The following is a 140,968-nucleotide window of genomic DNA, read 5'->3' as shown; positions in this document are numbered from 1 at the left end:
TACACTGTACGAGAGAACAAAAGATCTGGAAAGTTCTTTCCCACGATGGGCTGCAAATAGCCCCTCTGACACTCAGCCATCTTGTTCTTATATAGTGGAAGTAGAGCAAGACCAGGACTGTGTTCTGGTGCAACCAGGACCCGTGTCTGTTAGCGGTAGACAAAAAGGGGCTGCATCAAACAGGCTTCAGGATGGTAGAGGACTTCATAGTGTCGAGGCAGATTGGAGCACGGTCACTGCTTCAAGCCAAGCTCATAATCAACAGTTCAGTCACTTTAACAGGACTCGTTTAGATGCAACAAACCAAGCAAATCTCTCTCAGGCTATTTCGAACCTGCAACATCCTGGGGTTTCCCTCGCTGGGCTACAGCTTTCGAGGCGCATGGAGAAAGGCAAGAGGAAAAGTTATATCTGCAGGTACTGTGGAAAGGCTTTTACTGGGCAGTCTAACTTAGAGGCTCATCAACGCATCCACACTGGAGAGAAGCCTTTCAAATGTGAAACCTGTGGTAAGCTCTTTACAGAAGCAGGAAACCTGAAGAAGCATCAAAGAGTTCATACTGGGGAGAAACCATTTGTGTGTAATCGCTGTGGGAAACGTTTTGCCTGGATCTGCAATCTCAGGACACATCAGCAGTCAGCTTCCTGCGGGGCAGTATAAGGATCCAATACAATCAATCGCACTGAGAACGGACTGATATTCACACACTGTGTTCTTGGTAAAAAAAAAAAAAACAATTGTTGGAATAGTGGATTCAGATAGATCAAGTATTAGACAGTGACTAAGTATTTAAGGACAGTGATTATAACTGCAGAATGGATTAGGGCTGGGCAATATGGCAAAGTTGTACTGATAACCTGGTTTAATAACATTTGAGACACATTTTGTTTTAATTCTTATGTCAATGCCTTTATAATCCTGTGTCTTGACAGTTGTATTATCCCACATCTTTTTCTGTCATAAAATGCTTCAGAGAAAAATCTGTGAAAATATAGTATTTTGTGTTGGCCGTATTTGTTAGCAGAGCCTTGACAAAATGATAGTGTGTAATGCAGGTATCGTGACATTTTTGCCCTTTTGCCTACCTCTAGTGTGGATGAGTGAGGGTGTAAAGAGTTTAAAGTTGTAAGAGACACATGGTGCTTTCCTTTATATTGGTTTAGTGCCTTAATCGTTAACTGTACACTTGATTTGTTTTAAGATTTCAAAACTTTTGCAAACGCCATTCTACCTCGTGAATGTTTCTGCGGACAAAAACAAAGCAATATGTTCGAACCAGGAATGGAAGAAAAGTGCTTAATTTTAATTCAACACAGGAACTTGTTCATCTGATGAATTGAGAAAACAATGATAGCAATGTACCATGAACTTCAGTGTATGCTGGCTCATTGTAAAATAATGAAATGCATAAGATCACATTAAATGTTCGAGGCATTTGTTAAACAGAATTGAATTTAAAAATAAATTGAACTTCTACTCCATTCGTCACGACCCATGTCTTCATCAGGCTTGCTTTCTGCACAGGAGAATTGTCATGATGGAGAAGTTCTCATCGATGTACGGTGCACTTAGGACCTCACAACTATAAGAACATTGTCTTAAGATTTATCAGTTTTCATCAATCTTTATTATGGCCCATAAAAATATTTTTTAATTATGTAGAATCAGTATCAATAAGACACGCTTCGCCATGTCAAATTAAAGTAAAAGCATACAATAATATTACTTGATTTATAAGGTATTTTTAATAAATTAATTATAATATATTTTTTCGCTGTTAATGTTTTGAATAAAACATGATAACAGGGTGCACTGAGTTTTGCACTGGTGCACTGGAATTTTCAAGGAAAGAAAAATTTAATTTAATTAAAAAAATGGATTGAATATATAATATGTATTTATTAAAATATATGTATTTATTATTTTATATATGGATCTTATTTAATATATAGATATTATTTGGATCTCAAGGTTTGGGCAGTGACAATACAACTCGAGGATGTGAAGCTTGAAAGTATGCGACAATCAAAATAATTCTTCAAATAAAATACGATAATAAATTATTGAGGTAAAACCTGAAACCATAAAAAAATGTGCGTATGGGTGTGTGCTCTCTATTTTATTACATCATCATTTTTCTCATATATCTATATTCTTTTTTTTTTTTTTACGTCAGAATCTTTGTGGTTCAGTTCTACACAAATATATTCTCATTAACTTGGTCACATGAATTTGCTGATACTGTTGAGGTGCATGAACTTCACTTCAGTGTGTGTTTGGGAACAGTTTGGGGAGGAACCACATCGGGGTGTGATGTTCAGATATTTACAATCTTTTAATGATGTAAAAAAAGAAAAGTCTTAGCAGAGGATGGTTTCGATCCATCGACCTCTGGGTTATGGGCCCAGCACGCTTCCGCTGCGCCACTCTGCTGTCGGCAGCTTTGCTTGATGTAGATTACTTATGTCTCTAAGATGTCGTGTCCAAGACTTGGTGTAACCAAGTTAAACGTTTGGTTTATATAAATTCTTATTTAAATGTAAGCATCTTGCAACAGTAACAGGGTGTGTGTTCTTTTTTTTTTTGTCGATTAACGACATAAAAAAAAAAAAAAAAAAAAAAAAATCAAAATATTAGTTCCCTGACCGGGAATCGAACCCGGGCCGCGGCGGTGAGAGCGCCGAATCCTAACCACTAGACCACCAGGGAGACTTAGAGCGGAGCCAGAGGTTTTATTCTTAAAACTAATCTAAGTAGTAAAAAGTTATTCAAACATTAGAACAATTTACTGTTTTACCTGAAAGCCTTTTTGCAAAAATATAAATGTAAATATTATATACTCCTTTTATAATACAATAAATAAATACAAGCTAGCTAGGAAACCCAGCCATTAGGGGGGCACAAGCCAGTGTACTCTTAGTGCCGGTCCCAAGCCCGGGTAAATGGGGAGGGTTGCGTTAGGAAGGGCATCCAGCGTAAAACATGTGCCAAATCAAATATGCGGATCACAAATGAGAATTTCATACCGGATCGGTCGAGGCCCGGGTTAACAACGACCGCCACAGGTATCGTTAGCCGACAGGGTACCGGTGGAAATTGGGCTACTGTTGGCCGAAGGAGGAGAAGGAGAGGAGGAAGGCGTCTACAGAGACGGCAGGAAAAGGAGCAGTGTAGGAGAGTAGAGGTTCGGGTTGGTACTTTAAATGTTGGTACTATGATGGGTAAAGGGAGAGAGATAGCTGATATGATGGAGAGGAGAAAGGTAGATGTGTTGTGTGTTCAGGAGACCAAGTGGAAAGGGAGTAAGGCCAGGAACATTGGAGGTGGGTTTAAACTGTTTTATCATGGTGTGGATGGGAAAAGAAATGGTGTAGGGGTGATTCTGAAGGAAGCGTACAGTAAGAGTGTAGTGGAGGTGAAGAGAGTTTCTGATAGGGTGATGATCGTGAAGGTGGAAGTTGAAGGGATGATGATAAATGTCATCAGTGCCTATGCTCCACAAGTTGGCTGTGAGATGGAGGAGAAAGAAAGATTCTGGAGTGAATTAGATGAAGTGGTAGATGGTGTACCTAGGAAAGAACGATTGGTGATTGGGGCAGACTTTAATGGGCATGTAGGTGAAGGGAACAGAGGTGATGAGGAGGTGATGGGTGGGTATGGTTTTAAGGAGAGGAATGTGGAAGGGCAGATGGTGGTAGATTTTGCTAAAAGGATGGAAATGGCAGTGGTGAACACGTATTTTAAGAAGAAGGAGGATCATAGGGTGACGTATAAGAGTGGAGGAAGGTGCACACAGGTGGATTATCTTCTGTGTAGGAGATGCAACCTGAAGGAGATTGGAGACTGTAAGGTGTTGGCGGGGGACAGTGTAGCTAGACAGCATCGGATGGTGGTCTGTAGGATGGTTTTGGAGGCGAAGAAGAAGAGGAGGAAAGTAAGGTTTGAAAGAAGAATAAGATGGTGGAAACTGAAGGAGAAAGAGTGTAGTGTGAGGTTCAGGGAAGAGGTCAGACAGGGGCTTGGTGGTGGTGAAGAGGTGCCGGATGATTGGGCAACTACTGCAGGAGTGATAAGGGAGGCAGCTAGAAAAGTACTTGGTGTGACATCTGGAAATAAAAAGCAAGACAAGGAGACGTGGTGGTGGAATGAGGAAGTGCAGGAGAGCATTAGGGGAAAGAGATTGGCAAAACAGAAGTGGGATCGACAGAGTGATGAGAAGAGTAGGCAGGAGTACAAGGAGATGCGGCAGCAGGTTAAAAGGGATGTGGCGAAAGCCAAGGAAAAGGCATATGAGGAACTGTATAAAAGGTTGGACACTAAGGAAGGAGAAAAGGATTTATACCGATTGGCCAAGCAGAGGGACCGAGCTGGGAAGGATGTACTGCAAGTTAGAGCAATAAAGGATGGAGAGGGAAATGTGTTGACTAGTGAGGAGAGTGTGTTGAGAAGATGGAGGGAGTATTTTGAGCAGCTGATGAATGAGGAAAATCAGAGAGAGAGAAGGTTGGAGGATGTGGAGTTGGTAAAGCAGGATGTAGATAGGATTAGTAAGGAGGAAGTGAGAGCAGCGATTAAGAGGATGAAGAATGGAAAGTCGGTTGGACCAGATGACATACCGGTAGAAGCGTGGAGATGTTTAGGAGAGATGGCAGTGGAGTTTTTAACCAGATTGTTTAACAGGATTCTGGAAGGGGAGAGGATGCCTGAGGAATGGAGAAGGAGTGTGCTGGTACCGATCTTTAAGCATAAGGGAGATGTGCAGACCTGCAGTAACTACAGGGGAATTAAGTTGATCAGTCACACCATGAAGTTATGGGAAAGAGTAGTGGAAGCCAGGCTGAGAGAAGAGGTGACCATCTGTGAGCAACAGTATGGTTTCATGCCGAGGAAGAGCACCACAGATGCCTTATTTGCTTTGAGGATGTTGATGGAGAAGTATAGAGAAGGACAGAAGGAGCTGCATTGTGTATTTGTGGATTTAGAGAAAGCGTACGACAGGGTGCCGAGAGAGGAGTTGTGGTATTGTATGAGGAAGTCAGGTGTGTCAGAGAAGTATGTGAGGGTGGTGCAGGACATGTATGAGGACAGTGTGACGGCAGTAAAGTGTGCAGTAGGTACAACAGACTGGTTCAGGGTGAAGGTTGGACTGCATCAAGGATCGGCCCTGAGCCCTTTCCTGTTTGCAGTGGTGATGGACAGGTTGACGGACGAGGTCAGACAGGAGTCTCCCTGGACTATGATGTTTGCAGATGATATTGTGATTTGTGGTGAGAGTAGAGAGCAGGTTGAGAAGAGCCTGGAGAGGTGGAGATATGTGCTGGAGAGAAGGGGAATGAAAGTCAGTAGGAGTAAGACAGAGTACATGTGTGTGAATGAGAGGGAGGGAAGTGGAGTGATGCGGTTGCAGGGAGAAGAGGTGGAGAAGGTGGAGGAGTTCAGGTACCTGGGGTCAACAGTGCAAAGTAATGGAGAGTGTGTTAGGGAAGTAAAGAAAAGAGTGCAGGCAGGGTGGAGTGGGTGGAGAAAAGTGACAGGAGTGATTTGTGATAGAAGAGTATCTGCAAGAATGAAAGGGAAAGTTTATAGGACTGTGGTGAGACCTGCGATGTTGTATGGATTAGAGACAGTGGCATTGAGTAAAAAACAGGAGGTGGAGCTGGAGGTAGCAGAGCTGAAGATGTTGAGGTTTTCGTTGGGAGTGACGAGGATGGACAAGATTAGAAATGAGTTTATTAGAGGGACAGCACATGTAGGATGTTTTGGTGACAAGGTGAGGGAGGCGAGATTGAGATGGTTTGGACATGTGCAGAGAAGGGACATGAATTATATTGGTAGAAAAATGCTGAAGATGGAGCCACCAGGTAGGAGGAAAAGAGGAAGGCCAAGGAGGAGGTTCATGGATGTGGTGAGGGAAGACATGCAGGTAGTTGGTGTGAAAGAGGCAGATATAGAGGACAGGGTGGTATGGAGACGGATGATCCGCTGTGGCGACCCCTAATGGGAGCAGCCGAAAGAAGAAGAAGAAGAAGAAGAAGAAGAAATAAATACAAGCTAGCTAGGAATTATCGAATGCAGAGAAAGAAGGTTGTCTCCAAACCTGACGTAATATATTTTATATGGGGTCAAATGTGTCTGTGTTTAGCCAAATGTGCTACATTTAGTCCTACAGAGTGTAAACAAACTGACAAAAAATAACGCTTTAAAGCGCAAAAAATGACAAACCGCCAATTTATTAATGTCTGCAAGATAATACAATAATTTTTTATTAGTTCCCGGAAATATGTTTACTAAGCAACTAATTTTCTTTTGTAATTATTACACAAGCAAATGTCAAATATATATTGAAATTAGCCCACAAAACAATAAAATACTTTTGGTATTTTATAAAATGGTGACAGAGGATAGATTGTTTGGTATTTATGTTAAACTGCTGACAAGAGATTATTTTACTATATTATATTTTAATTCACAACTGAAAATGTTTCTCATCTGAAACAAAGTTTCTCAGAGCAGAAAGAAGGTATTTACAAAATCAATGCTGCTTCACGGTCATCTCTTTCCCTACCATGTTCTAGAATATTCTGATTTCTTATCATTATCTTCTTCCTGGGTGAGTTTGTCTCTGTCCATTTGTTTCCTAATTTCTTTACTTTGTCTTTTCCCAGGTTCTCTCACCACACATGGCATAAACTTGACGAAGAACAAAATAAAGGAGAGACAAAGCAAAATGAAGACAGCCCCAACGCCGAGTACAAAATGTCGATTTGTATTTCTCCCTCGATTTTCTATGTCAGGTGAAATATTTACTGCATCGTCTTTGTGGTTGGGTGTCAGTACTGCATTTTCCAAGTCATCCCATGCATTCATGTCATTGCTTGTTTTATCAGCGTAGTTTGTGGACTTCAAGGTTGCTTGTTTGTGGTCAGAGTTGTGATACACATTTGTGTTTAACTTTGCAAATGTGTCTAATGCACTGGTCATCTCAAAGTTAAAATCTTCACTTTCTAGAGGCCAGAGTTCTGCATCTAGGTTAACCCTTATCCAACCTGATCCTTTAGCCAGTCTCCGAGTTCCACTTCTCTCTTTGATCTCATCCGTCTTGATGTGGGTAGACACAAGCTCACAGGTGGAGACCAGAAGCTCTGCTTTCACAAGTGGCCCTCCACCATCTCCTTGTGCAAGGACACGCTGCAATGGGGCAGGTGTTATAGCAACCACAGACTCAGCCAACGAGGATAAATGTAGAGAGATGGGGAATTCACTAAAAGCAGTGAGCAGAATGGCAGTGTCATCGCCAAACTGTAGCCAAACACTGAATGAAGCTTCCTGAGAAAGAATGGAAATTAGTGGGCAAAATTACAGTTGTAGAGAGAAAAGAGAGAAATATATGATTTTTTTTTGAGAATGTAGTTGTAGTGGTGCATGGTGATTCTACTCTATACTCTTCTAAGTTTTTATCTTATTTAATACTTAAAAAAAAATAATAATTACATTAAAAGTTCAGACTTGTAAACTTTACACATTACAGTATTTGAAACATTATTTGTAACTTCTGCTAATGACTGTAACTGCTAATGCAAGTTTAACAACTGAGATAATGAGCACTTACTTGTCCATAGTTATAAAGTGTGTTATGAGACATCACAGTTGCTGTGATGACTGAAGGATTTGAAGAGCTTGAGGCGACCAAGAGGCCAAGACCACCCACTAAATGTACAGAAAGATCACCCGGAGCCACAGGCTCAGAGGTTACAGTGACATCAACCGTGCCAAGAACTCCATCCCACTGATTAGATATCAGCTGAGAACAAATAAGAAAGTTCTTCGCAATAATGTAAAAAATGGATTTTGTATGACACCTTAGGTCTCAAAAGTACATTAGTGTAATGAATTTAGAATGTTGTATAGCACCTGTACTTTTAGATACCAACATTTAGTGAAGTAACTCCAGGCTCTAAACCGATGACATAATTTTGTTCATGAAGGGCTGCGACGCAAGAGTTCTCTATCCTCAGGGAATCACGAACCAGGTCTGTTACATCTACAAACCAATCGGGTGATCCAAGCATGTAGGTAAGTCCCTGGGCTGAATGTGCCCTGAATTGTGCAAAGACCTGTATGGTAGCCCTTTGATAAACTGGAGTGCAACTAAAAAAGAAAGTGGAGGGTGGACACCAAGAGAAGGAACAAGACAGAGGAAGACAATCTTAGTTATGCTTATTATATTTTCAAAATATATTCTTTCCTCTTTCTTATATAATTTTGTCTGGATTCAGTGGAGGTTTCCTGTGGAACTGAGTGTCTCACAGAGTACTGTCTATGTAGATTCATTGGTCATTAATTTTTTCATTTATTCATTCCTTCATCTTAAGTAACCCTTTATCCTGATCAGGGTCAAGGTGGATCTGGAGAGCAATGCGTGCAAAGCAATCTGGATATGGGCATGTTTTTGGAAAGAGGGAGGGAACCTAAGATCCCAGAGGAAATTTATACAGGGATTAGATGTGAACCAGAAACTGTGTCACCATGCTACTACAAACATGTATATAATGTCAAATTAGCAAGTCAACAGAGCAAACCATAAATATTACAAACTCAATTTCTATACAATATATAAGTCCTAATGTTCGATATTAATTGTAATTACTTAAGGGATTGATGCATACCTGCTGTCTGTGTAGTAGCTCCAGCCTTCAATGGGGCTTAGGACTGTATCTGAGAGAGAGATATGGAGAGGAACTACTGGAGCCCATACAGCCAGGCATAATGAGCTAGTGAAGATACCCAATGAATACTCCACCTCTACACATGTACTGCCCACACCAGATTCACTTCCATCAACATATACAGCAGAGCAATCACTTGATACCTGCAAATATGAGATCTTCATTGTAACAAATGCAATATTTCACATACAGCAGATAAGTGTATACACATTACAGCAAATGTAGTATCACAGATAATAATTTTTATATGCTTTAATGTAAAATGCTTTTCAGAAATATCACTTTACCTTGACAATGTCTTCATTAGTTGAATGACAGTTTACAGCTGCTGTAATATCTAATACTTTGCCATCCTGCCCAACAGCCAGTACTATAACCGGGAGAGAAACCGGTTGGCTAGACAAGATGGCTGTGTTCATTATTGTGTTTCTCTGTTATTGTATGGAGAATAAACAGCAGAGGGGTTTTAAAGCCTTATAAAAACAAAAATCAACTAAGATTTAAGTATGATGCCCAAAATTACAAGTATGTCCAAATAAACAGACCCTTAAATAAAGACAACCTCTGGCTTCCCAGTTTTATATAAGACAAATGCTAAATTATTAGGCAGAGAAGGAATAAGGAGAGAACGCACCCACAGTGAGGATGTTAGATGCGTTTAACTACAGTCTATGCTGCATTAGTGACTTACCTCTGTGATGGGAGCAATGCCTACTATCTCTCTGTCCGTAAAGGAGAAGAAGGTTGTTACTGCCCCATATGGTGAAATCAGCTTATCATGCATTTTGTCCACCACCCACCAGTTTACTGGAACTGTCATTGCAACTCTAAAGCTGCTCTGTATGCCCTCAACTGAGAGACAGGACACCAGTTGCAGAACCAAGGTGCTGAGCAAGATGATGACGAAAGAAATGAATAAATAAATGTAATAATTTAAGATTTAATAAATTGTTTGACTATAAGTATGGGTTGTTTAAACAATTGTTTCTATCTTTTTTACTAAGTAAACTTAGTTAACTGAGAATAACTGAGTGAAAGATCAAGCATAAATCATTAAACATCTATTCTATTATGTTATAAAAATCGTTTAACCTTACCCACTTCTCTCTACAACAGCACCAGTTCTGTGAGAGATTATGGAGATTGTGTCATGTTTGGAGCTTGATGTTTTCTCCACTTTAACAGCCCACATGTGAGAGTTTTTGTTTGGGTGGACTCGTAGTGACAGTAACCCTTTCTTTAGTTTAAGCCTGAGCAAAAAAGAAAATCGTTGCAACATTGACTGTGAATGTTCATAGTGATTGAGCTAAAATGTGTGATTCTAAAGGTAATCAATCATACTTCACAATGAGGAAATCTCCACTAAAATTTGCTCTTAGATTCAATGAAACTCCAACTGGTTGTCCAGCTTGCACAGGCCCCTTGTTATAGTAAATCAGTACATTTGAATTCAACCATAGTTCCTCCTGTTCAACTTCACTGGAGCAGGAAAAACCTTGTATTGGTTTGTTATTTTTATTTTCTTTATCTGGGAGAGCCACAGATCCAATGAAGTACAGATTTCTCTGTGACTGCTTGTCTGCCACACATCTAGAAGGTGATATTTTATGGTTGGTCATGCTGCCAATGGAAGAGTAGTAGAGCTGGATCATATCACTGGGGATTCCATGTTTGGCCCTGAGAGATGCTGGGAAGTTTTGCTCCGATGGAATGCGGTTACGTGATCGGCGCCTGTATTGATGGTGTCTGAAATTTTGGCTCTGGTGTGGTTGAACAGCCTGATCAGGCTTAAACCAGTCTTTGGGTAAAGTCATGGTGACTGCACACAATCCTAGAGGAGGCTTCCAATGAGCATGGTGCGGGCGACAGATATTGGAAAAGAAAAACAGCACAAGTATGAAAGAATGCAATACACAAAACATATGCAACACCGACAAAGTATGTTGATGTTGCAACATGATGGGTTGCAGTAAAACAGCATGTTTATTGGTTGCATAACCAAAATTAAAATGTTTGTAAATGCTCTCTATAACATTAAAATGTTTTAAAGCAGGTGTTATTAACAGTCATATTGCACAGAGCTGGTGCAGACTCAGCAAAATCAGCCAGAGAACTTTACACATTTTTAGTGATGTTTTTAATAAAACTGTCAATAGTTCAGTGATTCTGTGACATTGTGGCTTGTGTAGCAGAGCCTCTATTATGGTTTATCAAATCACGAATTTGAGGAAATTATTTAGCTGTGAAAATCATAGACAGGCTACAAAGTTAATGATATAATCTCAGATAGGGAAGAGCTTTTAACATGCTTGGATTTTTTATCTCCATGGTATAAATAGTAAACTGCCAGCACTCTTGTTTGAAGAGAAATTGGTCCATGAAGTTGGTATTTATTATCTGCATCAAAATCAAAACTGATTTGCTTATACAGAAATATGTAAGCATGCAAAATTATTATAAAACTTCTGCTCTTTAGCAATACCTGGGTAATACATGATGCTTTCTGCTCCTCTGTCTGTTTGAAAGCATGAAGAGTCACACATGTTCTTCTGCTTGAGTTACCTTTCATGTGGAACAACACTCTAATGGTAAAACCTTCCCCTTGCTCAGAATCCCATGTTTGTTCAGTTTCTTTGGAAAGAAGGTATGCGACTAGAGGTACAGAGAATGAAGCTAAAGGGTCAGAAACAAGCTGGAGAAAAAAGTAAAACAAGAGTGTTGGACTATTTCTAAAACCCAGTAATGATTAAAACTAAGTTATAGTTGAGTTTTGGAAATGTACCTGAGTCACAGAATAAGGACCAAATGTAGCATGGAGGACTGGTTTAGAGTCAGTTCCCACAGGAGGTATGAGCAACAAGGACTGCGTATAGGAGAAAGGGCTGGAGTTGGTAAAAATGAGGCTCAGATCACCTTGAGACACACTGAGAGAGTGCCATGGGGGAAGGACAGAGATTTTGACTGGGAGCGAGAGAGAGGGTGGAGGCTGGGTGTGTGCTTGAGGAGGTGGAGAAAAAATAAAAGTTGAAGTTTACATGTGTGATGTGATAAAAAAAATTAACTTGTTTCTTAAACTCATATTCTGTAGTAAAAAATCCACTGCAAAATGTCCAATCTTGCTACTAACACCACCAGAATTATCTTCTAAATGCTGTTCATGCATACTACATGACCATGGATTTATAACACATAACCCATTATTTTTTTATAGATACATTTTGTTTAGAGTACTAATAGTCTTTGAATTTCTGGATTGTGGAATCCACTGGTATAAATTATATTAAAAATTTCAGATTAATCTTAATTATGGCTTTAAAGAACCAAATGCTAGGAAGCCTCTCAGGAGCCTTTGAGTGAATATAGGGGAGGATAGATACTAGACCGAAAATATATATGCATGTAATATATCAATTGCCTTGAGGAATATTATGGCAAACAGAAGGGTCTCAAACACAGTATAGTAAATTCAATGTCTAAAACCTATGTGAATGGAAAACATGGTACACAGACATAAGCTAACAAGCACAATATTAGTGGAAGAAAATGTTGCTGTTTTGTGCAAATAAAATGTTTTCAACTTACAGAGCATCACAAAGCAGGAGAGGATTATTAGTTTCATCGTCAAAGATTCACATAGCGCTGCAAAAATTCTGAGAACAACAATCACTTCATCCCTAAAACAACATTAAAAAAATTATCCCAATCCTAACCAACTAACCAAATGTGGCCAATTATTGTCATTTAAATATGAATTTTGGAAATTAAGAATGCATTTATTTTCTTACCTCATTTGTTTGGTATTGCCCAGATGTAAAACAGACTATGGAGTTTTGGCCTCTTGACGAATTCTCATACTATGAAACTGAATTGTACAACTACTTGTTATTACCAGTATTTCTTACTTGTTGTACTACTTGTTATTGCCAGTACTTCCAAAATGTGCACATTTGTTGAAAATTATATATAAATCTGTTCTCTCCATTTGTTTTGTTTAATCTTTTGTCTTTAAACCCAGCCATTAGGGGGGCACAAGCCAGTGTACTCTTAGTGCCGGTCCCAAGCCCGGGTAAATGGGGAGGGTTGCGTTAGGAAGGGCATCCAGCGTAAAACATGTGCCAAATCAAATATGCGGATCACAAATGAGAATTTCATACCGGATCGGTCGAGGCCCGGGTTAACAACGACCGCCACAGGTATCGTTAGCCGACAGGGTACCGGTGGAAATTGGGCTACTGTTGGCCGAAGGAGGAGAAGGAGAGGAGGAAGGCGTCTACAGAGACGGCAGGAAAAGGAGCAGTGTAGGAGAGTAGAGGTTCGGGTTGGTACTTTAAATGTTGGTACTATGACGGGTAAAGGGAGAGAGATAGCTGATATGATGGAGAGGAGAAAGGTAGATGTGTTGTGTGTTCAGGAGACCAAGTGGAAAGGGAGTAAGGCCAGGAACATTGGAGGTGGGTTTAAACTGTTTTATCATGGTGTGGATGGGAAGAGAAATGGTGTAGGGGTGATTCTGAAGGAAGAGTACAGTAAGAGTGTAGTGGAGGTGAAGAGAGTTTCTGATAGGGTGATGATCGTGAAGGTGGAAGTTGAAGGGATGATGATAAATGTCATCAGTGCCTATGCTCCACAAGTTGGCTGTGAGATGGAGGAGAAGGAAAGATTCTGGAGTGAATTAGATGAAGTGGTAGATGGTGTACCTAGGAAAGAACGATTGGTGATTGGGGCAGACTTTAATGGGCATGTAGGTGAAGGGAACAGAGGTGATGAGGAGGTGATGGGTAGGTATGGTTTTAAGGAGAGGAATGTGGAAGGGCAGATGGTGGTAGATTTTGCTAAAAGGATGGAAATGGCAGTGGTGAACACGTATTTTAAGAAGAAGGAGGATCATAGGGTGACATATAAGAGTGGAGGAAGGTGCACACAGGTGGATTATCTTCTGTGTAGGAGATGCAACCTGAAGGAGATTGGAGACTGTAAGGTGTTGGCGGGGGACAGTGTAGCTAGACAGCATCGAATGGTGGTCTGTAGGATGGTTTTGGAGGCGAAGAAGAAGAGGAGGAAAGTAAGGTTTGAAAGAAGAATAAGATGGTGGAAACTGAAGGAGGAAGAGTGTAGTGTGAGGTTCAGGGAAGAGGTCAGACAGGGGCTTGGTGGTGGTGAAGAGGTGCCGGATGATTGGGCAACTACCTCAGGAGTGATGAGGGAGGCAGCTAGAAAAGTACTTGGTGTGACATCTGGAAATAGAAAGCAAGACAAGGAGACGTGGTGGTGGAATGAGGAAGTGCAGGAGAGCATTAGGGGAAAGAGATTGGCAAAACAGAAGTGGGATCGACAGAGTGATGAGAAAAGTAGGCAGGAGTACAAGGAGATGCGGCAGCAGGTTAAAAGGGATGTGGCGAAAGCCAAGGAAAAGGCATATGAGGAACTGTATAAGAGGTTGGACACTAAGGAAGGAGAAAAGGATTTATACCGATTGGCCAAGCAGAGGGACCGAGCTGGGAAGGATGTACTGCAAGTTAGAGCAATAAAGGATGGAGAGGGAAATGTGTTGACTAGTGAGGAGAGTGTGTTGAGAAGATGGAGGGAGTATTTTGAGCAGCTGATGAATGAGGAAAATCAGAGAGAGAGAAGGTTGGAGGATGTGGAGTTGGTGAAGCAGGATGTAGATAGGATTAGTAAGGAGGAAGTGAGAGCAGCGATTAAGAGGATGAAGAATGGAAAGTCGGTTGGACCAGATGACATACCGGTAGAAGCGTGGAGATGTTTAGGAGAGATGGCAGTGGAGTTTTTAACCAGATTGTTTAACAGGATTCTGGAAGGGGAGAGGATGCCTGAGGAATGGAGAAGGAGTGTGCTGGTACCGATCTTTAAGCATAAGGGAGATGTGCAAACCTGCAGTAACTACAGGGGAATTAAGTTGATCAGTCACACCATGAAGTTATGGGAAAGAGTAGTGGAAGCCAGGCTGAGAGAAGAGGTGACCATCTGTGAGCAACAGTATGGTTTCATGCCGAGGAAGAGCACCACAGATGCCTTATTTGCTTTGAGGATGTTGATGGAGAAGTATAGAGAAGGACAGAAGGAGCTGCATTGTGTATTTGTGGATTTAGAGAAAGCGTACGACAGGGTGCCGAGAGAGGAGTTGTGGTATTGTATGAGGAAGTCAGGTGTGTCAGAGAAGTATTTGAGGGTGGTGCAGGACATGTATGAGGACAGTGTGACGGCAGTAAAGTGTGCAGTAGGTACGACAGACTGGTTCAGGGTGAAGGTTGGACTACATCAAGGATCGGCCCTGAGCCCTTTCCTGTTTGCAGTGGTGATGGACAGGTTGACGGACGAGGTCAGACAGGAGTCTCCCTGGACTATGATGTTTGCAGATGATATTGTGATTTGTGGTGAGAGTAGAGAGCAGGTTGAGAAGAGCCTGGAGAGGTGGAGATATGCGCTTGAGAGAAGGGGAATGAAAGTCAGTAGGAGTAAGACAGAGTACATGTGTGTGAATGAGAGGGAGGGCAGTGGAGTGATGCGGTTGCAGGGTGAAAAGGTGAAGAAGGTGGAGGAGTTCAGGTACCTGGGGTCAACAGTGCAAAGTAATGGAGAGTGTGTTAGGGAAGTAAAGAAAAGAGTGCAGGCAGGGTGGAGTGGGTGGAGAAGAGTGACAGGAGTGATTTGTGATAGAAGAGTATCTGCAAGAATGAAAGGGAAAGTTTATAGGACTGTGGTGAGACCTGCGATGTTGTATGGATTAGAGACAGTGGCATTGAGTAAAAGACAGGAGGTGGAGCTGGAGGTAGCAGAGCTGAAGATGTTGAGGTTTTCGTTGGGAGTGACGAGGATGGACAAGATTAGAAATGAGTTTATTAGAGGGACAGCACATGTAGGATGTTGTGGTGACAAGGTGAGGGAGGCGAGATTGAGATGGTTTGGACATGTGCAGAGAAGGGACATGAATTATATTGGTAGAAAAATGCTGAAGATGGAGCCACCAGGTAGGAGGAAAAGAGGAAGGCCAAGGAGGAGGTTCATGGATGTGGTGAGGGAAGACATGCAGGTAGTTGGTGTAAAAGAGGCAGATATAGAGGACAGGGTGGTATGGAGACGGATGATCCGCTGTGGCGACCCCTAATGGGAGCAGCCGAAAGAAAAAGAAGAAGAAGAATCTTTTGTCTTTATACTTTTAAATAATCTCCAGCCATTGTATTGTTGTCTTCTAATGATTCTATTCCTCTCTCTCACTCTCTCTTTTGCTTGTTCTCTCTCTCTCTCTCTCTCTCTCTCTCTCTCTCTCTCTCTCTCTCTCTCTCTCTCTCTCTCTCTCTCTCTCTCTCTCTCTCTCTCTCTCTCTCTCTCTCTCTCTCTCTCTCTCTCTCTCTCTCTCTCTCTCTCTCTCTCTCTTACCAGGACAATACAGATTTATTTATTTAAAATGATAAATAATCCCCTCTCTCTTTGTCTCTGTTCGCTATCATCTCTCCCTTTTTTCATCTTTTTTACTTGTCTGTTTAAAATGGTGGCTCCTCCAAAGTGATGATACATTTAGCAAAACAAAAAAGCATATTGTCATCATGTTAATGTTTAATTTTTGTTATTCAGTTTTTTCCCCAGTGTACACTGCATATTTACTTAAATTTTAAATGCACATTTAGTTTTGAGATATATATTTGATCTGAATATAAATGTATATTTCTAAATATAAGCACAGTTCTAGGGCAAATTGCATCTGATGTCTTTCTATAAGGCTGTTTCTATTAGTTGGGATAGATTTTATGCAAAAAAAAACAGCGTTCATGGTAAAAGGAGCCTCCCGAAGTTCTCAGGTTCAATATTATTAAGAAACCCAAACGGAAAAAGCTACAGAGCCATAACAAAGGTTTTATATGTTCCTGTTGCAATTGTACTACATTGTAACTGCAATCATATTCATGTGTAAAGAAAAACAATGCTGACTAATGATTACAAAGCCAGCAGTAATCTGAAAAGAGTTGCAGGACCACCTGAAAACAGTAGAAACAACAGAACAAACTGAACACCATACGCATTGAACTGCACGATAATCAGCTCTTTACCTACAACCCACGCAAAACTCCTCTGCTGAAACAGAAGCACAGCGATGCATGGCTAAACGCATTTAGACAACTCAGGACTCTTTTGGCGAATATACTTTAGTCAGATGAATCAAAAACAACACTTTAGCAATCATCTGATGAAGCTGCAAACCTATCAGAGGGACCTATGTAATCCAGATGGAATTGGAGCAAAACTGAACCATGGTTCCAGAAGTTATTAAAAAATCGAAGCAGAACTACCAATGATGTCTGTGCAACAAGGTACTGAAGTTATTCATTTGTGGTGTCTAAATATTTATTTATTTTAAACAAATGCTTATTTATTTAAATAAAGATAACAACAACAAATGTGTCTGCACACTAATTTTCCATCACTATAAATGAACAGAAATAGACAATTTAAATTGAATTACACTTCTCAATCTCTTTTACTCAATCTTCCCTAGAAAAGCTCATAATTACAAGTTTGGGTAGATTAGAGAAGTGTTTGGCTACATCAGTAACACTGTTCTTAAGAGCATTGTTCAAAGGCTTTTATGACAACTGACATGAATCTACATCTAATAAATGTCAAATCTCATGAACAATGTACTTACAATACACACAAGCACATTCATTTTCAGAATTAGAGTTTTGCCTATATAAGCTCGATTGACATAGCATAGAGATAAACATAAATAAACTTATGATGGTTTTTTTCGGAATAAGTAGATTTTTTTAATGACACTTGTAGTAATATTGATGTTTTGTTTTACGTAATAAATGCTAATTCAGTTTCATCTTACTTCATATACTGTAGCTTTAAGAACACTGGCCTTAAGTGACCGAAGAGGAGGTTCGAATATTATTTTATCTTATTCACTTCAGCTCAGTGATAGAATAGAAAAAGATTAGAGACAAAGAGATTAGCATAAACCTATAGCATTAAACCACACAAAGCATCCACACACTCAGGATGCCAGCGGCAGCGATTCTCCCACACACACACCAACACACTAAAAAACACAGATGTCTGCTGCTCATACACACTACACAACAAAGCATTTTGATGTATATCTATATATATATATATACCTTCCGTCGTGCAAATTTATTTTAAAAATAAAAAGCACAGTGCGCTTTTTATTTTATTCATACCACACCATATTGCACATGGACACTTTACGGACCCTTACACCACACCATACCGCACACGGACACTTTATGGACAACCCACCACAAATTGCCTATTGTTTACATTTTTTACTACACATTGTTTACTGTTTATATGTATATTTGTTTCATACATTATCCTTTTATATATCTTTATACCTTATATTCTTTTCTTTTCTTTTATTTATTTATTTATTTCTTTTTATTTTATTTTATATAGTTTTTCTTATACCTTATACTTATTTATCTGCCTCCTTTTCTTTTCCCCCATCCTATTCCCTCATGCCGGACCATCGTATAAAACATTTCACTACATGTCGTACCCTGTATGTATGTGTATGTGATGAATAAAATTTTATTTTATTTGATTTGATTTGAAATAAATAAATACAATTTGAACTAAACAATGAAAGCATAAGAAGATACAAATATTTCATGCACATAACTAATATTTAAATGATAGATGGATGGATGTGGAGGAATTTATTTGCTCTTCTAATCTCCTTGTGTAATCTGTTGTCAGATTTCATTGTTCTCTGCTGCAACCTCATTTAAACTACATAGATAATCTGCTTTTCTGACCCGAGGATGATGAAGCGAGATGGCACTTATTTAACCACCCACTCGCCTTCTCTTACACTAACTGAAACAAATTATTTCTTATATATACCTTTAAAGATTTTTTTTTTCAGAATAAAATTACTGCATATATAGATACATATAGAAACTATTATAATTGCAATATGTAAATTCAGATTAATAATTTAAAGCTGGAAAACATAAGATAATGTACACTGTAACACAGGGGTCACCAACCTTTTTGAAACTGAGAGCTACTTCTTGGGTACCGATTAATGTGAAGGGCTACCAGTTTAATGCACACTTCTGAAATAACAAATTTGCTCAATTTACCTTTAATTATATGTTATTATTAATAATTAATGATATTCATCTATATCTAGTCATCTACATTTTAATAGTCATTTTTAAATTCACATCAATGCAAGTGTGATTTTGTCAGGGAACCACCAGCCACGTCTTCCTCCAAGGCTCTATCTCTCACTTAGCCTCTCCCTGCTCTAATCACCTACACCTGTTTCCCATTACCTTTCCCCTTTATAAGGTCCCGATTCCATCTTATTTAACGTCAGATCTACTCATTGCCATGAGAGATGTACCGGACTTCCTACCACTAGCATTCCCCGTACTTCTATGCTCCTGGCTCCGCTTTGGAGGAAGCGCTCAAGATAGGTTTGCCTTTAATGTTTCACGTTTGCGATCATCCCTGGACTACGCGCATTACAGATTCTAACCGCATTACGAATTATACCCGCTCCCCAGTTCGTACTTCTCCTCAAGCTTTTGCCTTGTATATGTTCAGACTAAATAAAGACAAGGTGTTTAACCATACTTCGGTTTCCGACTCTTGGTCTATCCGTGACATATTTAAAATATAATAGCAACAAAATAAATTTGATACAGCTCACTGGTAAGTGGCGTTAGCTACTTCCGCGTTAGCGCAAAACATGCATGCGCAAAACAAATCTTAAATCCGAGAAGGAGTGTAACCACAGTGACACTGCGCTAACTCTAATTTATTTTTTATACCCCTGGCAGTGTGTATGTTTTCAACTTTAATAGCAATATTAGAAACATGTGCTCAAAGATTTGAACTATGATCTATACATAAAAAGTATTGCATTCGGTACACATACATACTGAACCAAAAGCCCTTTACAGAAACATTACACCCCTAGCTAATACACTATACACTATATTAGCAAAATTATTCACCCACACATCTAAATCATTGAATTCAGGTGTTCCAATCACTTCCATAGTTACAGCTGTATAAAAATCAGGCACCTGGGCATGCAGACTGCCTCTACAAACATTTGTGAATAAATGGGCTGCTCTCAGGAGCTCAGTGAATTCCAGCATGATACCATGATAAGATGCCACCTCCGCAATAAGTTCAGTCTAAAAAATATTCCACAGTCAGCTGTTAGCATTATAACAAGTGAATAATAGTGAAAACGATTGGGAACGACAGCAACTCCAGATGAGCTCAAGAACAGTGGGTAGAGAGCTTCATGGAATGGGTTTCCATGGTCGAGCAGCTCCTTTCAAGCCTTACATCACCAAGTGAAATTGAATGCATTGGATGCAGTGGTGAAACCACACCTCCACTGGACTCTAGAGCAGTGGAAGCGTGTTCTCTGGAGTGACGAATCACACTTCACTGTCTTGCAATCAGATAGATGAGTCGGGGTTTGGGGGTTGCCAGGAGAATGGTACTCATTTGACTGCATTGTGCCAAGTGTAAAGTTTGGTGGAGGTGGGATTATGATGTGGGGTTGTTTTTCAGGAGTTTGGCCCGGCTCCTTAGTTTCATTTAAAGGAACTCTTATTGCTTCAGCATACTAGGCCATTTTTGGACAATTTCATGCTCCCAAAATGTATGGGAACAGTTTGGGGATGACCCATCACTGTTCCAACATGACTGCACACCAGTGCACAAGGCAAGGTCCATAAATATATGGATGAGTTTGGTGTGGAAGAACTTGACTGAGTCCTGACCTCAACCCAATAGAAAACCTTTGGGATGAATCAGAGCAGAGACTGCGATCCAGGCCTTCTCGTCCAACATCAGTGTCTGACCTCACAAATATGCTTCTGGAAGAATGGTAAAAAAATTCCCATTAACAGATTCCTAAACCTTGTGGAAAGCCTTTTCCAGAAGAGTTGAAGTTGTTATAGCTGCCAAAGGGTGGGCCAACATCATAATAAACCCTATGGATTAAGAATAAGATGTTAAGTTAATTTGCATGTGAAGGCAATATATTGTATATGGAAAAGATCTTTCAAAATAATTTACTTATCTAAGCTAAGAATGGAAAAAGACCAAATAAAATCAAGGAAATTGTGCCCAAAAAAAAAAAGGTAACGTTATTAGAATGAAAGGGAGGGGGCAAAAAATAGAAAAGAATTGACTAAGAGAAAATGAATGAGTGAGTGAAATTCTGCCCTCTGTAACAAGCATACAAAGGAACTGTTGTGAACTGGCAATATTTTTAGAGCAAGAGAGAATGAACGACAGAAATATCACAAACAGGAAGTTAGTCCAAACTTGACAGGAAACCACAGTGCTGCAAAGCTGTGCATTTATATACTTCTCTGCCTGTCTCCCATCATCACCTGCTCTTACACTCCACCTCTCTCTTTCTTTCAATCTACCTCTACTCTAATTCACACAATGGGAATCATTCAGTCACAGAGAGAAAGAGATATTCATTTTTCTTTATTTATGAAATAAAAAAATCGTGGAAACACTTCATGTTAAGGTTCATGTAACTGACATTGTAACCGGAGTAAATCAATGTTCATACCAACAGGGAGTAAAATAAATCCCACAGTGAACAAGATGAACCAACACCTCCATCAATGTAAAATGGTATAAATGAGATTATACAATGCTGAAACACAGTATTTAGTCCTGAAATCAATTCAGAAACCACAGATTGCCTCATACCATTTTTTATACTAGTTTATGTGTACTCATTATAAAAAAAACAATCAATACAGGTGTAATTCATTACCAATTTAACAAAAATGAATCAATACACACATTAAATTACATTGTCAACAGTAATTATGGGTTATTAATGCTAGCATTCATCATTTGTTTATGCAATCAGAAAGATCGTTTACATAATTCACAGAAATTCAAAATGTTAGTTACAGGAACCTGAAAGTAAAGCATTAACAAAATAGATACAATCTAAATAATATAACAGCAAAAGATGATTTACACTATGAATACTAAGAGAAAGAACAAGCATATAAAAAACTAATGTTAGGTTTATGAATCAATCTCAGGTCAAAAAAAGGAAACCCAATAAATAAGCGATACTCATTAGCATGCCATGTGGGAATGGTTTATCAGAAACATGGATACACAAAAATGTATACATGTACTTATATGCATAAATATTATACCAAAACCAAATATTTGAAAACAGATGAATGAGTAGAAAATTTCTGAATGCTAAATTTAATAGTGATAGAACAATTTGGTGCACATCAATCAGAAGTCAGAATTCTGCATAATTTAGAAGTTGTAATATCAGGCTGGCTAGTAAAAGTAGCATGTTGATCATCGAAACATCAGAGCCTTCAAAATAAGTATTTTCACAAACTCCTACACTGTACGGAAGGAGCTTAATTGCCATATGAGTCGTAGTCACTGTTCCTGTTCGACGAAGGCTCTCTGCTGGGATTTACCGTAAGTCTTTCCAAACCTGGAAACACAGAAAAGTTTATTTGAAATCCTACTGTGTTGTGTGTGTGTGTGTGTGTGTGTGTGTGTGTGTGTGTGTGTGTGTGTGTGTGTGTGTGTGTGTGTGTGTGTGAGATACTGTATATATTTAGAATTATAATTATTTTATTCATTTTATTTTTCTGACATGGTATACTTGCATTTATGATTTGTTCTTCATGTAAGATTTGACAATAATTTGATACATTCTCTGAAAAAATAAATTGAGTATGTTATAATCTAGATATTTATGAAAACCATTTAGCAATTAAATGAGGGGTTGCATGATTCCTTCACATAAATTGTTTGATTTCATGTGAGACTGGTTATCTGTATACACACAAACAAGCATCAATACATTGAAAACAACTGTGGTTCAATAAATTTGGATAAGAAAATTAAAATGAATAAAATAATTATTAGTATGCAGTCTGATTTGTACTGTCAGTGTGACTATAAAAGCCAGTATTTGTGTGCATTTGGAATTTGACTGTAGCTGTTGTTATCTTTGCTTTATTAAAGTTTGCATTGGTCAGAAATACAGCGGTAAATTCAGGGGTTTAATTTAGAAATCTAAATTAAAAATCCACTTAAATTTAAGTAAAGAACCAGGATGAGTGGTGTGATTGAGTACCGGATGCAGTTTGCGAAATGTTTGCAAATTTATGCTGCCTATAGTTTAACTTTATGACTCGTCCGAAAGTTTCTCAATAAGCCCTTTTTTAAAAACAGCATGTCTGGAAATGTCTAAATATTCTGCTGATATACTAATGCTTTATCGGATACTCAGCAGAAACAGCAAGATTTAGAATTTTGAAGCACTGTACATTTAACACATCCTGCCTATATTGCATGTTTTTATTCATTATGCAGAATTTTATTGTCATGTGTGCAGTACATGACCTACATAATAAAATTCTTACTTTGTTTACACACTGTTACACACTAGCTGCTGCATATCATTACATAAACTACTATACAAAAGAGTATTAAAAAAGTACTGTAATTATTATTTTGATTGTTTGTGTGTGTGTGTATATATGTACACACTTACCAGGATAGGATGTTCTCTTCATTGTATTGTTATTGGGATTGCTGGCCTGCCCTCTATGGTAGGACACTTGGGGAAAAAGCAAAGAATAAAAATCAAAGAGTGAAAGATATTAAGTGGTATCACCTCTGCAAGAATTCTATGTGAGGGGTGTGTGTGTGTGTGTGTGTGTGTGTGTGTGTGTGTGTGTGTGTGTGTGTGTGTGTGTGTGTGTGTGTGTGTGTGTGGAGAGAGAGCGAGCGAGAGAGAGAGAGAGAGAGAGAGAGAGAGAGAGAGAGAGAGAGAGAGAGAGAGAGAGAGAGAGAGAGAGAGAGAGAGAGAGAAATGACTCACCACTCTGACTTTGGGTCGGCCCAATCCAACGATTCTGTCGCTTTTGTGAAACTACAGTAAACCAAACAGAGCCAAGTTAAACCACATGTTGCATGTTAATGCTGCACCGCTAGGTCAAAACATATAAAGTAGTAAAAAAAAAAGTATATTCACTGAATATTCAATGTAGGCTTTAACAGAAACCAATTTTCACTATTATTGAAAGCACTTATAATTAACATGAACAATTGTTTTGCCTGTAGACCTTCAGGATACATTGACAGTTACAAGTGTATTAACTAAAGAATTTTTCCAAGTTGATCCTAAGTAATGTGTATCAAATTGAATAAATGAATAATAACCTCAGGTTAAAAAATTATAATTAACGTTTCTGTGACTCACATCTCTTGCGGAAAGCGATGTACGTTGGCTGTGCAAATCGACTAAGAAGGATGCCAATGATCAGTGTCAGTAACAAGCCTGTTATAACTTTATAGGTCACCAGTTCTTTGTGATCTTTATCTGAGAAACAGAAATGTAGTGGTTACTCTAAATACAGTGTACAATATATGTTTTTGGCTATTTTATGGCATTTCACACACACACATACACACCTTTGCAAGTAATAAACACTTTCGGGCACTTTGTGTCAATGGTCACAGTTAAGTTTTGATGGATAACATAGCCATTTGTATTCTCAGAGTCCTTGAAGCCAATAAACTCTCCACATCTCCTCTCTTCACATAATTCAGTGCCCAATTCTGTTTTTACAATGTGGTTATTTCTACACAGATGCATTATACTTTTATTAAAATACATGGTGAATTTTATGGTGCCCTGGCACGGGTTTTTTTTTAACCATTCCACCTTTATTCTGCCGAATGCTGGTGGCAGCTTCACATTGTTGGGGGTGGTTTTAACTGTAGACATGGTGGGAGAAATAGAAGGGCTAGCAGTAAAAGTAGTTTCATTGCTTGTTGTATTTTCCTTTGCATCTGTAACAGAAATCATAGAGAATGTGATGTTAAAACGAAATATTACTAAGTAATGAAATATGAAATATTATTAAGTAAATCATGAGACAAAAGCTTAACTTGTTATATATAGTATTTAGTAAGGTTATTGAGGCTCTTAAAAAAAAAAAAAACCTGTTATCAACGATGCTAAGACACTTGATTAGAAGATTCAATGGATGTAATTCAAATGACAGCACTGCCACAGATCCACTGGGATATCGCTGTTGTTACATTTACTGATAGGTATGAAAGGTTAAGGAAAAGATGTACAGTACAAAAATCTCTGTATCATTTATCACTCAGAAAGATTTATTAAAACATCTATAGAACTTATCTGAAGCATTTTTCTCTCTTGCATGTTTGGCCTATTTTAGCCCACTATAACTAACTTTTGCATTAAAATGTTAATAAATTTGCATGCACTTTTCCATAAGCCATCTGTTCAACATTCACTCAACTGTGTTACTTGCACACATACTGTGCTAAACACATACATTCCATAAGTCATATTTGGATGTTTCATTATCTAAATTTCCTAAAAGCTATGACATGGGAGACACGGGTGTGACAAGATTACTTTGAAAGTACGACGCCAATACCCAACTTCTACATGCCGATTTTGATTATACACATAAGCAAGTTATGTATTTAAAAAATTCAATAAAATAAAAGCTAAACCATTTTACGTTCAATCCTGTTACAGATTCAAGAACAAAACGCAGTCATATCAGTAAAGAAACCGCCAAAAATGTACAGTGTTGCATAATGGTAAATACGTGTTTTCTTAGATTAAATGTATAAAAAAAAGCTAACACAAAATGTAACGCCAACTGTTTAATTCTTAACTTAGCAAAACAATTTGATTATATTTGTATGTAACAAACTTGCAAAGTGAGTGAATGTAAAGTCTGTAAAAGATTGCTTTTACAATGCACAGTGTCAAAAAAATAAAAAAATTTTTGTTTAAACTCTAAAATGTTTATTATTTAAATTGTAAAAATAAAATAGTTCAACCTGAACTAAGTGATGTTTGCAACATCTTATATTCATGGGGGGGTAAGAAATTACATTGTTTTGAAAAATCCCTATTCAGATCATGCTAATTAGGTGCTTGTAGCACACAGCATATATATATATATATATATATATATATATATATATATATATATATATATATATATATATATATATATATATATATTTATTTGTTTATCGTGGACACTAACAGTTTCTAATATTAACTATATTACTTTTTTGTGGCTTATAGTAACTTACGGTATTACTGTAACTGCTTCATTAAACAAGTGTTGAATAAAGTATTCCTCAATAGATTATGTGGACTTGTATAAATAAAAAGTTTAAAGTATTTAATGGATTAATTCTAGAAATAAAATTTGGTACTGAATAAACTATTTCTAAACCAAAACTCAAGTATGATCGCGCTCAGCACATCGCTAGTCAAATATGTAAATCTACTGAAGTGATATTTATTATTTATCAATTCATTTTTATGAATCATTCAGCACCATTCTACTGGCCAAATTTAATAATATAATATAATAATGAAAACACAACTTTCTAAATACTGTAATATTTCCTGGTGGTGCCTTGTCATGACCCTCTTATAAAATGCTAGATCATGATCATATGACAAAATCAACATTTGCGGCTTTGCTCACATGCACTTGCTGTTTTTGTAGATTGCATTTGAAGACATGCTTTATTTTTTGTTCTTTTGTTTACAAAGTGTGGCTTGAACACCTTTGGCTGTGCAAACTGAGGTCTTGCAGGATTTTTGATGTGTGCTTAATATCTAGACTAGAGGTGTGTTAGTATAATGATTAGCATTAGCAATTTAAAAAGACAAACTCTACAATAACTCTAAAACAGCATTTGTATTAAATGGCTTATGTATTAAGTTATTAGAAAAAAAACACTAAATACTAATATCATGCACATTAAAAACACAATTGAACACATATTTTGAACAGGTTTAGCGTTAGTCATGATAACACTAACCTGAATTAGTTTGAGCATTACATATATTGTTTTATGAAACTTTTAACAGTGCATTATAAAATTTTCATTATTTTCTAAAGTTTATGTAGCATATTGATGCATTTAGAGTTCAGACACAACACAGACAATTTTAGTTGCTATTAAAAACACTGATCTAAAACTCTGTAATAAAGAACTATAGGTTAGTTAATGGTAAGATAAAGAATCCAGTAAACAATACAAAAATACTCTATTAAAACATTTTGTATTAAATATCGAAATTCAAAACAAACAATTCTGAAATGTGATCATTTACATTCTGAAACTGATCTAGTAATGTTTATGCAGACAATCCGTGTGTGAGCGAATCATCTTTTGAAAAATGTTCTTGTGAATTATATTATAAAATTACAGACCATCTAAGGGCACAGGGTTAAACCAATCACCTTTGTAATTCAGCCACATTGCCCTTTCATTTATAACATAAATTCCATGAACCTCCTTTGTTCAGATTTATTTTATGAACAAATAAGCATCTATATTAAATGCATGATTATATTCTGGCGATATGCTGAAGGAATATATCTAAGAAATATAACAACGATGCCAATTAAGGGTTGTTGTATTTTCAGCACCGTACAGTAAGATGTTATATGTAAACTCTTTTAAGAACTACTAATTTGTACACTAACAGAATAACTAGAACAGTTAGCATATTGAGTGTGGACCTTGTCTTGGGTAAAAGTACCACAACTGCAAAATGTCGGTGCAGTCAATAGTAAGAATTAAAACAGAAGGTAATCGTTATTGTAGTTGCATCTGTTTTCACTTCATTTAAACAAATGTAATGTCTGACAGGGTAAGACATAAAACCTGCAGACAGCATAGAAGTGATTGTGATTAAAAACCAGCCAAAGACATAATTACAAATGGCACTAGTTATGCAGTATTTCCACATTACTTGATGATTACTTTATACATTCGCACAGCTTTTAACATAAATATGGCTTTAAATTTATTATCTGATTATTATAAGGTAGGGCTTTATCTATTCATCGTTCCAGGCCTAATAATTGCAGTATTATTTTCTTCTGTGTACCAGACGATGAAAAATAATCACTACACTTGTGTTCGGTAATGCCATATGGCAAAATCAGCATTTGCGACTTTGTTGACATGTACTCTTGCTTTTGAAAATGTTTCAGTTTATAGTTGCTTTTCAAAATATGGCTTGAACATAGTTGCACTGTGCAAGCTCCAGCTTTGCAGGATTTTTAAGGGTGCGCTCGAATTCTAGATTGCTGCGTTAATATAACGATAAGTCAGTGGCAATGATGAAAACATATTAAATGACAAAATCTAAAACCACATTTAGATAGGACGAGTTCCTAATCTGTTTTTATGCAGATACAGGAATTAGCACTAAACTAAATTAATTTCTTGCATTAAATATCTAATATAACATTATTGTTTCATAGGGCTTGAATCGGTGGTGTAGAGGATTAGTATCTTTTGAGTTCATGCAACAAAAATAACATTTATAGTTTAGACATAATAGGTGCGAAAATTGACAATGCTTTCACTGCTGATAGCTGCTGAGTCTAAATCTCAATAATAAGATATTCTTCAGAATTTCAATAAAAGTCAAATTAAGGTGTGTGAATCAGAATTCAATAAGTTAGAGTTTTATCCAGGCGTTTAAAAAAAAAAACGCTAATATTATCCCCAAAATATTGGGTAACACACTCAGAAAGAGATCAAACAGATGGCTACACCAGTGTCTATTTGAGAAACACTCAAATTTGCCAAAAGGATCTAAAGGTACCTGTATATGTAATGCTGTGTGATCTGTTCAACACACACCCATTTCACCAACTAACTTCAGCTTGACATATATAGTCAGGCAGGAAGATCTGTTTTTAGCAAAATGCTCCTGTGGGTTCACTGAGGTACATTTGATTTAGCAGACTTCATCATGGAATATCTCTGATATGGCAGATTATTTAAAAAAAAATTTCTGGTGACTTTGTTTTTAAATTTAGCACATGGCTCAAGGTTCAGAAATAGTAAAAATGAAAGAAGTACTCACAGACAGTGAGGACAGCCTGCATGAGCACCAGCAGCAAAACGTAGTCCATCAGTAGCTGGCAGAAAATATCGAGATGCTGTTTGAACTGAATTCATTCCTTTTACACTCACAGTTAGTCAAAAATGAATGTTTCAAATTGTATTTCAAAGGATGAATCTATTAATATGTCTCCCCATATAACGGCTGCATGCTGAGATGTTACGAACAGTATGTTTAACTGAAGAAAATGATGAGTTAAATGAACACAAGAGTTAGAATAATCCTGACATATTTCAATTTACAAAACCTCAGGCCTTATGTGCTTACAATCAGCTTTGGTCTTTGAAGAACAAATGAGCTCTTTATACCTAAAGATAACAATCTTTCTAAACCACAGCAAATCAACAGTGAGATATTTGTGTTGAGTTTGTAATCTTAGTAGGTGCAATAAATTCTGAATTAAATCTTTAAAAGCGAAGAGACTGCTGCGGATTTGTTTAAGGCCTAATCATTGACTAAATAGAATAGCAGCACCATGTCAAGGAAACATTTCAGGGTTTCAGTAAATTGATCACTGGGGATCAAAGAATAAACATTAAAAGTTTAATCTAGATTAAAAAAAGAAATGTCTAAAATGACATTCCATGTTGAAGCACAATCCTAAACCAGGATTTCAGGTTAAAGTGTGTAAGATGTTAAAAAATCTTTGAAATATTTATAATTCTTACCTTAGCTGAGAAACACACGAAGCAATGTATAGAGCAAGCAACATGTACAAGTGAAGTGAAAGGAAACAAGCAGAGGTGTTAAAACTATCCTTTTTTCATTTCTCCTCCCCCATCATCTCTGTCTAACTCACTCTCTCCATACAGTGCATCTCCACATCTTGAATGTTGCTCTCTGCACGCTGCTCTGCTTCCTCACATCAAAGGAAGACTACGAGAAAAAAAATCTTAAACTTGAGCAAAAAAAAAAAAAAAAAGCCATGCAGACTGTAAAAAGTGGGTGTTGGCAGATGAGTGGTATAATAAACGAGGATGAGAAACAGCAATGTAGTGTCATGAGTAATTTTGTGTGTTCATTTTTATACACATTGTTTTTCATGAAAGCCAACGCACAAAGCACTACAGCGTAAAAACAAGATGACAAGCGTAAACATTTTCCTTATGTCCTGTAGATGAGTGATAATACTGAAGTTTTTAATATGAGGCCAGAGTATTAATGTTGAGGACTAAACTGAATTGAAAAACATTCAACAAAGATGAATTTTATCTTCTACATTATTTTATTAATATAATAAAACAGTATTCCGAATATTATTTTTGTGACTTCAGACCAGTGTATAATTTTTTTTAAGTAGAGGAAGATGATTCATAGAAATATTAGAAATTTTTCATTAGCAAGCTCGAGTAAAGCCTAATTGTATTGACAACAGATCGCAATTTAAGGTGAAACTCAGAATGCAAATGATGCAAGAACCTAATACCCAGTCGCTCATTTTTTTCTTTCATCCTACTATTGCTCATTTCTTCTTTTTTCGTTTACACTTTTTCATTATCGCCTCTTTCCCCTCCTTCACTCTTTCAGTTTTTGTCAAGCTTCGCTCTGTTGGTTTACCATGCCGTAGCGGTGTTAAAAAGCCCGTAAATTCTGGTTTGCCAAACAAAAATCCCCCAGAACACCTCCTCAAGGCTCGATTATGATTCAGTTTTAACTGTATTTAAATGCATTTGGAAAGTGAGTCAAGACTGCCTATTTTGCTCAGCCTAATTATATATAAAAAAAATATATAAAAAAAATATATAAATAAAATATATATATATATACAGTGGGTACGGAAAGTATTCAGACCCCGTTAAATTTTTCACTTTTTGTTATATTGCAGCCATTTGCTAAAATCATTTAAGTTCATTTCTTTTCCTCATGAATGTACACATAGCACCCCATACTGACAGAAAAACACAGAATTGTTGACATTGTTGCAGATTTATTAAAAAAGAAAAACTGAAATATCACATGGTCCTAAGTATTCAGACCCTTTGCTGTGACACTCATATATTTAACTCAGGTGCTCTCCATTTCTTCTGATCATCCTTGAGATGGTTCTACACCTTCATTTGAGTCCAGAAATTTTTGATTATACTGATTGGACTTGATTAGGAAAGCCACACACCTGTTTATATAAGACCTTACAGATCACAATGCATGTCAGAGCAAATGAGAATCATTAAGGTCAAAGGAACTGCCTGAAGAGCTCAGAGACAGAATTGTGGCAAGGCACAGATCTGGCCAAGGTTCCAAAAATGTTTTTGCTGCACTTAAGGTTCCTAAGAGCACAGTGGCCTCCATAATCCTCAAATGGAAGACGTTTGGGACGACCAGAACCATTCCTAGAGCTGGCCGACCGGCCAAACTGAGCTATCGGGGGAGAAGAGCCTTGGTGAGAGAGGTAAAGTAAAACCCAAAGATCACTGTGGCTGAGCTCCAGAGATGCAGTCAGGAGATGGGAGAAAGTTGTAGAAAGTCAACCATCACTGCAGCCCTTCACCAGTGGGGCTTTATAGCAGAGTGGCCCGACGGAAGCCTCTCCTCAGTGCAGGACACATGAAAACCCGCATGGAGTTCTCCAAGATGGTGAGAAATAAGATTCTCTGGTCTGATGAGACCAAGATAGAACTTTTTGGCCTTAATTCTAAGCGGTATGTGTGGAGAAAACCAGGCACTGCTCATCACCTGTCCAGTACAGTCTCAACAATGAAGCATGGTGGTGGCAGCATCATGCTGTGGGGGTGTTTTTCAGCTGCAGGGACAGGACGACTGGTTGCAATCAAGGGAAAGATGAATGCGGCCAAGCACAGGGATATCCTGGACGAAAACCTTCTCCAGAGTGCTTTGGACCTCAGACTGGGCTGAAGGTTTACCTTCCAACAAGACAATGACCCTAAGCACACAGCTAAAATAACGATGGAGTGGCTTCACAACAACTCTGTGACTGTTCTTGAATGGCCCAGCCAGAGCAATGACTTAAACCCAATTGAGCATCTCTGGAGAGACCTAAAAATAGCTGTCCACCAACGTTTACCGTCCAACTTGACAGAACTGGAGAGGATCTGCAAGGAGGAATGGCAGAGGATCCCTGAATCCAGGTGTGAAAAACTTGTGGCAGCCTTCCCAAAAAGACTCATGGCTGTATTAGATCAAAAGGGGGCTTCTACTAAATACTGAGCAAACGGTCTGAATACTTAGGACCATGTGATATTTTAGTTTTTCTTTTTTAATAAATCTGCAACAGTGTCAACAATTCTGTGTTTTTCTGTCAGTATGGGGTGCTGTGTGTACATTCATGAGGAAAAGAAATGAACTTAAATGATTTTAGCAAATGGCTGCAAAATAAAAAAGAGTGAAAAATTTAAGGGGGTCTGAATACTTTCCGTACCCACATATATATATATATATATATATATATATATATATATATAAATGAGTCTCTAATCTATCTCGCTTTCCAGGAAATAGAGGTTCAGGCATGATGATAATACAGAAAACATAGACGACATGCAGATTTCATAGATCAACTTCAGTGTTTAATATCCACACCAAAGGAAATAAAAATACACTTAACAGGCTACAGTCATTACCATCAATCCCACATAATGCCTTTCCTCTAATGCTGCACATCACAGTGTGCGACTAAATAAACACCCCATTTCCCTTCCTTTACTTCATGCCAGCTTTCGCCCTCATTTCAGGTCCTGAGGACGGGCCATAGATGACAGGGTTTTGCTCCGAACCTGAGTCTTAATTACTGAGTTAATTATTTTAATAAAGCCACCCGAGGTTTGATTGGGGATGCCTCTAGGTTTTTTTGATTGCTTACAAGTTAAAAATAATGGTCAATAAAATAAAACCCAAAAAAAAAAACCCCGAGCATCTATTCCAAAGCTGACGGTTCGCAGGCTCACCCTCAGGCCCTTTCACTATAGGGACAGAAGCTATTGTGGAGTGCAAATGTGATTCAAAATGGTCATTCTACCAGTCAACACATAGAAGATACACATTCCGAAAGGTGGGGTTACTGCAGGGAACTACATAAACCTTCATGAATACATACAGCCTTCATTTACATACATCAAATAAATTAGACCTTTTCCAGTAATTAACATTTATGACTAAATTTATTAAGCCCTTGTAAACCACTTTAACTGACAAATATGGGCTTAAAAGGCATAAATCCACATTTTAAAACAGTGTCAAACTAGTTACTGAATGCTGTATGTAAACTCCAAAGGATGTTATGCAGCCAAACTTCTTCTCATTGCTTACTGTGTTATTGTTCCCTCTGCCTTAAATGCCACACCATATACTGAGCTATAGCCAATAAAGATATGTTTATATTATATTCCCCTAGTTTTTTTATTTCTTTATTTACCATTATTATTATTATTATTATTATCCATTATCCGTTTATACAAAGCACACAGTCCTCAGTAGAGTATTTCAACAGTCCCATCAGGTGATTCTCAGTGTTCTCTGTCAACAAGCTGTACATGAAACATAGAAGTGATGTGTGAACAAAAAGAAAAAAAGAAAAAAAGAAAGGGTTAAGAAGAGTGAGGGATCAAAAAAGTAAGACACATATGGGGGAGTGAAAGAACAGATGCACTGTTGCATTGAACACAGAACCCTTGTAACACGGTGCAGAAAATATGATTCAGGAGTGAAACAGACCACCCAAATAAAAGTGCCTGGAAATGTGGGGTTAAATATGTAGACAGTTTGTAAAGTAGATTGTGTCTTCGGTGAATGGTAGTGGTGGTACTTTCTGGAAGAAAAAAAAAAAAGCAGCTACACAAACCATAAATCAGCCAGGTGATTAATTATTCTTATGATTGAGTAGTTTGATGTTTCTCATTACTAGTTTAATAAAAAGATATGCTTTTGAATTATGAATCATAGCCATATGTGGCCGAACAGCAACACAATTCCATTGAATTAAATTAAAACATATTGGCAAATTCAATCAACACACTCAATATTTTGATATCTCAGATCCGGAAACATGCTAGAACAGCCAGAAATCGAACCCAGTCCAAAGTTGACTCACATCCATTTTGTCTCTGACGGGTTTTTGGAGCAAGTTTTTCATAGAGGCGTCAAGTGGGGCAAAAACATATGGTAACCCAATGTCAAACATTTTGTGCAAGCCTCTAACAGGAAGAGAAAATTTGGGGGGTATGCAAACCACAAATCTCAGTGTCAATTGGAGGCAAAAGGTACGGTAAGAACGAAGGAAAGAGACAGAACAGAGAGGGGGGATTAAGAGACACAGAGAGAAGAAGAAAAAGAGAAAGAGGAATGGTGAGGGATGACACACTGTGGTTCAGGAGTACGGCTGAGATACACCAAACCCTGGCCTATAAAGTGGCCTAGCTGTAGGGGACTGAGTAGGAGGGACATGGGAGCCCATGGGGTAACTATAACCTCCATAAGGGTATTGGCTGGGGTAGGGTGCATTACTAGGGCCAAATTGCCCAAAAGGAGGAGCTGGAAATGCAGGTTGGGTGGGATACGGGCATGTAGATTGGGCAAAGAGAGGCCGGGCAGCAGGGTAGCCTGAGGATGGAGTAAAAGCTGTGGCCTGGTTTGAGTAGGGCTGAAAAGCACCAGAGGGGTTGGAGGGGGCAGCCGTGGCGGCCGAACAGGGCTGGCTAGGAGAAGAAACAGGATATGGAGCGTACGGCAGAGCACAGTTGGGCGGGTTGGCGCTCACACTGGGTTTCTGCTGTGGCTGTTGCTGGGGTTGCTGCTGTTGCCACGGTGCCACCAAACCGGCCTCCGGATTGGAGCACGGCTCTGATGTCACACCAGACTCCCCGGCTACTTGGTTCTTCTGCCGCAGAATCTCTTGCAGCTTCTCAACGTACACACGTCTTCTGTGAGCAAGGCAGCGGAGAGAGTGGAAGCGCTCAAGGAAGGAGTCTAGTGACAAGGAACCCTCTAGAAACTCATCAGCTAGAACCTGCAAGAGAGCGAGTGTGAGATTGAGACAAAACTTGCTTGCAGCAAACTCAGCTTAGATACTTCCAGTAGAATGTCAGCCAGCGACTTTACTTAACTTTTAATAAAGTTTTATAAAGTTGATTGTGTGTGTAATTTTATACAAAATATACAAAAAATATACTGTCCTCAAAACAAGAAGACAAGAAGTTAGTTTGCCAACAGGTTGAATGGTTTTGGGTGAAAAAGCGATGTTGATTTAAAGTTAAAGATAACAGAGATACATGGCGATTAAAGAGAGTCATTGTTACAGCTGCTGCTTGCATGAAACAATCACTATTTCTTGATTCCCCTGAACACAGGAAACTAAACGACAGTTTTGAATTAACGTTAAACCTGTCACTAGATGGCGCTCTAAACCATTGATAAATTGAATAGAAGAATCACTGCCATAAATAACTAAAGATTTACACAAATTACACAATTAAACCTATTAAATTAAATTATTCTCTTATTCAATTGAACACCTGGAATCCTCTAATTCAAACTTAGCACATATTTATATATATTAATTTAAAACCATTTCTTTCTTAAATGTAGGGTGTGACAGCTGACTGGTTTACAAGAAGATTAAGGTCATTCACAGTAATCCAGAAATGCTCCTGTAAACAGTGAATGCAATATGTCATCCCTTCCTGCTCCAATTTTACATAGTAATTGCCAATAGTGGAAATGGTTTCCGGTGTTGCAGTAACTGAGGTGTCGGAGACAACACGGAAGCAATTGTGCATGGAGTCTATTCCGGCAGCAAAAGATATTTTTGTATAAAAGTTACACATATTTAAATCACCGCTCACCTCTGACTCTGCCTCTGTGTTGGCGCCCTCTGCCTGTAGACGAGACAACAACCCCTCTGGGGACACCTGACCCATAATCTCATCTGAAAAAATAAATAAATAAATAAATAAATGGGTGTCAGATGAAAAGAGAGAAAGAAGGGTCAGGAATAGAGTGATTACTATAACAGATAACTTAGAACATCTTAACTGCAGTTGCGAAATTCTTTGCGAATAGCAAACTGCTTCTTTAAGTCTGCTCAAAAGGGACTTCTTTGGCAGTGTGTGGTATAGCATATAAACCACAGTGACACAAAACCAATACAGTAAATAGAGCAGCAGCTTTCAATCCTAGTCCGAAAGACCCTATAGATTCCCCTTCACAATCACAATAACCAGGCAAATAACAATTGAACCATTTGTTAAAAGTCCCACAAAAAACAGACTGTGATTGAGAATCCCCAAAACGGAGTCTTGGGTACTTGTTTCCTGAGCCCCTTAATATAAATAAAATATACCACTTCAATGTCAGAGTCTATTTGAGTGTCTCTAACCATGTGCACCCCTTTCGGCCTACTATTTACCCATCTATTAATGGCTAACTCCAGCAGAATAATGTACCAGAGGGCAAGTTTTCTCAAACTCGCTCCTTTAACATTGCGATAAGTTTAAAGCACATTAACAATCTCCGCAATTACTGATGTAAAAGAGCAGTTTTGGGTAAAATGGGAGCTTCGCATTATGAATGTTTTTGTATACAAAATGTCAGCATCTCGAATAAAGTGGTTGGTGTGGGTATAATAGTTCATTTATAACATTCACAATAAAATAAGTTTCATATGCAGAACTAATACATCTGAAAACTTCTTCTTCTTCTTTCGGCTGCTCCCATTAGGGGTCGCCACAGCGGATCATCCGTCTCCATACCACCCTGTCCTCTATATCTGCCTCTTTTACACCAACTACCTGCATGTCTTCCCTCACCACATCCATGAACCTCCTCCTTGGCCTTCCTCTTTTCCTCCTACCTGGTGGCTCCATCTTCAGCATTTTTCTACCAATATAATTCATGTCCCTTCTCTGCACATGTCCAAACCATCTCAATCTCGCCTCCCTCACCTTGTCACCAAAACATCCTACATGTGCTGTCCCTCTAATAAACTCATTTCTAATCTTGTCCATCCTCGTCACTCCCAACGAAAACCTCAACATCTTCAGCTCCGCTACCTCCAGCTCCACCTCCTGTTTTTTACTCAATGCCACTGTCTCTAATCCATACAACATCGCAGGTCTCACCACAGTCCTATAAACTTTCCCTTTCATTCTTGCAGATACTCTTCTATCACAAATCACTCCTGTCACTCTTCTCCACCCACTCCACCCTGCCTGCACTCTTTTCTTTACTTCCCTAACACACTCTCCATTACTTTGCACTGTTGACCCCAGGTACCTGAACTCCTCCACCTTCTCCACCTCTTCTCCCTGCAACTGCATCACTCCACTGCCCTCCCTCTCATTCACACACATGTACTCTGTCTTACTCCTACTGACTTTCATTCCCCTTCTCTCCAGCGCATATCTCCACCTTTTCAGGCTCTTCTCAACCTGCTCTCTACTCTCACCACAAATCACAATATCATCTGCAAACATCATAGTCCAGGGAGACTCCTGTCTGACCTCGTCCGTCAACCTGTCCATCACCACTGCAAACAGGAAAGGGCTCAGGGCCGATCCTTGATGCAGTCCAACCTTCACCCTGAACCAGTCTGTCGTACCTACTGCACACTTTACTGCCGTCACACTGTCCTCATACATGTCCTGCACCACCCTCACATACTTCTCTGACACACCTGACTTCCTCATACAATACCACAACTCCTCTCTCGGCACCCTGTCGTACGCTTTCTCTAAATCCACAAATACACAATGCAGCTCCTTCTGTCCTTCTCTATACTTCTCCATCAACATCCTCAAAGCAAATAAGGCATCTGTGGTGCTCTTCCTCGGCATGAAACCATACTGTTGCTCACAGATGGTCACCTCTTCTCTCAGCCTGGCTTCCACTACTCTTTCCCATAACTTCATGGTGTGACTGATCAACTTAATTCCCCTGTAGTTACTGCAGGTCTGCACATCTCCCTTATGCTTAAAGATCGGTACCAGCACACTCCTTCTCCATTCCTCAGGCATCCTCTCCCCTTTCAGAATCCTGTTAAACAATCTGGTTAAAAACTCCACTGCCATCTCTCCTAAACATCTCCACGCTTCTACCGGTATGTCATCTGGTCCAACCGACTTTCCATTCTTCATCCTCTTAATCGCTGCTCTCACTTCCTCCTTACTAATCCTATCTACATCCTGCTTCACCAACTCCACATCCTCCAACCTTCTCTCTCTCTGATTTTCCTCATTCATCAGCTGCTCAAAATACTCCCTCCATCTTCTCAACACACTCTCCTCACTAGTCAACACATTTCCCTCTCCATCCTTTATTGCTCTAACTTGCAGTACATCCTTCCCAGCTCGGTCCCTCTGCTTGGCCAATCGGTATAAATCCTTTTCTCCTTCCTTAGTGTCCAACCTCTTATACAGTTCCTCATATGCCTTTTCCTTGGCTTTCGCCACATCCCTTTTAACCTGCTGCCGCATCTCCTTGTACTCCTGCCTACTCTTCTCATCACTCTGTCGATCCCACTTCTGTTTTGCCAATCTCTTTCCCCTAATGCTCTCCTGCACTTCCTCATTCCACCACCACGTCTCCTTGTCTTGCTTTCTATTTCCAGATGTCACACCAAGTACTTTTCTAGCTGCCTCCCTCATCACTCCTGCAGTAGTTGCCCAATCATCCGGCACCTCTTCACCACCACCAAGCCCCTGTCTGACCTCTTCCCTGAACCTCACACTACACTCTTCCTCCTTCAGTTTCCACCATCTTATTCTTCTTTCAAACCTTACTTTCCTCCTCTTCTTCTTCGCCTCCAAAACCATCCTACAGACCACCATCCGATGCTGTCTAGCTACACTGTCCCCCGCCAACACCTTACAGTCTCCAATCTCCTTCAGGCTGCATCTCCTACACAGAAGATAATCCACCTGTGTGCACCTTCCTCCACTCTTATACGTCACCCTATGATCCTCCTTCTTCTTAAAATACGTGTTCACCACTGCCATTTCCATCCTTTTAGCAAAATCTACCACCATCTGCCCTTCCACATTCCTCTCCTTAAAACCATACCTACCCATCACCTCCTCATCACCTCTGTTCCCTTCACCTACATGCCCATTAAAGTCTGCCCCAATCACCAATCGTTCTTTCCTAGGTACACCATCTACCACTTCATCTAATTCACTCCAGAATCTTTCTTTCTCCTCCATCTCACAGCCAACTTGTGGAGCATAGGCACTGATGACATTTATCATCATCCCTTCAACTTCCACCTTCACGATCATCACCCTATCAGAAACTCTCTTCACCTCCACTACACTCTTACTGTACGCTTCCTTCAGAATCACCCCTACACCATTTCTCTTTCCATCCACACCATGATAAAACAGTTTAAACCCACCTCCAATGTTCCTGGCCTTACTCCCTTTCCACTTGGTCTCCTGAACACACAACACATCTACCTTTCTCCTCTCCATCATATCAGCTATCTCTCTCCCTTTACCCGTCATAGTACCAACATTTAAAGTACCAACCCGAACCTCTACTCTCCTACACTGCTCCTTTTCCTGCCGTCTCTGTAGACGCCTTCCTCCTCTCCTTCTCCTCCTTCTCCTCCTTCGGCCAACAGTAGCCCAATTTCCACCGGTACCCTGTCGGCTAACGATACCTGTGGCGGTCGTTGTTAACCCGGGCCTCGACCGATCCGGTATGAAATTCTCATTTGTGATCCGCATATTTGATTTGGCACATGTTTTACGCTGGATGCCCTTCCTAACGCAACCCTCCCCATTTACCCGGGCTTGGGACCGGCACTAAGAGTACACTGGCTTGTGCCCCCCTAATGGCTGGGTTAACTAATACATCTGAAAACATTTGACGAGAATAAAGCCAATAAATTTGGTTGCTCAGCGCTTCCGAGTACTGAATTAGTACTTGTGCTTAATACTTACAATTGTCTCTGATTTAGCAAAAAAAGGGGAAAAAATCATATAAGCACACAAAGAGCTTGTGTTCTCAATGAGGTCACTAAAAAAAGTCAGCATTCTACATGACTTACAGAAGCAGATGACATCAGTAAGAACACAATGGGGTAAAAAATAAGGTCTGTGTAACTAAAGAGAACAAACAGGACAGTCTTGCTGAGCAACATGCTGGACTGGTGGAAAACCAAACAGATGACACTATAAGTAAATCAACCACACTGCAAAACATCTATGATTGGTTCTGACTAACCAAACTGAGGTTTTTGTACTTCACAAAGCCAAATTAGCCCACTTAAAAAAAAAATAATAATACAATAAGTAGAATCTGATCTGCTTTTTTAATCTAACGATGTACTGCTTAAGATAACTGATACCGTGTTATCTCTGTATCATCATGACTGTGTGGTTAATTTTAGTATTCAAATAGAATTCCCTTGAATTACATTCACAGTACAACACAATAAGGAGAAACCGCATAACACAATCACAAGTCAACACCACCTAATTTTAGTATGTGTTAGCTCTAGAGAGGCACAGTAATTTCTTATCCTCCTACATAGACAAGAGCTTTAACAAAAGAAGATATTGTTCTTTCTTTACCGTTGACTCCTACCAAGTACTCTGTATTTTACCGCCACAAAAAGAATGAGCAATTTTAATAAGTATACAAACTGGAGGTTTGGGCCACAGACAATCAAATATATAAGCAGATCAGTTAAGACTTTCTTTGGTTTATAGCTTCTCTGGTTTATACCATGTCCATATGCAAATTATGCATACACCCACACCATATACCCGCTGGGGGTAATTTAGAGAAGTCAATTCATGGGTTTTTTTTTGGGTTTTTTTGGAAGTGAGCAGATTCAAGGGAGAAAAAAAAAACATGTGCAAAGAGAGAGCATGTGAATCTCCACACAATATGAGAATAACCTCAGTTCAAGATTAAACTGGAGACCCTGAAATATGTTAATAAATCAGTCTGTACACTGCTGGCAATCTGTTACGTATGGGAAGGTTTATCACTGATACTGCATCCCTTAATCTAACATGACTAACAGTCAAAAATGAACGACTAACCAATTTCTTTGACATGTGCCCAGACTTTACTACACCTCTTTATGTATTCTCTTATCTACACTTTACATTTAGTATTTTCCAGCATGTCCGGTGTTTACCTCTGAGTGCGCAGTGTTGTTTGTATCTCTTTCTCACTTCATCCAATGCATTATATTTTGCTACCAGCCGTTCTCTATCTCTGTCCAGTTGCGGTTTCATGTCAAGGTTCTGTTCGGCCAGGCTGCGGTTGGAAGCCAGAGCCATTTCCCTTTCCAGTTGAATGTTCTGGATCTATGTATAAAGAGAGAAAGTGTGAATGGTCATTTTCTTGGGCAGAGACTGTACATTTCAGAATTGAGAGAAAGAATTGAGCTAGTCTGTCAATTTAGCAATTACAAATTATTGATCTTAGTGCATTATTTCAGGACACCTTAGTCTACCGATATGTTGTGGCATACAATGTTTGTTTTGTGATCACTGTGTTACAGTTTGTGCATTCTGTGAAAATTTAGGATTAGCTGGATATGCTCAAACCTGCAAAGTGTTATCGATCTAACTGAGAGACAGCAGTTACAATCACATGGTGAAGCTTAAAACTAAGCAAAATGTAATTGTTAATTAGTGAAGAGAACATTTGCACAACTATGAATCCTGAAAAAACATGGTTAGTCTTTTTCATATTTGTTCAGCCACAGAAATCTGAAATTCTGTGGAAGAATAAGCAATCACACACACTGTCAATCTAATGAATACTAGTTACTGTACTGATACCCAGCATGCAAATGTAGGATGTACACGGATGTGCCATTTCCTTTTGATCTGCTTTTTCCACTTGATTTACCAAAACAATATTCTATTTTTGTACATTTATGGGAATTAAATGAAAGAAAATGAAACCATGGTTATACGTGAGTAATCACCTTCACTGGCATTGTAAAAAGATTTTTGATGGAAATGTACACTAACAGCAGTCTTTACAATCCACATTTTTCTACATTTCTATCACGACTGGTATCGGAACCAACAACCAGAAGCTTAAAATCTAGAAGCTGAAACAGGCAGCCATACCACCATAATGCAATCAAATTGTGTACACATCAGGGAAAATTATGAAACCTGAAACCTATAGACTCTCACCTCATCGGACTCCAGTGCCATCGACTCAACCCGCTCCGAGTTATCCAGCAGATCCTGTAACTCGGATTGTCCGAGATCCTGAAGCTTCTCCATTGATTTGCCAGTACAGCTGTAAATCAGAATTGCAGACAAAAGGAGTAATAATTATTTCTGCAGTGGGCAAAACCTAACAGGGATGTTTACGTTTACGATGTTCAATCATTTAGGAACCTTAAAAATCAAAAGTTATTGATTTTATAAACCAGTTAAACCATTTAAAAACTATTGTATTAGTAACCAGTTGCTTTGCATATAACCAGTTGCAAATACTCCACCAGTCTAGAATGTGTCAGGAGTTAGCTAGCAGGTTAGGCATGATATCATTTCCCTTTTCTAATACACCTGCAGATTAATATGTGGTGACTCAAAATTTGAGCAGGGAACTAATCAAACCTAATAGGGTTCTGGTCCTGTCATGCCTAGAATTGGGAAAAACTGCTTTACTATGTCTTTGCCAGACAACGATTGACAAACATATATAAAAATGATCGACCTGGGATCTGGCTAAGCAAAGGACTTCAAATTTATTTCAACATCAAAAACATACACTTGTTTTAATCACATTTTCGTGTTATCAGAGTCACAGAAATTACTACTCTTAATAACAGACTGAACATTGTCCTGTACTAGATTTTTCCCATCTTTTACCAGGCACCTGCATTCAGACATTATTGATTATTATCATATATTATCAGACACACTTGGACAATAACCCCATATATTGCCATGGTCGTTTGTATAGTTAGTCAAACATAATAGTGGCTGTCAGATTGTCCTTCTACATGTCATGGATAATCTTCTGCACTACTATTAAAGTATTTAGCACAGTTTATCTTTGGTTTTATTGTACAGATCTGTCTATTTACTTTACCTATTCCAATTATTTCTCTATTCTTGCCATAATGACACAACTACAATCAAATTTGTATTTATTTGTTTTGTTTATCACTTTTTATTATGATTCTATTGGTGGAGCACTTTCAGTTCCCCAAAAGAGATTAATAAAGTTGAAGATGCATCATGTTGTTTTATGTAAATGTTGTCTAATTGATCTTCTCAATCCTATTTTACCCCCTGGCTATCAGGCACATGGATGAATTAACTATAAGGACAACAATACGTGTATCTAATGTTGACCGAGGTAATGTTACAGATTATTTTGTTTGTGTGTGTGTGTGTGTGTGTGTGTGTGTGTGTGTGTGTGTGTGTGTGTGTGTGTGTGTAGGAAACAAATACTTACAAGGTGCTAGCAAATCAAATTCGTTGGTTTAGTGAGCACATCGACAAACATCCGTCTTGAATCGGAATCTTGTGACGTAAAATAAAAACGGAAGCGCTGCCCTTGAGATGTAAATAAAACTAATAAACATACGTTGTGTGTAAACGTTTAAGTCGCATTTGGCCGTCGGATCAGCCAGGAATATGTACCAAAGCCGGTTGTTATCCCCTGATGTTTATGTCTGCCTGAACGGCACTTTCCTGTTTTTTTTGTTTTGTTTTTTTTGTATCGAGCAGAGCCTTTCAGTCAGCTAGTCAGCTAGCAGCCAATGGAGCAAATGTAGAAGGATATCAACTCGTAGGAAAGACGACCACGCGAAAAGTACACAAAAGTCCCGTTTCTAGTAAAACGACACAAACGTCGGATCGACGACAACATCCAGGAAACGCTGAATTTTATAGGAAATAATTCACTCGCTTCAGCGAAAGTTTCACTTCTTGCTGACAGATACCGCCGCCATATTTTGGATTAATCCACTCTCAATTCTGTCAAACGGGGTGCATATAGTACGCAACACGGATTGGATAAAAAAAAAAAAATATATATATATATATATATATATATATATATAAATAAAAGTCGTATTTTAGTTGCAATTTTCACTTGTTAAACATATAATATGGTACATTTCACAAAACGCTAATGTTTACATAAAATTTGTAACTAACTATTGGTCGCTAGTGGTATCGTCTGTTGTTCAGCTGACTCATGGGAAACCCCAAAGTGACAGGAATGTTCCATTCGCCTCGTGGCAGCGGGGAGGCGCAACACAGTGGCTTATTTCATTCGCAAATGTCGTTCTGCATTATTGCGTTTTTTCAACTCTCCAAAAAAATAAAATAAAAAATAAAAATAAACATTTATACAGTTGTTTACGGTGAGAACACAGCAAAACTAACCGGTAAAAAAAGTTTTGTACACTACATAAACAAAGGATAGACCATGTTTTTATTTTATATATATATATATATATATATATATATATATATATATATATATATATATATATATATATATATATATATATGTGTGTGTGTGTGTGTGTGTGTGTGTGTGTGTGTGTGTGTGTGTGTGTGTGTGTGTGTGTGTGGTAAATGTTTATAAATTGGTTAAATATGTAAAAATGATCACTAATCAATACTTATCGAAAATATATCCTACTACAATAAATTATCTACATGTAAAATTTCATGGATGTAAGGCACAAAACAAAACCAACAAATGGAGCATGGTTTATTTGTGAAAAAACAAACAAAAAAACTCAACAAATGATATATTTAAAATATTTTATTAACTTGGTAAATATGTAAACACATGTAAAATTTCACTTATCAAGAACATCCTACTAAACCAAGATTTGAATTCACATGTAAAATATAATTTTTGGTTTTGAATACAGAATAAACAGTAATTCTTAAAAAGAGTTCTTAAAAAAATGTGATTTAAAAGGTTTATAAAAATACATTGACATATATTGCCTTATAAATTGATGTAAACCAACAGGCCACTTATATAAAATAATATAATATAATATAATATAATATAATATAATATAATATAATATAATATAATATAATATAATATAATATAATCTGTATGCAATTATCCAATCATCTAATCGTGTGTCTGCAGTGCAATGCTATAAAATCCTGCAGAAACAGGTCAAGAGCTTCAGATAATGTCTACATCCAAAATCAAAATTAGCTGGTGTTTCAGATACTGCTCATGTTTTTCATTGTTATACACAACAGTTTCTAGAGTTTACTCTTAGTAACTCGTATCTCAGAATGTGCACCATGCTAAATAATGCCAAAAGGTTTTGTTGCTGAATAAGAAATAGATTCTAGACATTTTCCTCAAAATTAGCGAGACCTTTCTGCCTGCTAAACTGCAGTTCAATGGAATTTCTTTTGTTTCCACACCATGATGTTAGAAATAGACAAAATCATTAAAAAAATTACATTATTCTACATTTCAGTGTTTGATGTGAACTGAAGCTTTTGACCCATACATGTACAATTTATTGCATTGTGCTGTTGCCATATGATTGTCTGGATGGATATATTGCATACAGGAGTATAGGTGTTCCCATTAAAGTGACCAGATAATGCAGTGATCGTTACTGGACAATTTTATATATATATATATATATAATTCAAATAATTTTTCTTTTCAGTTTTGCCATGTTACTACTGCAGACTTATAGAAGGCATGCTGTATTTATTATTTCAATTTTAATTCAATGTTGACCATTACACAACTTTCTGTTACAACTAATCCTTAATTCAAGATCCTATGTGCATTTAGTATCTTTATCATATTATCTTTTTTTTGTTCTGCGTGTACTGTCACTTATCTTACACAGTGATAAAGTCAAGGCACTTTATGTTGATATTGTGCAAAGCTTCTGTGTTATTATATTATATTGTATTATATTATTTTGGTTTATAATAAATATTTTATTTGACTTTACTTCCAAATGGCTAAAGCAGGATCTGTCATTTCAATCACTCATAAAACCTGAACACAATACTGTAAATATCTATAAGCAAATACAAAATGTTTTAACTACCTAGCTTAGAAACATTAGTATTAAAAAGCAAAAACTTTATTTAAAAACAAACTTTAATATATATCATTTCTATAATTAGAATTTATATAATCAAATGCAACCTATGTGTGAAGTCTCCACATAACATTTTTCGTCACACACCATTTTTTCATTACAAAAGAAGTATAACATAAAAGAGTATATAAACAAACAGTGAGTTATACATCACATTTCTTTTGAATTTATCAGTTATTCCAGTATATATGTTATTATAGTGGTGCATTATAACCATGTTTTTCTTTTCATTTTGCTTTCAAAGCTTTCATTGCTGATGATAAAAGCAGACCTTGAAGAGTAATCGCTCCCATATCATAGATCAAAAGCAATGCTGAGATTGATTTGAAATATTCCTGTAGGGGAAAAAATTTTAAAGCGTTTGTAGATTTTAGAAACATACAGGCATTATAAGCTTTGTGTAATGTAGTGGCAAATTGAAATAAGAGCATTCACTGGAGGCAAAAATTCACAAAAACTCACAACGAATTCATGTTGTTGACAATCTTTAAAGAAAGACGTTTTCACGTCGCAGGTTTCAATAGACCTAATGTCATTGACTGCATAGCCATAAACAGCAATGGCACACAACCCCATCAACAGCCCAAAAGCACTGGCATACAAACAGTTCTTCACCTAGCAAGAAAATAAAAAATAAAAACATTTGCAAGGATTGTAGCTTTAAAAAGATGCTAAAAAAGTGTCCTTTGTCACTTGTACTCTTTCATTAGTTTATCCTTTCAGTTTGCAGTTAGCTACACCTAGAGTATAGTAGAATAGCTACAGTAGAGTAGCTACTATTTCTACCCTAGTTACATATTTTATCAATATCTGATTTTAAACCTTAGATGAATAACAAACAAACAAGCAAACAAAAAAAAAACTTGCCATCTTCCTGCTAGGATTTCTTTTACATGCCATTGCCATAGATCCTCCAGCTACATACTGCACAGAGACATAACAGAATCATTAGAGAATGTTTGCACATTTAATTCACTTGTGCCCTGTTAGATTGGTTTAATGTTTAAGGTTGATTGAAGTTTATAGAACGCAAACAAGTGGTGAATTATTTTGAGTGATTAACATGCAGGCAATAAATATGAATATTTTACAAATAGTAAAAAAGGAGACTTAAAAGAAAAAGAAATCTTACTACTGCCCCAACAAAAACTGGACACAAGTATAATGTTTGTATGTTGATGCTCATGTAGTAAGTTGGAAGTCCCAGTAGTGCTTGGAACGCTCCAAGTAATATTGTCATTACCTGTAAGAGACAAAGTACCATATGTCAATGAAAAAATGTAACATTGACCATTTAAGACTAACCTACTGATTCACGAGTAATAACACATTTACATGTTCTTGAAAGAAAGAGCAACATCCATGGAACATTGATTTTAGTTTGGACTGGATGTAACTTCACTAGTATATGCAACCAAAGGCAAAGTAAAAATACATACGTACCCAATATACATACATTTAGATAGATAGATAGATAGATAGATAGATAGATAGATAGATAGATAGATAGATAGATAGATAGATAGATAGATAGATAGATAGATAGATAGATAGATAGATAGATAGATAGATAGATAGATAGATAGATAGATAGTGTTATAGTGGTTGTTTGTTTGTGTAGATAGTAGGGGTGTAACGGTACACGTTTTTTTTACCCAATGCAATAATTTTTACGTGCGGATCATCTGAGATAAAATCTGAGTTCCCTCGGGAGCGTATTAAGCATTTAGAGTGCATTTTTATTATTATATATTATTATTATATATCAATATATCATTATAACATTTTAACGCATACACAACAATGTATAGTATTTTTGCAGCTAACTAGGAAGTTAGCATTTTTATGTCCAGCTTTAAGAATTTCTCTTAAAAGGAGAAATTCCTGACAATTCCACACATCGAGGGAGTAAATGAATAAAAGATGAAAGGAATGAAGACATTTGTTCTAGTATGCTAGATATAATAAGTAGAACAGTAAAGTAGTAGCCAGTGCACCTCTTAGTGCGGGTCCCAATCTCGGATAAATTGGGAGGGTCTCAGTAGGAAGGGCATCCAGCTTAAAAAAATGTGCCAAATCAAACATGCGTCTCACAAACCTGAATTTCATATCGGATCGGTCGAGGCCCAGGTTACCAACGACCGCCACAGGCATCATTAGCCAACAGGGTACCGGTGGAAATTGGGCTACTGTTTGCCGAGGGAGGAGGAGAGGAGAAAGAGCAGGAAAGGAGTAAAAAAGTAAGAAAGGAGAAGTGGAGGAGAGTGGAGGTTAGAGTGGGCACTTTAAATGTTGGTACTATGACTGGTAAAGAGAAAGAGGTAGCTGAAATGATGGAGAGGAGAAAGGTAGATATGTTGTGTGTTCAGGAGAAAGTGAGTAAGATCAGGAACATTGAAAGTGGGTTTAAACTGTTCTTTCATGGTGTAGATGGAAAGAGAAATGGTGTAGAGGTGATTCTGAAGGAAGAGTACAGTAAGAGTGTAGTGGAGGTGAAGAGAGTTTCTGATAGGGTGATGAACATGAAGCTAAAAGTTGAAGGGGTGATGATAAATGTCATCAGTGCTTATGCTCCATAAATGAGGAGAAGGAAAAATTTTGGAGTGAGTTAGATGCAGTGATGGAGAGTGTACCTAGGAATAAACGATTGGTGATTAGGGCAGACTTTAATGGGCATGTGGGTGAAGGGAACAGAGGTGATGAGGAGGTGATGGGTAGATATGGCTTTAAGGAGAGAATGTAGAAGGGCAGATGGTGGGTGATTTTGCTAAAAGGATGGAAATGGCAGTGGTGAAGACTTATTTTAAGAAGAAGGAGGAGCATAGGGTGATGTATAAGAATGGAGGAAGGTGCATGCAGGTGGACTATATTTTATATAGGAGATGCAACCTGAAGGAGATTGGAGACGATAAGGTGTTGGCTGGGGAGAGTGTAGCCAGACAGCATCAGATGGTGGTCTGTAGGATGGCTTTAGAGGTGAAGAAGAAGAGGAGAGTAAAGACTGATAAAAGAATAAGATGGTGGAAACTGAAGGATGGAGACTGCGGTGGATGATTGGACAACTACTGCAGAAGTGATAAGGAAGACAGCTAGAAAGGTACTTGGTGTGACATCTGGAAATAGAAAGGAAGACAAAGAGGAATGAGGAATGAGTAAGTACAGGAGAGCATAAGGAGAAAGAGGTTGGCAAATCAGAATTGGGATCGACAGAGTGATGAGAAAAGTATGCAGGAGTACAAGGAGATGCTGCAGCAGGTGAAGAGGGATGTGGCAAAAGCTAATGAAAAGGCATATGAGGAGCTGTATGAGAAGTTGGACACTAAGTAAGGAGAAAAGGATTTGTACCGATTGGCCAGGCAGAGGGACCGAGCTGGGAATTATGTGCTGCAAGTTAGAGCAATAAAGGATGCAGATGGAAATGTGTTGACTAGTGAGGAGAGTGTGTTGAGAAGATGGAGGGAGTAAAAGACAAGAGGTGGAGCTGGAGGTAGCAGAGCCGAAGATGTTGAGGTTTTTTATTGGGAGTGACGACGATGGACACAATTAGAAATGAGTTTATTAGAGGCACAGTGTAGGTTGTTTTGAAGACAAAGTGAGAGAGACCTAGACTGAGAAGGTTTGGACATGTGCAGAGGAGGGACATGGGGTATATCAGTAGGAGAATGCTAAAGATGGAGCCACCATGAAGGAGGAAAAGCGGAAGACCAAGAATAAGGTTTATGGATGTGGTGAGGGAAGACATGCAGGTAGAAGAGGACAGAGTAGCATGGAGACGTATGATCCGCTGTGGCGACCACTAACGGGAGCAGCCGAAAGAAGAAGTTAAGTAGATTATATCTTAATCATATTAAATGTAAAACACACACACACACTTACATACACATCTGTTTTAACCAAATGTGGTCTAACAAATGTAAAGTATTTAATAAAATTTTTCCATTTATTACATTTTATTTAAATCGATTTATTTCAGATTTCATATATTATTTAACCAAGCAGAGTTTTTATTTAAAATAGTTTTGAAAATGTAAACTGTTGATTTTCACAAATGTTATTAATGATAAACTTAGTTAATAAAAGACAACACGCAATTTTATGTTTTGCATTTCTTCCCACTAACTGTACCGAAATTGTACTTAATCGTGGCTTTAAAACGGAGGTACATACCGAACCGTGAATTTTGTGTAACGTTACACCCATAGTAGTGTTTGTTTGTTTGATTGTTTGGTTGGTTGGTTGGTTGGTTGTTTGTTTCTTTGGTTGGTTAACCCAATCACTCACCGCTACAACCTCTGAATCATAGATCCTGAACAGACGATGCAGTTTGCATAGGGGTTCAATCTGTGTCTCTGTCATCTTAAAAGAAATGAAACATAAATGTCAATAATTATTTTACCAAAACAGCAATATCTAACATACATAAAATTCTTAAAATAATTACAATATTGGCAGATCATCTAAATGATACAGACTGTACTCAGATGTGATTTAGAAAATTCTGCTTTACGTGCTTGTAAAAATGTCAGTTCTGTAGTGCTATTAACAAATAGACCTTGGATCCTTTCCTGTTGCCAAACAACATTGGGGCCAAGGTCTGCTTAAATGTTTATTCAAAAAGCTGTAAAGTAAAAAATAAATAAATAAATAAATAAATAAATAAAAAGAGGAAATTAGTGTACAGGTAGACATTTAGCAATTAATAAATAAAATTATGCTGATACAGTTCAAGCAAATGTTTACAAGAAAACATCAGAATGGAGAATGGAGGCAGAAAAATGACTGATATAATGAAAACAAACATCTGTACAAGTACAAAATTAGCCTGCAGGGTTGAATTATATGTGTGTGTGTGTGTGTGTGTGTGTGTGTTTATATATATTTATATATATATATATATATATATATATATATATATATATATATATATATATATATATGTATATATGTATATAGTATATATATATATATATATATATATATATATATATATATATATATAAACATTAATAATAATGTTTAGGGATGTAATATATATATAATGTCACAGATTGTATATTTTAAAACATTATGAAATTATTTTTGTGTACATTAATGTAGGCCAGGGCATGACATTTCTAATATTTCACATTTTTCTATAGTTATAAACATAAGGTTTTCAGTAAATACACACATTACACACATTGGTGTGTGGCCTTTTTTTTGGGAAAGATTCCAAACAGGATAAAATCTTCAGGACAAAAAAATTTACACTTGTACAGTTTAGGGTCTACTCTTTAGGCTGGAGAACGACTGACTGTTTATCATGGCTATAAAAAAGTAATGACAGTAATCTCAAATGTTCTACAACATTACGTCTAACTATAAAAAATTAAAATGTGTGCAATGTTCTTCATTAACAAATTAAACATTGAAATCATTAGCAAACCAGTGCATTATAAGCAGAACATCACACTGTGCAGCTATAAAGAAATAATGCACTTCAGGGTGATAACCACACTCTGCTTTATTGCATTGTTGGACTGCATTGTGGTCTGTCATGTGTTAGTCCTTGCATAATAGATTGGCATCCTTGTTGACCAGAATGAACGTATTAAAAGTGGTTTGTGCATGAGTGGTTTGTAAAGGGAAAAAATACTGGAACAAATTCTTTTTACAGGGGGAAATGAATACTGCAGGGGCCACATCTGACATTTATAATGATGCAGTGTCTTAAAAATTCTACAACTTAAGCTTTCAAACTTTTGGACTACAAGTACTATTCTGCAGTGAACTCCAGAAAGAATGGCAAGAATATTAACTAATGTTTTATCAAGCAACTGAAGTCTATTTATTCTTTCACTGGAGATTCCTGCACAGGAAGTGAAAGGATACTGGAATCAATCCTAAGAGGAAAAGATACACTGTGAGAAAGAAGGACAGGGAGCTTTGGGGTTTTAATGAAAACCACATGTTCAGGTTTTAACATTGTGGAATGCAATCTAAAAGTGTGTTTGGAGAGATGTAGGGTTTACACTATTATTACTCTATAAAACACTTTTCATAATACATAGCTTCATACTATCATTTTCAGAAAATGCATAATCATGTTCACAAGAATTGTCAGGTTTTTGGCTCATGGACAACAAACACAAAAAATGAACAGCAAAAAAAAAAAAAAAGGTGTACAATGAACTCGAGTACAACAACACCAAAATATGGGGTGGGGTCACAAGTCGGTGTTGCCAGATTGGCCAGTATTTTTAAGAATGTTGAAAAAATTTTTTTACCACTTTCAGCCAAGTAAATAGTACTTCTCTCATGTGCCATATAACTTACATGTATAATCATATATACATTATATTGACTATTTGACAGGATGTCATCACAGTTTACAGTTGATTTTTTTTAGAGGATTTTGATGCTTTTGTTCATAGGTATTGAAAGTTGACAAGTGGACATTTTACAAATGATTAATCAAAAAAAGTGATGTATATGATTTGTTCCACTCTTTTTAACTTGTCACCAGCACTTCTCTTCAGGGGACAGTTAGAATCATAAAGTCTTGTAGGTCAATGCTGGAATCAAACAGAAGCTCTGTTTTCCATTACACACCCCAGTATACAAATATGGCTGCCATGGACCATACTTCCCAGTGTCATACAAACATTTCTAATCACACACCTGAATACAAGCAAAACCTCAAATTATAGTAAGGAATACATGTTGTAAAATGTCATCAAGAACTGATTCTTTTGTTTTACTATTCTGGTTTTGACTTTGCTCTACTTCTTTTTTTGTGATTTGTGATTTTGCTATGATATCATTGTTTGCTTATGTCCCTGACCCTTTGCTGTTTTTTTTGGACCACATTTTTTGAACATTGATTGGGATTTCTTTGGCAACCTCATACCTCTAATACAACTTCTAAATACAGTTGAAGTGTCAGCTATAATTAAAATCTGCCATATTATTAATTTTTATACCTTTAATACCTTAATGTCATTTATAAATGAAAGGGTTCATTTGTTACAGGCACAATCTTTGGTACTTTGGATCCAAACCCCCTGACTGAATATCAGTAACTAGTACTAACTTATATTTCTCTAAATGGCATTTATAATTAGGCAATAATATAGAATAATAACTATTAAATGATGCTGTTTTCTAAACTCCCTACAGCACTACATTACTGCATCCCATGCAGTGGGGTAAATTTTTTTAACAATCTGGCAACGCTCTCCCCAGCTGTTCAAGGGCCAGTAACACCCCTAGGACCCTAAACACCCCATCCCCACCCCCCAGATACCTAGGACCCTAAACACCCCATCCCCACCCCCCAGATACACACACACACACACACACACACACACACACACACACACACACACACACACACACACAACGATGTCTCCAAAACAATCCATTAGTATTTTACAAAGAAATGATTGAAAATGCTATGAATGTTGAAAGTGCTCTTCTACTCAGTATATACACTATAGACTTACAACAAATGACTTTAAATGAGAAGCACATCTGTGATTTTCTGATAAGATCTATTCAAAATCATGGACTTACTTTGACAGCAGGATTTGGTGACTCGGTAATCACTTTATTCAGCAGGAGAAGTGCTGGAGTGGTGGTGATTTCGAGGAGCACAGAAAATAAAGTGCGCAAGTATTAGTCCACTTGGGAGGGAGAGATGGAGGGGGCTTCTGAAAAGAGAGACCACATTTCTTTCTGAGAAACAGGCAGAAACGGGCGGGCCGTAGTTTGTGTGTGTGTGTGTGTGTGTGTGTGTGTGTGTGTGTGTGTGTGTGTGTGTGTGTGTGTGTGTGTGTGTGTTCATCAAGTCTCTCTCTGGTTTATTTTTTTGCTCTCTCGACAGTGTATTGGAGAGAGTTTGGAGAAGTCCTAAGATCTCAACCCTTTAGGTAGGTGACTAATAGAGCATTGATATAAATACAATATAAATTCCTAATGTTTTTGAGGTCACAATTTTTTGACAAAAAGTCAAAAGTTTGTGGCGTCGTCTCGGTGTCTGAGCAATGCTGGAGCTCTGACATTGTTTAAGTTGGCTGCATTTCAAACAACATACTAACTCTCTCATTGTAGGTATCAGTAGTACACTAAGGTTAGTGTGGACATGGTCTTCGTTTTAAAGTTGGCTAACAGATTCTTAACTAACATTGGATGTGATCTAAAATGAGTAATAGTGAGTTTGCTAATTCTGTTATAAAAGCCTCAATGATTATTATTATTATTATTATTATTATTATTATTATTATTATTATTATTATTAATACTGATGATAAATCAAAACATAGAAAGTCTAAATAGGGATATGTGTATTTTGTACATTCTCACCCTCATCTTCTTCTTCATCTGTTTATTATTATTATTATTATTATTATTATTATTATTATTATTATTATTATTATTGCTATTGTTATTATATTTCTTTTAAATGCCAAGAGCCATGAATTAGTAGCTTGTTGACCTCACTTTATACCTTACACCAACTTAACACATAAAATGCTAATAATTTTCCGTTCATCAAAACTGCAATCAATGTTGCATGCATGACCGCCACCCTGTAGACATTCACGTCTAGAGTAGGTTCCATTTTAGTTTGAGTTATAAAAAACCCCCAAAAAATCTAATTTCAAATCTTTTGCAGCCAAAATGTTTACTGTTGTGATAGTTTAACATTTTATTATATATTTTTTTACCATAACCCCACGTTAAACATGATATAAATTCTGTGATAACCAAGCTCCTGCCCCTGTAAGGTTGCAGATATATTATTATCTATAAAACTACATTGTTTATAAATGTATTCCTGAGGCTATTTAGAGGAAGAATACTTTTAAAAGGAAATTACACTTTAGTATCCAGATGTAATGTGTGTGACATAAAGCGTAAATAAACTTTAAATAATTCATCCATTCATGCATGCATCTTTAGGTAGTGTGCTTTATCTTGGTCAGGGTCTCAAAAGAGACCATTCAATAAACACTGGACTAAGGATCTGAATCAACATGGATAAATTGCCAGTCCATTACAGGGCACTCTTTTATACTTAGAAAAACAAATTCACCTACCGGCATTTTTTTTTGGCGGTCACTGGAAAGGGGAGACCTGTGTCTGCGTGGGTTTTGTTTTTAAACCCACGCAGACACAGGGAGAGTATGTGAGCCAGCAACATTACCCTTTCCTAGCATTCAATATAGGTTCAACTAAAGTGGAATTGATTGCATCTCTAATCTGTATGATTAAAGCTTTTAGAAATAATAATTATATTAAACTTTGCTTGAGTATAAACATATTTATGTATTTAGAACTAATGAATAAATAAAGTAAGTAAATACAGTGTTAAATACTTCTCTTTTTCTTGAATGTCTAGGCACTGACCAAGAATGGCATTAACAGTGGCGAGTGACTTGACTGTCAGTGTAGCCTCAGATCAGAATGTTAATAAATTAACAGACAAACAGGAGGCACTGAAGAAGAGCATAAAGAAAGGAGACCTCAAATCAATAGGGGTAAGACTCCTGTCCAATGATGTTCATTTTTTTTCTGTTATACATAATATAAGATGCTAACAAGTTTCACTCATGAAATACAGTCCATGAAAAGAAATATAAATGACTCATGATCTCTCTAATGCTAAAGTGTTCTCATTATAAGTTCTACTTAATATCCCACTTTACTTGAACAAACAACCCCACTTCTAGATTTCCCAGGTCATGCTTGGATTTCTGATCATCTCTTATTCAGTGCCACTGCTCTCTGCCAAAATAACAGAGGTTGTTACGTTTGGCGTGCCGTGGTGGAGCGGCATATCTGTGAGATATCGTTTTTATTCCTACCTCAACATTATCACATGCTGTCAGAATGGAAACAGATCTGCATCACAAAAGTTTTGTTGTCAGTAGGTAAAAATTGGTGTACATTAAAATCAATGTCATTAATTGTTTCTTTTCAGTTTCTAATTGCTGGTGCTATTGCTCTTGTAATGGATAAACATGACAGCATTTATTCGGTAAGTTTCAGTTGGTGTAAGATGTATTTTGCTATTCATAATTGTAAATTGTATAAATACAAATATATTTAATAACATTTTTATTATATATTATATATATAAATTTAACATTCTACTTTTATAACAAAATTAGTTGTTAATAGTAACAGTTATTATGCAGGGGCTTGTATGGCATATGATCTGCATTTATCTTGTCTTCAATCATTAGAGACGAAAGGATAGGGACCTTCATGCTTTTGCAAGAAACTATTTTCACTGTTTTAAGTTTAAAAAAGGAGAAAAAAAAAACAGGATAAGATTGGTGAGGGAAAGACTGTTTCGTGCAAGTTATAACAGAAAATTGCCCATTTCATGGCTGTTCCAAAAGATTAATTGTAAAGAAATAAAGGTGTATGAAATTGTGGTATAAGAGGTGTAAATCACACTGGGACATGCTTTGCATTGGAACATATTACACCAAACATTTGTTTATCATTTTCACATACCATGTTAAAACGAGGCATAGCACAACTGAAGTACTGTGCTGTTGAAGGAGCTGAGACTGCCAAATGTAAATGTAAAATGTCCAACAACAAACAAAAAGTGAAAGTTGCAAGAGACTTCATACATTTTTCATTTTAATGTGTTTGCAACAAGCTATTTAAAAAAAAGGAGAAAATAAATAGTGATGTTCAAGAAGGACATTTTATTGCATTGAATTTCCTATGATATTTGTTTGTTTACCATCTCTAGGTTTTTGCATGCATGGCATTCACAGCGTTGGCTGCAGTCATCTCGGTCATTGCCATAATTCTTTACAGTGTTGATATAATAAGGAACCCACAAAGTACTTGCAAGTTTAACCCATCAACTACCTGTGATGATTTATATTTCTCCACGGTATGACAAAGACTTTTGTGCTATTTTGATTCCATACATCTCAGTTTTCTATATCGTAATGCATGTTAAACTGATTGACTTTTTCCCCCTTTTTTTTCTTAGAGAGTGAGTTTTGAAGTGAAGTCAATTCTCCTATTCCTCAGCATGGTGCAGGCTGTCATCTCCTCTGCTTTCGCATTTATTCTGTACAAAAAAAAGAACAGTTCTATCAACTACCTGGTAAGAGAAATACATGGAAATGTTTAGTTTAACTCCTGCCCTGTTTAATTTTCATTATAAAGGGTTAAACCAGTAATGCTGCACAGTTGGTACAAGTTGTTCCAAGGTGCATTCACTGGTCAATCTATAACCTACTGATTGTTCCAAAGTCCTCTGCTCAAAAACATCTAAATAATTCACTTTTTAAGTTATAAGACTAAAAACTTTAGCAGAACCAAACGCAAAAAAGTGTGCAAACTTTGTGATTTTTTTTTTTGTTGCTAGATTTGGCTGCTTTTAGGCAAATTTTATATATATAAAAAAAATTCCTAGCAACCACATCAAACAAGTTTTAAGAAGAAGCTATTATGCACTGGTTACAACTCTAGCTCACATCACAGTTGCTTTAACCACCTTTAACAAACATCTGGAAAAATGAAAGTCACGTTGGCAAATGTGGTCTAAATCTGAGGCATAAACAAAGGTTTCTTCATCATCAGTTTCCTTTGATTGCATTTTTATTTGACTGCATGGCTGTTTTAGTGGTTTCCAGCTGTTCCCTGCAGAGTACTACAGTCACTAGAAAGTTTATTACAGCTCCATGTGTAATTCATTTATCACACCCATGGTTTAACCAGATAAAACCAGATTTGTGCAAACTGATATATAAAGCCCTTTATTGATGCACTGTCTAAAGCTGTCTTTCTTTCTCCTTTTTCTCAAGTTTCTGAAATAAGGATGTCCTGTGCATGAAAAAAAAGATGGCTCTGGATTCCAAACAACCAGTCACCACACACCTTTATTTTTACATATTCCTATAATACACAGGCTCATTTATTTTAGATCTATTGTATTGTATAATGGACAGTATTATTGGGATGCATTGGAAATGTATCTTATACAGTAAGCTATATTCAAAATATATAAATATTTTGTATTAAGAGTTGCATTCAAACTGTGTTCTAGAAGAGTACAATTCAGCTGCATGCAGAGTTCTGATCTGTGTAGCTTTTTTTCTTGAATTTACAGTTCAAGCTTTGTTGTGTCCACTCTTGCAGCTGGTGGCCTTTAACCTTCCAAATTTCTTCTTTAAGTCCCAGATGAATTTCTCTCTCATAGCAACAGAAATACTCAGTGTAACAGGAAACCGAGCACAATGTCTGTACAGTTCTCCAAAATCAAGAAAAAAAAAATGCGTACATTCAGATATTGGCTAACACTTGTTAGCACACCTGTTTTGAGTTGTTTGTCTTTCCTAAAATGTATTGATTTGTCTTTGTATGGAAATTTCGGAAAGAAAAATGTCATAGGGAGTTTCATATAATGCATTTACAATGTAATATGTTGTCTATATATTACAAATAAAAAAGTCTATAATTATATAGGCATGTTTTTTTTTCATAATTCATCCTGTCTGTTCATCCACAAAATCTGGACAAATCAGTTCTATTAATCAGATTCAGTAGTTTTGGGATTGATTTAACTTTTGTTTGAGATTATGTGGATTTTGTAATTTGGTGGTCAAACATGACAGAAATTGATTCATTTATCTGATCAGATTCAGTGGGCAGTGGGTGGGTTTCCTGGTTTTTAGGTTATTTAGTAAAACAGGTTGTCAGGAATGTGTTCTGTAAAAATGGGTAAATTTTGTTTTAGTTACATAATGATAAGTAACAGGACTTTATTTTGAATTATACTGCAATTATGTTATATTTAAAAAAAAAACGATAATCCCCCGTTTTATTGCGGTTCGAATCTCGCGTGGAATTGCATTTTTCTAATTTGTTTCTCTGATTTTCCCGGTCTTATATAATATAATTATATAATTATAATTATTAATTATAAAATGAAGTAAAATGTTAATACAGTACAGTACTGTATATGTAAAATATAATATAATATATTCCGGATTTGGAACGTAACCACTGCGATAAACAGAGGATTAATGTATTCCTCTGTTTTGTTATGTATCACAACAAAACAGAATGATCCATTGTTATGGATCATTCATCATAAGCATTTCACTGCATGTCTATGTATGGTTATGTACATGACAAATTAAATTTTAATTAGCAAGAATACTGTCTATATGCAAACCAAAAAAGGAAAAAAGAAAAAGCAGAACTTTGCCCTTCATAAGCACATTGACGTGTATTTAGTTTGCTTACAGCTTGCCCAAGCGATGAGCCTTGTGAAACCCTGGAAGATTCATCTTCTGCTCTGGACTGATGATGAGACTGTAAGGTTGCTACACTTAATCTTAGCTGAATTGAACAGCATTTTCAAAGCAAGAGCAAACATGGAATTGGGGAAAAAATACCAAGAAACAAAAGGTTTCAGTTCAGTCAAAAAATCCAGAAATGCAAAAATCACCCAAAAAAAGGAACAGGGCTACTTAAATACACATGGGGAAGGGAGACAGAGGTGGTGTAATGACAAAGTTAACGGACATAGGGAAGATAATACACAAGGATGTCAACAGGGAACAAGTGGGGCCTCTAGTGACCAAAACATAACATGATATGACCTGAATCCTGACTTGTGATGTATTGACCCATTCTTATATGAGAGATCTAACCAAAGCACAGCCAAATGTCCTATCTGTCTAGTAGCTCAGACTTGTTTTCACCATGCATAGAACCTATGTACAGTTAATCCCTTGTCAAATCCTAGGGGCGGTTGGCTTAAAAGGGCCATCAGAAAAAATATAAAAATTTCTTAGGTAACTTTTATTTGTTACATATATTGTAATTACCAAACATCCTTTTTTGCACTGTTGTAAACACATTTGAGTTACATTTACACAGTTGTCAATACTGAAATTAATACAAATATTCTGTGCTGCCGTTTTTTTTTTACTTAACGTTTATTCAAGCTGGAGTGAAAATAATTCCTGAGATGTCATGGCAATGTTCAATTATGTTCAAGGATGCATAGTCTGTGATTAATAAAAATGAATAATTATTAATAAAGAAAATCAGTACATTTAATCAAAAGCACCAAGTGGGATATTTGATATGATAAACATTATTATAATTTTTTTCAAAATGAGATTCAACTTCCAAGTCCAACTTTCCAACAGCTGGTGTCCAAAACATGGATCACTTTATTAGTCAAGTAAACAGCTTTTTTTTTTTTTTTTTTTTTTTTTTATATATATATTACACAATTGGGTAGGGTTGCGTTAGGAAGGGCACCCAGCGTAAAAACGTGCCAAATCAAACATGCGGATGGTCCGCTGTGGCGACCCCTAATGGGAGAAGCCGAAAGAAAGTTGGTACTAATGGGCCCAAAGTGTGCCAAGAAAATATACCCCACACCATTACACCACCACCACCATGACAAATCTAGCATTTTGGAGCAGATGTTACAAATGTCCAACACAGTTTTATCAACTACCTGGTTACATGAGTTGCGAGAGCAGTTTGCTTAGCTCTCCACTAGAGTAGTAGTGTTTTGAGCCAGCGTTCTCAAAGCCCAAACACTGAAGAAAGAGTGTGGAGTGGTTTTGCATTTATTTAACAACAAATTATGTATCTGAAAGATGTACAGTCCATCAAAGTTTAGTAATTAGGACTTTATGAATTTCTTCACTGGAAAAATTAAAAGTATTAGAAAAACAATTGTTAAGGTCCAACCTCTGACAGCATCTCGTTATCCAATCTGACCTAAAACACGACAATTACAATGCTTTACAAGTATAATTACAGGAATAGTTATATGATGTTATTACCAAATCAACATGTCTGTTAGATCCCATTCCAACTAAACTACTGAAAGAAATGTTACCTACAGCTGGTGAGCCTCTTCTGAATATTATCAACTCCTCACTATCTTTAGGTCACGTCCCTAAATCCCTCAGGTTGGCAGTTATTAAGTCTCTCATTAAGAAACCTAATTTGGATCCAAACACACTATCAAATTACAGACCATTTTAAATCTTCCGCTTATGTCAAAGATTTTAGAAAAGATTGTGTCTGCCGAGATATTTTCCTTCTTAAAAGAAAACCAATATCTTTGAAGAGTTTCAGTCAGGTTTCAGGCCCTATTGAAAATCACATATGACTTGTTTGCTTCAGACCAAAGCTATATCTCTCTTTTAGTTTTACTAGATCTTAGTGCTGCATTCGACACTATAGATCATGACTTTCTCATGGATCGCTTACAGAATTACATCAGCATTCAGGAACAGGCATTAAACTGGTTTTAATCCCACCTGTCTGATCATTACCATTTTGTAGATTTAAATGGGGAACTACCAGGTTCATTTAAGTAAATTATGGGGTGCCACAAGGTTCAGTTCTAGGACCCCTGCTTTTCGCAATATACATGCTTTCCTTGGGAAATATTATTAGAAGGCATGGAATTAGCTTCCACTGTTATGCTGATGATACCCAGCTATAGATATCTCATTAAAACTAAACTGTACAGCTCAATTGGCTCTGTTAACTGAGTGTGTTTGATAATAAAAAAAATTGGATGATGCAAAACTTTTAATTAATAAATTCTCATAAGGCAGAGATTTTGCTCATCGCCCCAGAAAAACAGTAGACAGAAGCTCCAGCATTTTAACCTGCATTTAGAATGTACATGTACTGTAACTAATGGTTCAACAGTTAAAGACCTGGGAGTTATTTTAGACAGCATCGTGTCTTTTGAAAATCATATCAACTATATTACAAAAAGACAGCCTTCTTCCACCTTAGAAATTTTTTCTATATCTGATGCAGAGAAGCTCGTTTATGCATTCATGACCTCCAGACTAGACTATTGTAATGCATTACTAGGTGGATGTCCTGCATCATTAATAAACAAGCTACAGTTTGTCCAGAATGCAGCAGCCAGAGTTCTCACAAGGTCGAGCAAATATGACCATATAACCCAATTCTATCATCCCTACACTGGCTACCAGTTAAGTTTCAAATCAACTACAAACTATTGCTACTTACCTACAAAACCCTAAATGGTATGGCTCCCATGTATATATCCAGTGTTGAACTATTTTATGAGAACCTCAAATGACTGTATAAGACTGAAAAGAACAGACTCATAATCTTACATTCTATTGCTCATGTTAGTTTTCACTCGCCGGTGTTTTATATTGTTTTAAAGATTTATAATCACACTCTTGATGTCACCCAAATGAGGATGGGCTCCCCTTTTGAGTCTGGTTCCTCTCAAGGTTTCTTCCTCATAACATTTAAGGGGAATTTTTCCTTGCCACAGTTGCCATCTTGTTCATCAGGGATAAATACACATCGCTCACCTGAACTCTTAAATTCTGTAAGCCGCTTTCAGACAATGTCCGTTGTGAAATGTGCTATAGAAATAAACTTGACTTTCAAAATACCAATTGTGAGGGTTGACATGGAGATAATCCAGCTGTTTTACTCACTTTTCTGTTCTGTTACTGTCCAGTGACCTGCAGTAAGGTCAATGGAAGGTGGGGTACTGAACAGACAGATTTACACACATACAAACCCCAAAGATATTAAATTATTAAATTCTCAATAACTTGATTTGATTAGAGAATGTTATTTGAGATCGTTGTGGCAGGAGTAATGGTTGCCTTACATGGTACTTTTTATTGCTTCACCAATAGCAACAAGCCTAAATATCTTTTACACAAATATATTAAATGATTTAACTAAACTATGGAAGGCAATAACATGAAAACAAGAAGTCTACAAATGTTAAGTTGGTGATATTTACACAAACAGTCACAGGCACTGGCCTCATCTGCCTCTCCTGATTAGCTAATAGTGCTAATACAAAAAAAACATATAAGTTGCTTCATGTTTGTTGTTTGGCTGGAGTAGAAATGAACAGGAATGTTTACAATAAATGGGGTCTGGGGCACAGTTTGCCTCTTTTTTCACCTTTCCTCATCCCCTTACAAAGGTAAGCAGCACTCCCACCCCCAACACACCCATTTTTATTTTGATTATTTGTCCTTTTTATTACAAAATAAAGCAAAAAAACCCCACTACTTTAAAAGGTTGCGTCCATGCACATTTCTTCATAATAACTATAAAGCGCCCTGTTGTTTGTTTGTGGTGCCTGTGTAAAACAGTCATCAGGCAGGGAAATGTATCTAATATTTTAAAAAGTAATAGGTATAATAGAGTACACATTTGAGTCTAAACAAAAAAACATCTAAATACTGTAGATATTTAAGGGGAATAGCCTGAAGAAAGTGTTACTATTTATTACAAATATTCAATTACAATTTCAATGTAATTTAATTTGTATAGCGTTTTTAACAGTGGGCATTGTCACAAGGCAGCTTTACACAGATAATGGGGTAATAAAGAACTTATAACATTGTGCATTTATAACATTTATGTCAGTGCAAGACGGTGACGACTGTGGCATGGAAAGACTTCCTGAGATAGCATAAGGAAGAAACCTTGAGAGGAGCCAGACTTAAGCAGGATCCATATTTATCTGGGTGGCACCGAATGTCAATTTATTATAATTAAGCATTAAATATACATTTGTGAGTTGCCTAAATAGTTTGTGGTTCACAATGTTTTAAATTTTTTTTTGAAAATGTCAACAAAAAAAACCCACATTTTAGCTGTACTAACCTTATTATTGGCTGCTGAAAGATGGCCCAAGCATGTCTCTGGGCTGCAATATACATGCGATACTTACGCATGTAGGTTGGGAGACTTGGAAGGGACTTAGAAGGTTTTTTTTTGTTTGTTTGTTTTTTTTTTTATTACCGGTAAATGCCAAAAGAACAAGAGGTGTTACATACTCATGTCAAATTTACACTTATTTACAGAGAAAAAAATTATAATAAACAAACAAAAAATAAATAAATAAAATTAAACATTACATACATTTCAAAGCTTTCAGAGAATTACATGTTTTCAGTGCTTTTTTGTTTTTTGTTTCTTTCAAGAGATTTACATACAATTTAAAGTCAGTAATAAAATGGGAAAAGTTTGGTTTACATTGAGCCCACTTTTTTTTATGAATATGGAATTTTCCTAATTAAACAAACAGATGTATAATATATTGTTGTTCACAAGTCAAGTTTTCATGTTCTGTATAAAACAGCACATGAAATATACATATAATATATCATTGTGTATGTCAAACGCTATTTTAAACAGTCAATGTATTGCTTAATATAAAAAATATTTGCCCCCATACACCTTCATTGCATATTTTCTCTCCTGTATTTTTTTATTTTATTAAAGTGAATGGTAACAGAATAACATTCTTACTAATATCAGAATCAGAAAAAGCTTTATTGCCAAGTATGTTTGCACTTACAAGGAATTTGTTTTGGTGACAGAAGCATCCAGTTGCACATTTTCTAAAGTAAAAAAAAATGAAATGTGATATGTTACACAATTTAATACAATTAGGAAATCTGAGGGTGAGTACCTGAATTAATGTCCAGTAAAAATAGCAAAACATTTACAAGACACTCATGTCAAAATTTAACATGTATAATTTCTAAAGAGAAGTACTTCTGGTCTTAAATTGATAGCAGACTCAATTGACAATTATCTCCTCATTTTCTTATTTAACTAGCTTACCTCTGCAATTAATCGCATCGTCTTTTCTTCTTCATTAACGAATCCCAGCAAAATTCGTGCACCAACGCCTCCAGCTGTATCTCCGAATCATGTACAAGACATTAAATAAATCAATCAAAAGCCCCAAGAGGTTTGTGCAGTCTACTTGGAGCTGAAGTTCAAACCATTTGGAGTTGACTTTATACCTAACTCAAATTCATTTCATGTTTTAATCAGTAGAAGGCGCTGTTGCGTCTTTTTTTAATCCCTGAAACTACAGGCTAGATCCCAAATTGCTCCACTTACTGTAGATAAAGTGGACAAGTCGATGTACAAGCCATTAGTTCCAATGTAGGGCTCTTATCTAGGGCACTAAGAAGCAGTTTGGAATTCAGCCCAGGACTATTTTCTTTATATGGAGCAAAGGCGTTAATATACGTTGTGTTTTTGTTCTGGTTGTACTTGCATTTATTTGTTTTGAGTCATATGATTTATTTGTTATTATTAGAGGAAATGAAGGTGTGACTTAATATCCACAGTAAGCACATAAACTAGTACATTTCCAAGTATTGAGGAGTTCCGGAATCCTCGAGTGTCATCGGCATTACTTCCGCCTATGTCCTGGAAAGTTGTTACACGTGGTAGGGAATAAACGGAGGTTTCTAATCACGGAAGAGAAAGCGCGCTGTCTGCGTTGTCGTTTGCGTAAATAGTCCAGGTTTTAAAATGGCAAAGTTTTTTATTTTGATGGTCTTCATTTGGTCCTCCCTGACACCCCATAGTGTGTGTGCTGTGTCAGAAACAGCCTCGACCATGTGGCAAAGTGCGCACTCGGCTTTCAAGAGCCTGGGTGATGATGCTTATTCCTATCTGGTTTCCCTTTTAGGTAAACAAACAGTCGACACAATGCAGAAGGTAAGAAGATCAAGTGTTTCACTCTAAATATTCGTTTACAAACCTAGGCTAAGATCTTCTCAAATTGAGCGCCCCCTAGTGGCCAGGTTATATTTATAAAAAATAATTATTATGTGCACTCATTATAGACTGAACGACACTTTGCAGGTACTGTTTTCAGGTACAAAGTATAATATAAGCCACCTTTTGCTCTAAGTCAGTGGTCTTAAACTCTATCATAGAGGGGAGAAAAATCAAATACTGGGTCTAAATAGAGAGCCAAACACTATCAACATTTAATGTGCCACAACACAGACAGGATACAGAAATAAAGTGCATCAGTAAAAGCAGTATATTCTCATGTACATTTACCTGAGCGAGTTGCTTTGCACGTTTTTCGGCTGTCAGTTCATTCATGTCTGTGCTTAGGTTCTGTGCTGTGGCAACTCCCAGAATAGAGTAGTGTGTATCAGGTGTGAGACATTTCCTTATTGTGCTTTTGTTCATTTTCAGAAAATAAAATAAGTTGCTCACACAGATATGTACTTCCAAACATGCAGAACGTTCAAGCAGCATGATGAGCTGTGGCAACGTTTCAGGGATGAGGCGTAGAAACTGCAGCACCCACAGAGTCAAAATTTCCAAGTTATAATAGAAATATGATATATGATCTCAGGCCTCGCAGATATATTAGATACATGGGCCTGAAGTGGCCTTTGAGATTGACACGTCTGCTCTCAGAAATTCAGATATTTTTAGTGTGATTGAAAATGCCCCAGTTAGCACATTGTGATGGAGTAGTACTGATGTAGTAGTGAGTGTTTGGTGCAACAGGCTCATTTGCCATTTTCAACACTGTTTTCATAAATTCTCATATATAAGACAAGCCTAACTTGTTGGTCTACTTATACAGTATAAGTATGCAGTTCATTATTTCCAAAACACAATTTTGGATCACTCATTAAGTTGTTTCAAAAATCCCAGTAATACTGATACATTTACTAGACATTACAATGTCATGACTATGTCGAGAATTATACAGAAACCTATAGATACAGTACAGACCAAAAGTTTGGATACACCTTCTCATTCAAAGAGTTTTCTTTATTTTCATGACTATGAAAATTGTAGATTCACACTGAAGGCATCAAAACTATGAAATTAACACATGTGGAATTATATATGGAATTATATACATAACAAAAAAGTGTGAAACAACTGAAAAATGTCATATTCTAGGTTCTTCAAAGTAGCCACCTTTTGCTTTGATTACTGCTTTGCACACTCTTGGCATTCTCTTGATGAGCTTCAAGAGGTAGTCACCTGAAATGGTCTTCCAACAGTCTTGAAGGAGTTCCCCGAGAGATGCTTGGCACTTGTTGGCCCTTTTGTCTTCACTCTGCGGTCCAGCTCACCCCTAAACCATCTCGATTGGGTTCAGGTCCGGTGACTGTGGAGGCCAGGTCATCTGGCGCAGCACCCATCACTCTCCTTCTTGGTCAAATAGCCCTTGATGCCTTCAGTGTGACTCTACAATTTTCATAGTCATGAAAATAAAGAAAACTCTTTGAATGAGAAGGTGTGTCCAAACTTTTGGTCTGTACTGTATATGTTTAATTATATGCTATAAAATAGTGGGCATGGGTTCTATGAAACTGGACATTTGAAGACTGAACAAACCTCACGTAGTCATTTTTCAGTGTTCAGCTGCTATGATATTAGTGTGACATGATATTGATAAAGTTTGGCTGTATAGTTTTTATGTTTCTTTAGATAATAATGTTAAATTGAATTTTCAGAACATATTTTCCTAAACCAATTTGCAGGTCACGTGATATGCATGCAAGGTGTTGTCAAAATTGGCTTCCTGTTATACCTAGTGTTAAGCCTATAAATATCATGGGGTTATTGAGTTCCAGACTGCTCTGTAAGTGAAATTGTTTTTATTGCTTTAAACAGACTGTATGGGATGCTGTTAAAGTGGCATCACAGGCTGTTGCTCATGCTCTTAATGTAGTGGCTGCCTACATCACAGATTTTCTCAGTGCTGCTGGAATTGAGGGTGAGTTGTTTTCTATAATTATTGGGATTACCTTATTTATCAATAAACAATTAAAGTGGCTATTAGCATAGGAACTTCTATCATGGTATGTCTTCAGATCTTCTTCTTCTTCTTTCTTCTTCTTTCGGCTGCTCCCATTAGGGGTCGCCACAGCGGATCATCCGTCTCCATACCACCCTGTCCTCTATATCTGCCTCTTTTACACCAACTACCTGCATGTCATCCCTCACCACATCCATAAACCTCCTCCTTGGCCTTCCTCTTTTCCTCCTACCTGGTGGCTCCATCTTCAGCATTTTTCTACCAATATAATTCCTGTCCCTTCTCTGCACATGTCCAAACCATCTCAATCTCGCCTCCCTCACCTTGTCACCAAAACTTCCTACATGCGCTGTCCCTCTAATAAACTCATTTCTAATCTTGTCCATCCTCGTCACTCCCAACGAAAACCTTAACATCTTCAGCTCTGCTACCTCCAGCTCCACCTCCTGTCTTTTACTCAATGCCACTGTCTCTAATCCATACAACATCGCAGGTCTCACCACAGTCCTATAAACTTTCCCTTTCATTCTTGCAGATACTCTTTTATCACAAATCACTCCTGTCACTCTTCTCCACCCACTCCACCCTGCCTGCACTCTTTTCTTTACTTCCCTAACACACTCTCCATTACTTTGCACTGTTGACCCCAGGTACCTGAACTCCTCCACCTTCTCCACCTCTTCTCCCTGCAACCGCATCACTCCACTGCCCTCCCTCTCATTCACACACATGTACTCTGTCTTACACCTACTGACTTTCATTCCCCTTCTCTCCAGCGCATATCTCCACCTCTCCAGGCTCTTCTTAACCTGCTCTCTACTCTCACCACAAATCACAATATCATCTGCAAACATCATAGTCCAGGGAGACTCCTGTCTGACCTCGTCCGTCAACCTGTCCATTACCACTGCAAACAGGAAAGGGCTCATGGCCGATCCTTGATGCAGTCCAACCTTCACCCTGAACCAGTCTGTCGTACCTACTGCACACTTTACTGCCGTCACACTGTCCTCATACATGTCCTGCACCACCCTCACATACTTCTCTGACACACCTGACTTCCTCATACAATACCACAACTCCTCTCTTGGCACCCTGTCGTACGCTTTCTCTAAATCCACAAATACACAATGCAGCTCCTTCTGTCCTTCTCTATACTTCTCCATCAACATCCTCAAAGCAAATAAGGCATCTGTGGTGCTCTTCCTCGGCATGAAACCATACTGTTGCTCACAGATGGTCACCTCTTCTCTCAGCCTGGCTTCCACTACTCTTTCCCATAACTTCATGGTGTGACTGATCAACTTAATTCCCCTGTAGTTACTGCAGGTCTGCACATCTCCCTTATGCTTAAAGATCGGTACCAGCACACTCCTTCTCCATTCCTCAGGCATCCTCTCCCCTTCCAGAATCCTGTTAAACAATCTGGTTAAAAACTCCACTGCCATCTCTCCTAAACATCTCCACGCTTCTACCGGTATGTCATCTGGTCCAACCGACTTTCCATTCTTCATCCTCTTAATCGCTGCTCTCACTTCCTCCTTACTAATCCTATCTACATCCTGCTTCACCAACTCCACATCCTCCAACCTTCTCTCTCTCTGATTTTCCTCATTCATCAGCTGCTCAAAATACTCCCTCCATCTTCTCAACACACTCTCCTCACTAGTCAACACAGTTCCCTCTCCATCCTTTATTGCTCTAACTTGCAGTACATCCTTCCCAGCTCGGTCCCTCTGCTTGGCCAATCGGTATAAATCCTTTTCTCCTTCCTTAGTGTCCAACCTCTTATACAGCTCCTCATATGCCTTTTCCTTGGCTTTCGCCACATCCCTTTTAACCTGCTGCCGCATCTCCTTGTACTCCTGCCTACTTTTCTCATCACTCTGTCGATCCCACTTCTGTTTTGCCAACCTCTTTCCCCTAATGCTCTCCTGCACTTCCTCATTCCACCACCACGTCTCCTTGTCTTGCTTTCTATTTCCAGATGTCACACCAAGTACTTTTCTAGCTGCCTCCCTCATCACTCCTGCAGTAGTTGCCCAATCATCCGGCACCTCTTCACCACCACCAAGCCCCTGTCTCACCTCTTCCCTGAACCTCACACTACAGTCTTCCTCCTTCAGTTTCCACCATCTTATTCTTCTTTCAAACCTTACTTTTCTCCTCTTCTTCTTCGCCTCCAAAACCATCCTACAGACCACCATCCGATGCTGTCTAGCTACACTGTCCCCCGCCAACACCTTACAGTCTCCAATCTCCTTCAGGTTGCATCTCCTACACAGAAGATAATCCACCTGTGTGCACCTTCCTCCACTCTTATACGTCACCCTGTGATCCTCCTTCTTCTTAAAATACGTGTTCACCACTGCCATTTCCATCCTTTTAGCAAAATCTACCACCATCTGCCCTTCCACATTCCTCTCCTTAAAACCATACCTACCCATCACCTCCTCATCACCTCTGTTCCCTTCACCTACATGCCCATTAAAGTCTGCCCCAATCACCAATCGTTCTTTCCTAGGTACACCATCTACCACTTCATCTAATTCACTCCAGAATCTTTCTTTCTCCTCCATCTCACAGCCAACTTGTGGAGCATAGGCACTGATGACATTTATCATCATCCCTTCAACCTCCACCTTCACGATCATCACCCTATCAGAAACTCTCTTCACCTCCACTACACTCTTACTGTACGCTTCCTTCAGAATCACCCCTACACCATTTCTCTTTCCATCCACACCATGATAAAACAGTTTAAACCCACCTCCAATGTTCCTGGCCTTACTCCCTTTCCACTTGGTTTCCTGAACACACAACACATCTACCTTTCTCCTCTCCATCATATCAGCTATCTCTCTCCCTTTACCCGTCATAGTACCAACATTTAAAGTACCAACCCGAACCTCTACTCTCCTACACTGCTCCTTTTCCTGCCGTCTTTGTAGACGCCTTCCTCCTCTCCTTCTCCTCCTTCGGCCAACAGTAGCCCAATTTCCACCGGTACCCTGTCGGCTAACGATACCTGTGGCGGTCGTTGTTAACCCGGGCCTCGACCGATCCGGTATGAAATTCTCATTTGTGATCCGCATATTTGATTTGGCACATGTTTTACGCTGGATGCCCTTCCTAACGCAACCCTCCCCATTTACCCGGGCTTGGGACCGGCACTAAGAGTACACTGGCTTGTGCCCCCCTAATGGCTGGGTTGGTATGTCTTCAGATAAATTGTAAAAAAGCAATTAATATGAAATGTATTGTATATTTAAATTGTGTATTACTAATGACATTAATGTGTATGTGAAGGAGCATTTGCTGTTAGGAATATTTTAAAAGACAAGCCACAATTTCTTTATAGTCTTTACAGACACAACCTCATTTTGCCAAAAGATTATTTGAGATAAACATTGCATGCTTTGGACTAACTGAATATATGTTTATTTTGTACAGCTAAACTGCCTGTAAAGCGCTTTACTCCTGAAGGCGTGCTGTTCGTGGTTCAGTGGGCCTTACTTGCTGTGCTTGGATACTGGCTCCTGTCCATGGTAGTTTGTTTACTTGTTGGTTTTGTTAGACGAACTTTATTTCTGCTAAAAGTGACATTTGCCATCGCCACATTCGGCCTGATTATGAGTGATGGTGGAGCCAGTGCTGAAACCACAGCGATGAGACTAGCTGGTCTGGTGTTCGCATGTGTCCTGCTGGGCATCGGACCTTCATCTTTCAGAGGAGACCCCAATGCCCATCTGGTGCAAAAAGTCAAGGTGCTGGAGAGACGACTGAAAGAGATGGAGAGGAAAAGAAAAGATGAGTGATTACTGTTAAAATTCAGCAAAGAGTGGGGCAAGAGTAAACCTGGACCTGCTAGCTGTAATATACAGGGATTCTTTTTTTTTTTTTATTGGACAAATATGTATCCAGTTTCCTGTTACATTTAGACAAATGGCAAAACTACAATTTATTTTGGTTTGAAAAGCTTTTTATATCGTATTTATTTAAATTGTCTACATGTTCTTTCTTTTAAATGGAGAGTTTAAAACAATGAAAATTCAGATTGGTGTGTGTGTGAAAATTCATGATATTTCTTTACTAATAAAAATGAGAACAATAACTCATTCTTAGAGTTGCATTGGTTTAATTTAAGCAATCTCATAAATGCTGATTCACCTTCAAGCACACTTGAAAAAATCTAAACATCAATTACAAACAAAGATCCGTTTCTAAAGTGAATTAAGAATATGCATCTAGAAATATAATTAGATCTGTCAACTAAAGTTAGGGAAGCAGTGAAGAGAAATTCCTCTTTAAACTTACATTCAATTCAAACTTTTTCATAGTGCTGGTGTTGCTGCAGGACACTTAATAGTCATTTAAAGACAAAGTTCAGCAAGAGGAATTGAGTATAAAATGAAAATTTGCAACTATGCTGGCCCTTTGTGGGGACCTTATTATTTTTTCATTTGTGCTTTTGAACATCACTATAATACAACAACTGGTGAACTGTTAAGTGGTAGCTCTATGTTTAAGATGCAGAATTTCTGCTTGGAAGGTTGTGATTACAACAAGTTTGGAGTTTTAGAGACATGAAACTAAATACAACATGCAGAGCAAAGTGTATTTTGCTTCATTAGATGTGAGGGGCCTGCTCCAACATGAAAGTGCCCGGGTATACAAAGCGAGGTCCAAAAAGACATGTTTTGCCAATGTTGGTGTGGAGGAACTCAAGCCTGCACATAGCCCATGCCTGCCCATGCCTGAAACCCACTGAATACTTTTGGAATGAATTGTAATCCAAATCAAATGCTATGCCTTCTCATCAGATTTTAGTGCCAGACCTCACCAATGCATTTGTGGATAAATGAGAACAAATAACTACAACTACATTGCAAATCGTATTTAATTTTTTTGTGAAAATGAAGGCTCCATATCAAAGCTTTGAAATGGGATGTTCAGCAACACGGTGTAACCCTGCACAGGTTCCAAGTGTCATTATATAAAGTAATCTTGACACAATTTGATCTCAGGAGAATTCATCATGGATAATGGGAAGGATTGAAGATGATTTCTTTGTAGGGGCAGTGGTAAACCTAAAGTGCCAGTTATTGTGTATTATGGGAATTTTCCTGTGGCATGTCCATGCAGCCTTAGCATCACTGAAGACTGCAACATCTGTAAATGTTTGCTAGCACAAAAGGCAAATTTGAAAGTCCTATTTCAAAGAATCTTCACACATGGGTTTATTAGATGGCTTCATACAGCACACAAGAGGGAGCTCCGACATAGTTCTGCAGGTGAGTGGGAGCACCTTGTTGCTTTTAGAAAGATCATACTATTAATGCCATCACTGTTGGCTCCAGTATACAATCATCTCTCTCATTAAGCAAAGCCTGCCTCTATTCTTTGCGGTGACTGTGATGGATTGATGACAGGCAATACAACTGGACATTACTCAACATTTTATTAAACACATTTCCAGATGTGCACTATTAAAGTGGTGAATGCTGACACGCTGAAAGCTCTAGTGAGTATTAAGAATTGTAGCAGTGAACATCAATATATTATTTGCAACACCTTGGTTCCACTTGGGTGGATTCTACAAATCTCTTTTGTGTCTCAACTCATGATGAGTCAGGTCCGATCTGTCCCACATTTTCTATCTAGCCAGTTTATTTGCTGTGTACATACAGGAGCTTGTATATTTTCTTTGGAAATTTTTGCCCTTTTTTTTTTATTTATCTTGTCTGTAATTAGAGTGGAAATGCTGCTGTAATTATTGTAATTTTTTATTATAAAAAAATTAAATAATAATAAATCCACTTTAATCTTTTTTTTTTATGCACCCTTTCACATTTTGTTGACATAATTTAACCACACACTATGTCAAAGTGTATGCTATTTAATAAAGATAAATCCCTTGCAGGGTTGCATACATCTTGGCAAGTAGCAAGTTGCTTCCTGGACTGACGTAATTAGCCGGTTTGATGAGATTTCCTGTAAAAGTAGACAGGTCTGTGCATGATAATGTGCCTTCTGTTCCTGCAATATTTGGAATGTTGTATGTTGAGAGCTAGCAATTGGTACTTTTTAGTGGGTAAAGTAACATATTTCCTGCTTCTACAACTGCAAAAACTAAATCCCAAGTAAGTATAGATTTTTATCAGCACTCATGTACAAATTATGATGTTTGTTTTGTTAAGGTGGTAGTGCAAAAGCTGCATTTTTGTAGGTTTGTGCTGGGGGAATGGATAGTTTTCAGCTGCTTTAAAAATCACTAAACTCCAGACTGCAGCTGCTATAAGGTTTATGCATATGCAAACATTTAATTACTCTTTTAATTAACTTATTGCATGTGGTTAAGACTGTTGCCAGTCTCGAGATCTTGTCATTGTTTTCCTTGTCTGTATGTGGTGTCCCAGAAATGGAAAATCTTTTTCCCTTTTACAGAGTTACTTCATTCAGTTTGACTAATTTTGCTGGTTTTAATACTTTGATGTAACAAATGTGTAAAAAAAAAAATTGTACCACAATAAGGACATTTTATATGTTAATATAATTATTTCATACCAGCTAGCAAATGATGGAAAATTATTTTGGCTCTGTTTGGTGTTTCAGGTTCAGGCATGAAAAGCTAATCTTCGTATTATGGCATTCTTTCTCATGGGTCGTTATTTGAACATGTGGGAGTTTTGGTTTCTGCTCTTGGCTGGTAATTTTATAACTGGTAAGGTCTTTTCGTCAACCCCACACATTCACATAAATACCACTTAAAGATTGCATCAGTAAAAGTGTAGTACAAGTACAGGTTTTGTAAACAATAATACAATTTTACTTGAGTTTTTCCAACTAAAATTTACTATTTGTTTTTGTCATGACTAATTAAATACAATGAATGAATGAATGAATTAATGCAAAGCAGAAAACAGTGAATATTTAGATAATAGATTTATAAGTGTTTATAAGTAAATATTTGTCATGTTTAATGATAGTGGTGCTAATTTGTTAATTAGTGCTGTATTTACTGTATGGATGCCATTGATGCCATAGTAGTACTTGACTTAACTAGTAGTTAACAATGACACAATGTCTCTGACATTGTAAGCACAGTTGACATTTTATAATCAAATTGTAATTAATTTAAAATATAATATCAATAATATTTCATAATTAATATCAGATTAAAAATCAAGATCTGAAACCTAAGGTGATCAAATTTACTGCTTAACCTATTGTTAGAAAAAAACTAAAGAAATGCAAGCAGAAGTAGTGGAGACCAGAATGCACTGCATCTATACGGCACAGTTGCACTGAATTAGAGCAAGGTTTGGATTGATAACAGTATTAGAATTAAAGTTGAAATGACATTGTGGGTAATGTAGGAAACTGTTAATCAAAATAGATCAACATGTTAAAGAAATGCATTTTAAAAACATAAAATTATATTTTACAATGAATCAATAATTGCAGTGAAAATTAATTGCATAATGAATTAAGTACTATGCACGTCAGAAGGTGTGATATCGTCATTATGTCTTAATACATTTAAAAGTTCTATTACTCATTATTTTCTGTCTTCTCAGAGTCCTGGACCCTTAATTTCAATCATCTAGAGCTGACATTTGGCCAGCAGCTAAGTATCAAGTTGATGACTGTGACTGACAAATTAGAATTTACACCTGTGAATAAACTGCAGCCATATGTTATCTGGTCCAGAGGTACCCAGTCAAAAAAGGGACAAGTAATACCATCAGGGGAAGAAAGATTCTTTATAATTAATTCTGTCACATTTGAAGATCAGGGAAACTTCACAGAGTGGAACTTCTGGGAGAAAGTTCATTCAGTCCATTCACTAAAGGTTCTCTGTAAGTTTTTCCTCCTTTTCCTTCTCTTTTTGGTGCCCGTCTCAGGCTTTTTGTTTTAATTTTTCCAACTTGATTTTTATTTCTTATGGTACATCTGTTAATCTTTTTATTGCTTTCAAAGGTAAAAGGCGTATCCTGGGTTGTATGCCTGGTAAAAACCTCAGCATTTCCCTGGATGGCCTTTCAAAGAATAACTCTAAACTTCAATACTCCAGCAACAATTTTACCCTCACTCTTGTGGAGCATGGCTTGCCTGTGGGCAACAAACATCCTGGTTATTGGGGACGGATTCATGTAACTACAAAAACTATCCAAGTTCTTATTATTGACGGTTCAGATGTGGGAAAGTATACACTCATTGATCGCAAAAATAATACAGTGACAGTCATCACTTTGAATATGCTTGGTGAGTTACTGAAGTTCTTACAGCATTAACTGTTATGACAACAGCTAAGCATTTGGTAGGCTTCTTAAAATCATCATAAAATCTGTGGCAGAATTGTAGTACATGTAAACTATTCCCTGAATATATTTGTTCAGATCTGAGGTAAACTGTTAAAACAATTTTTTATTAAGGTTCCAAATATTTAGCATTGGTTTGAGGACAAGCAGAAGACACATAATCAAATTAGAATAAAGAGAAAGTGATCCACCAGGAATTTATCTTCCATATGTTGGCCAGCAATCACATTGTGGAAAATGGGAATAAAAGAATGAGATAAGGATGAGAATAATAATGTGAAAAACCCTTAGCTGACTTTTAAGGATGGAATACAAAAAACCCCTGGATGGGCTAAAGAGAATAAAATTCTTTAAGAATAAAAAATACAAGTTTATTACAAGATCTTCAAAAGTGGCATTTAGCTTATTTACATTAGTTGTGACAACAAGGTTAAAACTCACTAGAATCCTAAATTACTCAGTGGAATCTGCACTAAATGGTCACATCTAAAAGCACAAAAAGGGATATTGAACTTTCGGGTTTAAAAAGAACGAAATTAACAAAAATAATAATAGGGTGGCAACAAAAAACATAAATAATTGGTTAATTTAACAGGGTAAAATTTTAAAAATATATGCTATGATTTTGCTATGGATTGTAGTGATATTGCAGGAATAGCAGGAAAATGTCTGCTGACCTTAAATAAGAAAAGCTTTTTTGCATTGGCAGGTATTGGGAAGAGGATCAAAACTTACAATGCAGAGATTCATAGACTGGCTATAATAGACACTAAGCTGTTCCTAAACATAGATTAAAAAACACATTTCATCAGACACAAGAGATAGTCATCAAACTAGTCAAACTAGTCAACAAAATGCTTGCCAACAAACACACAAGCATCATTCTGTATATTTATTTCTGAAAGTAAGCAGCTAATAATTTAGCTATCAGCTACCTAAATGTTCTAAAATGTCTTTCAATCTAAAACATTAAACATTGCATTTTTTTCTTTTTAGGCTGTGAACCTAGGACCACTCAGGTGAAACTAATGCATGGTGAGGTTTTTAGCATCAAGATGCCAATTTGGTTCAATAAGCTGGAGTTTCGTTCAGTGAATGGCGTGCAGTCTGTTATCTGGCCAAGTTGTGCCCAGCACCCAAGGAGAGATGTTAAAGGATCAGGTTATAAAAAGCAATTTATAATTAGTCCTGTCACATTTAACGATCAAGGAACATACATGCGGTGGAACTACAGGAACCAAGTTTACGCTGTTTATAAACTGGAAGTTGAATGTAAGTGACTTACTATGCCCTCTTAGAGCTTGAATAATTTTTTTTTTTACATTATTGGTGCAATTTCTTTTTGTATAAACTAATCCAACCTATAATTTAATTACATTCAAAGATGCAAGCCATATTCAGAAGTGTGTAGTCGGTAAGACACTCAGCATTTCACTGGATGGCCTTGCAAAAGACAATGTCACGCTACGTTTCACCAACCAAGATTTAAACATCACTCTAGTGGAGCACGGTATTCCTGTGGGCAACTCACATCAACACTTCTCGGAACGGATCCAGGTGACCAACAGCGACATCCAGGTGCTCAAGATTGATAGATCTGATATGGGCACCTACACACTCACTGATCATGAAGATCGCAAGGTCAAGGTCATTACTCCGAAATTTGTCTGTGAGTCCCACATCTGAAAATCTTTTCACCAATGTAGGTATTGCAGTGTTGTAATAGACAGCACTGATTGGAGTAGTGTTTTGTTGTTTTGACTGTAGACAGCACTTAACTTATTTGAGTTCCCAAAGAAGATTTTTTTTTTAATAACAATAATTATTTTTTTTATAAGAAATAGAAATAATCATGTTTGGATATTTTTTGAAAAAGGAAAATCTTGGCCATGCTAGAATCATTAATATTTAGTCAGTCACATTGTTAATTGTAATTAAAAAGCATGTGTTTCTGTCAATTGAAATTTAAATATTCAATTTTTATTATTTTTATCTTTTCTATCTTTTTTTTAGATAAGACATTCAATATATTTATTAATGCAACCAGAGAAGGGAAATTAAATACCATGAATCATATCTTTAAAAAATCCCTATCTGAGCCAGTCATGTAGCAAAGGTTGTCTGTGGTTTTTTTTTTATATTTTTTAAACAGAGGTAACGAAATAGATGTTTTTTTAAAGACTTGTATTCTTAGTCTCTCATCTAGTTAACCAGAATCAGATGTATTTATTGATAGATATTTCAAAGAACTTGATGAAATGTAGTGCTGTACAAATGCTGTAAATATAGATTAATGCAATTGGATTCTTCTTTTTTTTTTTTTTGCCATTTTTATATAACCAACTTCAGGGAGCTAAGAGTAACTCCATTTCACACCACACTACTGTTGACTACTTTCCTATTAAATTAACACTTCTCATATTTTATTCTTCTCATCACTTCAATTTGCTGCTGTTTCACATTTTAGATCAAATTGTTACCCTTCTTTTTCTCTTTTTTCTAGATCAACCAAACCCTCTACTAGCTCTGCTGCTGTTGCTTTTTATACCACCCTGTGTTTGCTGCTGTTGTGGGGATAGGATTTATAAACAATGCATTCAAAAGTCCACCGCCACTACCACCAGCACAGCCACCAACACTGCCACCTCCATTGCCACCACTACTACCACCACTGCCCCCAAAACCACCACCACTGCCCCCAAGACCACCACCACTGCCACCAAAACCACCACTGCCCCCAAAACCACCACTGCCTCCAAAAACAACACTGCCCCCAAAACCACCACTGCCTCCAAAACCACCACTGCCCCCAAAACCACCACTGCCTCCAAAACCACCATTGCCCCTAAAACCACCACCATCACCAAAACCACCCCTATCACTAAAACCACCACTGCCACCAAAACCACTGGGAAAACAGTGAAGCCTGAAAATCAAATTCCACTTCTTGCATCGCCAACAGGCAACAAGAAACCTGCAACTCCTGCAGGTGGTAACATTCTATCACACAGCACTGTTTGATGAATTGTAATAATACCTGTATAGAATGTGTAAACTGTAACTGACATGAATTAGCTACCAAAACCCATTCACACAATAATTCTCGTAGTTATGTTTATACAACCCCTGGCAAAAAGTATGGAATCACCCCTCTCAGAAGATGTTCATTCAAATGTTTAATTGTGTAGAAAAAAAAACAAGCACATATATGCCACAAAACAATTTTCACTCAACAATCCAAACTTCTGGCTGTATAAAACACTTAAAAAACAAAACAAAGAAAGATAACTATAGTCAATAACAACTGTTTTTACAGATCAAACAGAGGGAAAAAAATATGTAATCACAAATCTGAGGAAAATTATATGGAATCACCATGCACTTTGTATTTCTAAAACAAACACCTGTATCTGATTACAACTGCTAATTAGTCTGCAGTTAAAAAAGAGTGCTTGCACACATTAGTGACGTGTTGAACCAAGATGATTGACATAACTCATGGCTCCAACACGAGAGATGTCAGTTAAAACAAAGGAGAGGATTATCAAACTTCTCGAAGAAGGTAAATCTTCACAGAATGTTGCAAAAGATGTTGGTTGTTCCCAGTCAGCTGTGTCTAAAATCTGGACCAAGTACAAATCAAATGGAAAGGTTGTAAAAGGGAAGCGTACTGGTAGACCAAGAAAGACATCAAAGAGCCAAGACAGAAAACTTAAAGCAATATGCCTTGAAAACAGAAAATGCACAACAAAACAAATGAGGAACAAATGGGCAGAAAGTGGAGTCAATGATGGTGACCGGACTGTAAGAAATCGCCTAAAAGAAATGGGATTTACATACAGAAAAGCCAAACGAAAACCATCATTAACATCTAAACAGAAAAAAACAAGGTTTCAGTGGGCTAAAGAAAGACAATCTTGGACTGTGGATGACTGGATGAGAGTTATATTCAGTGATGAATCACGAATCTGCATTGGTCAGGGTGATAATGCTGGAACTTTTGTTTGGTGCCGTTCCAATGAAATTTATAAAGACAACTGCCTGAAGAGAACATGCAAATTTCCACAATCATTTATGATATGGGGTTGTATGTCAGGTAAAGGTATGGGAGAGATGACAGTCATTACATCTTCTATGAATGCACAAGTTTATGTTGAGATTTTGGACACTTTTCTTATTCCATCAATTGAAAGGATGTTTGGTGATGGTAGCATCATTTTTCAGGATGATAATGCATCGTGCCATAGAGCAAAATCTGTGAAAACATTCCTACAGAAAAGACATATAATGTCAATGGCATGGCCTGCAAATAGTCCGGACCTCAATCCAATTGAAAATCTGTGGTGGAAATTAAAGAAAATGGTCCACGACAAGGCTCCAACCTGCAAGGCTGATCTGGCAACTGCAATAAGACAAAGCTGGAGACAGAATGATGAAGTATACTGTTTGTCATTAGTTAAATCCATGTCTCAGAGAATTCAAGCTGTTATAATAGCCAGAGGTGGTGCAACAAAGTACTAGTAGTGTTTTTATTTGGTGATTCCATATAATTTTCCTCAGATATGTGTGATTCCATATTTTTTTCCTCTGTTTAATCTGTAAAAACAGTTGTAATTGACTATAGTTATCTTTCTTTGTTTTGTTTTTTAAGTGTTTTTTATACAGCCAGAAGTTTGGATTGTTGAGTGAAAATGTTTTGTGGCATATATGTGCTTGTTTTTTTTTCTACACAATTAAACATTTGAATGAACATCTTCTGAGAGGGGTGATTCCATACTTTTTGCCAGGGGTTGTATAAAGCCGTTTTCATTTTAACAGCATTATTCAATGGGTACACTGGGATACTGGGTAGTGTCAACAAGATGAATATAGATTCTTTTTTTTATGTCTGTTCCACTCAAGTTTTCTTCCCAATATCATCTCAGGGAGTTTTTTCTTGAAACACATGTCTGTCTTGCTCTTTAGGGATAAACTTATAAGCAATAAGTTAACATTTAGATTTCTGTAAAAGTGTTTGTGAATGTAATCTACAACTTCACAGCTAAAAAAGTGTGTGCAATTTTAAAGAACATCTTACTAAAAGCATATGAATATCTCAATTATACTTTAGATTTAGGATATATTTGCAAAGTTAACAATATATCTCAGGTACACTAAAATAGTGTTGGAATGATAAGCTCATGTGTCATAGTTTTTCTTTTTTATAATCCTGTTATGTATCTACTGCACAAAAGCAACAATGGCAACTAAAATCAAATAAAACAATTTACAAGCACAAGGTCGGAAGCATGAATCATGGATCATGTGCGGTAACTACTAGAGCACACCAAGGCACAATGTCTGAAGCGTGAGACAGAGGAGAATCTCTGAGTGCTACAGATATCACTGATATCACTTATATAAAGAAAAGAATATACAACACAACAAAACCTTGGCCTGTTTTATTTTCGTTTCAGTTGATGTTCTATGTTCTAAAAAGTTCCTTGTTCATGTCCATGTTCATCATTTAAACAAAAAGTCAAACTCAAATAAAACACGTTTTTTTTCCCATTTCGTTTTTATTTATATTCAAAAGGGAAGCAATTGGAAAAAATATAATAAATAAAAAAAGCAGAGTAGTGGGAAGAAGCAGTCAGTGCATTGAAAATAAAACTTATTATACATTTTACCTGCTGGCTATATGGGCGGGAGCAAAAAATCCATCCGGTGTAGGTCTCTACCGTGTATCCCTGAAATGTATTTGATTTGATATTTGTTTAATGTTCCTCCTTTAGAGCATGAAAACTGCAAATATGAATTGATAACCCTGTGCTTTGTGATTTTCTGATCATGTTTCTCTATCTTTTGGGTTCTCTTTCCCTAAACACCTTTCTATCATTCATCTGTCTTACAGGTAGAGCAGTCTCCAGCCCCAAAAGCTGACCGAAGTCCTTAACTCTATGAAATTTGCTGAACAGATCAGCATTAACATTAGTTAGGAGCTGACCTCTTCTTTCTTTCTTGCTCTTCTTTCTTTCTGTCTTCTGTCTTGGGTAGTTTAATTTGTGTGTTAAGTCAACAAGCTGCATCCTATCAGTGTAAATAAATTACATCTTTTATCATTTTTAAATTGGCAAAGAGCACAGAATTAACCTTAAGATAAACAATATATGTAATGGATGTACGAATGTGTGACTTTACTGATCCTCAGGGGAAATGTATATATACTTCCATAAAACTATACCATACAGTACATAAATAGCATTTTCATTTGTGATCTGCAGAATACACAACACAAATAAAACTGAAGTTTCTTTGCTTTTTCTCTGCAAAATCCTGATGTCTGCCTATAAAGCAAAAAATAAACCAGATACACAATGAAAGCATTTACAGTCATTTGTTAGTACCTGCTTTATCGTGGTCAGGGCGTAATGCAGGAAAGTCAAACATATAATAACCAGTAATTCAGTTCAAGCTGGAAATCCCAGAATTTGTGAAGGCTATTGTATCTATGGTGCCATATTACAAAGCAATTAATTTACTTTTTATTCTACAATTCAAATAGTATTGTATTATAATATAGTTAAAACATTCATTTACAGTCTTAACTTACATTCAGGGAGAGGCAATTGTTATTGATTTTGTCCTTTTCATACAGTGTACTGTATATGCATTTTTTGCTTTGGTAAATTGCACTGCAGCTATTAGATTAATTGTGATTCCATCGAATAAAAAAGATTTATGCAAGACATGCTTGAACCTTCTCTGTAATCTTATGAGTATGAAAATTTTATGTGATCTGGTGTGTTCAGGCATCAGACCTATCAATAAATAATTAACTTTTAAACCTAACATTCAAACATCTTTATTTATATAATATTTAAAATTCATCATTAGAACATTTCCAGATATGTCAAATGTAGAATTCTTATCATCTGCATACATCACAGTTTAACATCACATTATATTTGTACATGTAATATAATATATAATACAGGATGTGTTGTTGCAGAGCACCATTTAACTAAGGAGGCTGAACTGGAGGACATAGAGATATAAAAGGGAATGCAGGGTTTATGACAGAGTTAATGACAGAGTGATTTAAGGTTGGGGTGGGATTGCATCAAGAATATAGTGTACATGTGTGTGAATAAGAGGGAGCACAGTGGAGTGGTGCAGTTGCAGGGAGAAGAGGTGGAGAAGGTGGATGAGTTTAGGTACCTGGGGTCAACAGTGCAAAGTAATGTAGAGTGTTTTAGAGAAGTGAAGAAAAGAGTGCAGGCAGGGTGGAAAAGTGGCAGGAGAAGAGTGATTTGTGATAGAAGGGTATCTGCAGGAGTGAAAGGGAAAGTTTTTAGGACTGTGGTGAGACCTGCTATGTTGTATGGGCTAGAGACAGTGGCATTGACTAAAAGACAGGGGGCGTTAGAGTTGCAGATGCCAAGATTTTAGATGCAGGTTTTTTAGATGGACAACGCTTTTGGGGACAAAGTGAGAGAGGCCCGATTGAGATGGTTTGGACATGTACAGAGGAGGGACATGGGGTATATCGGTAAGGGAATGCCGAGGATGGTCCCGCCAGAAAGGAGAAAAAAAGAAAAAGCCAAGGAGGAGCTTTATGGATGTGGTGAGGGAAGACATGCTATTGAAGACATGCTACCAAACTATCAAATTACTGGTAGAGACCCATTTTTTGAAAGAAAACAATATCTTTGAAGAGTTTCAGTCAGGTTTCAGGCCCCATCATAAAAAAAAAGCACATAAACTGCTCTAGTTAAAATCACAAATGACCTGTTTTTAGATTCAGACCAAGGCTACATCTGTCTGTTGATTTTACTAGATCTTAGTGCTGCATTTGAGAAGATAGTTCATGACTTTCTGACAGACATTAAGCTTGTTTAAATCCTACCTGTCTGATCATTACCATTTTGTAGATTTAAATGGAGAATTAATCCAGGTTAATTGAAAAGTTAAATATGGGGTGCCACAAGGTTCAGTTCTAGGACCCCTGCTTTTCACAATATACATGATTCTCTTGGGAAATATTATTAGATACTCTACAATCCGTCATGTTACCAGAGATCTCAAAACTCTGGACTTCTAGTAGTTCTTAAAATAGCAATGTCCACTAAAGGTGGTAGAGCATTCTCACATTTAGCTCCTATAATTTGAAATAGTCTTCCTGACAGTGCTCAGACACACTCTCCCAGTTTAGGCGCATATTTAAGCCATATCTTTTTAGCGAGGCCTACACATAACTCATATCACATAATCATAATCTTGTGTTCCAGTACATCTGATCAAATGCACATTATCAACTTTGTGCTTGTTAATATTTTGAACAGCAGCTACGCTAATTCCTCTCCACTGATCTTTTCCTCAATCTTTTTCTACCCATCCTGAGGCATCCCGAGGTTGCACCATCTCCAGTTGTGTCCTACCTCATGAAGATTATGGACATTTAAAGAAGTAGATGCCGACCCCGCAAACATCTCGAAACATCTAGAGATATACCATTTAGATTCCACTTCTCATAGAGTTTAGACAGTGGAACTCTACAAATGTTTAAAGGATCTGGCATGGAGGAGTTGGTGTTGGATATATAATGATCTAAAATGTTGAGCTATTTCGAGTTGCTCAGTAGCTCCCGGTTCCACAAAGTCAACTGACTGTATAAGACTAGAAAGGACATTACCCATAATCACACACACTCTGGTGCTCATGGTATTTCTCACTCTCCAGTGTTTTGTATTAAGATTTTATATCCCTTCATATCACCCAAATGAGGGTGGGTTCCTCTTTTGAGTCTGGTTCCTCTCAAGGTTTTTTCCTCATACCATCTAAAGAGTTTTTCTTTGCCACAGTCACCCCCGGCTGCTGATCAGGGATAAATACACATAATTCACTTTAATTCTTAAGTTCTGTAAAGCTGCTTTGAGACAATGTTCATTGTGAAAAGCGCTATAGAAATAAACTTGAACATGCAGGTACAGTGGTACCCCGCTTATCGACCGGCTCAGACATCGACCTTTTCGCTTAGCAAACAGTTTTTCAACCGAAATTTGCACCCACTGGACGACTAAATGCCCACTTATCGACCTTTTTTACCCCGACCCACATGGAGCGAGGGAAAGGATCTTCTCAGTCTTAGCCTTCGTGGAGAGAGCATCTATCGTAAATTAAATTTCGGTTTGTGAACAATATAGTGTTATTTAGCGGTCAATATAACAATTTAGTGCGTGTATATTGTATATACTATACTTTGTTTAAAGTGTAAAGATTTTTTTTTGTTTAAATTTGTGAAAATACTCTAGAAATATGGGTCCAAAAAAAGCTAGTAATGTAAAGGCCAACTGGCGTGTGATTTCTATGGAGACAAAGAGAGAAATGATCTCTAACGAGTAAGTACAGTACAATAATTTTTTTTGTTACTTTTGTAATGTTTTTAATTTATACTTATTATTTATGTACCTGTATTATTTTCTGTATTATTTAGTATTAATACTGCTAAAAACAGGGCAAAAATTGTTAATAAATGGGTATCGGTGGAGGTCGGGAACGGATTAATTGGTTTTCCATTATTTCTTATGGGATAATTACATTCACTTTTCGACCTTTTCTTATTTCGACTGGTTTTAAGGAACGGATTAAGGTCGATAAGCGGGGTACCACTGTAGTTGGTTTGAAAGAGGCAGATGTAGAAGCCAGAGTAATATGGAGACGGATGATCTGCTGTGGTAACCCCTAATGGGATTGATTTCTTGAAAATACATAAATATGCTATATGATAAACAGGTGCATCTCAATAAATTAGAATGTCACGGAAACGTTCATTTATTTCAGTAATTTAACTCAAATTGTGAAACTCGTGTATTAAATAAATTCAGTGCACACAGACTGAAGTAGTCTTTATCTTGGTTAAGTCTTTGGTTTTACAGTTTAAATCTATGGGGTATTGTCAAGAGGAAAATGAGAAAAAATAGACCAAAAAAATGCAGATGAGCTGAAGGCCACTGTCAAAGAAAACTGACTCCATACCACCTCAACAGTGTCACAGACTGATCACCTTCAAACCTCAGAATTAAGGCAGTATTTAAAGCAAAAGGATCCCCTACCAAGTATTGAGTGCATATACAGTAAATGAACATAGTTTCCAGAAGGCCAAAAATTCACTTAAAAATCTATTTCTTTTTATTGGTCTATTAAAGTATTCAATTTTTTTAAACAGTTAATTTATGTGTTTTTGTTAAATGTGTTTTTGTTAAAAATCATCACAATCAATAGAACTAAAGACTTAAACTTCAGTCAGTGTGCATTGAATTTTTTGAATACACGAGTTTCACAATTTGAGTTGAATTACTGAAATAAATTAACTTTTCCAAGACATTCTAATTAATTGAGATGCACCTGTATAATATGCAAATATTATATATTAGGACATCTGGAAACCTTAACTTGAACATCAGTTTCTTTATTTTAAAGTAATTAAGTATTTTAAATACTGTTTTGTATTTTAACTGCTGACTACAGACACCTAACTAATCACTTTATTTAGAAGTCTAAACTTTTTTAGGTAAGGGCAACTTTATATTTAGTCCAGTTTTAAATGGAATTCGTAGAGCAATAAGACATGATTGACTCATATTAACTGAATTCATTTAGTATCTGCATTTATCTAAAAGAAACACAAAGGATTATATATACAGCAAAACAAATAAAAACACAAACATTCCGAATTATGACTGTAGATTTTATAGACAATGGCATGCAGAAGTATAAGTTCTCAAGGAATTAGATTATACAATATGTGATTTAAAAAAAAGACAATAATAACCACTTTGAGGAAAAGAGGAAGTTTTTGCAAAATTAGGTCAAAGAAAGAGTTCAAAATGGCAGCAAAGCTACTGAAAGAACTACTGTTTCCAAAATGTGTCCGATTAGAAATGCATTAGAAATGTATATTAGCCCTGTTGTTTGTAAACATGTTGGTCAAAAGTATGTGAACACCAACAATGTGCCTATACATGCATAATAAATAACATGGATAGAACTTCAACCAACTGGTATAGAACAGTCTATACAAAATGAGGCAGTTTGTTATTCCCTTTTTTATCGCAGTAAATGGCCTAGAATAATTTTTTACATTTCATTTCTTTATAGCATTTCCTACTTTTATAAGAATGACCACAATTTTTGGCCATTTACACAGTTAAATATACAGTAGTTACATGTATTACTATGTAACATGAGTAAAATACACATTAGTTATTAGCATATATTCAGCTATAAATCCACACCAGACTCACCTTCTTTCATAACAGGAACTAGTATGGATATAGTATGGATCAGTTACACTCTAGTGATTTTTTTCTCTGTTTTGATTACATTAGCAGGCATGTGAAATTGTAAAGAGGTATTCAATTGAGGTATTCACAGGAAGTTCAAGCTTGAGTCCTTTCCCATGTTGACATTGAATTGAACACCAGAGTCAGAGGAGTTAGGGACATTAGCACCAGAATATGGGCCTGAAGGCTGTGACACCTTGATGGGGAGAAAAATAATATTAAAGTGATGTAGAAAATAGAATCAGGTAGATAGTCAGAATGATGAGGAATAAATACAGCTGAAATGTATATATCTTTTATACCTTCTGTATGACCTCATAAACAATTTCAAATATCTGTTATTACACCTTTAATATCATAAATAAATATAAAGAAAATGCAATTTGCACTTTCAACCAATTTTAATACAGGTATATAGCAACAACAAAAAAGAGAGACAAAAGGTATCTGGACACCTGACTCATATGTGACTCATATTCCCCCAAATTGATAAAAATAAGGCACATAATTAAAAAAAAATTAGTATGCTGTACCATTACCATTTTCATTCTCAGGTACTACAGTGTCCAAAGTTGTTCCATTATAACAATCTATCTGTGCAAATAGCAAGGTTCATGGCTTGATGTAAAGGTTGAAGTTGGATGACCTCAACCCCACTGAACTCAATTAGCCCAGTAGTTTTTATCATTTAATCATTTAATCATTTTGTCAAGATGGAACATGCCCCTTTGAGTGAAGGGAAATCCTTATTCTATAGCATACAAACACATTGTGTGACAACTTATTTGTTGCAACATATTTCAGATAAAGTTCACACAGAGGTGTGATGTTCGGGTATCCATAACCTTTTTTAAAACTGTAAGGTAAAGCGGTCATTCTTGGGTGGGGGACTGACTACTTTGTATATTAACTAAACTTTAGGAGAAATTTACCCTCCATTTAAAATATATCATAATTAGACTGGAGCTGGAGAAACGTGCATTTATTTAAATACCCTTAGTACAAAATAGGGACTTCTATTCTATCTAGTTATATTATATCAAGTTATATTAGAGTAATATTTAAAAAAAAAAGTTAATTAAGCAATGTAGAAAGTACCAAAGGCTGTGGAGGTATGAGTAGTGGAGTTGTGGGATTTATTTCCCCATTAACAGGCTCAGGGCCAGCAGGAGCATTGTACATCACTGGAGCAATACCCTGAAAATACAGACAAAGGCACAACAGAGGATTGATTAATTATGTAGATATTTGCATTTAAATAGTAAGCTCTCTTGTACAAAAGGAAACTTTAAAATAAAAATGTAAGTGAATGAAACAGAATCGTACAGCTGGAGCAGGTGGGTTGTAAGGAGGACCATTCCACTGAGGAGGCTGAGCTGGAGGAAAGCCAGATGCAGGAGGGTATACAGGGTTACTGGCCTAAAACAGCAACAGTAAATTATTACACAAGAAATTCAAAGCTTTAAATTTGATTATTTTTTATGGAAGTAATCGTGAGAGATGATCAGTGACAAAAATCACAATTCACAAATATGTGAGCTAGCAAATACATGTGCAGCTTAATGAATGATTAAAATATGATTACCAAAGTTTGTAACACTATTGTAACAATATTGTATATATGATTGTGTGTCTGTGTGTGTGTGTGTGTGCGTGTGCGTGTGTGTGTGTGTGTCTTACAGGGTTAGGTGGCATAGCATATCCACTGTAGGGTGGTTGATTAGGAAATGTAGGATTAGGTGGAGGATAAACAACATTTCCACCTATAGCAGGATAACCAGGAGTATAGGCCTGTAAACAGTATGAGAGATAATGTAAGACTACAAGCATCAGCATTGGTCAATAGATTCAGCTATTTCTTTGCCTGCCATTAGTGGAATGCCATTAGTGCCATTAGTGCCAATGTGCTCAGTAATGTCTATAATAAATATTTTTCTATAATAAAAGTAAAAGTTATAGTTATATAACTTTATTATATGAATTAAATTCTGAAATTATTAATACAAAAATGTATAAAACGGAATGAAAATTGCAGTCAGAAACCACATGCATATGCATAAATATGCTAAACTATTTGCAAAAAACATCAATCATAGCCCTACCAGCATCATATAAATTAATTATTTTGTTGCCTTTTTGCTGCTGGTTTTGAAAATGCAAAGAACCCTAATGTGAGCAATGTGAACTAATGTAAGTTGCATCATTATTGGACTGTACCATTACAGTTATGTAGTTCTTACTAATTATTATTATTAGACTGTTTCAACATGTAGTTCTTTCTCTATGTACCTATCTCCCCCAATTCCAAACAGCATGTGGGGGGAAAAAAACGATTCTATGTTACATTGCAATATAGAAAATGTTTTCCCACATGTGGTTTGGGATTGGGGGATGTAGGTACATAGAGAAAGAACTACATGTTTAAAAGCCATAAATGTACAAATGATCCAAACAGTATTTCCTAGAATGTCTCAATTAACCACTATACAAGCTAACGTGCACTCTGTGATATGTTGTGTTCTGCTGTATTACTGATGAAGGGTCTGCAGGAGCTACAATGTTGGGGTATGCTGGTGGAGGTCCAGGTGGATTAATCTGGTTGTCGAAGTTTACAGTGGTGGTTGGGGTGTTTACGGTGGTAGTGGGCTGGTTATTCTTTTTGCAGATTTTCTTTCTGCAGCAACAGAAAATACAAGGTGGTATACCAAGCAACATCAGCAGACCCATAAAAGGACCTGCACTCACTCCCTCATGATGATCTAGGAAGGCAGAAAGAGAAGAGAGACGGAGAAATCACTGGCCATTCTAAACATTTTACAAAGTCTAACCAGTGTCTAACCAGTGGTGGACAGCAACCAAATAAATGTATTCTTTAGTGTACCTAAGTAGCTTTTTTAATATATCTGTATCTGAAGTATTTAATTTTACGTTAACTTCACTACATTTCAAAGTCAGATATCTTACTTTTTACTCAACTACATTTTGCGAAATCATTTCTTTTCATTTATGAGCGGATAAAAAAATTAACTGGTTAAGTAGGCAGTAAAGCACCAATCAGGGTAGAGTGCGCACCCTGTATTGAACTTTTTTTGATTGCTTCTTGTTCGTACAATAGATTGGTGTGCTAGGAGTAACATTGGAGTCTTTTCACATAAACTGAGTTGATTAAGGATTGATACAAAAATAATAATAGGAACATTACAGCCCTAATAAATCGTACTTTGGATACTTATGTATATTTGAAGGCACATTTTTGTACTTTTATTTAAGTGAAAGTTTAAAGGGAACACTTAATTTTACTGGAGTCATATTTTACCTACTGTATCTCTACATTTACTCAAGTGTGTAATTCATCCACCACTGTGTCAAACCCACACCCCAGTAAGTGTGAACTATATGTGTACAGGATGGTGTTGTAACCAACAATGATGTGTATTATGAGATTTTATTCTGAGTACAGCAAGTGAATGTGAATAGTATGAAGGAAACAGCTCAAATGAAATCAATCAGGTCTACCATGAAGCCGAAAATGAGGATTGAAAAACACTAAAATGGCTAACAAAAGATAATCTATCCAGCTTAATTTGGTTTATCCAAAGCCCTGGCATATGTATGTACTTATGAAAGATTATACACTACTTTAAAATGTTTGACGCCACCTGTTAATTGAAGTGTTTTCTTCAAATGTACTGTTTTCTACTGTTCAATTTGCTGATAAAATCTACTAAATCCAAATCAATGAACATTGCCTTCTCTATACGATAAAGGCAAATGTTCTAATTCATTACAACATGCACAATTTTAGCCTTATAGAAAAAGATTTCAGTAGAAACTCACCAATCAAGACCATAGTGACGATCTTGAGTTTGCGATTTAGATTGTCACGGAGTATGTACGTCCCCTCATCCGAAACATTGACATTTCGCAACTCGAAGCTACTGCTTGTCAACTGAATTCTTCGATTGTAGTCATCATTCAAGGTGCCCACAAGTGCGCCATGCGACACCAATGTGAGGTTGTAATCTCTGTTCGAAAATTGTAGAGTGGCATCATTCTTCGAAAGGCCTCCCAGGGAAATTTTTAAGGTTTCACCGGCCACACGGTGCTCAATACCTATGTTTGCTTTTAGACCAAATGAGAAATTTGTTTTAATTGGAGAAAATACAAAGGAAAAGATTTGAAAGAAAGAAAACTGCCATGCATCTCATAGAGATGATTTGTAATGTATAATGTGAGATTGTGGACAGTGTCAAAATGTCCTAAATTTAATGGGATTGCTGTGAGCCTTTTTGCAGTAAATATAAGAAATAGTAAATGCCGGTCGGCAATATCAAAGCATTTCAATTCAACCATTGTTTAAATCCAAAATTCTATAAATCATGGAATGATAGAGGCATTAGATTTTTTTTTTACACTTGCTACCTTGATAAACTACCTTGACCTTTTCCATCATGACACAAAATGTATTTACCCATAATTGAAAGTCTAAGGTCACTTACGAACAACTTTCAATAAATGGGTGGAAATCTTTTTGTTCCAGAAATTATACAGAGTGTAGATTCCCTGATCATCATACATGACAGAAGAAATTGAAAATCTTCTGTCACTGTCTCTTCCGGTTACTATTCCTCTTTTGGTTACGGACATTCTGGCCCAAAGAACACCCTTGTGTGATTCATCTGCAGAGATAAACTCCAACTTCTCAGCCTCCGTTGGAAGCCTGATACTAAATTGCTGGCCATGCATCAACTCCAAATTTCTGGTATCAGTCGTTGAAATACCGGCACATGAGTCTGAGGAGAAACAGAGAGAGGAGGGAAAAGGTTTGTAAAATTTACAGAATTACTCCTACCACACACACATATATATTATAATATTAATCTTTTTGCAGTTACTGTTACCTTAATGCCAAAAAAATAATTTGTAAAACAAATCAGAGAATGTGATACTATTGTAATTGAATGATGCACTTCTGGATCATTCCTGGGAATACATGAGAATGTGTAAGAAAGTGAATAAATATTTTCTTACACATCATTTGTACAGCTAAGAGCAGGATCCAAAAGCCGTGCATTTTTTCTGTGAATGAAAGAGTGAGACATTAATGTTAAGGTTGATAAGAAAAATGCAGGAAACTGCAGTCATGTCGAGGCTTGATTATCATCATTATCATCACGAGCACTTGACAGGTTGAGAAATTAGCTCGCTCGCAAAATAGTGAGGATTCAATTAAAAGAGTGCGAACAACACTACACTAAACACTACAAAACTAAATCTAAAAGCAGCAAATAATAGCATCAGTAAACGATTACATTTGTACAAATACGCAGATTTTTTTCCATTATTTCATATCAAGCCTGTTTGCTTGCTGCATGTTTTCAATGTTTGTATATTTAATTTGTGCATATATTATTTAATTATTATACAAAATTAAATAAATTATATATTCTAGATGCGCATATCTTCACAACTGAACAAAATGTCTCTTTTATTTTATTATAATTATTTTAACAATGTTGTATTATCTTTTATATTATTATTTTAAGCATTATTGTCAACTTGCCATCTGCACTTATCATTAAAAAACAATACAAATGTTGACAAACAGAGACTTTCACCTTGCATACTCAAATGCTGTATTTTTTTTACAGAAGGAAACAACCCAGCATGAGTGAATTTGTTCGAAGGAGAAATCAGCCACTAAAAGCTTTTAAAATGATTAAATTAATGATAGCTAAAGTCAATATGTGGCTTTTGCATTTTTTAAAGTACACTTTTATACATAAATACTTTGAAGTGGGGTTTTAAATTGTAATAATAAGCACAACATAAAAATAATTTAGATTTTTAACTGATTGTTTGAAAAAAATAATCGTCCGATTAATCAATTATATAAATAATTGTTAGTTGCAGCCCTAGTTACATACATATCTATAAAAATTATGACTATTTGTATTCATTTTTTTATTAGAAAAAATATATGATAAAAAAAAAAACCCGACAAAGAACTATAATATGCATGCATTATTCATTCAGTCTTTAATTTTGTTTTGTATCAAATTTGATGAGTTATTTTAGGTCGCTCTATTTGTTGCCTGTAATCGGTTTCCTTGCTTCTGAACACAGTCTGATCATCTGATCATCCTGTTCTGTGTTCCCTGTTTATTAATGTGGGATTGAAATATCAGTGAGTACAACGTTCCTACTCCTAACTTTTAAAGAAGGTGATTTGTCAAAAGTAATAAATGTGTCAGAAGAACACACAGTCTTGGATTTGAGGTGGTTCCCATGCTAGAGGTGCTTCTGAGAGGTGCTTCCATGGAACTAGCTGGCTTTATTTCTGCTGAATAATCTTTCTCCATTGACAACTCAACCTTGAATCCTGAACATAGGTTTTTTTTTTATTTTTTTATTTTTTTTTTACTTTACTCACTTTTGGTGTTAAATTACCATAATATGATCACAAGATCTGATTTTTTTGTTTGTTTGATTTGTTTTTTACAATGCAATAAGTATTGCATTTGTAAGACACAGAATGGAGAAAAGAGTTTCCAGAGTAAAACTAGGCAGTAAAACAAGATTTTTTTACAGCATGCAAATCGTGGGTTAAAAGGCGCAACCTCAGAAACAGCGCCTAGAAACGGAAAAAACAAAAGATAGCTATCACATGGCACAGAGAGCTGAGTAAAGATCTTAACCAACCTTGCCACAGACTGGTGGTCTGCTGAAACTGAGACTGCAGTGTAAAATCATTCATTGGAGTTTATACTCACCTATGGTATGGTTTTTTTTTTCTGGAGAAGAGGCAGGAAACGATGCGGGTTATTTCCCTTGATGTATTTGGATTGCCTGGGAAACCGACTTATGTTATTTCTCGCAAAAAATCAACTAATTATCTAAAATAATTACTATATATTTGTAAACAGTCAAAAATACAGGCGGACACGAAGATCGCATATATCATTTTGAACCAAATAGAAAAAACAGCATGCCAACATTTACGGGACAATCAGAAAACATGGCGATTGGCTGAATGATATAGGTGGGGTCTCTGGGACCGCCTACTCTAGAAATAGTTGTTTTTCAGACACTTTAATGTCTGCATTTAAGTTTCTTTTTTTAATGGTTGAATGTAAAAAAAAAAAAATAAATAAAATAGCAAGACGACTATTTGCAGTGCATCTGTGGCTTATTTTTATATATAAGCATCAAACATCAGCCTCAGTTTGCATCAGTCTACAGCATCTGGGTGTAATATTATCTCTCACGCAAAGGCCGGGGCCACGCCCCTTCACACGCACGTCTCGTCCAGAAAATGGCGTCAAAGCCTTTCCGGTACTCACGTGACTCGATCAATTCAAGGATTCAGCTATGAGGCGCTTTGAGAGAAGTCAAAAGCACGTCTAGAGTATTGTGTTTCATTTCTTCCTGAGCAGAAACTGACTAAATCCCTAGCCAGTCAAGTCAAGTCAAGTCAAGTAGGCTTTTATTGTCATTCCAACCTTTCCCCCAAGACCGAGTTGCTACATAAGACAACATGAATTAACAAAAAAGAAAAACGGGACACAGAACTACACAAAACGAACTACCTAGTCTTCGGACGCTACACAAAGTACATGTGTGCGAAATTTAGTGCAAAATGACAAAATAAGACAGAAAAACAGTGAACGCTGTGACACTGTACCACCGACCAGTACTGTACAGGAGGTTTTTGTTTGTTAAATTGGATTTGTCCATATAAAAAAATACTGTACATGTAAACACTGAATTCAGACCGATTCTCCCAGGCCCCTATACACATACATATACCATACACTACACCGCTTTAAACAGGATACTGGCAGGTAGCACTCAATGTACATTTCGACTCATATTAACTATATCTACATAGATACTAGCTCACTTGAGAATATGTTTGAAACATATGTTGAAACATGTTCACACTTCTAATTCTTCAGAACACTACAGTCAGGGAAAGTTGCTCGGTGGTGGGTGTTTTTCTTGTTTTAACATGTTGCCCATAATCTCTGTAACTGTGCATGTACAATAGATATAATGAATGCATGTTCATACTCCAGGCTCCATAGTGTGTTATTCCACTTATGCAACACCTAGTTGCATTGTTAACAATGTTTAATAAACAACATTTTGTTTGTTTCAATAGTTTAACGTTTTATAGCTAGATAATATTGTTGTGTTATATGTATTATTATTTCTCCTAGTTTGGTACTAAAAAGGTTTTGGGACTTATATGTATATTTGTATACTTTATTTAAAGTTAAGCATATTCTTAATATGCTAAACCTTAATACATTCAAAGAATAGAAACATCCATAACATTATTTAATACAGTTGAAATTGAAACTAGAAAATAATTTAGCTTACTGTATATTATCCTGTCAAATTATTATTAATTTCAATTAATTATTTCCTCCAGTGAACCCAGATGAAAAAATTCTACTTCTGTAGCCCATCCACTTTTAATGTGTTGTGCATTCTGAGATGCTTTTCACCTCACCATAATTGTAAATACTTTAAGTTTCTATAGACTATAGGTTCCTAGATGTTCTGGAATGAACTGGGAACTAAAGGATTGCCAGGGTCCTGCAGACATTACAACATTGTAACATTGTAACAACATTACAAATCAAAACTGGCTAAAGTAGAATAAAAGTAAAATAATGGTGTTGTCTGTCCAGTCCGGTCTGCAGTTAAGGTACAGCCAAAGGTACTTTACAATATACAGATATCTCTTCTTCCTCCCAGATATGCAATTTCTTTAACACACTGGAAACCCACCAACTTTACTTATCAAACCAATGTTGAGCTACAAGATGTTTTTACTGCACCACAAAACAAAGTCATTGACTGGTCATTTGTAATATGAAAGCTCCCCAAAATTAAGTTATAGTTATTGAAGTTGTTAAAGAACATCGAAGCTGGTGTTTTGGGACAGTTCCCCGTCATTCCCCAGTACTTTCTAACACAAAACAAGTGGTTTAGTACCTATTTTGAAGGCTATTTCCATCCAATTTTATTCTCTAAGCATAGCAAGGAAAGCCCCTAAAAACAACACAGTTTATTAGGGGTGTTTAAAGTAGGGATTCTTCTTTTGAATGAATGAATGAGTTTATTTGTACTATAACCAGGATATAGCAAAAAAATGCTAATTTCCACCTGCAGTCCCTAGACAGATGTTACATTTGCAAAAGGTCATGAAATACATGCAGTATCATACATGGAAACATTATTTCACTCACATCAGTGAAATCACTAAAAACACCCTCCACTTCATAATTTGACAGAAGTTATACAAGAAAAACCTTACTTTACTCACATCATAAAAACAGTCTCCACTTCCTGAATCTAGCACTCACTCACTCACAGTCTACATTGTTCATATCACAGTCATTTAGTGCTTACAAGTTTTCTTTGCTAATAGCCACTGTCTGGTCAGGCGTGTAAATGTGCTATAGTTTGTACATAAAATAATATCATTTGGAAGAGTGCTCCAAAGGCTTGCGGCTTTATAAAAGAACGAATGTTGACCACAAGTGGTTCTGCATCTTGGAACGCTGCACTCTCCTCTGACTGTCGACCGTGTGGCTCTATTAAGTCTATCTGAATTTAGTGTGACAAATTTTCTCAATGGGGAGCAGCGATATTATGGATAATTTTAAATAAAGCAGAAATTTGGTTGTGTTTAATGAGGTTCTCAAAACTCAAAATATTATATTCACTCAGTACATTACAATGATGGTACTGACGAGGCTTTTTATCATGAATTTTTATTGCCCTTTTATGTAAGGTTTCTAGTAATTTTAACGATGTTTTACACGCCTGAGACCAACTAGACATGCAATACAGTAGATGCGGAACAATCATAGCATTATAATAAATATTCGAGGCTTAATGTGCTTAAAGTTAATAAATTTCTAATATGTTTATAATTCATCAAATTAAATTTCAATTTATTTTAAGTTTTTTGATATGACTTTTAAAACCTAGATTCGAATCAATAATTAGACCTAAATGTTTTGTTTCCTTTACATTTTTTATATTTTGGCCATTTACTTGAATATTTTGAATTAGATGTAACTTACATTTATTTGAGAAAAACATTGAGACCGTTTTATCAAAAAGACGTCTGCAACCATTCTACAACTTTTTGCATTCCTTTTGATAATTTGTCAGCAACCTCCAGCTCGTTTTCCCCATAAGTGAAGATCACAGTATCATCAGCATACATGATTATGTCAACGTCCAAACACACTCTAGGGAGATCATTTATATAGATGCTAAAAAGCAAGGGTCCCAAAATAGACCCCTGCAGCACTCCCATCGAGGTGGCTCTAAACGCAGATTTGAGGTTATTTACTTGTACACACTGATGTCGGTCACTCAAATAAGATCTTATCCAGTTTTGGGTGTGCTCAGAGAGACTATATTGATTTAATTTACTATAGAGTATCTGGTGATTAACAGTATCAAAAGCTTTATGCAGATCAAGGAAGACCGCTCCCGCCACTCTTCCCTGATCCACATATGCCCTGATAGTTTCCAAGAGGTAGAAACATGCAAAGTCTGTAGAGTATTTATGCCTGAAGCCAAATTCCATTGGATTTAAGCGATTAAGAGCTTGTGATTCAAAGTGGATGGTAAAGTCGCCGTCTTTTCGAGTACTTTTGACACAGCTGGGAGAATACTTATTGGACGGTAATTGTTCATGTCTTGTTTATTTCCAGACTTAAATATATGGGTTACAATCGCAGATTTTAGAGCTGCTGGAAAAATACCCTCACTAATCGATTGATTGATCATTGTTGTCAACAGATCAGAAAGGATGTCCTTATATTGTTTCAGAAAAGAAGTATCAAGTCCATAAATATATTTTGCTTTGCTGCTATTTAGCACCGTGATTTGTCATTGATTATGAAAGGGGGATGAACAATTTGAAAATTCTGAACTGAATTTTGGACACTGTTAAAAAAATTTTCTTTAAAATTTGTTGCTATTGCAAAAGAGTCCTCAATAATTTTTCCATTAATATTGAGACAAATATTCTCACATTTTGACTTTTCATTTCCAATCAATTTATCAATATTATTCCATATTATTCTACTATTGCCTTGTGCATTTCTAATGATTTGAAGAAAAAAACTGGCTTTGGCCTTTCTAAGCTCGGCTGTAACTTTTTTTCTTAGATTTGTAAAAGAAAATCGATCCGTTGTTAGTCCTGATTTTAGAAATGTTTTCAGCGCCACATCTCGTTTTTTTATCATATCCCAAATAACTTTATTGAACCATGGCAAATTTCGTTTTGTATGTCGCTTTCTCTGCTTATTTTTTGTATATTTGTTTAAGATGTCATTTACAGCTAGCATAAGATCATGACAGCCCTGTTCACAAGATTTTTGTCTGCCCACTTTATTTGTTTTAAATCTTTTTCAACAAGTAAATCTTTCTTTGGAATTTGCATTTTACTGTTCATTGAGTTTTCGTTTTTAAACCTCGTTTTTATCAGTTTTCTAGCTACTAGGGTTAAATTGTAATCGGACATACCTGTAACTAGATTATAAGTTTTAATTATTCTTTCAGGTTTATTTGTCAGTATTAAATCTATTAATGTTTGAGAAGTTCTTGTTATACGAGTTGGTTTCCTTAGTAGTTGTGTCATTTGAAACGATTTGGTTATTTCTTTAAGTTTGTTATTACATGATTTCTCAAGACAATTTAAGTTAAAGTCACCTAAAAGAATGACTTCTTTTCCATCACATTGTTTAAGAAAATTACCAAGAGAAATAAAAAAATCACTAGTAGCTTTAGGAGGTCGATAAATTGCTAATGCACAGAAAGACATTTCAGGTGATACAGTAAAAGTAGTCCCCACACACTCCAAGTTACAATCACTGATGCCCAGTTGTTTACTTTGGATGTGATCTTTTACGTAAATCAGCACACTGCCGTCTTTACCCTTGTTTCTATCGTGTCTGTACAAGGTATATCCCGAGACTTTCAGTATAGAAGAAGGAATAGTGGGATTTAACCAAGTTTCCGTTAAACAGAGATAATCAATATTTGAGTCCGTTAACAAATATTGGATCTGTTCAATCTTTGGGATAATGCTGCGGATGTTTAAATGTCCTCCGAAAATGCCCTTCTGCTTTGTTTTCGGGTTCCAAAGTATGCTCGCATGATTCGCAGTCTGAAACAGTCTCATTTGCTGCTGTTTAAGTACGGCGGCAGTATTTGCAATTGCTGCAGGCTTAGCGTAGATCACTGATGTTAATATTTTCTCAGGAATGAACTTAGGGGCAGAGTTTGTCAGGTGGTTACCTTGTTTTCCCACGCTGGAGCCAGAGTTTTCACAAACATAATACAGCTATTTAAATATTAGACCCGTTATTAAAATGTGTGCAATAATATTATTAAAATAATATAAAGGAACTTAAGATCATAATTTTTGGATGCCACTTTTCTTTTACTTACGGTGTTAAAGCACAATATTAACATGCAGCTCTTTTGTTTTATTATAACAGCTGTGTGAAATAAAATCCATTTGTTTTATGTATACTACATGGTTAAACACCTAAAATTACATCTGCTTTTTAAATATGATTTCTTTGGTTGTGGATATAACAGTAGCTTTTTAAGAGTTTGGAAATGTTGCAGTCGTTATGCTTGGCATGTGAGCTTTTACTGGTCATGTACTGTGGGCTTTTGTGGAGCTGATCTGTTTTTTTTTTTGCTTTAAGAAGTCGTCACCTCACAATATTAGCAGTTGCAGTTGACTGGGGCAGCTCAAGCAGACATTTAATGAAAATTGTTGAATAGGTGATATCCTATGTCAGTGGCATGTTGAAATGCGCGGCATTACAACCCTCCTGCACGTGTTTGTGCATGGAAATTGCTTCGCTGGTTGTTTGATTTTATCCACCGGTTTGCAATGGGCATGACTTAGATAGCAAAACTGATTCCAAATAAAAATAGTATATTTGCATCTGTAATGTATGTTTTGTGAACTGCAAGTTAAGGAAAGGAGTGAATTTATGTTTTATGTTTTATGATTGTTGTTTAGGTTGTAAATCTATAAACTATTATACATCACTGGAGCAAAACTCTAGAGGTAGAACTAAGGAACAACTCTTAATCTCAGCAGCAGGAACTGCAGAACAAAAGAACACAATGCAGTACAATGCAAAGTAACATAAATGTATCAATGGTTGAGGGAGAAAAATGTATCTGTAACCAGTTGGTTATAGGAAATAACTCCCAAAAGGGCTGAGCTGGGAAAAAACAGGATGCAGTAGGTTCTGAAATATTCTTGGTGTAGATCTATCTTAAAGGCCTAAAAAGACAATCCAATATCTGCATAGTGCATGTGTTTGCTACAGCTCACATTTATATTTTTATATGTTGAGTTGTTTATATTGATATTTGTTGTAAATAAAAATGGTGTGTTCCCAGATTGAAAGAGATCTCTGCATGAAGTATGTGTCTAAGCAGCCCATTAAATTTACCAGTGTCTTCTCTGCTTCCTGCTTTTAGCATTAGACTGGGATAATAATAAAAAAAAAAAAAAAAAAAAAAAAAAAAAAAAAAAAAAAAGCACTGTTTTAGGCTTACTTGTGTACCAACTTAGCATGGCAATGTTGTCTTCTGTAAAACTGAACCTTGCGGTTGTTGCTGTTGCATAGCTGGCACAAAAACATGCAGAGCATTTGGAGTTTAAAATATAGCTGGATTGTAAAAATAACTACAGTGTGTGATTGGATCATAAAAAAATACGTTTCACTTCATAGACAATTTTTTATAATAGTTTCAAGGCACTGCTTTACTGCAAACTGTCTGTTAATAAAACCTCTTTGAATGTACTGTGTTGTACACACTCCACTGTCAATCACTGGCCAAACCTATTATAGAGTCTTCCCAGGAGAGAGAGAGCTAAATAAATGATGTATCTTATGTAGCCTATAGAAGCTCACACTGGACTTCTGTGATATTGATTTGTCACTGGTATTTTGCCACAAATGCAAAAAAGAATGAAAAATGCATTTTGAATTGGTTGTCTATTTTGTTTATATGAATGACATGTTTATAATGTTTAACATAAGGTAAAAAAAAATAAAATAAATAATAATAATAATAATGTAGTTATAAGCATTATAAAAATCTAACATTATGATAAATAAATAAGTAATACTTAACCTAAATCTGTTTATAATAAGATCTCACACAAACTCCAAAATGCATACACTCACCTCACCCTCAAGGCTCATAATTTCTTATTCCGGAAGCGCAACCTGATACCATTCATCCCTGTTGTATAAACACAATGACACTGCTGAATTGATACAATATACAAAACAAACACTACAAATATACTATACATCAGCCTTGTTTGTATGACACTACTTAAACACAATTAACTAATGTTTCAGACACAGTTTGGTCAAATATTTTACTTATTTTTGCTCTGATGGTAAAAATACAGTAGTTCCCAAAGCAGCCACAGCTGAACAAAGCAGACCTGAAGACAAGTGCCTATCCCTTAACCAGTGTTTGTACTTTTGAACATCAAAGTAAATTCCCTGCCCTGTTTTTTGTCCTGCAAAGTTTTCTTTTTTAACTATGTATGCAAAGCTAACTGATATAAACATGCAATAAATCCAAGCACTAGTCCTGGCTGTTCTCCTGTATGAATGCTAGAATGTCTTATGGTAAGAAGCTCCTCCTGATTATGTCTATGCTAGCCTTTAAGGAGCACAAGAACTTCCTTGATTGGAAGAGAGAATAAACAGCCTTCCTGGCCCTGGTCCAGCTCTGCTTGCTGTAGACAAACTGCAGGTCGGGCAGCTCAGTGTGGGTGGTGCCCTCTGTAGAACCCACTTCTTCTGCTTGGTGCTGTTCCTAAAACTTTCTGATGTTTGATGTCTTTCCAGACTTTCTTAAGTGTCTTAGCAATGTAGGGGGAAGTTTAAAATTCCTTAAGAATCTAAGGTGGTAAAGACACTGACAATTCTCCTTCATTCTTGTGTAGATTTAACATTACCATGTCAGATCCTGCACAATGTGAAAACAGGTGTTAGAAACTGCCTGGTGGTAAAGTTAAAAGTGGCCACAGTCCTAAGTGTAAAATGAGCATAGCAGAAGCCTGGGACACAACCCTGGGTGGGCGCTACTGCCAAAGATAAGGGTCAGTGAGATGTCTGTCTAGCTGTACTGCTTGTGGCCTGCTTGTAAGGAGGTCTTCTCCTGACACAGGAGTATAACTTAACAAATTTGAAGGGAATTATAGTGGGAAATGTCAAACTGTAGTAAACATACACCATTTGAAATAGTATACCTACTCATTTTCAACAAGAGCATTAGGAGACAAAATCATTTCAGTTTCGACAGGGACAACACCAGGTAGTCAATAAGTGGGTAAGACAACTTTTTATTTTCTTTTACACACAGCACACAGAAACAACATTCTAATAAAGCGACCAAAATTGTCTGTCAAGTGATTCATTTGTAAAATGATTCGTCATAACATTTTTAAGGCCACAATGTACAGAACATCAAAGATATAGGAGAGAATATTGGTTCATCAAACCTAATAAAAAAGAACAAATAAATAACTGCAAAAAGGCAAACACTGCAGACAGGATTTGAATTTCACATCAAATCAGATTCAACTTGCTAAACTGCCTGTACGAGAGCACTCAAAGTACAGCGTAACATCTGTGCACTGAATAAAAAAATTAATCCAAATATACCTTTACCTTAATCAATGCTACCGAAATGCTCCTATGTCAGTCACAAATCATGGAAAGTAAAATTTAAATCCATTACAGGGGTGGTTGTATTGATTCTTTCTTTTCACATTTTTATTCACAGCATTAACATAACAGGCTGTATATTAACTTACTGGGCGGAACAAAACAGTAGTTCTTTGTGAAGCCCAGACATTTAACATCCCCAAAATAATCAAAATAGCAGAGATCCTTGTTTCGGAACACCTCTGCGAAGATTTAAATGTGAGATTAGTAGTCGAATCAGGCTGTTCCTCTCAAAGCATTGAATATTTGACTATTAGGGGTCACCCATATAAAAACACAACTTAAAAAGTCAAATTTTAGAATACATCATTTACTCTATCAACATTTGATGGGACCTTTGTGCAATGGGAAAAAAATGGGTGCTAAAGGGAACCTTTTTATTGATGGGGATCTGGCATCTTTTAACCAGCTGCAACAGAAATTTTAATTCCCCCAGAGTAATTTTTTTAATTATTTTTACAGAGTAGGAATTATATACATGCTCACACACCTTCATTGGATTATAAATCACCCTCAATTATTGATAGGTGTCTTAAACAGTGTAAAGGAAGTGAAAAGGCATTACCTATAAGTTATGATCTGCTACAATCCTCTACTTCTCCTTCAACAAGTTTTCTTAAGGAAGAATGGGAGAAAGAACTAAGAGTAGACATTTCGGAGATGTGGCAAACAAGTTTAAAGCATATTAAAGAACATTCTATCAACTCTACTCACTGCTTATTCAGTTTAAAGTGATTCACAGAATACATTAATCAAAAAAGAAACTACGTAGAATTTTTCAAAATGTCTCTCCTCCTTCTTCTTTCAGCTGCTCCCATTAGGGGTAAAAGATCATCTGTCTCCATCCCCCCCCCTCTCCCCTCTACATATGCCTCTTTCAAACCAACTACCTGCATGTCTTCCCTCACCACATCCATAAACCTGTTCTGTCCCTCTAATAAACTAATTTCTAATCCTGTCACTCCCAATGAAAACCTCAACATCTTCAGCTCTGCTACCTCCAGCGCCACCTCCTGTATTTTACTCAATGCTACTGTCTTTAAACCATACAACATCACAGGTCTCACCACAGTCCTATAAACTTTCCTTTTCACTCTTACAGATACTCTTCTATCACAAATCACTCCTGCCACTCTTCTCCACCCACTCCACCCTGCCTGCACTCTTTTCTTCACAGATCTGGTATTTTTCATTCTGGGATTCTCTGAACGTATGCATTTATTATCAAGAGCACAACATAAACTGCTTGCATACAGTTTAACAACAATTAATAAGTTATTACTGTTGTACTGAAAGAAAAAGGAGGCTCCTACATGTAAGCTATGGCTTGGAGAGATGATTTCTACTTTACATTTGGAACAAATTAGGTACTGTTTAAAGGGCAAATTTGCCATCTTTTTCTCTGTTACCTTGATGGAAAATATGAGTTAATGCATATTTCTTAAAATGATGTTTTAATATTTTTGTTCAGCATACTTTATAATGTAATGTATACAGGTCTTGTAAGGAATGTTTTTGGAATGAGTTTGTTTTTGGAATAATTTTTTTTCTCTTTTTTTTCCCTTTCCTTTTTGGTTTTGATCATGTTCTTTGTATATGTAGTGGAGATTGCAATCCATTGTCAAAATCTGTCTTTCAATAAAACTTATTTGACAAAAAATTTTAAAACTTTAAGTAAACATTTACAGCATCATTAAAATGTACAATTTGCTTGAATCCGGTTGCTTGAAAAGACATTTCCATATTTCACTGCAAGTTATAGGCTGGTAATTAATCCATGTAGCCATAATACTCTTTGTTTAAAGTAAAAGACAATAGGCAAGAGGAACTACAGGAAGGAGACGGGACTACAGGAAGGAGTCATTTCACTTCATGTTAAATTGGATGGCGGCATCAGAGGTGTCAAGGACATCTTTGCCAGTGTACTGGGCTGGATTCTGTGCCTAGAAAAAGAGATAGAAGAGAAAAGGTTATTATTTTAAGTCTAATATTTATATTACTTCTAAACATTCTATTCCATTATTAAAAAAATCACCAGATAGTACATCATTAATGTCATCATTCAACCATCTTTAATGTTTATGTATAGTACAACCTGTAGTCTAACCATATATAGGTACAACTCTGTAGTCGGACATATATAGAGGTTAATATGAGTAAGTTGAGGCACAAATCTAAATTCTACAAATCTAATGAACATTACATTTTAAAATCTAAAATTTAACATAAAATATTGTAAAATACCCATTTTCTCTTTATTGCCTTTGCGATCACAACAGCCATGTCAAGAATTTACATTATATGTGTACACCAGATTTAAATCCAAATGACTACAGAGTTGGTTTTTCTTTTCTGTTATGAAAGAAGTAATTCAAAGCAATTGAGTGTTGCTGTGGCTGAAGTTTTGTTGGTCATGTGCTGTGATCTTGTGCCTGTTGTGTCCAAACTGATCCGTCTTTGCTTTCAGGCATATTTACTTCGTAATATTAGCGCCAAGATCTAACCAAAAATTTCACGAAATTAAAAAGGTGGGCATCTTATATCAGTGTCTTTCTGAAGATCATTGAGCACATGAGTAGACTAAATGGTTAGACTAGTTTAGATCAATTCATTTAGATAAGGGAGTGAATCTATGGCAGTGAATTGCTTAAATAGCATTTGAATTATACATCGTGCTCAAAAAGACCTATAAGCTAACGATCAAACACTCTGTAGCAAAGATTTCACTGAAATTAGAATACTAAAAGAAACATAAATGAAAATAAACTATTTAAGGAAGTACCTCAAGCTGTGGCAGTGAGAGTAGTGGAGTCATTGAAGTTGCAGGAGCATTACACACCATTGGAACAAAACCCTGCAAACAAAGACATGGCCACAACAGAGGACCAACTTATAATGCATATATTTTTAAATGACCTGTGAGAACTGCAGAACAGGGAAACAGAATGCAGTGGGGGACAGAGTACAATCATATATATTATAGAAGAAAACTCGTACAGCCGGAGCAGGTTGATTATATGGTACACCGCCATATTGAGGAGGCTGCGCTGAAGGGATGCCAAAGTCCTAAAAAAAAATGACATAAATCCATTACGATGTCATATCTATCCTGTCTATTTGTTTAATTAAAAAATGTGAGATTTCTAATATAATTAAAAATGTGGCAGAAATTACAAAACTACTTTATAATTTAAAATCCAAATAAATCTTGTGTGTGTCTCTTACAGAGTTAGAGGGCATAGCAGGTGGCGCATATTCACTGTAGGGTGGTTGAGGAGGAAGTGTTGGATTAGGAGGAGGATGAACAATACTTCCACCTAAACCAGGGTAACTAGGAGTATATGCCTGTAAATCAGAAGCACAGATACTATATACTGACGCAAGCATCAACAATTGTTTAATGGATTATATTGCATCTTTAGTTAACGGATGTTAGTTTGACATTTTTCCATGCTCTACCACAAAAGCCGCATTAGTTTAATGATAATTATAATAATTATAATTTAACACACTGAGATCTTTGCTGCCTGACTGAAAATGGCATCACTCATTTCAGAATCTGAAGAGAATGTAGGGATCTCTATTGTTTTCATCTTCTTGCTTATCCCATCATTATTATCACTTTACAATTAAATTACTTGCAGGGAAATAAATTAATAAATAAAAACTTTAATATTACAGTGAAATAATTTAATTTCATAATTTAATAAAAGTTAATCCATACAAAATTGTGTGTGTAAAATGTAGATCCAATGCCAGGGACATTTACATGACTTTTACACAAGGCTGTGCTGAATTGGGATCTAGCACATTACCGGTACTGGGTCTGTAGGAATTGAAGGACCGACATAAGCTGGTGGAGGTTCAGGTGGATTAATTGAATTGTTGAACTTTACGGTAGAGGTGGAAGCAGCAGTAGTGGTGGAATGGCTGTCCTTTTTACAAATATTTTTTCTATGGCAGCAGCAACAGTAAATACAGGGAGGTATGCCAAGCAACAGCAGCACAGCTGCCAGTGGTGAGGCATTGATCCTTGGATGGTGATCTACAGAGGAAAAAAAAAGAGATAAAAGAAGAAAAAAAAGAGGGGGGTCAAGAGAAGAAGAAGAAGGGTGGACAGAGTTATTACACAAACTGAATTCTTTAAAAGAAATACAACTGTTGAGCAGTGACAATCCTATATAGGGCAAGAATGGGACGACATTCCTCTCGCACAACTGCAGCAACTGGTTTCCTGGACGTTCCTAGACGTTTACAGCCTGTTGTTAAAAGAAAGGGGGATGCTACAACATGGTTTAAAAAAAAATAAATAAAAAAGGGGGCGTGAGACATGTTGCTGCTTTCAATTTCTAAATTACCTTTTTTTTTTTTTTTTTTTTTTTTAATGGTACATTTTTTAATTTTAATTATCTGATATAAGCCCCCCAGCTCAGCCGCCAAGCCCCCCAGCTCAGCCGCCATGTGTTGGAGTTTACCCCGGTGAACGAGAGGGTCGTTTCCCTGCGCCTACGGGTCGGGGATAGGTCTCTCACTGTCGTGTGTGCCTACGGGCCAAACCGTCGTTCTACTAGGAGACTTCAATGCACACGTGGGCAGCGACAGTGACACCTGGAGGGGCGTGATTGGGAGGAACGGCCCCCCTGATCTGAACCCGAGCGGTGTTCAGTTATTGGACTTCTGTGCTAGTTACAGTTTGTCCATAACGAACACCATGTTCAAGCATAAGGGTGTCCATCAGTACACGTGGCACCAGGACACCCTAGGCCGCAGGTCGATGATCGACTTTGTGGTCGTTTCATCTGACCTGCGGCCGTATGTCTTGGACACTCGGGTAAAGAGAGGGGCGGAGCTGTCAACTGATCACCACCTGGTGGTGAGTTGGATCCGATGGCGGGGGAGGAAGCTGGACAGACTCGGCAGACCCAAGCGTACTGTGAGGGTCTGCTGGGAACGTTTGGCCGAGCCTCCTGTCAGAGAGATCTTCAACTCCCACCTCCGGCAGAGCTTTGACCAGATCCCGAGGGAGGCCGGAGATATTGAGTCCGAGTGGACCATGTTCTCCACCTCCATTGTCGAAGCGGCCGCTCGGAGCTGTGGCAGTAAGGTCTCCGGTGCCTGTCGAGGCGGCAATCCCCGAACCCGGTGGTGGAAACCGGAAGTAAGGGATGCCGTCAAGCTGAAGAAGGAGTCCTACCTGGCCTGGTTGGCTTGTGGGACTCCTGAGGCAGCTGACGGGTACCGGCAGGCCAAGCGAACTGCAGCCCGGGTGGTTATCGAGGCAAAAACTCGGGCCTGGGAGGAGCTCGGTGAGGCCATGGAGAAGGACTATCGGCTGGCCTCGAAGAGATTCTGGCAAACCGTCCGGCGCCTCAGGAGGGGAAAGCAGTGCCCCACCAATGCTGTTTACAGTAGAGGTGGGGAGCTGTTGACCTCAACTGGGGATGTCGTTGGACGGTGGAAGGAATACTTCGAGGATCTCCTCAATCCCGCCGTCACGTCTTCCATTGAGGAAGCAGAGGCTGAGGGCTCAGAGGCGGACTCGTCCATCACCCAAGCTGAAGTCACCGAGGTAGTAAAGAAACTCCTCGGTGGCAGGGCACCGGGGGTGGATGAGATCCGCCCTGAGTACCTCAAGTCTCTGGATGTTGTGGGGCTGTCTTGGCTGACACGCCTCTGCAGCATCGCGTGGCGGTCGGGGACAGTGCCTCTGGAATGGCAGACCGGGGTGGTGGTCCCTCTTTTTAAGAAGGGGGACCGGAGGGTGTGTTCCAACTATAGGGGGATCACACTTCTCAGCCTACCTGGGAAAGTCTATGCCAGGGTACTGGAGAGGAGAATACGGCCGATAGTAGAACCTCGGATTCAGGAGGAACAATGTGGTTTTCGTCCAGGCCGTGGAACACTGGACCAGCTCTATACCCTCTACAGGGTGCTGGAGGGTTCATGGGAGTTTGCCCAACCAGTCCACATGTGCTTTGTGGATTTGGAAAAGGCATTCGACTGTGTCCCTCGCGGCGGCCTGTGGAGGGTGCTCCGGGAGTATGGGGTCGGGGGCCCTTTACTAAGGGCTGTCCGGTCCCTGTATGACCGAAGCAGGAGCTTGGTTCGCATTGCCGGCAGTAAGTCAGACTTGTTCCCGGTGCATGTTGGACTCCGGCAGGGCTGCCCTTTGTCACCGGTTCTGTTCATAATTTTTATGGACAGAATTTCTAGGCGCAGCCAGGGGTCGGAGGGTGTCCGGTTTGGTGACGACACGATTTCGTCTTTGCTCTTTGCAGATGATGTTGTCGTGTTGGCTTCATCAGACCAGGACCTTCAGCATGCACTGGGACGGTTTGCAGCCGAGTGTGAAGCGGCTGGGATGAGAATCAGCACCTCCAAATCCGAGGCCATGGTCCTCAGTCGGAAAAGGGTGGCTTGCCCACTTCAGGTTGGTGGGGAGTTCCTGCCGCAAGTGGAGGAGTTTAAGTATCTTGGGGTTTTGTTCACGAGTGAGGGAAGGGTGGAACGGGAGATTGACAGACGGATCGGTGCAGCTTCTGCAGTAATGCGGTCGATGTACCGGTCTGTCGTGGTGAAGAAGGAGCTGAGCCGCAAGGCGAAACTTTCGATTTACCGGTCAATCTACGTTCCTACTCTCACCTATGGTCATGAGCTCTGGGTCATGACCGAAAGGACAAGATCCCGGATACAGGCGGCCGAAATGTGCTTCCTCCGCAGGGTGGCTGGGCGATCCCTTAGAGATAGGGTGAGAAGCTTAGTCACTCGGGAGGAGCTCGGAGTAGATCCGCTGCTCCTCCACATCGAGAGGGGTCAGCTGAGGTGGCTCGGGCATCTGTTCCGGATGCCTCCTGGACGCCTTCCTGGGAAGGTGTTCCGGGCGCGTCCCACTGGGAGGAGACCCCGGGGAAGACCTAGGACACGCTGGAGAGACTATGTCTCCCGGCTGGCCTGGGAACGCCTTGGTGTCCCCCCGGAAGAGCTGGAAGAAGTGTCTAGGGAGAGGGAAGTCTGGGCATCTTTGCTTAGACTGCTGCCCCCGCGACCCGGCATCGGATAAGCGGGAGAAGATGGATGGATGGATGGATGGATATCTGATATAATTTCTAGATTCTACTGTGAATTCTATTGCACATTCTGTTTTTACATTTTACACAGCATCCCAATTTATTTTTTTTATTGGGGTAAAGACACTTGGTAGGTTGCTAACTATATTACATTAGCACAATCTAATCACTAGAAAAGCATATAGCTGGGGCTAACTACTGCTTCTTTCAGCTGCTCTCATTAGGGGTCGCCACAGCGAATCATCCGTCTCCATATCACCCTGTCCTCTTATTCTGCCTCTTTCAAACCAATTTCCCGCACATCTTCCCTCACCACGTCTATAAACCTCCTCTTTGGCCTCCTTCCTGGTGGCTCCATCCTCAGCATTCCCTCTACCAATATCCCCTACCTCTGTCTTAGGCACATGTCCAAACCATCTCAATCTCCTAACCTTTCACTCTGACAGATATCCTTCTATCACAAATCACTCCTGCTACTCCACCCTGCCTGCACTCTTTTCTTCACTTCTCTAACACACTCTCCATTACTTTGCACTGTTGACCCCAGGTACTTAAACTCATACATCTTCTCCACCTCTTCTCCCTGCAACCACACCACTCCACTACCCTCCCTCTCATTCACACACATGTACTCTGTCTTACTCCTACTGACTTATATTCCCCATTTTTCCAGCACGTACCTCCACCTCTCCAAATCACAATATCATCCGCAAAAATCTGTCCATGAACTCCTGTCTGACCTCGTCTGTCAACCTGTCCATCACCACTGCAAACAGGAAAGGGCTCAGAGCCAAACCTTGATGCAGTCCCACCTCCACCTTGAACCTGTCTGTCGTTCCTACTGCACACTTGCTGTCACACTGTCCTTATACATGTTCTGACTTCCTCATACAATACCACAACTCGACTCTCGGCACCCTGTCGTACGCTTTCTCTAAATCCAGAAACACACAATGCAACTCCTTCTGACTATTCTTCTCCATCAACATTCTGGCATGAAACCATATTGTTGCTCACAGATGATCACCTCTTCTCTCAGCGTGGCTTACACTACATTTTCCCATAAACCTCATGGTGTGACTGAAACTTTATAAATGGTGCTAACTGTCCTTTCAGTTAATTCTAAGAAGCACACTTTTAGATTTTATAGAAATGTTTTTGGGAATGTTAAAAATTTCCAGACTGGAACTCACCAACCAAGGTCAGAGAGATTATCCTGAGTTTGCGATTTAGATGGTCTCTGAGTGTGTAGTTCCCCACATCTGAGACATTGACATTGAGCACCTCTATGCTGTTGCTAGTCACCTGCACACGTCCCATGTAGTCAGTATGCAAGTTGCCCACAGGCAATCCATGGTCCACCAGAGTGAGGTTGAAATCTTCTCTTAAAAAATGTAATGTAGCATCATTCTTCGAAAGACTACCCAGTGGAATTTTAAATGTTTCTCCTGCCACACATTTCTCGGAACTTGTTTTAGCTTTAAAAGCAATGAACAGAGTTAGCATTGAATTCTCATTTTATATATAGATATTTAGATATATTCTAGATATAAAAATAATATATAATGATACAGAATTTTTTAGTGAAATTAAAATAAATGTTAACAAAAAACGATTATCACTTACTGGCAACCTTTAATAAATAGATGGAAATCTTCGAGTTCCAGACGTTCAGCACAGTGTAGGTCCCTTGATCTGCATATGTGACAGATTGAATGTTAAATGTTCTGTCATGTTCTTTTCCTTTTACTACTCCCTTTTTAGTTTGGGAAAATCTGGACCAAAGGACAAGCTTCTCTGTTTCATCCACAGAGGTAAACTCCAATTTCTCAGCCCCTAATGCCAGCTTTATACTCAGCTGTTCACCATAAAGCCGTTCTACATAATATGTATTAGAGGAAAGAAGACCATCACAGGAGCCTAAAATAAGAAAGAAAAAGAAAATTAAAAACTCTAGACCTTCAAAATGTGCTTAATGACTCCAACCACACCATATCATATATAATTACAATGACAATTATTCTGTTTTCTTTGCAGTTGGTTTTAGTTGCAAATGTTTTTGTTTAGTAATACTTAGTAGTGTATGCAAACCTGTGGCCTAAACCAAGTTATTTACACTGATTGTCTTAGTAGAATGTGCTACTCTTGTGCTCTAAATGATCTTAGTAGAGGCATTGCAGATCTTGTAGAGGCATGTTCTTGATCATGCTTAAGAATGTATGGGAGTGAGATGATTTAAAAAAAAAAATCTTACTCAAAATATGAGCAGCCAAGAGCAGAATCCAGAAACCTGCCATTTTCTGTGGGTAAAAGAATGACATTTAGCAAAACAAAAGACAGGACAGTTCAGTAGCCCAGCACTCTTTTGCAATATTGCTCCAATTGTGCTGCACTTTTTTCCAGCCTTCTCTGATCCTCTGTGGTTTCGATTCAGCTCGCGTGAAATGTCTTCTGCTACGGAAGTACAGTAAGAGTGGAAATGGTCTCGACCTAGACATGCTTAACATAGTCTCCGGAGACCACTCTAAGCTGGGAAGTTAAAGCAGCTTAATGTGGTTAAATTTTGAGAATGGCCAGATGTACCTTATAAATAAACTCCTTTTGAACACATTACATAGGAAATATGTAGAAGTTGATGTCTATGATGCCTTCACCACCCAAAAGTCCTGCCCTTCATGTAACTTCATAACGTTGCTGAAATATATTTCAGAAATCTGGGCTGTATTTGGCTAAATCAGTTCATCTACTGATTACAAATGCCAACATTCAACCACTTGTTCTCGAGATATCACACAAACAGGAATCCTGAACAGATGCATAGATGGACTAATAAAAATAATAAAATTATTATAGCTATTGATGAATAACTAGACCTTAACACACAAATTGGGAGAACATAAGAAAAGGTTTTAGGAAACAAGAGTTAATAGTATGCAAATAAATGGCAATCACAAACTAACTTTTGACAATGCTGAGACAGAATGATGAAATTTTCAACTTGTTTAATCCACCCAAACTAGTCTGCAGCAACAATTGGGATAAATGTTGATGTGTAAAACATTTAGAAATATCATTTAAAGTGTATACCTATTAATATGTGAACATATGCAGCTTTTTGTACATTTAGCAAATAATTTAGTCCTTACACCTTAGTCCTGAACCACATGACTTTCAAAACAAAATCCCAAATACTTGAAAACAAAGCTGCCACTGCATTTTTATTTTTGATAATTAAGAAGCGTCTGTTAAAACCCTTCCTTTAAACACTGCTATTTAATTTACATAATTGTATAAGTAAGGTTATGCAAACTATTGCACTCATGAATTGTATGTGCCATTTGAACGGTATATGAAGGACATCTTGACATGTCCTTGCTCTTGACATCACCTCAAGAGATTGCTTTGCAACAAGAGGCAGGGGGAAATAAGATTTTTGTTTAAAACAACATACTAGGCCTTTGCTGATGTAACACTCTAGTGTTTGTTTCTAGTGTTTGGGAGATTACTGTTATTACAACTATTGCTTGTCTGGGAAGAAGAAATAGATACTGTATACTGAGGAAGTGCACGAAACAGATGTTTGGAACACACTATGCAACATCTCCATTTTACAGCATGCAAATCGAATGTTTAATGTTTGTGTATCCTTGTATAGAGAGCTTTAAAGCAGTTAATGAAACGTTGCTCAAATATTAAAAGAATGGTACAGAGAACTATCTACAGTCTATCTCCTACTGTTTACTCACAAACAGCCCCTCAGAGACAGAATATACAGTAATTTATAATAATTGTTTTTTTTATACTCACCTATGATGTGTCCTAATACTAGAGGTAATCAACTAAGAAATACCAGAGGAACGATGTCGTGCAAAATTAGATCTCCTTTCACTGAAAACAAACCTGTCAGACTGGATAACTTGACGGCGTTTAAACAGCAAAGAGACAATTCAGAACATGCCAACTTTTACTGAGCACATTAACATGGGATTGGCCAGAAGGAAATAGGTGAGGTCTGGGGTAGTCCTACTACACAAGTGCATGCTTTTCAGAGAGATTAATATCTGCATTTACGTTTCTTCCTTTAGTTTAATTAATTTGTTTGTTTTTTAATCACAAAATGAAAAGATGAGCGTGAATGCATTTAATAACAATTTGACACTATAAATTTAATTTATACTTAAACATACTCTGCTGCCACCTACAGTGTCTCATAGGCATGGCATCGCAAATGGAGACTCCAAAGATGCCGGCCACGCCCAGTCCCGGAAATGCCATTTTTTCCTTTATCTATTTAGAATTTACGTAATTAAATAGAAAGTTTTGAGAATGACTCATACATTTTCAAAGTCTGCTTTCTCAGTCTTTTTTTATGGCAATTTGCAAATACTCCAAAATGTTGTGAAGAGTGATTAGATAAATTGCAATTAATAGCAAAGTCCCTCTTTGCCATGAAAATTAACTTAACCCAAAAACCTAGTTTCCACTGCATTTTAGCCCGAGCACAAAAGGACCAAATGACATCATGTTGGTGGTTCTCTCATTAACACAGGAGAGAGTGTTGAGAACAAGTCTGAAGATCACGCGGTCATGCTGAGTGAGTTATAATAACAGACTTCTTCTTCTTCTTCTTTCGGCTGCTCCCATTAGGGGTCGCCACAGCGGATCATCCGTCTCCATACCACCCTGTCCTCTATATCTGCCTCTTTTACACCAACTACCTGCATGTCTTCCCTCACCACATCCATGAACCTCCTCCTTGGCCTTCCTCTTTTCCTCCTACCTGGTGGCTCCATCTTCAGCATTTTTCTACCAATATAATTCATGTCCCTTCTCTGCACATGTCCAAACCATCTCAATCTCGCCTCCCTCACCTTGTCACCAAAACATCCTACATGTGCTGTCCCTCTAATAAACTTATTTCTAATCTTGTCCATCCTCGTCACTCCCAACGAAAACCTCAACATCTTCAGCTCCGCTACCTCCAGCTCCACCTCCTGTTTTTTACTCAATGCCACTGTCTCTAATCCATACATCGCAGGTCTCACCACAGTCCTATAAACTTTCCCTTTCATTCTTGCAGATACTCTTCTATCACAAATCACTCCTGTCACTCTTCTCCACCCACTCCACCCTGCCTGCACTCTTTTCTTTACTTCCCTAACACACTCTCCATTACTTTGCACTGTTGACCCCAGGTACCTGAACTCCTCCACCTTCTCCACCTCTTCTCCCTGCAACCGCATCACTCCACTGCCCTCCCTCTCATTCACACACATGTACTCTGTCTTACTCCTACTGACTTTCATTCCCTTTCTCTCCAGCGCATATCTCCACCTCTCCAGGCTCTTCTCAACCTGCTCTCTACTCTCACCACAAATCACAATATCATCTGCAAACATCATAGTCCAGGGAGACTCCTGTCTGACCTCGTCCGTCAACCTGTCCATCACCACTGCAAACAGGAAAGGGCTCAGGGCCGATCCTTGATGCAGTCCAACCTTCACCCTGAACCAGTCTGTCGTACCTACTGCACACTTTACTGCCGTCACACTGTCCTCATACATGTCCTGCACCACCCTCACATACTTCTCTGACACACCTGACTTCCTCATACAATACCACAACTCCTCTCTCGGCACCCTGTCGTACGCTTTCTCTAAATCCACAAATACACAATGCAGCTCCTTCTGTCCTTCTCTATACTTCTCCATCAACATCCTCAAAGCAAATAAGGCATCTGTGGTGCTCTTCCTCGGCATGAAACCATACTGTTGCTCACAGATGGTCACCTCTTCTCTCAGCCTGGCTTCCACTACTCTTTCCCATAACTTCATGGTGTGACTGATCAACTTAATTCCCCTGTAGTTACTGCAGGTCTGCACATCTCCCTTATGCTTAAAGATCGGTACCAGCACACTCCTTCTCCATTCCTCAGGCATCCTCTCCCCTTCCAGAATCCTGTTTAACAATCTGGTTAAAAACTCCACTGCCATCTCTCCTAAACATCTCCACGCTTCTACCGGTATGTCATCTGGTCCAACCGACTTTCCATTCTTCATCCTCTTAATCGCTGCTCTCACTTCCTCCTTACTAATCCTATCTACATCCTGCTTCACCAACTTCACATCCTCCAACCTTCTCTCTCTCTGATTTTCCTCATTCATCAGCTGCTCAAAATACTCCCTCCATCTTCTCAACACACTCTCCTCACTAGTCAACACATTTCCCTCTCCATCCTTTATTGCTCTAACTTGCAGTACATCCTTCCCAGCTCGGTCCCTCTGCTTGGCCAATCGGTATAAATCCTTTTCTCCTTCCTTAGTGTCCAACCTCTTATACAGTTCCTCATATGCCTTTTCCTTGGCTTTCGCCACATCCCTTTTAACCTGCTGCCGCATCTCCTTGTACTTCTGCCTACTCTTCTCATCACTCTGTCGATCCCACTTCTGTTTTGCCAATCTCTTTCCCCTAATGCTCTCCTGCACTTCCTCATTCCACCACCACGTCTCCTTGTCTTGCTTTCTATTTCCAGATGTCACACCAAGTACTTTTCTAGCTGCCTCCCTCATCACTCCTGCAGTAGTTGCCCAATCATCCGGCACCTCTTCACCACCACCAAGCCCCTGTCTGACCTCTTCCCTGAACCTCACACTACACTCTTCCTCCTTCAGTTTCCACCATCTTATTCTTGTTTCAAACCTTACTTTCCTCCTCTTCTTCTTCGCCTCCAAAACCATCCTACAGACCACCATCCGATGCTGTCTAGCTACACTGTCCCCCGCCAACACCTTACAGTCTCCAATCTCCTTCAGGTTGCATCTCCTACACAGAAGATAATCCACCTGTGTGCACCTTCCTCCACTCTTATACGTCACCCCATGATCCTCCTTCTTCTTAAAATACGTGTTCACCACTGCCATTTCCATCCTTTTAGCAAAATCTACCACCATCTGCCCTTCCACATTCCTCTCCTTAAAACCATACCTACCCATCACCTCCTCATCACCTCTGTTCCCTTCACCTACATGCCCATTAAAGTCTGCCCCAATCACCAATCGTTCTTTCCTAGGTACACCATCTACCACTTCATCTAATTCACTCCAGAATCTTTCTTTCTCCTCCATCTCACAAGCTTAACAAGGAAACCTGATCAAATAAAGTGGAGGACAAATTAGATCAAATGTAAAACTAAAAAAAAAAAAGAGGATTGCCATTTTACAAATACTTACGCCTCTTCTTCCGCATTCTTGGGAGTATAAATCTAATCTATATATTCAGAAATGTACAACATTTTCAGAGCGACATTCAGTCATACAACCGAGCACCTATGGAGTTAAGAGGCCCAGAAGTGGCAGCTTGGTGTGGCTTGTATTTGAACTCAAACTTCTATTTGCCACCGGCTTGCTCATCAGGGACAAACCTACTTATAATAAACATATTCACTTTTAATCACCACATTATCTGTGTAAAGCTGCTTTGAGACAATGTTCATTGTTGAAAGCGCTATATGAATAATTAATTGAAATGAAATTCTAAAGCCTTAACCACTAATTCCCCCCTCCCCGATTTACACCATGTACGCCGATCAGCAATAATAATTCAAAACACTGCCAAGTGAAAAGTAAACAGAACTGCGACGGCTAGACAGCTGAGCATCTTTAAACCAGCAGGTCTTAAGGAATCTTCCAAGTATATAGTTATTTTTTACTTGACCAGTGGCCCAAGGAAGGACAAGCAGCAAATCAGATGGGGAAAAAAAAAAAGTCTATCTCCAGGGTTAAGTTTCAGAAAAAGTTAAAACAACCCCGATACATAAAACAATATTTCAATTTGAGTATTTCTCCCTGAAGATTTGGTCTCAAAGTTTGAATGAGTGACATGAATCCCTGCATGTCTCTTTATATAAAGAGGAGTTACACCATACTGATTAATAACCATAAGAACAAAAGCAGTTACATTGTGCCACATATCTCAGAGGAGATGTGACTTTTTATTTTAACATTTTCTTGAAAAAAAAAAAAAAAAGATTTGAGAAAAATGTTTTGCTACAGACTGCACTTAAGACACTGCTTTAGAAGAAAAAAAAAATACATGTGCACTATAAAGAACCCAGCAGATTATGGTGAAAGAAAACTGACAAACACGGGTAAAGCGGTAGATACATGAAGATAAAGAACACACAAAGAAGAAACTAAGGGAGAAAAGCAGGAGGGAAAGAGGCCAGAGTCAAGCTGGATGCAATTTTCTAGGTCAAGCAGATATGTTGGTAAAGCTGTATAGACAGAAAAGGTTATCCAAGACGTCAAAGTTTGACATCTCTGAAGACAGAAATGGATAAACAATGCATGTGCGTTTTTATGTAATTGTGACTGTGTGTCAGGTCAGTCAGAGTTACATTTAATAGCACTCAAGTTTTAGTGCATGTCATTGCCTTCTGTTTGTTGGCAAAATGTCATGTACCATGTCAAGGTACAGATGGTTTACAGTATCATAACTAAAACCATATCTGAAATTGCTATATGTAACAAATGTTCTTTAGAACCTCTCCTCACTTTACTCTCAAGATTGTGCTCCTATTAGTCACCTAAGTAGTTTGAATCAATACATTTTGATTTCCAATTCAACCACATGAGCCTTGGAATCTTTTCAAGTTGCTTTGAATGAGCCTGAATGCCTGGCACAAAAGAACATGTCTCTCCTCAGATTCTGTGCGTTCTCCCTATGGGCGCAGCCTCTATCCACTTGCCCAACCAGACTCTGTGAGGGAGCTCGGAATCTTCTCGGAGCGTTATGATGGAGCCCGTAGAGCACACGAGTGTAAGAGCATGTGTGCCGTGCATGTGTGTCTGTGTTAAGATATCCTCTGGATGAGTTTATCCTCAGTCAGACAGAAGAAGGTGCAGTAGGAAAGGTCCGAAATGAAGTTTTCACAGCCATGTCTCGTGATACTCCTACAGCCCCGCAGGTCCAATAAAGTAAGAGCGGAGAGTCGCTTCATATAATTCAGGCAGACATCTGTCAGCTTTTTACAACCTAGAGAGAAAAAAAATAAAATAATGCTAGTTTACTTAAAAACTACCTAAAATGCAAATCTGCGACTACATTTTAGGTACTGGAAAACTAGGATGAAGCCAAAAATGAGGAGTACCGTTGTATATTCAATCAACTATCCCTGTTAAAATAATGCTCAACACTGAAAAATCGAAGATTATATAGTGAAGTCTAATTTACACAATACTGACAGGGTTACATGTAAGTAATGCGTTTACCTGCGAGGTTGAGCTCTCTCAGGGTGTTGCGTGTGTTGGAGCCACTGGCTGTAAGCAAGCTAATGGACTGGTCGGTTAGGACAGGGCAATGCGACAAGTCTAACCTCCTCAGCAACGGCAGGTGTTTGATTATAAGCTTCAGTATGGAGTCACTCACATTCAGACCAGATAACCCCAAAGATAACAAGCCTTTAAGCCTGCTGCGATTTTCACTACCTGCAAAGAGAGTTTATTAAGCAAAGAGAGTAATTAGTTGTATACTGAACAAAGATTATTGTAGGACTACAGAAGATTTTGGGTTTAACATAAGCCAGTAAGAATTGTGCATGCAGTCAACCTGATAGAGTGATGAGGTCTTTAAGCTGAGAGTCTTTAATGCTCTCAGCCCAACAGAGGTCCAGCGTGCGAAGACAAGGTAAGTTCTGAGAGCTCAACCCCAAAAAACATGATGAAGAACAGCCTGCTAAGATCAGATCTTTCAGTCCTGACAAAAATATTCTATATTAGCTACATAGTGTACATTTATACATAAATAAAAAAATGACCTGCATATACATAAATATTTTGATAAATATTGTTTTCCATAAAGAAGTGTCTGGATTCTGAAGTGTATACTGCGATGTAGCATCAGCCGGAAGGAAATACCTGGGAGATTATGGATAAGCCAGGTGATCTGTTTCTTAGTCACAGGTGTCCAGGACAGGTCAAGTGTGACAGGCTGGCGTTTGATAATAGCTGACAGAGCCTGAGCACTGAGGGAGCGACACCTACTGACATCTATCCGATTCCACAATCGTTTATCGTAACACCTAAAGAAAAAGAGAAGAAAAGGTTCAAAGACATATGAAAATCTTAAGTGTCTAGCTTTTGAGGATCTTTTGGTCTACTTCACTTTGTTAGGCAGGTCCAATTTAAGAGATTTCTTGATTGTGAACAGGTGTGTCAGTAATCAGGCCTGGGAGTGGCTAGAGGAATGTAACTCAGGTGTGATAAACCTGTTTTAACAGGAGGCAAACACTTTCACACAGGGACATGTAGTTTTGGATTTTATTTTCCCTCAATAATAAAAACCTTCATGTCGTGTTTATCTTTTACTAATATTTAAATTGGTTTGATGATCTGAAAAACTAAAGTGTGACAAACATGCAAAAAAAAAAAAAAGAATTCAGAAAGGGGGCCAACACGTATACATACACACAATATACAGTATTGTTCAAAATAATAGCAGTACAATGTGACTAACCAGAATAATCCAGGTTTTTAGTATATTTTTTATTGCTACGTGGCAAACAAGTTACCAGTTGGTGCAGTAGATTCTCAGAAAACAAACAAGACCCAGCATTCATGATATGCACGCTCGTAAGGCTGTGCAATTGGGCAATGGCACCGACTGGTAACTTGTTTGCCACGTAGCAATAAAAAAAATATACAAAAAACCTGGATTATTCTGGTTAGTCACATTGTACTGCTATTATTTTGAACAATACTGTACACACTATTTATATATATATAAAAAAGTGTGTGTGTATATTGTGTGTATGTATATGCGTTAGCCCCCTTCCTGAATTCTTATTTTTTTTTGGCTTTAAAGCTTATATATATATATATATATATATATATATATATATAAAAAATGTGTGTGTATGTGTGTGCCGTGTTCACCGTAATTTCCAGACTATTAAACGTACCCAAATATAAGCCGCACCCACTGAATTTTACAAAGATTTTAATTTTTAACATTAATAAGCCACTGATGTCTACACTGAAACTAATGAACTTTACACAGGCTTTAACGAAAGACAGTGCCTGTTACACGGCTTGTATCTAAACAGTAGACTACAAAGAAAGTCATTGGTCACTGTCTTCACCAAAATCACCTTTGGTGAAGCTTTGCTCCCGATGCCGTGCAGCTCAGAACAGTGCGTTTTTTTTTCATGCCCGGTTGTTTTCAGCGTAACAAATGATTCGCATTTCCTGTTGACATCCATATTTATGATGTGGTGCGGCCCGATTCAGTGGGAGCGCACCTGATTTGATATAAAGAATTTCATTGGTTCACCTGAACCCGTTCTGCAATTTCATTGGTCTCATGTTATGGGGCTCAGTTTTTTGGCTTGAAGCTTGTGATACCAGGAAAAACCCGGGAAAAACCCATAAATTAGCCGCTTCATTGTTTAAGCCGCGGGGTTCAAAGCGTGGGGAAAAAGTAGCGGCTTATAGTCCGGAAAATACGGTAAATATGCTTTAATGCCTTTGTTTATTAAATGAAAAAACAAGCAAGCAAGTAAGCAAGCTCGTACTCACCATTTGTACCAGGCTTTGCAAACCCGCATGCAGACAGCCAGTTCTGTTCGGCTCAAGTAACGAAAGACTGACACCCACACCTCCTTCTCACACCCTGGCTCGTTGCCCACATCCCGGAACGAGGGATGAGTAAGAAGGGAAGGAGGAGAGAAGCCGGTGGTAGATGTCAGGTGGGAAGAAGGAGGAGAAATGCATGAGCGAGAGTAGGTGGAGGAAGGTGAGGCTCTACCATCAAAGTTCAAATTCCTGTGGCGTGTATGACGGACTGATGATAAACTGGCTTTGGGCTGTGAAAAACCATTTCCAGTGGAGAGAGAGCTGCCATTTTTCTGCCGATACTTTTGAAAGGATTTGCGCTGGAGTAAATCGGCATTACCAGGATTGCGAGGAGACATCGCTGCCTCCAGCTTAGGTACAATAGAACCAGGATCGCGTTTGGCTTTTGATGGACGCTGTAACGTGACTGTCAGATAAGAACCATTTAACAGTTCATCGTTTAAATCTGAGACAAGCAGAACAGGGGGGTCAGGGTCCGAGTCTGAACGGTTCTCGCCGTCGTCATCGTCATCTTCCTCACCTCCATCATCTAGGTCTTCCATCTCTTCATCCTCTTCATCAAAGTCTTGTTCTTCACTTTCGTCATCCTCATCGTCGTCTTCGTCATCCTCGTCACCTCTGCGCCGCCGATGCCGTGAACGGTGATCTTTTCCAGACCTGCCCATGTGCCTTTCATCGTCACTTTCATCCTCTTCATCCTCCTCGTCATCATCATCCTCTTCGTCGTCATCATCTTCGTCATCGTCGTCATCATCGTCGTCCGTTTCATAACGTCTTCTCTGCATTTTGGACCCACCGCGTAAACGAACACGACTTCCGCGCTCACCCCTTACACCAAGTCCACGCCTCATTTTCAGGGAAGAGGAATTTGTGGTCATGCCACCACTCCCTCTGCCCCCTCGTTGTGATGAGCTTCTTAACAGACCCCGCCTACTGGATGCAAATCCACGATGTGCAGATACTGCACCCTTCGATTGGATTGATAGCTTTCTTCTTCCTTCTCCTTCATCGTCCTCACTGCCCGAATCCGGTCTGCGGTAGATTTTAGCCACGCGAGGATCCATCGAGGATGACTTGCGTTTCTAAAAACACAGAAATTGCATGTTTCAAGTTCATTTTCATGTTCCTCTATCTTTAATAAAGCATCAACTATGAAGGTCACACCTGAACAATTCACAAAGGGTATCTAAAATCATGTGCAACATGCCACAACAGTATAGACAGCCTAAATCTAATTACCAGAAGTTGCTTTTTGCTAACAAAATTTGTATCTGGAACCTTAAGTACCAAAGCAGAAAGTTTGGGGGGGTTTTTTTTGGTGCCACAAACTTCGGTACTTAAAGCCCCTATTAGTTTAATACTTACATGCATTTTGCCTGGTTCCAATTTGATCTGTTAGGAAAACAAGTTTTTTAATGAAGGTTACAAATACAGGCATACAGGATGAACAACATGATCAAAACGAATGAAAAATCAAAAAGGGTAGCAGACAAAGCTGATTCTGAGGATCTCCCCCCCCCGGGTCAGTCCGAGCAGCGATGGGGCAACAGGATGATGATGAAAAGGGGCGGGAAGGGCGGGATAGTTAAAAACAAAAAGAGGGACAGGAAAATGGCAGCAGGTAATCAAAAAAGGGAGATACAGAGAAAAGGGGATAGCAGGAGATCGGGTGTATGTGCGGCAGCCATGGCGTGAGGAAGGCGGAGCCTCTCACCCTCTTCCTGAGCCGCTGCTCTGTGGCCGCCACTTGTTTCCGTAGCGACCCATGTGACAGAGCGGAAGGGGGCCGCCCGACCCCAGGCCACACCCCGCCCTCGCCCCTCAAACCCCCCGACCCCTCCTGAGTTGTAAGGTCATCACCGCTGCCCGATGACTGACACAGAGGGGAAGAAGCAGCACTGTTAAATACTCAGGAGGTGTGCGTGTGGATATATCCAATAGTACTGCTTTAAATGGGCTATCCAAAACAGTATCAATTCTATATATACATACAGCATATTATACATATTGGAACAGGATAATCTGTGGTAATCAAAGCACTGTTAAAAAACCAGGCTTGTATGTTTTACCTCGGAGTCTGTGTCTTTGCCTATGACACATTTTGGACATTCCCAGCAACTAGGCAGATCTTTGTTTACTACACCCTCACCTGAAACCTAAAAAAATAAAAAAATAAGGGGGGGGGGGGGGATGATACAAGCACAATTAAATACAAGTATAAAAAAGATGAAGTTTAATATGGTCCTGGTATTGCACTAAAAAGTGCAGGATTTCTTTAATTTGTAGCCAACTAATAAAAATAGTTTTCAAAGATTATTATATTAGTCTGAAATGAAATGATCATATTCCATATAAATACAGTGCAGGGCAACAATATTCGACTTCAAGACCTCTCAAAACATTGCATAATGTACTATGTTAAGATGTATGATCTCTAAAACCAAATATAATTTGGTCTTTTATAACTCGGCTTAAAATTTCTCTGATGGCGCCAGACATAAAACTGATAAGAACCAGTCATGGTGTCCTCATAGAATTATGATCCAAGTACCAAAACAATAAATATTTCTTAACATGTGTACATGCCTTTAAGCAGCTAGGGTGGGCGATCTGCGCACAATTGGAACATTCCATAAGTTCTTCTCCAGTATCCTGGCTCCCTTCTTCACAAATTTCACACACCGCAGACAAAGGCAAACCAGGCTACATGTGAGCGAAAGAGAAAAAAAATTATTTTATATTTTGAGGCTCTGGTTGTGAGTTACTTCTAAGTCTCTTTCGCTTACAGTTTTAATTTGCTGTGTTGGGATGTGAACCATTTTACACTGTTGAATATGAATTTATTTATAATATATAATATATATAAAGAATACATAAAATTATCATTGGATTTAAACAAGGAACACAAATCTATCTGTATACTTAAATTTTATACATTGGTATAAGTAGTTTTAATACCATGGTGATATGTGAAAATAGCAATCCCATTTGCAAGTTACACTACACTCACAGCAAGACATTGGCGAAGGACACATGTCTGTTTCAGTTTGCCAGGGCCACCAAACTTCTTCATATCTCTGCAGAAATTGCACTCGCCACATTCTGGCCGCAGACATGCCTCACATCGCTTACAGCGCACGCGCCGTCTCCTTAACGCAGACATTGAGGAAGCTGGTTTTGTTGGACGAGGAACGATAGGAGTGGTGGCTAATTTGGGACGACCTACTGGGACAGGGGGCTGGGGAGGCTGGTACCAGGATGGCTAGATGACAAAGTAAGAGAGATTAAGAAAAATCGTAAACTAAATATATAATAATCTTCAACCAAAGTAAAACGAATCAAAGGTCGAAACTAAATATTTATTATGAAACACATTAAAGAACCCATGAAAAAGGTCTTAACGACTACAAAGCACGACAAGTATATATATTAAAAGTATGTTTTAACCGTAAAATCTTTCACTGGTTATAATATTTAAAGTTTAGAATGATCTTACCCTTTTTGGCCATTTAACAATGGGCTTTCCAGTGTATGAAAGTTTAGGGTTATCATTTGCATGTTCTTTAAGTAATGCCTGTAGGGGAAACACAATGGCCATATATGAGAATTATGGTAACTAGCCAAATTAATTATTAGAAATAAAATTTCTTTAGCAAAGATAAACTGCTCTGGTATGGTATTAAACATGCTGAACATAACATTGCTTGAATTTAATAGTCATAGTATCACAGATATACACAGCAATTAAATGATCAAAGGCCATTAACATTACATTTAATATACTTCATAACGTCGTTTTAGCATCATTTCCCTAAGCTTACCCGCATGTCATGGAGCAAGGCAGGTGCGTTGTGTATTCCTGCAGGAACACACTTTTTTTGTGAGGGAAGAGATTCGAGTTTTCCTAGCAAATTCCATAAACCCTCCAGCTCAAAAGGAGTCATGTGAACTTTCATCCCTGGCCGAGTTGGCGGTGAGGGAGGATCATCTTCTTCCTTTATATGACCATTCAAGACTTCAGAACTGGAGGATTCTCGCTTGAGGCCTGAAACAAATGTATATGCTCACTATAATTCTTGATAAAAGAGCTTGAAAAAACAAAAACAAAAACAAGCAAACAGCAAATGTGTCTAACAATGACAGAGTTAATGGTGTGTATTTTGTATCTATCTGCTTTATGCCTACTGATAAAGTACTTTTTATTCACCAATAGCGATTTTAGATTAAGTGTTCTTGCTGAGATACCAACCGATGCCTAGAGAGTGTTTCTGAAACTCAGGGATGAGGTAGGAGGTGTTGGTCAGACTGTACACATACCGTTCCAGCACATACCAACACATCTCATAATAAAATGGGTAGCGAAATTTAGCTGGCACCTAATTTAGTGAACAGAGAAATAGAAAACATGTTAACATTGTATGAAAAGAAAAAAAAAAAAAAAGCTGTCAAAAGTTTCATTAATGGAACTGAAATGTTATTCAGAACGAGTTAATAATGACCAATACCTTTAACAGTACCAAAAAAAAAATTACAATAAAAAAAAAAAATTAAAACATCTAATGCATGCTTATTTTCGATTTGTATACATAGTTTAATCGGATTACATAATTTCGCACACCCTTGTTCTGTCCTCAATGTTGCAGATATTAAGCTGCATTGGGATGTTAAAACTGTGTAGGAAATTTCCACCAAACACAAGTGTGTCCACAGGTGTGTACACTGCATGAATCCAGCCTGTGGACGTAAGCAGATATCCACATAAACACAAGTTTTAATAAAAAAGAAATTTTTTAACCTGATATTTAACTACTTTAGTAAAATTACTCAATGTCTGTACAATTTTCCCACCTGAAGGGATAATAAATGTGTAGCCTTGCTTGAGTTCAATCCGCTGGCACTCTGTGGCCTTGTCTCCAAGGAAAATGTCACTTTGTTTTCCAGATAAAACCCAGTTCTCATACATGTCCAGGTTCTGCGGTGTCGGGGGAATTAGCCAAAATATCTGTGGCACAGAAGGTAAAATCCCAGCTCATGTCAGGTCAATTACAATAAAATTCACAAGTACAGTGGCATATTAAAGCTATTCATTTACTGATGTCTTGAGTGACTAAGCTTTCAGAGAAACTAAAACAGAATAATACATTTCATTACATTTATAATGGCTAATAAACGACTAAATCACGCTTACACCATTTCACTTATGGAGAAAAAAAATAAATAATTCATGCTTTGTTACATCGAGATTATACTACTGTAATGCTTTACTGTCTGGATGTTCTAGTAAGTGCATAAATAATCATCAGTTAGTCCAGAGTGCAGCAACAAGAGTCCTTACCAAAAACAGGAAATATGACATCACCCCTGGTTTAATCAGTAATCACTGGCTCCCAATTAAATCTCACATTGATTATAAAACTGCTACTGGCATAGCACTGAACGGTCTTACGTCACAGTTTTTGAGGGAACTTTACAATAAATTATGATCCACCATGCCGAATTAGATCAAAAGGTGCAGGCTATTTGTTGGTACCTAAAATAGGGGCAGAGCTTTCTCTTACAAAGCCCCACAGTTATGAAACATCCTTCCAATTACTGTTCTGGAGTTAGACACTGTGTTCTAGACTGAAAACATTTATTTAGTCAAGCCTTCTGTCAGTAGGTCCTTCCTTAGGTCTTCCTCTACAGAGCCCAACTTACACACTTATCACACTAAATAATTTATTTAAACAATAAGAATTCCCTAATCTTAATTTTCTCTCGCCCAGTCGCCCGCCCTCTCTCGCCCGCCCTCTTTCTCGCCCAGTCGCCCGCCCTCTCGCCTTTTCTCTCTCCCCCCCAGTTGCCCCCTCTCCTCGCCCTCCTCTCAAGGTTTCTTCCTCACAACATCTTAAGGAGTTTTTCCTTGCAACAGTCACCACTGGCTCACTCATTAGGAATAAACAATGAGGAACAAACTCAAAAGAATGTGCATTTATTGCCTATTTAACCCCATTACCACTATTTGTGTAAAGCTGCTTTGAGACAATGTCCATCGTAAAAAAGCACTATACAAATAAAATTTAAGAACATTAGGTTGATTAACTAATTATGTTGATTGGCAACAGGTCAGTAACATGATTGAAATAGTATTTTTATGCCCAAAGATATAGAGTTTCCCAGAAGTACAGAAGGGCAGAGCTTCACCAATGCAAAATACTGTGTCTACAAATTGTGGAACAATTTCAAAATAAAATGTTCAGCATAAAATTGTGAAGGCTTTGAATAACATTTTTTATCTAGTCATCTGCAGTACATAGTCAAAAGATTCAGAGAACCTGGAGAGGTTTCACTGCCAAAGGGAAAATGGCAAAATAAGGGAAAATCAATGCTGGTTGCCTTTGATCTTCAGTCCATCAGGGGCACAGCATTAAAAACAGGCAGGCAAAATGTTACATTTCCCCAAGTTAAAAATTGTATACGTTTTCTATGTTCTATAAATAAAAAAATGGGTTTATTCGATGTACTGTTTTTAAATTTTCCTTCAACTTTTTTTGGCATTAGGGTTGTAGGAATAACAATATAAATACCTGGAACTTTTATTTGGCGAACAGATTTACTACTATAAGTAACTGATGCGTTCACGCCACAAACTTTATTTTATCGACTTCACACACCGAGCTCAGATATGAGTGGAAGTATGGGCAAAGTATAATTAAAATGCCACATAGTTTCAGTTTAGGAAAACTTTAATAAACATAGAGAATTTCTCCACACATACCTTGCATCCTCGCAATATGTGGTACCACACAGACGTGCCTCCAAAGTCTATGTGGAAGTCTGTATAACAGCCCTGCACGCTCATCAGACAGTATCTATTCACACAAGAAAACAATGAAAAAAACAATTTGCATGAGAAGGAGGGTGATTGGAGGCAGAATACTGATGGAGGATACGCAAAGATGATTAGGTGGAGGAAAAGTGATCCTCTAGTTCATGAATGAAACAGTAATTTTGTATTATTTTATATATTATGTACCGTAATTTCCGGACTATAAAGCGCACCCAAATATAAGCCGCACCCACTGAATTTTACAAAGATTTTTATTTTGAACATAAATGAGCCGCACCTGTCTATAAACCACAGGTGTCTACATTGAAACTAATTAACTTTACACAGGCTTTAACGAAAGACAGTGTCTGTTACACGGTGTAACGGGTAAAATATGTTGTGGCTCCTTTAAGAGCAGAGCGCCATTTTGGGAATAGCCTGCCACCGCATTTTTCCGCTATTACTGCATGTGTGCAAGACCGAGGAATATGTCCTTATTATTTTCTGATGCTCATTTCTAAGTTTCTATGACTAACCCGTAACGCTGTTGCCAAGAAAAATAAAAAAGCACGAGTTTCTCGAAACCTGTCTGTGGTTATATGATTTCTGTTGCAACTGGAGTGAGCGAGCAGCAGGTCAAACCTCAGAGGAATCTCATCTATATTTATGATGTGGTGCGGTCTGATTCAGTGGGAGCGCGTCTGATTTAATATAAAGAGTTTCATTGTTTCACCTGAACCCGTTCCGCAATTTCATTGGTCTAATGTTATGGGTCTCAGTTTTTTGGCTTTGAAGCTTGTGAAACCGGGAAAAACCAAAAATAGCCGCTTCGTTGTTTAAGCCGCGGGATTCAAATTGTGGGAAAAAAGTAGGGGCTTATAGTCCGGAAAATACGGTAGTATTTGTAAAAAGGTGTTTTTTGTAACAGCTGTGTTCTGAGGACTTTCCAGTGCTAGAAATCTTTGCATTGTAAGTGGCACAGACAGCTCCTTCCATAAATGTCAAATGAATGCCTCCTACAAAAAAACTACAGCAATTAGACTTCTCTTGTTGTTGCTGAATATAAAGAAGCATTGGCTTTGTAAAGGTTCTGATAATCCTTGAAAACAGCTGACTCCTGTTAGAGAGTAAGAGCTAGGAGAGTTTATCCACACAAATTTACTGATCATTTGGGTACCTCGATGTGGATCACGTATATATGGGTATGGTTTGTGGGTGAGTGTGGGTTTTCTGTAATGGATAAAACGGATCTCTGTTTGTTGCATGATCAAAAAGTTTGATGCTCAATAGATCGTGTGTGGTCTTTGCTGGTGTTCAAGCTTTTAAGCACGCGAGGCCAAGAGCAGCCCACAATGACATCACAGAGATAACTTGTGAATTCACTGTAAATCTCCCTCTAGTGTTGAAGCATGGAAATACCACGTTTTCTAAAAATGTTTATATTATTAGTCTTATGTTATGTGGAGGAAGCCCCTGTAAATGAGTTAAGCTAATAACGCTTTACCTCATGTATAGTAAGTGCCTTATTTACACCTCTAAGTCATATAGCACCTGGAACTTCTGTCTACAGGTATACATAAATAACTCATGCCTCCTTACCACAGATTTAACCATTCAGTGGAACAACAAATGTACAAATGAGATGCAATTTTAACATACTTTTGAACTTTAGGGTACTGCATATCAATGATTGAGTTGGTGGAGTCTCTTTGCCTTTCCTTTAAGTGCCGTGGCCACATATTGTCAACCCAATCTATCATGTCCACCTGGGAGACAACAAGAAAAAAAAATCAATCAGACTGAATGTGTGGAAAGAAAAATAACCTGGTGAATTGAGTCTACATGCACTTACTGTTGTAGGTCGACTGACTAAATTTTCCAGTTTGGTGTGGCTAAACTCCAAACTGATGACGTTGTACAGCTTCTCTCTCTGGGATGGCGGGGTCTCATAGTATCGCCTCCACTGAGCCATAGACATCTCTGTGCCCTTCTGAGTAGCCACATCCATCACGTCAATCATTCGCCGACTGCCTACCATAGAGAGGGTTTGGCATTCTCATACTGGCACATGATAAATTTTACACCAATTGACTTCCTATTTTTCATTATCAACACTATTCAAGACACACTCTTAACATGGGTACAAAAAAAAATGTTTCTTACCCACAAACATCTTCACATCGTTCACACTGAAATCTGAACCTGGCATGCTAGAGAAACATAGCAGAAAAAAAAGAAATGAGAATACTGGAGTAGAAAACAAAAACAAAAAGCAGTAATACAAAACACTTGACTTCACATTCAGCTATGGAGTTAATAGTGAGATTTCTGCCTCCCCATTGATACTGTGCATGATTCATGCATCAAAGAAGATCCCAAGATAAATGCTTAATTAAAATATTAACAACAATGTTATTTACAATGTACAGAAATATGCTTACTTTTCTCCCCCTCCATACAGGGACATGTGTCTACCAAATCACCCAAAGGCCACAAATGTGGTGGCTATAAGTTAGCGTTAAAACACTGAGGTATTCTTTGAAACAGGTTGGAAGAATTATACTACACATCATAAATACAGGACAAGATTCATTACTTGATTCCAAGTCCATCTGGTCGTTCAAAGATAATTGGATCCCTCAGCCCGCCTTTCTGGATGAATTCAAAAGTGAAATCTGGGAATGAAAAATTGCAGATCATTTATTTACAGCACAAAATACAATAAAGAAATGTCTTAGTTTGCAGGCTGTAAAAAAAAAAAAAGGCAAAAAAAAAAAAAAAAATGCCATGTAATTATCTTTCCAAAACCATACAAAACAGAAGGTTAACTAATTTGATGAATTACCATTGGGCCAGGTTTCAGTCTTCAACAGACTTTCAGAAATGCACTACTACCTCTTGTGCTTTAAACTAGAGGAACCCAAGGTCTCAATTTTTGTACACCAGGTTTATGTAGCATGAACACACTATAAATACTAACGATTCAAAGAGCAGGCAAATGTGTCCATCCAATTCTGAGCATCACTAGGACTTTTTTCCAATAAATACTGGCCTTAACCTTATACTCAACATTCAGCACATGTTCCTTACGTTATTTTGTATTTTATCCTATGAAGCAAAGGACTGAGACAAATGTCACTTGAACACAATGTCTACAGTGTTTTACTCCAAATGTTCAAACACTCAGTAGTGACCAGTGAGATCTTCTACATGATGGACTGAAGTAGTAAGGTCAAGGCAATACACCAATAACAACATGCTAATCAAAAAAGAAGGGATTCATTAAAAACGGAAACGCTGCTTAATGACAAAACAGTAGGTTTGGACAGGTAAAAAAAAAAAATTGTCACAATATAGGTTTTTATTGAAATTTACTGATCTTATTGGTGTTGGGACACTAGCAAATTGGCACAAAAAGATCGGTCTTCTGCCACAAACTGTCAAAGCCTGTTATTCTCAAAGAATTATTCCTATTTTGTATAACATTAGTACAGTCATTCTAGCTGGATCATACTGAATATGGGGGAAAACCATTAGACTATGAACTTTATAGTCTTCTTAATTCCTGTTATTGACAGTTCCTCAAAATATGCCTAAACCTCAATGAAAAACAGCAATACAAAGAAATACAAGCTAAAGTTGCAACATTGTGATGTGGCTTTTGCTATTGCTAAAAAAACTTCAATTTCACAGTCCTATTCACTTTAAGGTAGACCATTTTCACAACCAAAAGATGAAGACCACAAACAATAAAGTGTTCAGTTAATTGCTTAAAGTTAATGCTAGTTAGTTTACTGTTAAGACTGACCAGGTTATTTATGCAAGTGTGCAAATGCTACAAATTATTGTAGTAGGATTAACATACTCGTCCATTTTATTCTCACTTCTTTCTCAATTAGAAGGCATATGAAAGTGCAAATCAATTAATCCCTTCCCAAACATTAAACAATATGGTAACTTTACTACCATTTTAACAGCCATAATCTAATAGTGTTCAACGTGGAAAATAAAAAACAGTCACGTATTTTACTGGTATAAGAGCTAGAACAAAGGGGAAAAAAAATGTTTTCTTGATCTGTGCAATTCACTTTGTAAGTGGGACATGCGCAAGCATTTCAGGTGGATACCGGTCAGCAGTAGTTTAAGTTATGACAAATGTTTTACTGATTTACTAAAAAATATCATTTTATATTAGTAATTTTATTGCCATAAAATGTATTCATAGGAGCTTCCCAGAAAATGTTTTAATATTTTAAAGTAATGGAAAATGTAATAGAACAGTATTTGTTTTCCATTTGGAGTAAACCTTTAGCAAACTACCTAATCAGCATTTAACTACAAATTCCAGTTTACAGTGAATTTTTTTCTTTTTTGATTAATCGTATTTTTTACTAAATAAAACCCTTGTTCAGGGAATTTAAGTATAAATTGTACTTGTTTCTGTAAAAAAAAAAAAAAAGAAGATAAAAAAGCAATTTATGTAAAACTATATTTAGATAATTACATATTGCAAGTTGACAACCATACTAAAATAAAATAAATAAACCTATTAACATTGTTTTGATATGTTTAAAATTAAATAGACTTTTTGTTCAGTTAAAAAAATCTAGCATCTAGAATATATAATGTATTTAGTTTTGTATTATAATTAAATTGTATATGCATAAATTAAATGCAGTGGAACCTCGGAGCTCGCGAGGGTTAGGGACCAAGACCGGTCGCGAGTTCCGAATTTTCGCGACCTTTTGATACGCCCCTTCCAACCCAGTAAAAACTCAAAGAACAATATACGAAATCGATTTAAATGAGTAAATAACATTATTTCACTCCATAACACTTAATTATTAGACAATTTTAATGAGATAAACCTTGTTTAGAAATGTTAAAACTAGCGTTTTGAGCAGCTCGCGGTTGCTCACGAGCCGATCTGAATGAGAGTCGCCGGTCGGAATGAAAGTCGCGAGCATGCGAGGTCGCGAGCGCTGAGGCAGCGAGCTCCGAGGTTCCACTGTACACAAACATTGAAAACAAGCATTTGAACGTAGTAAATCACATTTGAAAACAGATTGTTTTCTGTTGTGTTGACTGTTGTAGTACAAAAAAAAAGAAAAATACATACGCATTCTCTGAAAACCATAACAGTGACTTAAATGTAATTGTTTACTGATGTTATTTGCTGTTTTTAAGTTTTGTTTTTTCGCACTAGTTTAACTGAATCACTATGTTGCGAGTGAATAGATTGCGAAGTTATCAAACAAATGGTTTACACAATAGCAATTCATTAAACTGCACCATTTTCACATGATTAGGATTATACAGTTTTTGTTTTCCGTGTAGATATATTATACCTTCACCCGCGACACCAGTGTGTTTTCTTTTCATGTGCTCATGCATCACTGTGGTACTTCCATGCCACACAAGCTCCGCTTTGCATAACTTGCAGGTTAAAATCTTCTTTGTTGCGTTGGATATAAAATGCTTCCACGCCGTGGATTACTAGGAACACACACTGTCCTGTGCCAGTTGACCTGTAAATTTCCGCCATTTCGCAAACGGGTGTTTTATCTTGCCATCACGCTAACCCGTAACTTGAGGAGCCTAACTAATCGATACGGGCATTTGTTGAAAACGAATTTAATTATCGATTATTAAATATTTTATCGATTATTTGTTGCAGCCATAGTGTTAATTAATAGAATGTTTAATTTATAAAATTACATGCCTTACTGACCTTAAGGCAAGGAAGCTCAAGCTAAGCTGTAAAATTGGGAGGTACCTTTTCCTTCCATACGTTTGATTCTGTCCGAACCAAACCGTTCACTGTACACTTTCTCCTCCAGGCCAAAGGTCCTTTTCCCATCGATTTCATCATCAGAGATGCCATCATCGTGGTAACGTCGCCGCGTGCCTGACCGCTGGGAAGATGGGGGAGAAAGAACAATTAGAAGCCTATTACTCATTCAACATACAGAACATTCGATATCACGTCCACAATTCAACACTGCCTACTGCCTGTGTAACCAACTGTGCAACACAAACTCGGCTGCTTTGTATCTATAACAAAAAGTGTATACTTATGATAAATCTTATTTTAAACCTGAAAGCATGATACCATTGCTCATGTGCCCTTTGAATAGACAAATTAAAGCAAAAAGGAATCAGAACAAGCTTTATGTATTAATATACCTGCAACAATCACTGTGCTTCAAATCAATTCTTTTTTTTATGTAGGTTGTCCATTAAATTATTATAGGTTAATAATAAAGATTGCAAAATGTATTACTAAACAAACCCGTATTTAAGAGGTAAGCAGTATTGATTATATTTGAATAACTAGTTATTCTCTTGCAAAGCAAAAAATACTGGCAACATTGTAAAAATGAGATATTTATTTTAATAATGGATTCAAATAGCTCTTTGCAAAAAGACTTACTGTTTAAGCACAACTACAACAAAGTAGATGTGATTATAAATTGTGGGTTGATTGTGGCCTCATTCTCTTAAGCCCCTGATAAACATCAACCCATAAATGAACAATAAAAACAAAGATATAAAGCGTGTCCCCTGAGATGTTACACTACCAGTCAACAGAGAGCATTTTATAGACATCATCACAGTCTGTCTCAAACCCAAATTATAACAAAACCTTGCAATGACTCAGCAACATCCATATGAATAAAATGTTACTGATAATTCGGCTTTATTGATATGTTCAATGTAAGCGGGTAGACAGAAAAACCTTATTTCTGAACATTAAAATGTGACAAATCCAATTTGACCAGTGACCTAATAAAAATAATAATAATCTGACTAAATACCACTATGCCCTATACACTGACCCATGACCAAACACATTACTTTAAGAAATCAGACAAGATTGTGAGATTTATGTGGTCTGGATAAACACAAATATGGCTAGCTGATAAATATTCCTACAACATAATCATTTCCTATGTCCATCTTCAACCAAGGCCATTAATACTGCACAGTTCAGTGAGCAAGATCGAAGCAAACAGACTGCACAGATCACCAGGAACATTGTGTTCTTACTCAGACAACACCAAAAGGACAAATGTAACTGCTTAGTTTTCCAAGAGTTAACAGCTGTTTATTAGGTCAGCAATACACAGACTAGCAGAGTGTAGTAGTCCATAAAGCAAAAAAATAAATACCTTAAAGTGCACTGGTCACCAAAAAAAAAAAAAGGAGCACTGCAAGCAAGGATGAGAAAACAGCTCTTTACATTTAAGCCACATCTCCACTACAGCTCTGTTCTCCTTTCTTTTAGGATCCTTACTATTCTATATCTGAGGCCTGAAACTGCCGTGCCCCTAAACGTAGCCCTTGTAAAGGGCAAGAAAACACTACACACCTCGCACCTTCAGTGTCACATCTTCGTCCTCGTTCTTTCTCTTCCTCTTTCTGCCTGGCTTCTTCAACACACCGCCATCTACAAGTCTAAGTGTCTCCTCTCTGTCCTCCATCGCTCCGTCTGCCCTTAGGTTTTCCTTTCAGTGCTGAGACCAGTGTCCCGTCCTCCTCTTGTGATCCTTTACCTCTGCAGTGTCCCCTCCCTCCCACTCCCACTCATTACCCTTCCGCATCTCCGCTCACATGGCTAGCTCATCCAATCACAATGCTCCTATTCTCACTGCCATTCCTTTGAAAGAGACAAACCACTAACAGATCAAATCGCCTTGTATCATCGCTTAATATCTTTTGCGCTCTCTTTTTTCGACCCGAAACAAATCCTCTCTACACATTTCTTTCTTAGGTTTTTTTTTTCCAACCTTAGCAACAAGATGCACAAGTTTGGAATTTGGCAGAGAATGTTAAATGTTTCAAGAACAGAAACAGCAAAGAAATGCACCATGTTCAATTCTCTCACAATCCAGAACAAGTAAACGCTGGTCATCACACTATGCCCAATCGAAACAAAAGAACAGACTCTGAAAGACTAGACAAAACCAAAACAGTGTTTTGTTCCTGTTTTAACTAAAAGACTTAAACAAAACCAAGAATATAACCCAAAACAGTTAAATCAAAAATACACCAAGTTCTGACCAAAAGATTGAACAACGATCATATTCAGTCTCTCAAAACAAAAACAAGGCACGAACTACTATTGTCTGCTTGTGCTCAGACTGAATCCAACACCGACTGACAGGTTGAAGATACTTGCATTCTCGTGGATCTAAGTGCAGTAGGATCAATGTAGATGTATTAAACCTTATCCACCTACCAGTCGTTTGCTGTAGCGTGAATTTTGATCGTCCATATCCAGAGTCTGTGTGGAAATGACTCTCAAAGACACGCCTGTACTTTTCTGTCACAGCTTGGGCGACTTGGAAGAACCTACTTGCTACCTAGAAAATGTTAACTAAGATTTGGTACAAACTTTCGGGAATTGAGTTACTTTAAAAAAAAAAAGCGTAATATTTTATAAAATTATGAAACGTCAACCCAAATTGTACACTTTGTTAGTTATGTGCCTATACGTGTCAACTTTAATAACAAACTGCAGGCAGCTAGATGTGTGCCATATTAAGGCACCACTTGTCACACACTTGATACTAAAAAATAAATTTAAACCGCTTAAGCTTGAATTAAAACTTCAAACTTGAATAAACAAGTTGAGGTAAACGCACAGACTAGCTAACTACCCTCCACTGAAGTGAACCATTGCTCCGCCAAAACAAAACGATTAGCATTAGCTCACAGAGCAAAAATAGCTAACAAATTGCTTTCGTGAGATTTATTTTCTTCAGGTGTGATAGCTGTCAGTAACGTTTATTACGGATAAAAAGCCAAGAAGATATGAAAACCCAGGAGAAAACGTAAAAAATGTCACTAAAGTGGCGCATCTCGCGTTGATTTATCCAAGCTAACTCAGCTAGCTAGCGTTAGCTCGGGTTCAGATACCTTTAAGTTCTACCGTTATTCCAGTTTTATACGTTATACTTCGTTCACTTGGCCTTAAAAACTCCCACCGCCCCGAATGCGCCTCTATTAAGAACATAAACGCGCCGGTGAGCATCCTTTGTCAACTTTTTTCAGTGCTGAGGGGGAAATTATGTCGCTCGGACCGGACCGCTCTCCGTGCATTTACGGTCAAGTTCCATTGGTGAAGCCGTTACGCCGCCATTTTCAAAATCGTCACGAAGCCTCAGCGGCCCCTCGGACCAAGTCCCGCCCACTTGTGCAGTTGCTCCAATCACAAGTGAATGCGACACACTGGGGACAGTTACGAATGGTTGGAAAATGTGTCAATCTTCAACACGGACCATACAAAATCGACATAAAGGTTCAGCTGCGTTTACGATTAAGTCCCGCCCATTGGCGCGTTTGCTCCAATCACAAGCAAATGCGACACACTGGGAACGTCTACGAATGGTAGGAAAATATGTCAATCTACGCCACAGCCTGAGCCATACAATAGTGTCGTGTAGATTCTGAAAAAGCAGTAACAGACAGTGTCGGTAACCACTAAGGAAGCAAATCTGAGGAATTACTGCGCGGACCAGTGATGTCGATCAATATACCAAGAAACTATTGGCTTTCAAGCTAATAATTCGCTCGTAACCAATCAAAAAGGACCCCCATGCGTAGCGCGTGGCTGGTGGGGAAACTTGGTGAACATTTAGAATACACTCATCACAAATAAATTAAATAAATGTACATCCACTGCGTATAAAGTCATAATTTCGTTTTCTACCTTTACTCGCAAGGCGCTTGACATCGCATCGCTTTCCGCCGGTCCGTCCATACTCTCATGTAAAGGCTCGATTTATCCCGGATAATTTGCAACTCCCTTCAAATGGGCGAAAGACAAAAGAAAACACGTTCACATTATAATCCAGTTAAAGCCATTCAGGCAGGATGGGCTCTATGACCGAATAAAAATAAGAGGTAGCCATGTACTTTGTTCGTCCGCATGGTCTCACCCCAGGAGCACCAATGGTGCGTTTTTGAACAAGGAAGTGATTTCTGATTGGTCCACCAAAAGAATGGTAACGCTGATTGGCTAAAATATCTATTCCCTGAATTAACATATTTTTTTAAACAGCAAAAATGAGCTGGAAATGAGAAATATTAGTATTTTTGTTGTATAATAAAGTGTGTTTAAGAGTTACGATGACTATAAGAGGACTGGGAGAACCATTCGTGTTTCTTTCACAGCCTTTACAACAAAATATAAAATGTTATATTCTACATTTTAAAATAAAGGCATTTCATTTTATTCATGGATAAATCTATATTTCTATAATTAAGACCCAGATATTATTATATTTATTATCCCATCCGTCGTACAGCAACCAGACAGCAAACTAAACTGAGCCAAACTAAACATAGACAATGATTAATGTTAAGCCAAGAAAGTTAAAGCTTAATACACAATAGATTATATATATATATAAAACAAGAACAATTCAAATTTATTTCCAATTTCTTTAATTTATTTATACAACTTCATAGCATACCTTTTGTTTTGTTAAATAGGTGAACCCAAAAGTAAGAAACTCTCATGTTGTACACAGAGCCATTAAAAATTCATAAAATACACAGATAATGGCAGATGATGTAGGTGCATTACTTAAACCTTGAAAAATATAGTTTTCTGATTATCTATCTCCCAAAGAAGAACAGGCTGTTTACAAAAAAAAATAACTAGACCTTATAATCTATGTAGACTGCTCTGTAAGACCTACAAGGAATAATTAAAGTGAGTTAAACATTTTGGATAAAAAAAAAATGAAAACAATAACAAACAGTGGAAATAAAAGAAAGGAAAGGCAAATAAGCCTGTGAGTCTACAGCATCGTCTTTTGATTGATGTCTAAGCCTTCACTTTGACTTGGGTCTTGGGCCAAATCTCCTCTTCACCTGTCATAGGGAAGAAATGAAAGCAAACAAAATAATTACATATTTCCTTAGAGATGGTTCAAAATTTGTATGATTTCATATCTAAGATAAAGCACAGTGCATACCGAACCATTGTGCCCAGCAGAATATTTACTTCAGCCAGCTATACATGAGAGAGCCAATGATGACTGCGAGAATGATGCAGCACAGCGTGATCATCATCTGTTTCTGTTTTATGTAATGAAAAAGTTAAAGCAGAAAGGTGAAGAATTGAGACATTTGGGGGGGAAACAATATAGTTACAACGAGTGATAGCGAGCAAGAGAGAGAGAGATGAGCAGGATTAGTCAAACAAACAAACAAAAGACAGAGAAAAACCAAAGCTAGACAAACAACAGGGGAAGAAAATAAGAAAATATACACTATGTGGCCAAAGGTAGGTGAACCCATGATTATCACACCCACATGTGCTTTTTAAATATCCAATTTTAGGGGATTTTGCTCTTGTAATGTCTTCTATTCTTTTGTAAAGACCTTTTACCTGAGTGTAGAGCATTACTTTGGGGATTTATTGTCTTTATAAGACTGCTCAATTGCATACATGGTTGTGATAAACCTCCAATACACTGAATTTCCCAATTTACCCTCCGGGCTTCCTGCTGAAACTTGGCTGCTTTTTTGGTGTCAGCCACTGCTCGCTCTACAAAGCCCACAGATTGGTCCATGTTGCTTTCAATCCTGTCAATTATGCTTCCCTATGCACAAAAACAACGATACAATAGAGGTCAAGGTAAAAATTTGTATACTATTTTAATACTAAATCAATCAATATATAATCAGCTATAGTTTTATTAGTATTGTCTGCCTGAAAGTAAAAATGTACAGAAGACACAGAATCATTAGTGAACACTTAAAACTTTGTTGTAGCTCTGGGAAATTCAAAGCTGTTGATGTTGTACCTGATTCTCCACTAGCATGGCAATGTCCACAAACATGTCATGCAACTCCTTAATGCTGCTCTCCAGTCGTATGATGTCTTTGTGTCTTGCTTCAATTTCACTCAAGGCCTGCTTGGAGATGGCTGAATCCATGATCTTCACACAAAATAAATATAGGTTATATTTGTTTCTTAAACAACTGCTAACTCATCTATGAATGCATGTATGAATGTACACACAAGAGTTCAAAAATGTAAACATTAAAAAATCTGAAAAAAACGAACAAAAATGGTGCTGTGGCTTTAGGAAACACACACATACCCCTGCTGTGAAGACAGCAGCATTGCCACCATCCAGCATCTCCTCCAGCTCCTCATCAGTGGTGCTTTTTCCGGCTGTTACATCAGATAAATGAAATCATGTAACGTCCCATTACACACTAGATTCTTAAGGTATCATTAATTACTATGAGACTGCATAACAGTCTTATTTGCATTAACAGTAATCTAATTTCTTGTAGAGTATGTGACATTGGATGCATACTGTGTGTGTTTGGAACAGGTGTTTGTGGGACTTACTGATCTCTAGCTGTCTCTGGATCCTGCCTTTGCTCTTCTCTCTGAACTCTACTTGTGCTTCATTGTACCTGGTCATAACCTCCACAAATTTTCTTGCTAGGACAGCATGCTGGGAGAAATGATAATTAAATCTTTGTAGCACTGTTACATAACA

At 37.6% G+C, this 140,968-nt stretch overlaps 12 protein-coding genes across 29 annotated transcripts in view; 4 read left to right on the top strand and 8 right to left on the bottom strand.

Annotated features, from left to right (window-relative positions):
• The window catches only part of LOC310724543 (uncharacterized protein), an 8,157-nt gene extending 6,675 nt beyond the window's left edge, over positions 1 to 1,482 (top strand). Inside the window, exon 8 of the mRNA XM_083538747.1 lies at positions 1 to 1,482. This exon is cut by the window's left edge and continues 196 nt beyond it. Coding sequence (XP_083394873.1) covers positions 1 to 661 — 661 coding nt within the window. The 3' untranslated portion in view covers positions 662 to 1,482.
• A 4,933-nt stretch (positions 1,483 to 6,415) lies between these two features.
• On the bottom strand, positions 6,416 to 12,629 carry tmem132a (transmembrane protein 132A). Of its 2 annotated transcripts, XM_083538657.1 has the most exons (12): positions 12,513 to 12,629; positions 12,310 to 12,401; positions 11,510 to 11,724; positions 11,210 to 11,419; positions 10,069 to 10,568; positions 9,825 to 9,977; positions 9,419 to 9,614; positions 9,015 to 9,158; positions 8,668 to 8,870; positions 7,933 to 8,149; positions 7,611 to 7,802; positions 6,416 to 7,327 (listed from the first exon to the last, which is right to left on the bottom strand). In XM_083538657.1, exons 1-12 carry the CDS (start codon positions 12,515 to 12,517, stop codon positions 6,563 to 6,565), a joined length of 2,892 nt encoding a protein of 963 aa, XP_083394783.1. In that variant the 5' UTR covers positions 12,518 to 12,629; the 3' UTR covers positions 6,416 to 6,562. The 2 variants fall into 2 exon arrangements, with proteins under 2 accessions (XP_083394783.1, XP_083394784.1); XM_083538658.1 differs by lacking the exons at positions 11,510 to 11,724; positions 12,310 to 12,401; positions 12,513 to 12,629 and having other exon boundaries at positions 11,290 to 11,357.
• Positions 12,630 to 21,233: 8,604 nt separating this feature from the next.
• cd5 (CD5 molecule) lies at positions 21,234 to 29,763 on the bottom strand. Of its 2 annotated transcripts, none has more exons than XR_014533095.1 (7): positions 29,437 to 29,763; positions 28,730 to 28,784; positions 24,241 to 24,621; positions 24,029 to 24,175; positions 23,648 to 23,698; positions 23,318 to 23,383; positions 21,234 to 22,246 (listed from the first exon to the last, which is right to left on the bottom strand). XR_014533095.1 is itself a non-coding variant. In XM_083538865.1 (7 exons), the coding sequence occupies exons 2-7, from the start codon at positions 28,776 to 28,778 to the stop codon at positions 22,167 to 22,169; spliced, it is 747 nt and encodes a 248-aa protein (XP_083394991.1). In that variant the 5' UTR covers positions 28,779 to 28,784; positions 29,437 to 29,682; the 3' UTR covers positions 21,234 to 22,166. The 2 variants fall into 2 exon arrangements, 1 of the variants encoding a protein (XP_083394991.1); XM_083538865.1 differs by having other exon boundaries at positions 24,029 to 24,148; positions 29,437 to 29,682.
• A 2,507-nt stretch (positions 29,764 to 32,270) lies between these two features.
• Positions 32,271 to 43,888, bottom strand: vps37c (VPS37C subunit of ESCRT-I). The gene is made up of 5 exons (XM_083538818.1): positions 43,163 to 43,888; positions 41,884 to 41,992; positions 40,866 to 41,037; positions 35,563 to 35,645; positions 32,271 to 34,727 (listed from the first exon to the last, which is right to left on the bottom strand). The coding sequence occupies exons 2-5, from the start codon at positions 41,974 to 41,976 to the stop codon at positions 34,089 to 34,091; spliced, it is 987 nt and encodes a 328-aa protein (XP_083394944.1). The 5' UTR covers positions 41,977 to 41,992; positions 43,163 to 43,888; the 3' UTR covers positions 32,271 to 34,088.
• A 1,458-nt stretch (positions 43,889 to 45,346) lies between these two features.
• On the bottom strand, positions 45,347 to 64,643 carry LOC310724611 (uncharacterized protein). Of its 2 annotated transcripts, none has more exons than XM_083538880.1 (6): positions 64,482 to 64,643; positions 50,109 to 50,183; positions 46,960 to 47,070; positions 46,695 to 46,751; positions 46,290 to 46,442; positions 45,347 to 46,162 (listed from the first exon to the last, which is right to left on the bottom strand). In XM_083538880.1, exons 1-6 carry the CDS (start codon positions 64,497 to 64,499, stop codon positions 46,055 to 46,057), a joined length of 522 nt encoding a protein of 173 aa, XP_083395006.1. In that variant the 5' UTR covers positions 64,500 to 64,643; the 3' UTR covers positions 45,347 to 46,054. The 2 variants fall into 2 exon arrangements, with proteins under 2 accessions (XP_083395006.1, XP_083395007.1); XM_083538881.1 differs by lacking the exon at positions 64,482 to 64,643 and adding an exon at positions 53,382 to 53,534.
• On the top strand, positions 53,618 to 58,307 carry tmem176 (transmembrane protein 176). 2 transcript variants are annotated; one of them, XM_083538877.1, is made up of 7 exons: positions 53,618 to 53,737; positions 55,210 to 55,348; positions 55,541 to 55,651; positions 55,792 to 55,848; positions 56,581 to 56,727; positions 56,830 to 56,946; positions 57,650 to 58,307. In XM_083538877.1, the coding sequence occupies exons 2-7, from the start codon at positions 55,223 to 55,225 to the stop codon at positions 57,659 to 57,661; spliced, it is 570 nt and encodes a 189-aa protein (XP_083395003.1). In that variant the 5' UTR covers positions 53,618 to 53,737; positions 55,210 to 55,222; the 3' UTR covers positions 57,662 to 58,307. The 2 variants fall into 2 exon arrangements, with proteins under 2 accessions (XP_083395003.1, XP_083395004.1); XM_083538878.1 differs by lacking the exon at positions 53,618 to 53,737 and adding an exon at positions 53,859 to 54,018.
• A 216-nt stretch (positions 64,644 to 64,859) lies between the features above and the next one.
• On the top strand, positions 64,860 to 71,347 carry tmem109 (transmembrane protein 109). The gene is made up of 3 exons (XM_083538868.1): positions 64,860 to 65,375; positions 67,314 to 67,416; positions 70,912 to 71,347. The coding sequence occupies exons 1-3, from the start codon at positions 65,187 to 65,189 to the stop codon at positions 71,274 to 71,276; spliced, it is 657 nt and encodes a 218-aa protein (XP_083394994.1). The 5' UTR covers positions 64,860 to 65,186; the 3' UTR covers positions 71,277 to 71,347.
• A 2,094-nt stretch (positions 71,348 to 73,441) lies between these two features.
• Positions 73,442 to 81,868, top strand: LOC310724544 (uncharacterized protein). The gene is made up of 8 exons (XM_083538748.1): positions 73,442 to 73,601; positions 74,074 to 74,182; positions 75,039 to 75,320; positions 75,442 to 75,726; positions 76,779 to 77,054; positions 77,167 to 77,451; positions 78,286 to 78,774; positions 81,676 to 81,868. The coding sequence occupies exons 2-8, from the start codon at positions 74,104 to 74,106 to the stop codon at positions 81,702 to 81,704; spliced, it is 1,725 nt and encodes a 574-aa protein (XP_083394874.1). The 5' UTR covers positions 73,442 to 73,601; positions 74,074 to 74,103; the 3' UTR covers positions 81,705 to 81,868.
• A 4,629-nt stretch (positions 81,869 to 86,497) lies between these two features.
• Positions 86,498 to 94,505, bottom strand: LOC310724560 (uncharacterized protein). Of its 2 annotated transcripts, none has more exons than XM_083538780.1 (9): positions 94,450 to 94,505; positions 92,138 to 92,185; positions 91,606 to 91,899; positions 90,944 to 91,228; positions 89,639 to 89,865; positions 88,787 to 88,897; positions 88,433 to 88,525; positions 88,205 to 88,303; positions 86,498 to 87,302 (listed from the first exon to the last, which is right to left on the bottom strand). In XM_083538780.1, exons 2-9 carry the CDS (start codon positions 92,178 to 92,180, stop codon positions 87,192 to 87,194), a joined length of 1,263 nt encoding a protein of 420 aa, XP_083394906.1. In that variant the 5' UTR covers positions 92,181 to 92,185; positions 94,450 to 94,505; the 3' UTR covers positions 86,498 to 87,191. The 2 variants fall into 2 exon arrangements, with proteins under 2 accessions (XP_083394906.1, XP_083394905.1); XM_083538779.1 differs by lacking the exon at positions 94,450 to 94,505 and adding an exon at positions 93,876 to 94,154.
• An 8,024-nt stretch (positions 94,506 to 102,529) lies between these two features.
• On the bottom strand, positions 102,530 to 113,949 carry LOC310724566 (uncharacterized protein). 3 transcript variants are annotated; one of them, XR_014533093.1, is made up of 10 exons: positions 113,805 to 113,949; positions 112,252 to 112,297; positions 111,624 to 111,917; positions 111,191 to 111,475; positions 106,746 to 106,975; positions 106,156 to 106,275; positions 105,928 to 105,996; positions 105,713 to 105,784; positions 103,989 to 104,873; positions 102,530 to 103,765 (listed from the first exon to the last, which is right to left on the bottom strand). XR_014533093.1 is itself a non-coding variant. In XM_083538790.1 (9 exons), exons 2-9 carry the CDS (start codon positions 112,292 to 112,294, stop codon positions 104,796 to 104,798), a joined length of 1,191 nt encoding a protein of 396 aa, XP_083394916.1. In that variant the 5' UTR covers positions 112,295 to 112,297; positions 113,805 to 113,949; the 3' UTR covers positions 102,530 to 104,795. The 3 variants fall into 3 exon arrangements, 2 of the variants coding, with proteins under 2 accessions (XP_083394916.1, XP_083394917.1); XM_083538790.1 differs by having other exon boundaries at positions 102,530 to 104,873; XM_083538791.1 differs by lacking the exons at positions 102,530 to 103,765; positions 103,989 to 104,873 and adding an exon at positions 104,980 to 105,639 and having other exon boundaries at positions 105,672 to 105,784.
• Positions 113,950 to 117,949: 4,000 nt separating this feature from the next.
• On the bottom strand, positions 117,950 to 138,413 carry kdm2aa (lysine (K)-specific demethylase 2Aa). 11 transcript variants are annotated; one of them, XM_083538589.1, is made up of 23 exons: positions 138,357 to 138,413; positions 138,151 to 138,246; positions 134,212 to 134,350; positions 131,032 to 131,110; positions 130,599 to 130,645; positions 130,288 to 130,466; positions 130,095 to 130,201; positions 128,385 to 128,478; positions 126,476 to 126,629; positions 126,246 to 126,361; positions 125,877 to 126,003; positions 125,449 to 125,672; positions 125,124 to 125,201; positions 124,638 to 124,889; positions 124,214 to 124,330; positions 123,697 to 123,783; positions 123,342 to 123,500; positions 122,993 to 123,019; positions 121,571 to 122,709; positions 119,912 to 120,075; positions 119,604 to 119,750; positions 119,267 to 119,482; positions 117,950 to 119,030 (listed from the first exon to the last, which is right to left on the bottom strand). In XM_083538589.1, the coding sequence occupies exons 2-23, from the start codon at positions 138,199 to 138,201 to the stop codon at positions 118,849 to 118,851; spliced, it is 3,885 nt and encodes a 1,294-aa protein (XP_083394715.1). In that variant the 5' UTR covers positions 138,202 to 138,246; positions 138,357 to 138,413; the 3' UTR covers positions 117,950 to 118,848. The 11 variants fall into 11 exon arrangements, with proteins under 11 accessions (XP_083394715.1, XP_083394717.1, XP_083394716.1 ...); XM_083538591.1 differs by lacking the exon at positions 122,993 to 123,019; XM_083538590.1 differs by lacking the exons at positions 138,151 to 138,246; positions 138,357 to 138,413 and adding an exon at positions 136,678 to 137,611.
• A 493-nt stretch (positions 138,414 to 138,906) lies between these two features.
• The window catches only part of stx3a (syntaxin 3a), a 6,267-nt gene continuing 4,205 nt past the window's right edge, over positions 138,907 to 140,968 (bottom strand). The window contains exons 6-11 of the mRNA XM_083538850.1: positions 140,815 to 140,923; positions 140,558 to 140,631; positions 140,258 to 140,392; positions 139,943 to 140,053; positions 139,424 to 139,526; positions 138,907 to 139,319 (exon numbers count right to left, since the gene is read on the bottom strand). Coding sequence (XP_083394976.1) covers positions 139,449 to 139,526; positions 139,943 to 140,053; positions 140,258 to 140,392; positions 140,558 to 140,631; positions 140,815 to 140,923 — 507 coding nt within the window. The 3' untranslated portion in view covers positions 138,907 to 139,319; positions 139,424 to 139,448. The remainder of the gene's footprint in view (positions 139,320 to 139,423; positions 139,527 to 139,942; positions 140,054 to 140,257; positions 140,393 to 140,557; positions 140,632 to 140,814; positions 140,924 to 140,968) is intronic.

This window comes from Silurus aristotelis, assembly GCF_946808225.1.
Source record: "Silurus aristotelis genome assembly, chromosome: 4".
In the NCBI taxonomy this organism is placed as follows: Eukaryota; Metazoa; Chordata; class Actinopteri; order Siluriformes; family Siluridae; genus Silurus; species Silurus aristotelis.
This window is presented reverse-complemented; position numbering and strand designations above follow the sequence as displayed.

Excerpts from the sequence above, each read along its gene's own strand:
- tmem132a (XM_083538657.1), bottom strand. Across the intron at positions 10,569-11,209 it reads AAGCATCATGTATTACCCAG|CCTCCTCTAGGATTGTGTGC; the intron begins GTATTGCTAAAG and ends GCTCATTGGAAG. Across the intron at positions 7,803-7,932 it reads CTGGAGTTACTTCACTAAAT|CTGATATCTAATCAGTGGGA; the intron begins GTTGGTATCTAA and ends ATTTGTTCTCAG.
- cd5 (XM_083538865.1), bottom strand. The coding sequence starts at position 28,778 with ATGGACTACGTTTTGCTGCTGGTGCTCATGCAGGCTGTCCTCACTGTC. Across the intron at positions 24,149-24,240 it reads AGTGTTTATTACTTGCAAAG|ATAAAGATCACAAAGAACTG; the intron begins GTGTGTATGTGT and ends TCTGTTTCTCAG. Across the intron at positions 22,247-23,317 it reads GAAGAGAACATCCTATCCTG|GTTTGGAAAGACTTACGGTA; the intron begins GTAAGTGTGTAC and ends CTGTGTTTCCAG.
- vps37c (XM_083538818.1), bottom strand. The coding sequence starts at position 41,976 with ATGGAGAAGCTTCAGGATCTCGGACAATCCGAGTTACAGGATCTGCTG. Across the intron at positions 41,038-41,883 it reads TGGCACTGGAGTCCGATGAG|ATCCAGAACATTCAACTGGA; the intron begins GTGAGAGTCTAT and ends CTTTATACATAG. Across the intron at positions 34,728-35,562 it reads ACACAGAGGCAGAGTCAGAG|GTTCTAGCTGATGAGTTTCT; the intron begins GTGAGCGGTGAT and ends GCTCTCTTGCAG.
- tmem176 (XM_083538877.1), top strand. The coding sequence starts at position 55,223 with ATGGCATTAACAGTGGCGAGTGACTTGACTGTCAGTGTAGCCTCAGAT. Across the intron at positions 55,652-55,791 it reads CGTGGTGGAGCGGCATATCT|TTTCTAATTGCTGGTGCTAT; the intron begins GTGAGATATCGT and ends GTTTCTTTTCAG. Across the intron at positions 56,728-56,829 it reads ATGATTTATATTTCTCCACG|AGAGTGAGTTTTGAAGTGAA; the intron begins GTATGACAAAGA and ends TTTTTTTCTTAG.
- LOC310724611 (XM_083538880.1), bottom strand. Across the intron at positions 46,752-46,959 it reads CAGTTTTTGTTGGGGCAGTA|TATGTAGCTGGAGGATCTAT; the intron begins GTAAGATTTCTT and ends GTCTCTGTGCAG. Across the intron at positions 46,443-46,694 it reads GAAATCCTAGCAGGAAGATG|GTGAAGAACTGTTTGTATGC; the intron begins GCAAGTTTTTTT and ends TTTTCTTGCTAG.
- tmem109 (XM_083538868.1), top strand. The coding sequence starts at position 65,187 with ATGGCAAAGTTTTTTATTTTGATGGTCTTCATTTGGTCCTCCCTGACA. Across the intron at positions 65,376-67,313 it reads CAGTCGACACAATGCAGAAG|ACTGTATGGGATGCTGTTAA; the intron begins GTAAGAAGATCA and ends TGCTTTAAACAG. Across the intron at positions 67,417-70,911 it reads CAGTGCTGCTGGAATTGAGG|CTAAACTGCCTGTAAAGCGC; the intron begins GTGAGTTGTTTT and ends TATTTTGTACAG.
- LOC310724544 (XM_083538748.1), top strand. The coding sequence starts at position 74,104 with ATGGCATTCTTTCTCATGGGTCGTTATTTGAACATGTGGGAGTTTTGG. Across the intron at positions 77,055-77,166 it reads TTATAAACTGGAAGTTGAAT|ATGCAAGCCATATTCAGAAG; the intron begins GTAAGTGACTTA and ends TTACATTCAAAG. Across the intron at positions 78,775-81,675 it reads ACCTGCAACTCCTGCAGGTG|GTAGAGCAGTCTCCAGCCCC; the intron begins GTAACATTCTAT and ends TCTGTCTTACAG.
- LOC310724560 (XM_083538780.1), bottom strand. The coding sequence starts at position 92,180 with ATGCACGGCTTTTGGATCCTGCTCTTAGCTGTACAAATGATGT. Across the intron at positions 89,866-90,943 it reads CGTCACTATGGTCTTGATTG|ATCATCATGAGGGAGTGAGT; the intron begins GTGAGTTTCTAC and ends CTGCCTTCCTAG. Across the intron at positions 88,526-88,786 it reads ATGCTATGCCACCTAACCCT|GCCAGTAACCCTGTATACCC; the intron begins GTAAGACACACA and ends TTGCTGTTTTAG.
- LOC310724566 (XM_083538790.1), bottom strand. The coding sequence starts at position 112,294 with ATGGCAGGTTTCTGGATTCTGCTCTTGGCTGCTCATATTTTGA. Across the intron at positions 111,918-112,251 it reads CTTGGCTGCTCATATTTTGA|GCTCCTGTGATGGTCTTCTT; the intron begins GTAAGATTTTTT and ends TTCTTATTTTAG. Across the intron at positions 104,874-105,712 it reads TCTCACTGCCACAGCTTGAG|GCACAGAATCCAGCCCAGTA; the intron begins GTACTTCCTTAA and ends CTCTTTTTCTAG.
- kdm2aa (XM_083538585.1), bottom strand. The coding sequence starts at position 135,919 with ATGGAGGACAGAGAGGAGACACTTAGACTTGTAGATGGCGGTGTGTTG. Across the intron at positions 131,111-134,211 it reads CAAACGTATGGAAGGAAAAG|ATTTCACTTTTGAATTCATC; the intron begins GTACCTCCCAAT and ends TTTCATTCCCAG. Across the intron at positions 128,479-130,094 it reads CAGTACCCTAAAGTTCAAAA|ATACTGTCTGATGAGCGTGC; the intron begins GTATGTTAAAAT and ends TTGTGTGAATAG.